Source organism: Pelobates fuscus, chromosome 13 (genome assembly GCF_036172605.1).
Source record: "Pelobates fuscus isolate aPelFus1 chromosome 13, aPelFus1.pri, whole genome shotgun sequence".
Classification (NCBI taxonomy): Eukaryota; Metazoa; Chordata; class Amphibia; order Anura; family Pelobatidae; genus Pelobates; species Pelobates fuscus.
In genome coordinates, this window is record NC_086329.1 from 17,626,405 (window position 1) to 17,770,583 (window position 144,179).

General features: G+C 41.0%; 3 protein-coding genes across 9 annotated transcripts; 1 reads left to right on the top strand and 2 right to left on the bottom strand.

Moving 5' to 3' along the window:
* Positions 1–11,215: 11,215 nt before the first annotated feature.
* CKB (creatine kinase B) lies at positions 11,216–19,044 on the top strand. Its single transcript, XM_063440305.1, has 8 exons — positions 11,216–11,314; positions 12,537–12,742; positions 13,329–13,483; positions 13,871–14,003; positions 15,481–15,652; positions 16,885–17,008; positions 17,522–17,711; positions 18,671–19,044. Exons 2-8 carry the CDS (start codon positions 12,550–12,552, stop codon positions 18,850–18,852), a joined length of 1,149 nt encoding a protein of 382 aa, XP_063296375.1. The 5' UTR covers positions 11,216–11,314; positions 12,537–12,549; the 3' UTR covers positions 18,853–19,044.
* An 11,959-nt stretch (positions 19,045–31,003) lies between these two features.
* Positions 31,004–94,479, bottom strand: MARK3 (microtubule affinity regulating kinase 3). Of its 7 annotated transcripts, XM_063439727.1 has the most exons (18): positions 93,807–94,478; positions 83,102–83,293; positions 81,015–81,068; positions 64,267–64,315; positions 61,934–61,999; positions 56,215–56,285; positions 54,336–54,392; positions 52,425–52,661; positions 51,121–51,240; positions 50,685–50,784; positions 49,734–49,846; positions 48,558–48,711; positions 47,987–48,201; positions 46,610–46,713; positions 44,007–44,264; positions 36,877–36,903; positions 33,095–33,139; positions 31,004–32,098 (listed from the first exon to the last, which is right to left on the bottom strand). In XM_063439727.1, exons 1-18 carry the CDS (start codon positions 93,855–93,857, stop codon positions 31,753–31,755), a joined length of 2,259 nt encoding a protein of 752 aa, XP_063295797.1. In that variant the 5' UTR covers positions 93,858–94,478; the 3' UTR covers positions 31,004–31,752. The 7 variants fall into 7 exon arrangements, with proteins under 7 accessions (XP_063295797.1, XP_063295801.1, XP_063295798.1 ...); XM_063439731.1 differs by lacking the exon at positions 44,007–44,264; XM_063439728.1 differs by lacking the exon at positions 36,877–36,903.
* Positions 94,480–123,875: 29,396 nt separating this feature from the next.
* On the bottom strand, positions 123,876–137,896 carry EIF5 (eukaryotic translation initiation factor 5). Its single transcript, XM_063438931.1, has 12 exons — positions 137,791–137,896; positions 136,778–136,971; positions 130,770–131,049; positions 130,606–130,687; positions 127,573–127,745; positions 127,359–127,470; positions 126,466–126,593; positions 126,202–126,363; positions 125,955–126,116; positions 125,510–125,674; positions 124,233–124,379; positions 123,876–124,140 (listed from the first exon to the last, which is right to left on the bottom strand). The coding sequence occupies exons 3-12, from the start codon at positions 130,839–130,841 to the stop codon at positions 124,048–124,050; spliced, it is 1,296 nt and encodes a 431-aa protein (XP_063295001.1). The 5' UTR covers positions 130,842–131,049; positions 136,778–136,971; positions 137,791–137,896; the 3' UTR covers positions 123,876–124,047.
* Positions 137,897–144,179: the final 6,283 nt, after the last annotated feature.

The following is a 144,179-nucleotide window of genomic DNA, read 5'->3' on the forward strand; positions in this document are numbered from 1 at the left end:
TTTTTAGCACACGTTACACATCTTCGTACAATGGCCTGAGTCAAGTTGGACAATCTTGGTATGTAGAAATGTTTTCTAAGAGATTCTTCAGTACTGTCTCTCCCAGAATGTGTCCCGTTATGATAATTTTGGACAATTTCTACCGCTAGTGATGCTGGTATGACTATTCTTCCATCTTCTAGCTGATACCACTTGTTCTCCAAATACTTTCCTGGTTCAGTCTTTAACCACTCCTCTTCTTGAGCTGTATAAACTGGAGTCCATTGGGACAGTGGAGTTGGTATAAGAGCAGCTATATGCCCCACATACTCCTGTCTTCCTGATTCAGCAGCACGCTTGGCTGCACTATCTGCCATCCGATTTCCCTTGGTTACATCACCATCTCCTCTCAGATGCGCTCGACAATGTATAATACCGACTTCTTTCGGTTCCCATACTGCTTCCAATAGTTGTAGGATTTCAGCTGCGTATTTGATTTCTTTGCCTTCTGAATTCAGTAGTCCTCTTTCTTTATACAAAGCTCCGTGGGCATGAGTGGTTAAAAACGCATATTTGGAGTCCGTGTAGATGTTCACTCTTAAACCTTCAGCCAATTGTAACGCTCGTGTCAGTGCTATCAATTCTGCCTTTTGTGCTGATGTTCCTTTCGCCAGTGGCCGAGCTTCTATCACCTTGTCTATTGTTGTTACTGCATATCCTGCATAGCGGATCCCTTCTTTCACATAACTACTGCCGTCGGTATAATATTGAACATCGGGGTTCTGGATGGGAAAATCACGAAGATCTGGTCTACTTGAGAATACTTCATCCATTACTTCCAAACAATCATGTTGACTTTCAGTAGGTTGTGGCAAAAGGGTAGCTGGATTTAAGGTGTTTACAGTCTCTAAATGCACTCTTGGGTTTTCACACAACATTGCTTGATACTTGGTCATACGGCTGTTACTAAACCAATGATTTCCTTTGTAATCCAACAACGTCTGTACTGCATGTGGGACTCGTACATAAAGTTCTTGACCCAGAGTGAGTTTATCGGCTTCAGCTACTAGCAGGGCGGCTGCAGCTACGGCTCTTAGACAAGGTGGAAGTCCGCTGGCCACTGCATCCAATTGCTTAGACATGTAGGCAACAGGTCTTTGCCATGATCCCAAGTACTGTGTCAATACTCCCACAGCCATTCTTCTTTGCTCGTGTACATATAAGTAGAATGGTCGTGTGTGATCAGGTAGACCTAATGCTGGGGCACTCATCAAAGCCTTCTTCACATCTTCAAATGCCGTTTGCTGTTCTTGGGTCCATAAGAAGGGGTCGTGCTCTGTACCTTTGATAGCTGCGTACAGAGGTTTTGCCAGTATCGCGTAGCTGGGAATCCATATCCTACAGAAGCCTGCTGCCCCCAAGAATTCTCGCACTTGTCTTCTATTCTTGGGTATTGGTATTTGGCAGACAGCTTCTTTTCTCTCTGGCCCCATAATTCTTTGACCTTCAGAGATATGGAATCCCAGATATTTGACAGTTGGCAAACACAACTGAGCCTTCTTTCTAGACACCTTGTATCCTGCCTTCCAGAGAATGTGTAGTAGATCGTGCGTTGCTTGCTGACAGATCTCTTTTGTAACTGCTGCTATCAACAAGTCATCTACATATTGTAACAATACACACTCTCCTGGGATGGACTCGAAATCCAGTAGATCTTGACTTAGGGCTGAACCAAATAGGGTAGGTGAATTTTTAAACCCTTGGGGCATCCTTGTCCAAGTCATCTGGCGTTTTGAGCCTGTTACAGCGTTCTCCCATTGGAAAGCGAAAATACATTGACTTTCTGCGGCAATTCGGAGGCAAAAGAAGGCATCTTTGAGATCTAAGACTGTGAAGTAAGTAGCCCCGCCCGGAATTAAAGCAAGCAGGTTATATGGATTGGGTACAACTGGATGTATACTAACAACCGCATCATTGACTGCTCTCAAGTCCTGCACAGGTCGATACTCATCTGTACCGGGCTTTTGAACAGGCAGCAATGGGGTGTTCCAGGGGGAAGTACAGAATTTTAGGATACCATACCGTATGAACTTATCCAGATAGGATTGGATGTTCTTCTTAGCCTTCTGCGGGATGTGGTATTGTCTTAGGCTCACTGGATAAACCCCAAGTTTTAGTTCAATTTTTATAGGTGGAATATTGCGGGCCAGTCCTGGTGGGTTGTTCTCTGCCCAAACTCCTGGTATGTTAAATAATGTCTCATCACTCCTAGGGTTTTGGCTAGTCAACACTGTATAAAGTCGCCACTCTTCTTCCTTTGGTACGGATAATGTCATGATACCTGAAGGTCCATTAAACTTTAAGGATGTTGTTCCATTTGGTAGGAACGTAATCTGCGCTTGTAATTTTGATAGCATATCACGTCCCAGCAATTGGACTGGACATTCAGGCATATAAAGGAATTGATGTTTTACTACGTGGCCTCCCAATGTACAGAGTCGACTTTTAAGAACCGGTTTTTCAGCACTTCTTCCAGTTGCTCCTATCACAGTAATAGTCCTTCCAGATGGAGGAGCAACTAGATTAGTCACCACTGAATGTTCAGCACCAGTGTCGATCATGAACGCACTCCTTTTTCCCCCTATTGATACATCGACCATAGGCTCCGCTCGACCAAGGGGGATGGAGCCCGGTCGGTATCAATAGTCCTCCATGACCGTGTCAGCCAATCCTACAAAGTCCCTACCTTCTCTATCGCGGGACCTTTGCGCTGCTGGAATATACCTGTCTTCCCTAACACTTCCTCTGTTCCCATTACTCCCTCTATTACCATTACTCCCTCCGGGGCCTCCTCTACCTCTCGCTCTGCCTCTAAAGTTTCCGTAGCCTGCCCTGGGTAGGTCTCTCTCGTACTGCTCTCTTTGCGGACATTCGTTCCTCCAATGCCCTTCTTCCTTGCAATACGCGCATTGATTCCTACTCAAAGGCTCCCTATTCCATCTACTATCGCCTCTATCTGGGCCCCGTCTATCTACGCCTGCGATCGCTACCGCTAGCATATCAGCCTTTCTACGCATCTTGCGCTCTTCCTCTTTCTTACTTTCTGTTTCCCTATTCATATAAACCTTATTCGCTACCTCCATTAGTTGGGTGATTGACATACCTGCAAACCCTTCTAACTTTTGTAGCTTGCGCTTAATATCTCCGTAAGCTTGGCTGACAAAGGCGGAGTTCACCATTCGGGAATTATCTGCGTCTTCCGGATTAAAGGGGGTATACAAGCGGTATGCCTCCAATAATCGGTCATAAAAGACACTGGGCGCTTCATCGCTTTTCTGAATCACCTCAACTGTCTTCGACATGTTAATGGCTTTCTTTCCTCCGGCTTTCATGCCAGCAATTATAGCGTCTCTATAGGCTCTGAGTTGAACCATATCAGCACCATTTACATTCCAATCGGGATCGGTGTTGGGATAATGTGTTGCGGCCCATGCTGCTGGATTAGCTTGGTTCAAAGTACGGGCTTTATCCTCTAGTGCCTTAATGGCTGCTTGATTTATTCTTGTCCTTTCCTCATTGTTAAACAAAGTCATTAATAACTGCTGGCAATCAGCCCATGTCGGGTTATGTGTCTGTACTATTGAGGTGAACAGATCAGTCATAGCTTGTGGTTTCTCAGTATACGAGGAATTGTGGGTCTTCCAATTTAAGAGATCGGTTGTCGTGAATGGGACATATACAAAGACTGGGTCAGCATGTGCCATTTGGCCTGCGGCATCGATATAGGCTGACCCAGGATTCAGACGAAGAGGCATCTGATAGTGTTTTAATTGTTGGGCACCGGTCAACTGTCGGGTCTGTATGGGGCTACGTGGAGGGGCGTCAGTCATAGGTTCCAGTCGGGGAGAAATAGGGTATGGGGATATGGGAGCTTGGTTTTGGGAAAAGGTTGTAAATAAAACACTTCGAGCCGAGCTAGATGAAGCTTGACCGGAAGTCTGAAGTGGCGCCAAATCAGGATATTCGTTTTTAATGGGGGTTGGTTCTGATTCCGGAAGGGGAGATTTAGTACGAGGGGGGGTGGATCCTGTACTGGAGGAGGAAGCGGAAGTGGATGAGGGTAATGAGGGGAGGGTTGCAGGACTTCCTGCGTTTGCGTCACTTCCTCTTAACGGAAAGTAAGGGGGCGGCAAAGGGATCTCGGACTCAGGGGGCGTGTCCAAAATGGGCCTAACACCAGTCCTAGTGGACGAACAAGTCCTAGCTACCATGAGGCGACACTGCTCCTCGTGGCATGTCTGGAGCCATTTTGGCGAGTCATTTACGGCCTGTCTCCAACAATCAATATAAGGAAACTGGCCGTAAAGTTCAGGCCTACCTGATACAGCCACGTGTAAGCGCTGTACCAGAGTTGGATCCAAACTGCCACGTGGCGGCCATGCCGCAACCAAAGTAGGCCACTCCCTAGTACACAAAGTGACCAAACGTACAGGAGACATTTTAACCCCAAAATCACAAGTTTTGAATCCCTTTTTAAAATTCTTCACCATACAACCTAAGGGATCCGGAATCGTTGACTGCGACGCACCCATACTTAACAATGGAACGTCGTCGACAACGAATACTATGCACGCGTACTATTCAACAGTCACACCCGTTTCTTCTGGCAACAGCACCACGTGGTACGGTTACCAAGTGAAACGTACACAATAACACAATAAACACTCAGGGAATTCCCGTACACACACAGCTGTTACACCAGTCACTAGATAATCAATATTATGCCCTTTGGCGTAACTATACAGTCACCCACGCTATAATTCTCTATATACGAATTACCCGTCTATAACACACCCAGTAACATCGTCTTTTACAAATAGCGGTTACAGTACGGTTAGCATGGGTCAAAGCACAAGTTAAGGTCACAATACAATTATTAGTGGTTATGGTGTTAAACATGCAATGGACGACAATGATTAGTACTTATATACAGTGTCAGTAAATATACAGGGTTATGGTACCGTGCACTATAATACAGCAACACACTATTAACACTCTCGCTAGACGGCTGAGCTTGCGCTATCTAACAAGATATACACTTTACTAAACAATCGTTAACACATTTACAATTCCCAACTAAACTATAGGCCAGTACCTTGAATGGACTACCTAAAACTATATACACCCGTTTTGGTTAGCCACACTGCCCAATCACCACATATAGCGAGCTAGAGAACCGAATTTACACAGGCGCCTCTTAGTCGCACTATCAAAAGTCTAGTGGGTTCCAAATTTACACGCCTTCCCACTTAGCCCAGATAGGTTGAGAGCTAGCGAACCGAATTTACACAGGCGCCGCTTAGTCTCCCGGTCCCTCCGACCTAGCGAACGTAATATACACCCTAGAACGCTAGTCTAGACAAGACACCGGTGTCCGGCTAGGGCTATTTACACCAGGACCCCGCCTGACTAACAAAATCAAACGGTCTGACTAAAGAGCGTTCGATCGAGCGGTGCGCCTTCGCTCCTTCCCTCCGACAGAGGGGGCAGATACACAGATTCAAAACCCCTTTGGGCCTACCGCACAATTGGTATACCCCTAGTGTTTTAAAGTTAAACCATTTTGACACTGATTGAAGGTCCCCGGGCACCCACACCCTAGCCCTACTCTGCTTGACTTAAATAAATACTCCAAACATCTTAACCATTACAGTTTTATGATGTTTTGAGTATTCCTTTAAGTCAAGCTGAGTAGTTATGTAAATAGTTAAAATGTTTAGTAATGGCGTGACTTCTTTCCCGGGGTCGACCAAGCTTTGCATCCTACTGATACCGGAGAAACTGACGGAAGCCAAGCACAGAGAGATGGACACAGGTTTCTTCAGGAAGGAAGAGATTCTTTATTGGATCACCGATCGGGACTCAGAGGGACTAGCGTCACCAAAATACAGCAAGTTCTGAGCCCCGGACAATAGTGCAGGCTCCCTATATAGGCACATAACTCCTCCCATATTAAGCTCCACCCGCACATTCTCTTAACCAATCAACACAAATAAGAATTAACTTCCTGTTTGACCGCATGGCTTGTCCAGCACAATGGAGGAGGGGGAATACTACATCCTGTATTCTTGCACATGCTCCGTACACTACTGATCGTATCTTGCCTCGTGCAACCAACTGATCGATACGTCAGCATATGCACGTACACATGCCACGTGGTAATCTCGGCCTACTAAATTTATTTTTACCGAGATTCCACCACACTACAACCAGAAATGAGAGGTGAAAGCCAAGTTTACCTCAGAGATTAGAGGAGGGCAGGGTGCACCCAGCGAACTGTTAGTAAGAAGTCAAACTGTTACTTATAAAGGTACTATAATCACATTGGGGGTAGAGCCAGTGCCTCCTGGCACCATAACCTCAAAAATATGCTGTAGCTATTATGGTATTTGGAGTGTTCCCACCCCATAACAGTCCAATTCATTTAAAGGGTTCTGCCAACCAAAACCCAGCCTGGTCTACCCCCCAATAGTAAAATAAATAAATGCATGCTAGCATCAGACTCTAATTTTGCACAAAATTTGAGCGCCCCAACAACACAGCTGAAGATAGAGTTAGGTAGTCACTCTTATTGGCTGAGAGCAATCACCTGCAATGCAAGGCTTAGCTCTAGAGCGCTAATAGACATTCCCACTGAGGACATTTGTTTCTCCTGCCATGGACGTAGAAGTGGACAGAAGTGCCTGGCGGACTCCACATAAGAGTCAAACCATTGGGCTGCACAATGGAGTTTTCTTTTAAAGTCTAAAGCTTTTAAAAATGTGCACAGATGTAATGAAAACTATCAAAGTATTCCAATCAAAAGCAGATTATGGATTTCAAATAAATGTAAAAAAAATTTTTTTCTCTAAGATCTTCACAAAAAACAATTCTTCATTCTACTTTATTTCGTACGTTCACCTTCTCACTTGTGTACTCACGCCACAAGCTGCGATAAGCAAACATTGACCTACTAAGGTCTAAACGACTTTGTGCGAATTTAAGACAGACAGAATTTTAAAGGGACATTGAGTCACAAGATATGCTCTTTATGGAAACCAGTCTCTCTCTTACAGGGATTATTACATTGTTGATATCCCTGGTGTGCCTCGTACAGGAAAATATATGGTCTATTTCTAAATTTAATGGGCAACGGTCACCACAAAACATTTTTTTATTATAATAATCCTTTCACCAAGTTTTGAAAGGAAATAGATTTTGTTAAATAAAATATATGTTAGAAATTCTTTTTTAAAAAAAAGTTCTTACCTTTAGTATATGACAGGATCCGTCCGCCATATACATACACCTTGGGTCAGATGGAGATTGACAACCAACAGTTAGTCTCTATGGTCTTCCCTGATTCACTCCCAGTACAGAAACAGGGAAGACCATAGAGATGAACTGTCAGTTTTCAAACACGCTCTGAATCAAGGTGCATGTATAAGACTTTTTCCTCATTTTTTTTTACATATACTTCCGTTTTGGTTTAAAAAAAACAAAAACATAATATCTGTTGGCATTGTAAGGACTACTGATAAGTGTGTGTTAGAGGAAACGTGTGTTTTTCGTGGTTATATCTACAGTTTCCATTCTCTCCTTTATTGATAACTGGAGATGAAGCTGGTCTTCAAAAGGACATGGTGTTAAATGGGTAAAGCCCAAAAAGTCAGGGCGGAGGGGGGTTAGAGGGCTGCACCCCACCATCTTTAAACTTCATCAGCCGCTAGTGGTGTCAGCTGACGCGTCTGTAAGTGTCTGCATCTGGCGTTCAAGGGAAATGTCCGCTTAAGATACCGGAATATAAGAAAAGGAGGTTGGACTGTTTAAGGGACGAGGTAAGTTTCAAATATTTTGAAAACGGTTTGACTACTTACCATGGGACGATGCCGGCACCATAACCACTGCAGTGGACTATAGTGGTTATGATACATAGACTGTACCTTTAAAAGCACTGCAGAGAAATGATCTGGATTCTCTCTTGGCTGTGAGAGTTGGTAAGTAAATATCACAAGGTTATGTTATGCACTCAGTCCTCGGAAACACCAATTACTGCTTCAGGTTCTTCCTTTTTCCCCCCCGTCAGTTTCCACATGGTAATCAACGAGTTAATGTATTATTTATAGCAATTCGGAACAAATTGCAGCAGCCTATCCTCCTGTCATCTGACCCTGTGACTCAACATTTAAAAATTAGAAAAAAAAAGCAGATTTTTTACTGCTTCTGCCAATACAAATTTATAAAGGCATAAACATTTTTTTTCACTTTGAGCAAAAGGTGCCGGTGCAGTCCAGGCACCACGCATGTTAGATGCAATAGGAAGGTTCGCTACAGATATTTGTTTTAATAATCTTTAGTTTTAAGATATTTGTTTATTCGTACCTTGCCGGACTACTGGGTATGTTCCATAATGCTGTGAATTTGTTCACAGCAAGTGCAAGCTTCTCAAATTACAATCTCAAGCTCTACAAACTGCCCTTAAAGGAACACTACCACCACTACATCATGCTGCAGTGGGTATGGTACCAGAACTGCCCTTTTTACCCGGGGTCATAGTTGTAGTAACTGGGTGGATGGGGGTGATGACTCACCACCAGAAAATCTAGTGTAATTTTAAAAGATAATCTCAGTGTGTTAAAATGAACATATGTTAAAGGAACACTATAGTCACCTAAATTACTTTAGCTAAATAAAGCAGTTTTAGTGTATAGATCATTCCCCTGCAATTTCACTGCTCAATTCACTGTCATTTAGGAGTTAAATCACTTTGTTTCTGTTTATGCAGCCCTAGCCACACCTCCCCTGGCTATGATTGACAGAGCCTGCATGAAAAAAAAAACTGGTTTCACTTTCAAACAGATGTAATTTACCTTAAATAATTGTATCTCAATCTCTAAATTGAACTTTAATCACATACAGGAGGCTCTTGCAGGGTCTAGCAAGCTATTAACATAGCAGAGGATAAGGAAATCTTAATTAAACAGAACTTGCAATAAAGAAAGCCTAAATAGGGCTCTCTTTACAGGAAGTGTTTATGGAAGGCTGTGCAAGTCACATGCAGGGAGGTGTGACTAGGGTTCATAAACAAAGGGATTTAACTCCTAAATGGCAGAGGATTGAGCAGTGAGCCTGCATGGGGCATGTTTTATACACCAAAACTGCTTCATTAAGCTAAAGTTGTTCAGGTGACTATAGTGTCCCTTTAACCCCTTAAGGACACATGACATGTGTGACATGTCATGATTCCCTTTTATTCCAGAAGTTTGGTCCTCAAGGGGTTAAAAGAGTTGGTTATCCCATTTTACTAATAGACTCCCTAATGATAATATATCATGTAGAAAATAGCATCATTAAATGTCTAAGTGCTGCTGTGATTATGATCAAATTCTGGCCCCTCTGGATTTAATTTGGTTCCTAAGCCAATGCCTGGGTTCTGCTGTGTGCTATGACGCTCTGCGAGAGGGTGGTGTAGTGTTCAGCTCATTGGCTGAGAGTGATTAGTGGTACTGTCAACCAATGCATCAGCTTCCAGCTCTCACTCAGCTGTAGTGGAGGCAGGGGGGGGGGGTGCTCTCTGGATCCCAGGTGAGAAGTCAAACCATTCTTAAATGATATGACTCTGACAATGGAGTTAGTGCCAGGGCCAGAGTGCTACAGTGGTTATGGTGCTTGGAGCGTCCCTTTAAGGCATTCAGTCTACGTGCAGAGAGATTTTAGACTTCTAGCGTTTCAATTACATACAAGTACTGTTTGACTTGTAACTGCCATCGCCACTACTACAGGAAGACTGCATAGAGGTTACAAGAAAAGGAATTTCACCTCAGACTTCTATTAACTGGATACAATGGGTTTGAGCCCCACTTTTATTGCATTATACAGACAAGGCAGAACAAATCAACAAAAAATAACATCAAATTTTAAAATATACAAAAAAGTTCATATTTGCTGGAAATCCATTGCAGTGAGCGCTCTGCAAACCAGTTAGTAGCGGCACATTTAATAATTGGTATAGAGAGTTTAGTGGATGAGATTCCAACTGCAGTATCAAAGAGCTTCAGGTTTGATTGCTTACTGGGCGAACGCACTGGGCAATAAACACCTGGAGATTAGGTACTCATTACATCTCGACTCTGGGAATTATTAGAAAACTAGAAAAATCGAAAGGCGCTTCTTATGGTTAAACGCTTTCTATTAGAATGCTATGCAAACCCCTTGGCTCTTATGGGGACAGAAACAAATTAAAGGCATTTTTAGTTCAGTTTTCTGTTGAAATCTGTACAGACAACAATTATTATTAAAAAAAGAAATAGAAAATATTAATAATAAAAATAATTGATATAAAACACATTTCTACCAGTTCTGTCTTTAAGTACTAATGGGATATCTGTGACAGTGACTGTCCCTTTAAAGTAAACATGTTGTAATTATTTTTCAGTGTAACTTTCAGACATCTCAACATGCAAAAACTCATTTCAGGAAGTTGTCTGCACCCTGTTACCCCCAAGCGCGCCCCTACATGCCCCCCAACACCCATGCACGCACCCCCACACCCGGGACCACACACACAGTCACACACAACATATTACAAATACTCACATACATACACTATTCACACATGGCCACATGCACACACCTCAACACACAGATATATATAAACACTGACACAGACAATGGCATATACACACCTCGACACACAGATACCCAGATATACACACTGGCATATACACACCTCGACACACAGATACACATACTGACACACAGATACCCGGATATACACACTGGCATATACACACCTCGACACACAGATACACATACTGACACACAGATACCCGGATATACACACTGGCATATACACAACTTGACACATAGATACCCACACTGGCACATGCACACAAACACACACACACACACAGAAACACACACTGGCACATACACACCCCAATCCCCTTTATAACCCTGTCCATGTAAATATCAGGGTAAATGTGGAGTGTGCTTTAAATAGTGCCCTAGGTTATTGTTCTCTCCAAGTGTGCCATTCTCAGAGATGCTACACGATGCAGCAAGGAGTGGATCTGAAAAATATGGCAAAGCATTGATTATTGTGCTAATTTATCTCAGCCTGCCAATCCAATGAATGGAATATAAATAGCAGCCAATAGCAGGGTGTCTGCAGACTTGTATATAAAGGGGGTGGGAGTTAGCTTCTAGCACACATCCCTTCAGGTCTGATCAGGAGCTGCTTGTCTTGGGGGTGAGTCCAGTGTCCACAGCCAGTTCTAGCAAGTAACACAACCAGGTGAGTTGCAACATTACATATTTACTAAACAGCAGGAGGGGAGAATTGCAAAACACAGCAAATAGCTTGCATTTTATTATTCTTTATTTTAATGTTGCATAAACCTCCTGTCCAGCTGCAAAGGGGTTACAATCAATGAGATCTGCTGCTGTAGAATAACTGGGGTCCACGAGGGTGGGCTTGTACATTGTGCTGGCTTGGCTGTGAGCAATGGGGGTTAATCCATGTCCTTGGGGTATGTCTGTGTGGCTGGGGCGTTGCAGTCTGCATTAGGGCAGTATCTGCAGTGTTTTAGGAAGAATAAGAGAATGATCACTGGTGGTCTGAGCAGAGATCTGTCCTGGTGTAAAAACCCTGCAATCTCTAGTGACAAGGTGAATTGGAATTTTAATTGAAGGGATGCATGTTTAGAGAATGGAGGGTATGGGTTGCTCAGTTCAATCCCATTCTGGTGCTGCAAGCTGTTCTCTATAAAGTCCTTGCAAAAAAGGCTGAATGTGTGCAAAATGCTGGTCCCAGCTCGACACTGCCATCTACTGACAGATTTTATTTCTGCTGCCTCCAGTGGTAATGTGCCTCTTAATCCCTTCAATGAAAATTGTTCTACAAATTGGGTCTGGAATGTCTGCTTTATCTGTGCAATTCCTTGATCATGTAATTGCAGCTATTAATTAAGTATCTTGCATTCAATAGCAATACATTATTCTCGTTATAGACCTGAGCATGAGATGAGACTTGTTTTTGCAATTGTATATCCTAATTAAGTTGAGTTTGCATTGGGTTCTAATAACCTTAATCTGACTAAGTTATGAATTGGTGGTTTATTTTTTAATTTTGTCATTCAGATCTTGAACAAGCATTCATTTTTATTTTTCTTAAACATCTGTAACTTTTGGTTTAATCTTTGCTACCCTGTTCATGGGAAGTTTCTCTCTCCTTGCAAAAAAAACTTAAGAAAAAGAAGGGGGGAAAAAATAAATATATATATATATATATATATATATATATATATATATATATATATATATATATATATATATATATTAGTGTTTTATGTGTAAAATGTCACATTTGCTATAGCGTACTACTTAAAGGGCCAAAAGTAGATTGTATGAGCCTGTCTGATAGTCCTAAGGTCACTTTGTTGAAGGTCATATTGTGATTATGAAGATAAAATGTCCCAGATTATGTATTTACACCTCTTATTCCTGTCCTGTTGCAGTAAAAGCGCAATCATGCCTTTTGGAAATACGCACAATGCCTGTAAACTTAAATATTCCGTCGACGAAGAGTTCCCAGACCTGAGTAAGCACAACAATCATATGGCCAAAGTGCTCACACCGGAACTGTACGCCAAACTGAGGGATAAGCAGACTGCAGCTGGCGTTACCGTGGATGATATCATTCAAACTGGGGTCGATAACCCAGGTAACTGACGGAATTTTTAATGTAAAAAGTGGTTGGTTGTGTTTTTTGTTTTTTTTTGTCTGATTTCCAACTTGTCCAACAATGACGTGGCAGAGCCAGGATTTTAACCTTGGAAATGTAAAGGGAACAAGATTTTTCATCCAATTTGGGGTGAATTTATATACTCAACCAGCTGCAATGATAACGCATTGTACTGGCTAATCATTGGTCCGATGTATCTCTGCACTGAAGGTCTCCCATGAACCTGTATTGTAAAATGTATCCAGTACAGATTCTGATCTCTATAAATGTTTGGTAGTATGTCTTGTGCCAGGCTTGGGTTAGCAAATCCCATCCTCTGTAAACTTGTGGTTTGAGTCGCATGTGCCAGCCAAGAGTTCGCTGGATAGCCTCATAGTTCGGCATTTTTTTTTCTTGGTGCTAAGACTTTAGCTACATGATTAACTCTAAATACTGCTTAAATAGAAATTCTTATTTGACAATGACGGTCAACATGACCTGTGTTTTACGAGCTACTCAAGAAATTAAAGCCAGAGAGGCCATATCTGTCTCAAGGTCACTTCATTCTTATGTTGTGCTTGTTTAGGACACCCATACATTATGACCGTGGGATGTGTCGCTGGTGATGAAGAATCATATGTAACATTTCAGGATCTCTTTGACCCCATTATTGAGGACCGACATGGAGGTTATAAGCCAACAGACAAACACAAAACTGACTTGAATCCTGCAAATCTAAAGGTAAGAGTGGTGTGGTCTGCAGTCTCCGAGAGAGACTGTATATACATACACTAATTTGATTTCCTTGGTGATTGAGCCCAAAATTATGAACATAAACACTATGCTTGGAGTGTTGCATATTGAAAGTGCTTTGATCACAATACTGGCCTTAAGCACTAATGGCAAAAAGTGTGCTTACAAATGTTGTTGTTGTAGGGGGTCGAATCCCATAGTGGAACAGAAATGTGGTTTGTTCTAGAATAGAACCTGGACAATATGAAAATAGAAACATCCCTACAAATAACTTTAAGTAGGGTGTCTTCCCCTCTTTGCTTTTAGTAGGATTTCTGAACACTGAAATGTTTCTTGAATTTCACTTGATTAATAAATTCTTATTTCCCTGTTTAGGGTGGTGATGATCTAGACCCAAACTATGTTCTCAGCTCCCGTGTTAGAACTGGAAGGAGCGTTCGTGGTTTCAGCCTTCCTCCTCATTGCAGCCGTGGAGAGAGACGGGCTGTCGAAAAGCTGTCCGTTGAAGGTAACTTATGCTGTTTATGCAATTTTTACTTCACGTATGCCATGCAGCAAGCCTTCAAGGTCACTACAAACCGCACCTCTGTGCTTCGTGCGCTCTTGGCAGGAGAGTTATCACACACAGCTGATAACTGGCGTTCATTGACTTTGAGTGCACGAGACGACTGAAGCAAGAATGAATATATTTGAAAACTATGAAATCTGTGGCTAATTAATGAACAATGGCATTATATTCATACAAAGCACTTTGCAATACAAACTGCTTAATATGGGTATGATTGATGGAATTCCAAAAAGTTGGATCACTTGGCTTGGGGGTGTGGTTTCTTACACCGGTTTACTGAACCCACCATGCACTTAAATCTTCAGCAGAGGGCACAAGGGTCTGACCCCCTGATAACTAAAGTTGGGGTGAACCAGGTCCACTATAAGCTTATTTGTAGACTGGCTCCCTAATATGCATGCATCTTTATTTAAGGAGAACCTAAACTAGAATGATCTTGCACAATAAATAGTCATAACTTGAGACTAATCTGAATAGTCACTGAAATAAGCATTTCTGGGAATTCAAATTGAATTTCAAAGTTTAGGCTGAAAGAGCCGAATTAAGGAAACTCTTAAGTCTGTTCAGTCTCTAGTTTGGGTGTTTCTGCCTTAAATTTTAAATCCAGTTCTCACTAACTGGTTATTGCAGAACCGCAGACTCCTCTGTAGAAGTGAGAAACTAACATGGGAATCCATTAAAGTGAGTCCCGTTTTAAGGCTAACCTGGGAGCATAGCTGAATTGTAAGGTGGTGAATGGTCTGTTTCAGCAAGTGATTTATGAGCTGTACTGTTGGCATACTAAGTAAAGCCAGTGATGACTAATCAGTATAGACTGCAAAGTTAAGTTTGGTTTTGTTGCACATTACTGTGATGAACTATATGTTGAGCATCCAGCTTTAAATTTGACGTTCCAAATGCACATGTGCTTAGTAGTGATTGCTGTCCCATCCACGCTGTGCTCTGGGAGAGGCAATAACCTTCTATGGAAATGTTTTCAATGTTGGAAATTCAGATAAATACCTTCCTGTATATGGTATGGCCTCGTGCTCAGACCTGCCAAGTCTTTCATCAAGACATTCTGATTCCTGCGCAAATGTGGGGAAAAAAAACGGTGTTAAAAAAAAATCTGACCTTTTAACTGTCACATGTTACTGTATCATTTTTATGTATAACACATACTTGTAAAAGCTTTCCTTGCAAGAACAGAAATGTGTTTTTGGCTAACCTTCCATTGAATTTTCCTTCCAACTAATTCAGTTGTACTTTTGCTGCCAATAAAACGTGTTTGGGGACTTCCTGATCTTCCAGACATTGTTCACTACATCACCCATGATGCTGTGCAAGCCTACTGACCTAGAATTTGCATATGAATGTTAAGCATTGTTTTTGGAAGTATCCAATTTTGATTTTTATTCTCCTTTTTCCCTGTGCTCAGCTCTTGCTAGTCTTGATGGCGACCTAAATGGAAAGTACTACGCTCTGAAAAATATGACTGATGAAGAACAGCAACAACTTATAGATGACCATTTTCTCTTTGATAAACCAGTTTCTCCTCTACTTCTTGCCTCTGGAATGGCTCGGGACTGGCCTGATGCCAGAGGGATCTGGTACGTCCCTATTGAATTTCTCAATATGGAATAAAACTACTGGCTATTAACATATCCTAAAGAACATTCTTTCTATATCAATAATAGAATTACCTAATGTGGGGATTAATTCATTGTAGCAAACAGGAATCTTGTAGAATCTAGGGAGAATTAGCAGATCTAGAAATAATGAAACAATGCTATATTCATAGCTTGGCTGTTTGTTATCCCAAGGTCTCCTATATAGATTTCAGTCTAGTGTAGGCATAGTCAACCTTCGACACTGCAGATGTTTTGGACTACACCTCCCTTGATGCTTTGCCAGAATTATGGGGATGTAGTCCACAACATCTGGTCTAGTGAATGAGCCTGCATGTGTGTTCTCCTCCCCCCCGCCTTTCTTCTTGGAGGTTTAAATGGTGACTGTGATGAGGGTCATCCACACTTCTGGTCTGATCATAGTAATACCTTCCTTTTCCTGAGGATGAAATGCAAACTAAAATTCCAAATTGGAGGACACTTAACTTTATCATGCATTATTCAAAGATCTCGATGCTGGGAATCACTTATGCAACAGTGTGTATAGTCTGGCATTAGTGTAAGCGGTTTAAATCTTTAGGCTCTTGGATTTAGTTCAATTGATGGCCTGGCTTTAATCGGGGCTTTTGCTCACAGTACCTTGACCTGTAGCTTTTTATATATATATATTTTTTTCTCTCTGTAAGCTGCAAAGCTAAATATAGTGGTGTATATACATTGTGTTTAACCCTTCCATCACAGCAGTACCATGACTTAAAGGGAATAGGAACTCTGTTACTTAGCTGAAAAGAGACTTGCGTCCAAGTTCAGCCTTCCTCACATTAGTTTTGTGCTGTTGCACCAAAAAAAGGAGGGGGGAGGTGGGAGGGAAGCCCAGTTTGAAGCACTTCCAATTTTCCAACAAACTAGGGGAAAAAATTCCTTCTTGACCCCAGAATGGCAATCAGATTAATCCTTGGATCAATAAGCGATTACCCTACATCTAGGTGCAAGAGTCTTGTTAGGACAAAATTCAGATAACCTGTCTATCTAAATCCAGAACTCTTGATTTAAGTCTTGTATTGTTTCTCAATCTGTGAGGTCACTGTTGTACAGAGATCAAGGGATGGTCTTATTTGTAACAGCCGTGTAGCTGTATACTGTGACTGTTTAACCTGCAAAACGGGTACTAGACCTAATGATTTAACATTGCTTCTTAATGTTTGGCATTTCAGGCATAATGACAACAAGACTTTCCTTGTCTGGATCAATGAGGAGGACCATCTCCGTGTGATCTCGATGCAGAAGGGGGGAAACATGAAGGAGGTCTTCAATAGGTTCTGCACTGGGCTTACTAAAGTAAGTGTAGCTGTAAATAAAAGCTGATCTCTCGTCTGGCAATGAGCTAATCATTCCAAATCTGCTTTAACCTGGCTGCACCAAGGTTGGGAACATAGTTCTATTTTGCTAACTATTAAATGTACATTAATGGCACCCAGACCACTTCAGCTCATTGAAGTGGTCTGGGTGTATAGTCCCAGATCCATTAACCCTGCAAAGCTAATTATTGCTGTTTTCAACAAACTGCAATAATTGGCTTAGTGGGGTAACTCCGTCTCTAGTGGCTGTCTACCCAAGACTTGGATGTCTCTTGAGTGGCTGTCTACCAGACGGCCACTCAAGAGACATCTAGGTCATTGGGCGACTTTCAGTTGCCTAACTGACTCTAGACGTGTGGGAGGGGGAGCTATAGTGCAGGTTTTCCTTTAACATTATTTGATCCTTGATTCCCATGTTTAATCTTCAGTCCATTATAATTCCCTAGAATGTTGCAGTTGTAAAGGTTATTTTTTTTTTTATTTTTCTTTCTAGATTGAATCTCTCTTTAAGAATAAAAACTACGCATTCATGTGGAACGAGCACCTTGGTTACGTTCTGACATGCCCATCCAACCTTGGAACTGGCCTCCGAGCTGGTGTTCACATTAAATTGCCAAATCTCAGCAAGCATGACAAATTTGGAGAGATCCTCAAGAGACTCAGACTTCAAAAGAGAGGAACAGGTAAGCGCCTACCTGGAACATGAACTCCTATATCCAGTCCAGAAACCATCTCCTCTGGTTTAAAATCCATTTTAAATATATTTTTTAAAAAAAAATTTTCACCTCCGGGAGTCTCCCTGCTGCAGCTTTAGTCTACCTCCTGTGTAGTCAAACTTTAGTCATGACTTGTGTACAATCAAGAGACACAATGTGGAGTCTCTGCTAAAAAGCAATCTATGAAGGGTGGTGGTTGGTTTGTGGGGTGTGTTTTTTTTTTTTTTTTTTTTTTTTTTTTTTTTCCTCTTATTCCTGTGGCTCAATGCTGCCACATAGTGGCCAGCTGAATTAAAATAACAGACTACAGGATCTGACTTCTCACCTCCACCACTTCCTAAAAGGATTTATAAATGTGTAAATTAAAATCAGGCAGAGACATGTCGTTAACCTCAAAGCACTGCAGCATGCTGAATTGCCCCTGTGGAATAGATGGGACCTTTAACTCAACTTTTGCACATAAATGGATAATCCTTGCATTGCAGAATGAAATAGGCATAGTTGGTGGTTTTTTTTTTTTTTTTTACGAATATATGAATCATTAAAACTTGAGATTTTATGCCCTCTAATCTGACTTGAAATACAGCAGACTTAGATTGTTCAGTTTGGTGTTTGGCCAGAAATTGGAAATTCATCTTAATTTTTTTTTTTTACACAACAGCACTTTATAAAACATACCTGTAAATAATCTGGCAGCTGTATCCACTATAATGTGCTCTGTCTAGATACAGAAACATCTACATTCAAATAACATTTCAGCAATCTAGATGCCCACCTCCGTTTTCCTTCAGATCTCAAATGCCAATCTAGTTTAGGCTAACTATTGAGAACCCATCTGTTTTTTTATTTTAAAAAAAACCTTGACCTCTAACTGACCTACTTAATAGATGCAATTAAATAAACCATATATAATTTATTTTCCTCAGGTGGAGTAGACACAGCAGCTGTTGGAGGAGTCTTCGATGTGTCCAATGCTGACCGCCTGGGTTTCTCTGAGGTCGAGCTCGTTCAGACGGTGGTTGATGGAGTAAAACTCCTTATTGAGATGGAAAAACGTCTGGAGAAGAACCAATCCATTGATGACCTCATCCCGGCAGCAAAGAAATGAACGCACTATTAATGGCCATGCTTTCTAATTTATTGGATGACAAATAGCATCACTCAAGAAGACCTTGGAACCCAATTCCTGCTTAGTAACACTGTAGAGATTGTCTTCCATCTGTTCATGTTTTAGAGTTTATTTTTTCCGTTTGATGGCTGCAATGTTACTGAATATAGAAAATAAACGGTCTTGCCTTCACGTGTGTTGTGTATTCGTGACACTATTATTCTGGGTATGAAGACATGCCACTAGGCCAGTATAATGTATTTCAATAAATTAGACCAAGGACGTAGGCTCTTATACACGTAAGCTATAGATTACCCAGTCTGTCAATTTGAGAGATTATAGCATTAAGACATTTATTTTACTTCTGTTTTGTCTGTCAATACAACGGTTCTAACCCTTCTGCATTACATTCTTTATTGAATATAGTTGTATAGTTTGTGGTAATCAATTCAGATATGCCTTTTTGGTTTATTTAAACAATCTACAGGATAAACCACTGACACATTTCTGAGGACGATGAAGATGAGATTGCATCATTCACTGGAAATGTGTCTGGTTTTGATTAGTTTTTTGTAAATGCTTGACTGGACATAAAGACTCCCTGTTTTTCTATGGATTTGTTGACAATCTGCCAAGTTGTAGCTAAGCTGGAATTCTGGGCCCCTCTGAGTTAAGGAAACCGGCTAATCTGCACATTAAAACCTTTCCGCATGCAGAGCCCTTTTCACACTTTAATGGGGCCTTTTCTCGGAAGCTGAATGTCTATGCTTGATGGCCAAACACTGTCACAACTTGCTATGTCACAAAACAAGATGAATTGTGTGTGTATATATCTATTTTTGTGTGTACAGAAATAGTGAATTTTAAAACAAACTAGCAAGTCCAACTTCCAGAGACTTGAAAGGCCTGCTGGAGGTTTGTCTGTATACTAAACCATCTTTATTTTGAATCCCACTATATTCAATGAGTTGCAACACTATTTCCTAAATCTCAGCATAGTACTAGGACATTGCTGTCCCAGGATGACTGAGATTACTGGGAGTCACGAGTCCTGCCTGCTGTCAATCACTGTTTGGAAGGAGGCGGGCAGAACTAGTCTGCTTTGAGTGCATCTCCCATCAATCCCAAGCAGCCTTCACAAAGGAAGAGAAATCTAGTGAGAAGTCTGTCTACGTGCATGCGTATGGCAACTGCCATGGAACAACACTTCAATAAATGTATTTTAAAAATCCTGAAATCCATAGCAGTGAAACAAATTATGGGATAACAGTGCCATCTAGGGGATCTGGAACGGCAGTCTTATGTCTCTAGAATCACTCAACATTATTTAATCAATTCATAATGAACCATTAAGTCTTCTGTGTGTACATATTTAATTTGCTAATTTACATTTTGGTAAGTGGAAGGATTAATATAGAAGGGTATAAAATAAAAACTTTAGTGACCTATAGGGAGAGCTAATCTTTCAGCTTCCTGCAAACCAGGTTCTGCCAATGTTAATTATAAGCTTTCAGTGCTCTAGTTATTAAATGCATCTTGTGATTACTGTACCAGACTAATTTATCAGTGTCTTGATAGAGGCCATTTATAAAAATTACCTCTTTTAGATGTCAGCTTGACCATGTTGGCTAATGATGACGCCATAATCCTGAGCATATATTGTGCTATTAACGGTTTAAATGCCCGTGAATTGATGAAGCACATTGCTATCAAACTTGAAAACATTAAATATAAAACAAAATACTGTGATCTTTACAGTGGCTGACACTTAACAAAGGGATGTCGAACATGCGGCCCCACAGATGTTGCTGAACTACAACTCCCATGATTCTTTCAATGAAACAGAGCCAGGGAATCATGGGAGTTGTAGTTCAGCAACATCTGGGGGGCCAAGAATGCCATCAAGGTTTTTGCACAAAATGCCAATTTATCCAAGATGAAATTAGAGGAAATGAATTTAGTATTTCCAACCGATATTGCAGAAGTAGTCTCCAATGATCTGGATGAGTTCCAAATTGGAGACTATCTTAACCAGCTTGAAAAGTGCTTCAAATAGGTCAAGAATTGTTTGGGAATGATTTCCTGACATATTTTCACAGAATTTAAAATACTAACAAACAAAAAGTACTTTGTGTACTGTGGTGGTTATGGTACGCGGCACGCTCCATTTAATTGTACATTGTTCAGATTTCCTGCCAATTTCTGTTGCCTCTACAACCACTAGTTAATAGTTCAACCATAGTCATGTCCTGACTTGCTGCTTGGGACTGACCTTCAATACAACCTACAGAACCTTTATCGGTCTTAACACATTCAACGCCAATCTGTATTCTCAGTCTCAACCGCGCACAGTACAAGGAATGGGCTTGGTTTCTGGCATTTAGCTTGCAATGAAACAAACAGCAGGTGTAGACATCCAAAAATACATTAACACCCACATTCAGATAGAGAAGTACTATATGTCCTCTATCCTTTATATTTATCTTAACCCCTTAAGGACCAAACTTCTGGAATAAAAGGGAATCATGTCATGTGTCCTTAAGGGGTTAAAGTGAGCCTGTCATAATGTGTTCACTTTGAAAAACCACAAATGTCTCCCAGAACACTTCACCTCAATGAATTGGTCTTGGTGCAATGTTGCTGTATATTTAACCCTTCAAGGTAAAACATAGCTTTTTTTTTTTTTTTTAAAGGGCAATATCAACCTCATCAATGTCAACAAGGATTAAACACTTCTAAAAGCGAGTCTTCTGCACTGCATATAACTAGGGAGAGGGGCACAGGCTTGAAATCCTAACGCAATAGTGTTTCTATAACAGATCTGACCCCATAGACACTGAATACAGCATTTGTCATATAGAGATAAAGAATTCATTCAACTTTAAATTACTAGATATTATTACTTACCTGCAGTCCATTGCCACCATGTTGGTTCTAAAAGGGTTTAAAAAGTTACAATGTGAGATTAAGGGGGCACCGATGGCACTATAACCACTGCAGCACACAAGTGGTTACAGTGCTCTGAGTGTTCCTTTAATCAGAGTACAAGGGATACAGTTTTTGTTTTTTAATGTGGTTGAATATCTGACAGCATAAGTGGTAAATATTATTTGTAATGCAATTTTTATAGTCTGAATAGAAGATTTATATACTCTACTTGTTAGAATTTAATCCTTATAAAAGAAATCCATTTTTTCTGAGCAGCTTCACAGCCCATCACCCCAATGCAAGGCAGGAGACAAAACTGAGCGTAGGCAGTAAGTGACTGGAGAAGGAATCACTGCTGAAAGTGTTGCTTTATGGGTGGGGATTGGCATCCTCCAGTTAGAATGGTCTGCATCCCATATGTGATGACTCATGGACTCTCACCATTTTATGAAGGAAACGGCAGTACAGTAAGATTCATTTGCATGGCCAAAAACATTGGACAGAAAGACAAAAAGTCAAAATATGGCAGAATAATAGAAAGCAGAGACCATGGACAGGATGGGATGGGACAGGGATATAATGCTCTCAAGATGCCAAAAGTTGCCTTCTCAGACCAGTTAAAGGATAATGAAGATCCTCTATGCTGGTTCACAAGGCCACACTAAGAAAAGCAAAGCGTAAGAGTCACAAGTAGGAGACAAAAGGCACAAGACACAAGGGAGCAGTAAGAGACACAAACGTTGGCATAAGAGACAATTGGGCAGGTGACAACATACAGTTTTTCTCCAGCTGCTAAGTAACCTAACTCGGCCTCTGGTGTCGTGTAGTCGGAGAGTATTGAATGATGCAGCTCTAACTGGAGAGGCTGATACAGGACGATTAGGTATCCATAGAATAGTAAGACTGTCTTGACCAATACAGAGGTTTTCTGTGTATCCTTCACACGAGAATCATTGTGGTTTAATTTTTGTTTTTTTATTAAGGCAGTGGTCCCCAACCCAGTCCTAAAATACCCCCTAACGATTTAGGGATTATCCAGTTGAGTTGGGTTACAGGGTAATCCCTACCTTGGACCTTGAGGACTGGGTTGGGAACTCGTAGTATAAGTATACAAATCTGTATTCCTAGCACTGTACTTTCTTTTGCCCCTATCTCCCCCCCAAGCAGTGTAAGGGTTGAAAAAAACCTTACCTTACTGTCCCAATTCCACTCCAACATTACCCAATGGCCGGAGGGCCCTTAATGCACATGTACGGCCACAAGCACATTAGGCCCTCCCCACAAGAAAGGATATTTGCAATACTTTCCTACGGAGATTTTACGGACGTTGGACGTCCAAAAGTTGCCTAGCAAGCAGGAAGTGCCTCTAGTGGCTGTCTGATTGATATACACAACATATTACCGTGGAGCTCTGTGATACATTCATATACATATCACTGAGTTTTACTCCTGTGGAGCTCTCCGACATACACAGCAAATAACAGTTTTCCTGCCATGTAATGTATATTAGGAAAATTATTTGCATGTGGGGGGTCTATGTTAAACTTATTAGTGGCCCCCTAAGTTTGACTTTGGCACCCTGAGTTTCCCCTCACCCCTAATATAAGATTTCTTGAGAAGCCAATGAATTCATACATTTCGAAAGACCTCGAAAAAATATATATTTTAAAGTAATGAGACATGCCTGCGTGAGTTGCACGTCCTCCCAGTGGTGCAGAACATATCAAGGTCCTGCTGCTGGGAAACCTGGCATGACCAAAAGTCAACAAAGACTGGGAATCAAAGCATCCGTGGACAATGACAAATCACCCCACACCTTGTGTTTATCTGAAAGTCTCTCAAGGTCATGGCTGCCTGTAGTGTTGTACATTCCTTCTCTCAGTTTAACCCTTGTCCAACGAGATTAGCAGGAGTAGGAGTTACAGGTAGACATTTGCCCAAGACGATTCAAACAATGTGCATGCTGGTACTTGCCTCTGGTGCCCCATGTGGCATGGCCTTTTTCCATTCACAAATTCTCAGTGCTTACATTTCTAACTGGCCAAGGATGGACCTTATAAAATATTTAAAGCCATTTTTCCTAAAAATTATAATATAAATGCTGATTTTGCTGATATTAAAGAGAAACAGTTGTGCCCACATAACTATGGGGTTTATCAAGTATGCCATTTTGGAGGTGTTTTGGTTTTCCAGCCCTGCCATTTTAGCTTTAATTATGCAAATCGGTTCATAAATACCTTCCCTGGTGGTCCTGTGGATTCCCCCGGTGGTCCAGTTCTCTGGTCTGTGTGGTCACCAGGTGTGAGCTGCAGACCACATGGTAAGTCTTGCGATCTCCAGGCAGAGCATTGCCATGGTAACCCGTAGCAACGCTCTGACAGGCTGGAGACTGGGAGACACCTCAGTCTGCAGCTCTGCTCCCGGCGGAACTGCAGACCGGAAGGCAGTGCTCGGCTCTCTGTCAGGGCCGACTGACTGGAGGGATCTCGCATCCAGTGGCATAAAGGGCAAGCCACCTGGCCCCCTCCTGTGTCGGGCCCGCCGAGACCTGCATTTTGCATGAAAGGTGCTGCCGCAGTGACCAAACTTCATAATGAGAAAATAAATAGTTGCGGCGCACTCAGACTACAAAAAATATAATACAATATAATACAAAGCTACTAAAATGCCTATCTAAGAATAAATATGGGGATTTGGTGCCCACCACTACTTTCAAAGTACCCCAACATTGGTGGGTCCTACGCTAAAATGTGGGGGACAAATTAAATAGTACTAGTGTTAAAAATAGAAGGTGTTAAATTAAATCCTAGTAAGAGCATAGTGAGTATACAAAAATAAGTGATGAAAGCAATTAAAAGCAGTGATAAAACTAAACAATTAATGTGTTAGTGCTAAAATGAGTATACTCACTATTGCAGATGATATCTGTGCTGACTAAAGAAAATAATAAAAGTGACCTGAATATTGAAAAACTCCATATATATATATATATATATATATATACATATACATATACACACACACACACAGTTGTGGCCACCTCTAAAGGAACCTCTGAAGCTGGGGGACTTGGGCAGGGTGCTTAACCCCAAAGGAATCTGGTCTGGATTCCAAATATAATATGTACAGAGAAAGGATTGGGGGCACACCCAAGACCTGCATTTTGCATGAAAGGTGCTGCCGCAGTGACCAAACTTCATCACTTAATGCTCCAATCCTATTAACGGAAATTATTGAGGCAATAAACAACTTAAAACTTAATAAAGCGCCTGGCCCTGATGGGTTTCCGGCAATATTTTACAAAACTTTAATATTAATCCTATTTCTTCTATTTTATTAGAAATGTTTACAAATTTATCTATAGACTCTCCCTTTCCTAAAGAGATGATGATAGCTTCAATTATACCTATTCCAAAACCCGACAAGGATCCTACTCTAATTACAAACTATAGACCGATTTCGTTGATCAATACGGATATAATTTTTTTTTCTAGTATACTGTCTAATCGACTTAAAGATACTATAAATGATTTGATTGGAGTGGACCAGTCGGCTTTTGTAAAGGGAAGAAGTACTACAGACAATACTCGTAGGATCTTCAATTTAATACATAGAATAAATGAAAATAGATTGGGTTCGGTGGTTATGGCCCTCGATGCCGAAAAGGCCTTTGACAGGGTCAATTGGAGATTCCTTGACTCTGTCATGGGCCGGTTCGGCATCGTGGGCCAATTTAGGAGTAAGACTATGACACTATATAAGAATGCTTCGGCAAAAATTAGTAATCCTTTTTTTGACTCCGATATTTTCGAAATCAATAATGGTACTAGGCAAGGCTGTCCTTTGGCCCCTCTTCTATATTTATATTATCAATAGAACCACTGGCTACCTTGATTAGGCAAAACATTAATATAAAAGGAGTAGAAATGCGAGATAGAGCTGTTAAAATAACTATTCGCAGATGATATTATCCTCACTTTAGTTAACCCTCAGGTATCAATTGCACATCTGTTAGGAGATATAGCTATAGATAGTTATTTTTCTAATTACAAAATTAATATAAAAAAAACTCAAATTCTATCACATATGTTAAGCGATGTTGAAAAATAATAGCTAGTTAGTTTCATTTAGTTTGGGCTAAAGAGGAGATTACTTGGGGATAAAGATTTCTTTTGACACTACTAGTGTAATTCAATTGAATTATGAAAACTTATTTAGAAACTTACATCATCAAATTATAAGATGGAAACGACTAGAACCCTCTTGGATTGGTAGAATAAACTTGGTTAAAGCATTTTTGATACCAAAACTTTTATATATCTTTTTAGGGCAATTCCATTTAGAATTAACATAGAAACACTTAAATCGGTTTCAACGTTTATTCTCCAACTATATATGGGCTAATAAACCCCCTAGGATTGCATTTGAAATATTGTGCAGAAGCTACTCGAAAGGGGGTATAGCTATCCCGGATGTATTTAGGATCCATGAAGCCTGTAAAGCATCCCAGCTACTAATGTGGATGAATACAGATCAAGACATCTCACCATGGTTTAGTATAGAACAAGGAAATAGTCCCAGGTATAAACTGCCTATTCTTGTATGGATAGGCTTATTAAACTTCGTTGCACTGGAGAAAAATCTTTTTTCTAATAATATTTTAAATGATATGGTCATAACTTCAAAAATACTTAACAGGAAACTAAATGTGAAAGATAGAATATTCTATGATACTCCAGTGGAAGTTTTACGATATATATTGACAGATCTAGATATTAAACCCTGGCTCCAACTAGGGATAAATAAGATTTCAGATCTATGTGAAGGATATAAATTGACTACATTCAAACAGTTGCAATTAAAATATAACATACCTATAAGTGATATATTTAAATATCTAAGATTAAAGAACATCTTAATGTCTAAATTAATATGTAAAGAACATTATATAACCTTCCAAATTGCTAATAGTAAAAAAAAAAAGGGAGCATTGCTAGATGTTCTAGATTATTCAACCTAATGGACCAGGATTCTCAAATCCCTTCCTTTAACAAATGGATAATCGATTTTGGCAAGGCGTTACCCTTCATAGAGTGGACTAGAGGTACTCAACTAGTAAAACAATCTATTCATAATGTATCATTATTAGAAACCCACTTTAAATTAATTTATAGATGGTATCTAGTCCCAGTTAGACTGCATAAGATCGACCCTACTCATAGTAAATTATGTTGGAGATGCGGATTAGAAGATGGTACTATTTATCATATATGGTGGGAGTGTTCTAGACTAGACAATTTAAAACTACAGATGTTTGATTTGGTAAAATCTTTATGCTATGACATAAATGAAATCAGTCCACAAATGTTTCTATTTAATATCGGCCTTCCTATACAGGGATAACAACCTATGCAGACTTTTGACCCATGTTTTCTCTGCAGTCAAGATCAACATCGCTAGATGTTGGAAATCTCCTACACCTCCTGATTGGATAGAAATTATGGCTCAAATTGAATTTCAGTATAAAATGGAGACGAGTTATTTTTTTAACTCTCTTCCCAGGAAAAATTAAAAAATGTGGCCCCCCTGGACTTCCAAATATTCTAGTAATACTTAACTATATTGTTGGAATGTTCTCTCCTCCCTTCAAAATCGGCCAGAATTTGAATTTAAATTTGTATTTGTATTTGTGTTTTGTAAATATGTTTTTTTTTTTTGTGGATGTTTTGATGTTTATATGTAATTTAATTATTTGACATGTATTAACTCACTGGCTATCTTGTATACACACACACACACACACACACACACATATATATGATGTCTTTATCTATTGTTATACTTTTGATCCATTTGGATTGATGATGTTATATGGGATAAGCAAGTGTGTTTATGTATCTGTAGAAATTTTTATTAAATAAATAAGATAAATATAAAAAAAAAATTAAAAAGGAAACATTTTAGCTATATATTTTCAAAGAATATGGCTAACAAATACACTAGAAATTAAAATCTGCGCACCTACATACATGAGGAAGTGATTGGCACTTACTTGTTGATCTCTCTCCTTTATAAATCTGTCAGCCAGTGTGGAAGTCACGCAGAATGTTAAGTACTTGCACCGTGCCCAGTAAATGCTGGTGGTCAAAAAGCAGATTTCTACAATCTTTGCAAAACTCCAAACTGTCAGTTAAATAGCAAAACCCTTAGTTTAATTCCACTTGACAAACGCAGATATCATCTGTGCAAACACTTTTACATTAAGCTGATAAATTCCACTTGCCGTTGGAGAGTGCAAATTTTAAAACCTGGTTTTTACTACATATGGTTTCAATTTAGTTATGATACATTTTATCATAGCATCTGTTGTCATGGAGCAAGTTGTGGTGAATACTGTAATCCAGGTTACCTCCCTGCTGGGTTATAATCTGTATTGCACTTTCTTGCGGTTCGTGTTCTGTGACAAGTATTTGGGCCAATAAAGCCAGGAGTGGGGGACACCAGACTACACTTAATACTAAAAGACAGCTACACATATATAATACTGCAATATAGACCAAAAACAAACCACGTACTGCGACAACACAACTATTCTCCTCTCTAAACTTTTACTGTAAGTCTCCGACTATTGACAAATGGTAATTTTTCCAGATTGGCCAATATCAGCCATTCAGATTTCAGTTCAGTAAATTCAATGTTACATTAATAATTTTGTTGTGGTGTGTCACCAGCCAACACATAAAACAACTCAGTGTTGTCTTCCATACAATAAGTATTTCTGCAGCTTATACATGTAACAATTTGGTTGAATTGACCATATTTATATTCAGCAGGGTAGATATTCGGCGCAGTCTACTATAAAAGCACTGCATAGCCTAACAGAAGAAATAGTAAATGGACACTCCACTGCCCAAATAATAAATATTAATCAGTTTGCAGACATTATCACAATGAAAACAAGCATTATGCTTATTCTCTCCCCCATTGGTAATGTATCTAAAACCAGATTGTAAAAGCTGCAGTTCTCACCTTTTTAACCCCGGCCCAGAATTTATATGACTGTCCAATCACAGACTTCCCAGTGCCTCAAAATGAGACGTCTTTGCAAGGCAGGTTCTATAGGCAATTGCTGTGTCTTGAGTATCTCCACGGAGCTAACCAAACCAGGAAGTAACAGGAGCTGTCTTCTGATTGACAGCCAGGGGGATATAATAAGGTTCACTTATAAAGGTTTGAATATCTATTGAAATTTGCACACACACCTTTTTAAAAAATAAAAAATAAAAAAAAATTAAAAAAAAACATTCTTCACATATAAAGCACTTCAATAATCAGTATTTGAGGGGTCTTGATGGTCAGTTTAAATGAGAGTGCTTGAATAGCATGCTGCACCGTAACTAACTGTGCATAGCACAGACCGTATTTATACATTTTTTTATACACCCATCTCACTTGAAAGCTCCTGCAAAGCAATAGACATTAACAGGATGCTCTGCACCATTAATAGGATGCTCTGTACCATGTATAAATCAATACCCTGCTTTAAAATGGCATTTTCACAAATATTAAAATAAGCATAAACAAAGCACTTTCAGTTTTTTTTTTCCATAAATTTTTTATTTCCCATATGATACGCAAATTTAACAGTCTTATTTGTAAAAAGGGTATTAAAGCAAAACGGTCACTTAGGAGGAATTTGCATTTTATGGACACATTTATACCATGTGGGGAGGGGAGGTAGATTTACTAAACCCTGCCTTCTTGGCAATGCAGTGTCCATCAATGCTCCTGGAAGATTTAATCAAAGGAAACCAACAATCAGATAGAAATTTAGATCAACTTAAAGGGACACTGTAGGCAACCAGTCTACTTCAGCCCATTAAACTATTCTGGGTGCAATGTCCAATGGCACTTAAACCTACAGTGGTAATTATTGCGGTTTCTTGGAATGTCCCATAAAGGTATAATCTTTACTTTGGTATGAACAAAACTGACATTTTGCCAACTATGCTGAAAACATTACAGATCAGTTCAAATAAGTGAATCCAATCTGCATTGTTCAAGTGGGACTTACAAATTCTAATAAGGTGCTGTACAGTTCAAGCTAAGCTATGCCTCTATACATTTTTACTAATAATTGGTTAAACTTCCTTTTCATGCATGGATCAGACAATTTTGACAACTTGCGTTCAAACAAGTTTGGCACATACTCAAACGCTGTTAGAGGATCCAACAATTTGATTTGAATGTGTTTTCACGAATGTAATAAATCAGCCCTACATGGATCTACCTTGAAGTTAAAATCCTGAGCATACGACACATATGATGCATTAATTTAATATTTTCAGCTTTTTTGTGATAGAGCAAATTAGACAGTTTAAAAATTGGTTTTCAATTTTGAAACCACCATAAAGCAATCAAAGTGGCTGTCACATTCCAGGTTTTGCGTTTAAATTACTCTGTTAAAATCATCTTTGTTTTTAATTATACATAAGAAAATGTAAGGACTGATCTTTTGCAAAGTTTGTCAATGTGCGGAGTTTCGTGCAGTTGGTCAGCTGATTTACCCACAATCCATCATCAAAAAGAATCCCACAAGAGGGCAAACTGCAGACATGATATAGGAGAACAAAATGGAGACACCCAGGTAAGATATGGGCAAGGAAGAAAAGATAATACATGTAAAATAAAGGCAAGTGACAAAAGTTAATATAATCATAATGAAAAGGGGCACACTGAATGAAAGCTTAAAAAAACAAAAAAACAAAAAACAAAAAAAAAAACTGCTTAACCACTTAAGGACACATGACGGAAATTTTCCGTCATGATTCCCTTATATTCAAGCACTTGTGTCCTTAATGGCTTAAAAGGCAAGCTTCCTGTTTGACAAAAAATTATCTGAAAAAAATATCTGCTCTAAAACAAATTAAAAGGCAGATTATTAATTCAAAAACAAAAATTGTTAATCCGAGAAAGTGGATAGGAATGCCTGTGCATGATGATAATTTGCCCTCATTCTAAAATCCCTCAAGAGGATTGAATGCAAAACATGTTCTAGAAAATAAAAAAGACAAGCAGATAATGATCTACAGCAAATTTCCTATTAAATGAAAAGTAAAGGCTGGTTTAATTAAAATAACCTTTTTTCCAACAACTTTTTTACACCGATTTCCAGTAGTAGAATAGTTAAACAGCTTCAATAAGACAGACAAAATGGGCAAAATTGGTTGAAAATTGTATTTTCTTACCAAGACCAAGATTGAGTGAACATGTTTAAAACAGAGATGCATGCAGGCCAATAAAATAATGAGACGTATATTGTATTTTCGTTATTTTTCTTAAGCAGGGTCATAATTTAATTGCTGGTCAGGTCAAATCATATTACATTTCATACATTTTTGCCATTCGATAGTTTTACCAAAATACTTGGCGGGAACAGTAGGCTTGAAATGAACATATAAACGCCAAAAATTAATCAAGGAACAAAAAAAAAAAAACCTGGTTTGATTTTAATTAAAAAATTCGGAAAGCAGGTATGAAGAAAACAAAACAAAACAAAAAGGGGAGGGTGGAGGTCAGAACTTACATGAGGTCTTGAAACAGCCACGTTTTAATATAATACTTTGTGATCAACTCAGACATCCATACTTGCGCACACATACAAGATGTATATCAATAAGGACATATATTATGTGAATAACATTGTTATGAACAGAAAAAGCAAGAGTAAATAATTTACATGGTAGGCAACTTTAATGTTGTAGTGCACTTATATATAGATATAAAAAAAGGAAAAAAAAAAAATGTCCAACTCTCCTCCGTTCCCAGCAGCTTGTTCAGTTTCATTTGTAATATAAATCAGGAGATGCAGTAATTATTGCCTAAATAATTCTATACATTAAACCAGTGTTCTCGGAAAACACTTTCAATTGCTACGTAATTTACAACTTTTTTTTTTTTTCCCCTTCTACTTTACAACTTTAACTCATTGGCAATTTTGGAAGCAATGTTTTTAAAAGCTATGGATGTTCCAGATATCCTCTTAAAGCGAACACCGTTTAGAGAGAGTCTTGGCAGTTTGCACACCTCCATCTCCCATTGAACAAGGTTTTCTGCGTGCCCATCACCGTGAACGCAGAAAAGTAAGAACCGCTCTCGCTGTTCATAGTCACAATTGTTGGCGTCCAGAACTTTACGGATTTCGCGCATCATGTCATTGGGATCCATGGAACTTGTGGTTTTCATGCTCCAAGTAAAACGAAGGGATCGCGGCTTGGATTCCTTGTTTTCATCTTTCGAGTCCCCTGACACATTACGACTAAAAGAAAAGAGAATTTACTCTGTCATTTCAACTTGGATTTTAAAAATCCTAAACACGCAGTGAATCAACTTAATCTAAATTTCCTGTACTAGATGACTGATAAACTCACCCCCACTCAATCTAATATTTGAACATCCAAATCATTATTCAACGGCTGATTATTTGAAATGTTTTAGAGTAGCAATGTGGAAACCTACAGAATAGCTTACTATGGAGATGGCTACTTGATAGGATTTATTGTGGGGAATAATTTTTATTTTTGTAAGGTAAAAGGAGATGAGATACATATATGATGTATTCCCTAAACAGAGCTGTTGGTGACTTGCCACAAGGGCAAGATTTAGAACAAAGTTCAGAGTAACATCCAGCTCTTCACATTTACATATTCTATTCCCAAATATGATAACTGTGCAACTAAGTTGCAAATGTTTGATTAAACAAACCAAAATGGTTCTCAAAGTGGACTGGAAACATTTTGAATTAACCACATCTCAATTGTTCAGATTAATCCATTAATGCTAAAAATCCCTGGTGGAGAAGAAAGAAACACAAAATTTTAAAATTTCTTTTTTTTTTTTTTTTAAATTTAAATACAACCAATAGATTCACTTAACCTTTGAACAGGATCAATTAAAATATCCATTGCATACGTCCCAGGTTCCACAGGACCAACTATCTTAAAATACTACAAGGATTTGGACATTGAAGGCAGACAACGCAGTGGCCCAGTGTGTCTGCAATCATTTCCATACACATTGCTACAGGAAAACATTACTAAAAACAAAGCGAAAAAACAATACAAAAACATAAGATGTGTTGCATGCGGGCAATCATAAATTACTGCTGATCTGTCTGTTTAGAATACAACGAATGCAAAGTCAAACAGGAAAATACAGATCAAAGTACTGTCAACGTGGAGCATGCAAAATGGGCCAATGGAAAGAATGGGGGCTGGGTGCTTTATTCGGGGAAAGTAAATGTAATCACCCTCACCTTGAGCCCTCATATCTCCCGTTTCTTTCAGATTCATTTGGGAGCCTCATTGAAAAGAACACGAAAGCAGAAAGCAAGCAAAAGAGAGAAGAGATCTTACACGGATGCACACTACTCCAAGCAACAAGACAACAGATTAATGTGTTTAACAACATTAGGGTTAGACTTGATTAGAATTCACTAACTGACCCAGGATGCCAGAGGAATGGAATCTTACAACACCAATAACCCTGACAAATCTTGGAAATATTTGTATTTTTTTTTGGCAGATATTATGAGAGAGAGATGTATGCAAACACAAATACTAGTGTTTCACAACACGCATTTAATGTAAATAAATGAGTGGATTTTACGGCTTATTTTCACCGTTAAGTGCAGTAGTGCTGGTACTTGCATACCTGGTAATTGTACCTAGAACGGTGGAACAATCCCATGTATAGCTTTCCTAGGTAAAGCAAGACTCTATAACCACCTCATTCTAAAAGGTACTAGGATACTACTAGCGCTTGCTTACTTTTTAACTATACCTAACGGAACGGGGCATTAAATGGGGTTTGCAGCTGCGCCCAGAAGCGCTGGCAATCAGAAAGATGGAAATTACATTGAGTTACTACATCCATGCAGACATGGTGGTTGCTCACCAGGAGCTTTAAAACCAATGCTTTGTCAGTTTGATAAATAGCTTGAGAGCACAGTCTGTATCCCAACATCAGATACCCTTTAACAAGCTGAAGTGATGATGGTGTCTAAAGTATCCCTTTAAAGATGGGGCTGTTGTGGAGCCCAGAAAAAGGACTGTCAGACTTGAAATCTCTGGTGTTAAAACAGTTTCCAAGTATAAGAACATTCGAAATTTTAAGGCAGTGGTTTAAGCCCAATTCTCCATGTTTTGTGTTAGCATACAATATGTAGTAAAATGAAGACATCGCACTCATGAACATTCCCAAGAATTACATTTTATCTAAAAAACAAGATGTCCAAAAGGTAGATGCAGAGAGGTTGCTGAATGACAACTGCTATGGTACCTTGACAGCCTTCATAATGGAAAGGCATCACAGAATTTATCATTCTAGATACCAAGTTTCTACTAAGTACTAAAGGGTAAAATGTTAAATAAGAGCAGATTAACAAATATAAACAAGCACAACCCCAATTGCCAGCTACAGACAAAATGTTAGGTCTCTTCATCCTGTGCAGCTTGCTAAAAAAAAAAAAAAAGACCCATGCCACCCTAATTTAATAGTCTTGTCAGAGGTTTTGGTTGTTGAAGACAGACATACCTTTGACATTTCAAGATTTTGTAAAATAAAAAGTCTAACAAATGGATAATTGACAGGGGATATTTAAAATAATCAGTTTTTATATTATGTCTGTATGACAATAGCACACGAACTACAAGTGTAAATTCAAACACGCCTCCGATTTGTGGGGTGGATGCACACAGCCTTCTGTAGATCAGATAAATTAATTGTGTAAGCATCACATTTAATCGAAATTTTTTCCTGCTGAAATTTAACATCAGAAGCAAGAAATACAATTTCTGGCTTACGGGAAATGGACCAGATCATCCACATGTGTGTGAGAGAAAGGTCCATATATTGATTTTCTGTTACAGAACGTTATGTCTTGCATACTGTTGCAGCTAAAGGAAAACATTTGAAGGATCCATCTCATGGACCCCAAGTTTGAAAAATGTAGAACACTGAATCCATGACTGGCAGAAGATCGGAAATGAGGGAAAGACTACCAACATGCAACAGTGATTTAAAGTTGAACTTGGCATTGCTATATGTAACCGGGCAATTTATGGCAAAGTATGGAAGAATTGGAACGCCACATTAGCAGCTGTGGAAAGAACTCTTGCATACCCTCCTAAAGATATTGTATTTAAATGTCACTTATATGGTTCAATAGAATTCCTAGTAGATCCAAGTCCATTAAGTAACCCAAAAGGAGAATAGAAAAATTTGAAGCAATTTTAAATTTATATTAAAAAAAAAGTAAATGTTATTAGAAAAAGTAGTTTAGAAAAGCGCTACATCATATCAAATAATACTGATATGGTCGATACTTCCCTGCAGAATGTTTAATACAATCTCAACATGGAGAGGCAGTGTTCTTTTATGTTGGTTTTGTGCACATCTGAATAAAACCAAATCGATATACCCAACTTGCTACCAATTTGACCTTGTAATGAATTTCACTAAAACATTAAAATTGTTGCAAGCTCTAAACTGAAGCAGTGGTTCCCAACCAGAGGTACACACAGAGTGAAGGGGTCTGGACAGGGTGTGTATGAGCGGTGAGGGTGTGTATGAGCAGTGAGTAAATTGACAACCCATCTCTAATCTTCCTGGCTGTGGGTCAGTAGGGAACTTATTGATATGCAGGTTATCGAGTCCAATGTACAGTTCTCCACATACTAAAAGGATTCTAAGACAGCTTAAAGAAATTAGAATCTGACAATTTTTCCTTTCATGGAATCATATTGACTGAGCAAGAAGGTGGGGGAGAGAGGGGGATAGACAGAATGTTTATTATATTAAGACAGACCGGAAGAGAGGATACGGTTAAACAAAAGAGAAAGACTAAGTAAAATAGAGAGTCAAGGTGAATTCCTGTTTCGTGCAACCGAGAGAGAGAAAAAAAAAAAATAAAAAAAAAAAAATCAACTGGCTCTGTTTGCAGAAGAGCAGAGACATGGGTACACATACGTCAGATGAGCGGACAGTGCAAAATAAAGGAGAATAGGAGGGGACTATAATAAGAGTGATAGAAAAACTGCTATAGGGGTGGCTGGAAAAAAAAAATCTATAAAATCTTATAAAAGATATATCTCCTCTTAAATAAAGAAATAAAAAAAAATATATAATGCATATCTTCCCTAAGATCTAATTTACAGAAAATAGATATTTTGCCGCCACTCCCCCCCCCCACTATAAACGTCTAGCAACTTAATAGAAAATATTTGAAGAACAATTTAAGATTGAGATCACTCCCCAATATTAATTATTTAATTAATCAATTAAAAAAGATTTTACGAAGTGAGATAAAGTGAAAGTCAGTATAGTTACTTTGAATAGAATAAAGATCTTAATTGGCTTGTTTGATTACACTGGATTTATATATAGAGAAATGTAATATATCAACTCTATTGCTCTTGAAATCATTCCCCCTCCCCCCCCCCCCCCCCCCCACCCCCCATTTTTTTTTAAAAAGGACAATGTGTTTTAGGATCTGACTATACCGGTTCTAAAATTTTAATTGTAAAATCATTTTAGGCCTCTTACCTTGTCTGTATGTTTGAGAACGTAACAAAAGGTTTAACCAAATGATGATATAACAGTATTAATCATTTTCTGAGGTAAGACAATGGTATTCATTCAACACAATTTGCAACAAAATGCACCCCCAACAAAAAAAACAGAAATACCCCAAATCACAGAAAACACACTCAGACTTACCTGTTGACAATCTAAAAATCTTATATTCATTTTATGCACCACAAATCTTCTGTCAATAACATGCCAAGTGTATATTAGTAAAATGGAAAATGAAATTTTATGGTGTGTATTACTTTTGGATGCATAGTGTACAGGACATGCTTAGCCGAGTAAAAGGGGATTCATCATTTACTGAATAGCAGTGCAGAATAGTATTTGTTTTCCCTCTGAAATATATGTATTTAGTTTTCAGCAGAAAGTTTAGTATTCAGAAAAATCAAAACCAGAAAGACAAGTTTAAAAGTAAAAAATAAAATGCATATGCAGATTTAATCCTACCTTTTTATAAATCTGAATGACATGTTTCTAAAAACAAAACAAAAAAAAAATGGACATTTTTCAATAGGTTTGCAAATTTGGAATTCTCAGGATTTAATAAAAAAAATTATAATTCAAATTTAACAGAAAACCCAGAAATCCCCCTGTACAAATCACTGGATTAAATTCAGACAGCAACCAACACCAAACACAGAAAAGCAGGTTTATAGCAGGCATGCAATAAGCAAACAGTTAAAGGAGGAGGATTAAAAATAAAATTAAAAAAATGCATATTTTTCAGAAAGAAATGCTTATTTCGCATCTGATGCATAAATGATAAAATCTAACTCACAGAGAGCCAGTTCAAATTAAACATACAGGTATTGCTTCATAAATAGAGCCAGTTTTAAACTGTAGATGGGGTCAGAAGATGTGAAATAAGCAAATAGCAAACAAAACAGCAAAATAGCATTACAAATGGAGGGTATAAATTAAGGCAATTTAAAGTCTATAGATATACTGAAATAAATAAAAATGCACACAATACATTTATTTCAGCACAGAATTAAATTTTCCTATTTGCTTAGTTGGGAGCAGAGAAAATAAAATACTCCTGGGTTCCCCCCGATTCGCCCTGTAAGTAGTCATATACTGTTTGCCAACAAACTTGACTTATTACCGGAGGTCTGAGGAGTGCTCTTCCAGCATCTCTGTAGCCAGATGCTCTATTCACTGAGCTAAGCCCGACTGTGCAGGGCTTGATCATTGGCTAAGAGTGATCAGCTGATCCTCACAGAACATGCGCTGGTGCTAAACTAAACTGCCTTTGCTCATGAGAGCCATTGGACGCTGTTAGCAGTCAGCAGACACAAGATAAGAAGTCAAAGTGCGCTGTAGTGGTTGTGATGCTTGGAGTGTTAATTAAAAATATTTAATACTTTTCTGGGATGATCTACTTCCCAAGGGAAGAAAAGGTGAAAAAAATAAAAATAAATAAAAATTAAATCTATATTATTACATATGAATTGAAGAAAAAAAAATCCCAACATACCAAAAATACATTTTCACAGAATGCATTTGTTTTCATTAAAGGACATTTCCACTCTGGAATGAATTCACTGCTAGTACTAACATGAATAAATAAAATACACTCAATTTTGTCTACTATACTTATGCTAAATTCCCATTAAATGCATCTCCTGTGATGAGCCGTACTAATTCCGGTGCATCCTATGGGAGGGCCGAGCATATCCTACTAGATATGAGATGTGTGGATCAGCACTTGTTCATGTAATTACATTAAGGAAACTCCTAAGCAAGGTAACAGTTTTGCCTTACTATCCGATCGAAAACGCCATTTGTCTTTTCATTAATGAAGCTGTGTATTTATAGCACAAGCTCCACATTCAAAACCAAGAAACTGTTAGGGGTGAGAATAGGAAAAGCATGAAAGTGCTTGTACAAGCAGGATACGTACAGCTTTCCCCATGATATATTGTGCAAATCCTCTACATAAACTGTGTAGATGTTACATCAGCTCAGTTCATTCATACTATAGAGGTATGAGAATAAAGTTAAAACGTAAACCTTAAAAGAGGATAAACTGCTAGGAGGACTGGAAAACCGATCAGGTAGGAAGGGGTATTTATAGCTTTAATCTCTGGTCCTAAACAGTGACGTGAGTTGTGCTAATAACCGTATCGTGATGCTGCCATGGAACGTAAATCTGCTAATGGATTGAAAGGAAACTAGGTTGCTGGAGTTCTGTCCACTGCAATTACATCCAACCCACCTTTAGTAGGGTGAGCAAAATGGGGCCCTGTGTACCAATGCCAACAGCTAATGAAAACATGCACAGATGTACGCAGCTGACCCAGCTAATCAAGCATTTCTAAGAGGTAGTGAGCAGTTGGGCAAGTGTTCTGAAGTGTGAGTAATTGTGTCTTTGCTGCACAGGATCTTCCATGCAAACTTGTATTGTAATAATGAAAATCACCGAGCTGTGTGACACAGCACTGAAATTTTGCATATTTCGGTGGGTACACACTGCTCAATGCTCCTATACTTTCCCTAATCCACAGACTGCAAAGGTAGAAAATTAGGGCGGTTCTCTTTCCTTTGATTGGGATGGAACGCATGCAAGGGCATATTTTCAGAAGTAACGTTTTTAGTGGTAATAAAGAATAGTCCTAAACAGTTTCAAGGCACTATATCATCTCTTTGAATTGGTTATAGTGCCTGGCGTCCCTGGCATCGTTGCTCTATTTCGTGTTAAACCATTTTCAAGCAGGTGAACATTAAATAAAGATCCCTCAGTCCAGGCCCTACTGGTGGTGTGGCTAAGGAAAGGATTACACACTTCCTTCTAGCTGTACCAATTCACACCAGCCCCGGCTGCTGTGAAAGGTAGAAAGCAGTCAGCTGACCCTCTCAGTCAATTACAGCTGATCAGGCTAATATGTCCTTAGTAGGAGCCAGAGAAGACGGGCTGGTAGGGACTGTCTCGCTCAAATAAAAAAAATAAAAAATGACTAAAGGATTGAACAAAAATTTAAAGGACGTGCCAGGGGACTCTAGACACTTTAAAATGGGATGAAGCGGTTACAGTGCCCCTTTAAATGAGCTTAAAATAATACACGCAACAGATTAAAATACTTCTCTTCATCTGTCTATAAGCTTCTGGTCTGCTCTACGTTGGGTATCAAAAAGCCAGTGGGTGACCTATATAGTAAAATGCCCAACTCTGGAACTGAACATTAGTATAGCACTAATTATATGTTTATACGCAGTGAAAGGAAGGATACTACACAAGTAACTGCAGTTATTGTGGCTGTATCCTGTGTTTTTTTTTTTTTCTTGCTTCTATTGAGATAGCTACTCATTTATTTCTAGCAGATGAAATGCATGCAGACCTTATTGTCCTTTAACCAATCTACAAATTTAGCTGTAACTACCCATTAAGATGGCATAGTGTGCGTGAAGATGGCTACAGAGATTGCATCACATGTTTCGAAACCTTCATACTATCTGGGGGAGATGCGGAGCATGTTTGATGTCTGCAGCCAATGAGAAAGTGTGATTTGAGCAGATTAGCTGTGGATGCACATGGAGCCAAAAATAGTTATTTAAAGTGCGGTTTCTATTGTTCTTTTATTATCTCTGGTGTAATAAAATTCCCTGAAGATCACTTTAAATTGCTATGAAATAGATATGTGCATTTGTTTTGCTTTATTTGTCAATAAACAAATCAATTGATTCAAAATAAAAACCTTAAAATTATTTTTCAACGGTTGACATTTTTCATTTGCTTTGTGATTTGGATTTAAAAATCCCAGCTATTCACCCGAAAACAAAATCGAAAAGGGCTTTTAGACAAATCGATTTGTTATCAAACAAGACTTAATTTATGGGCAAATGCAATGAATGCACAAATCTAACTGAAACCTAAAAGAACCAAATGGTTTTTGAACTTAAAAAATAAATAAACAAAATGTGTGGTCATCATAATTAGGGTGACTTGGAATGGAATTTGGTTGCAGTTTGGCTAACTGTTAAAATCAGCCAAAGCTCTATGTAAGTCTGCCTATTTAGCTTTTACAAACAGCTGCACAATTGTAGTGAAATAATTCCAAAAACTGGTTTCACAAATAAATCTTTTGGTTGAAACTGCCAAATTTGGACAACCAAATGCCACGCAATTGCCTTCTGGAAAATAGGGTCCTACGTGTCTTTTGGGGGAGTGGAGGAGTAATTCCAGTCTCCTAATGCATAATTAAGATGTTTAAAAAAAAAAAAACCTACTCGTTTATATGTATTTAAGTGTGTTTTAGAGGCTCTATATATTGATGGATAAAATGTTACTTGTAAGCATGCTTCAGAGCATTCCTTTGTTTTTCCAGTTTAATCATGTACCACACTTCATAGTAGTAGATGCCCATATAAATAAAGATAGAATTCCCCTCCACCCTCCTGTATCCCGCTTACAATCCTCAGTTTGGTGACTGTTTGGAAATATATGCATATATACACACATACATTCTACAAACAGTTAAAGCGCTAGCAGCAACGGCACACATTTTACTCATTAAACTAAATATTTCACACAACCAGAATATTTCTTAAGAGTTTTATTAAACTTTTTTTTTACAAGCAAATTGCGATGAAAGCTAAATTCAAGGTTTACAGACAACTTAATGGTAGATCAATATATGGTAGCAGCAGGATTCGGAAAAAAACCCTACAATCTCTGGACCTGCCAGGTGCAGGGACCTTTAGCAGGTTAATTCTTTATAATTACACAAGTTAAAGGATTCTAATAAGCGTTGGATACACATAGCGTCATTCACTACACAGGGTAGTGCAAATTTTAGAACAAAATAAAAGAAAAAAAAAATCATCTTTGGACATTTTATTAATGTTTCTTTTCTGACCTAGAATTTGCAATGGCTCAATTCTCCACAATTTCCAGAGAAAAATGGATGGAAAAACATTTAGAATTGTAAGCACTGGTGGAACTGCTTAAAAATATAACTTACAGTACAAATACATTTACTTCAAGTTTTCTTCTAAAATATTGTAGGCCTATTTACATAATGGGACAATTGTTAAATATTACTGGAATGCTAAGGTACAATTAGTACATTTAATACTCATTATTATATAGCACAAGGGAACATGTATTCTTTTCACCAACTGCTGATAGACCAGTATCGCCATTGTAACACATACGTACTTGATTATTATACAGGCAGCATTGTAAAGAATAGGAATTGCATGTCAAAGTTAAAGCCCTGAATTCATTAGGTTTAAAAGGGCCTGTTAGCGGCTTTATACATAAATTACACTGTAGGTTTTCTATTTATTAATTATTCACTAAATGGGGAATTGTCGAGATGTGACAGGAGTTGTAAACTTCAAACCAGCACAGAAAAAGTTAGAAAATATTCTACAAAATGTATCTCTAGTGCATTTTTTCTTTTTAAAAAACCTAAAAAAAAAAAATCAATTCCTTTGTCAATGCTCCACAATTCCAGATTAGTAAATAATCCCTTTCAAGTCTATCTGCTCTGACAGTATAAGGCTGTTTTGTTTTGTTTGTTTTTCAGGGAAATATAGCTCAGTGTTTAAAATCTAAAACTCATCAGAAATGTGTCCTTTCAAAACCAGATTTGGTTTACACCAAGTAAAAAAAATTCTATTTTTAATAAAATAAAAAAATCAATCACTCTCTCCACATTCCTCTTGTGACTCAGAATTCTGTCTTGAGAGCTACCAGTCACTCATTAATTCCAGTTTACTGAGAAGGTATGGAAGCCAAAGACGTGACCGTAAACCACAAAGCAAGATGGCGGCTGTCTGCACAAGGACATTTCCATCTCAACTTCAGAATCCTCATGACAGGTTTTCTTTTGTGAATGTAGCAGTTTTCATAAGAAAGAATTTGTTTACACATGAAATTAAGTTTCCGAACATTTGTGTCCCTTGAAGTTCTCGAGGTAGATTCATTGTTTAATAATACATATATTACATATGCGTTTTAGTCTGTGCAATCTAGAATTTACTAACACTACAAAAAAACATGTAATAAGCAAGTACTATCAATTGAATCGTTGGTCTGTGATGCAAGTCCTGCTGGTTGTGTACTGCTTAATCTACCAATGCTCATATTCAATTACTTAAGGTAACTTGTCAACCTCGAGTTATTCAACAGGGGAGCCACAGCTGTCCCACTAGACAAACAGGATTTATTTAAAAGACACATTAAAGCATGGATGGCAAACCTATATCTCTGTTTTTTGTGCAGTAATGCTGAGATCTTCTAAAAAAAAAAAAAAATATATGATCCAGCAGAGGGCCTGAAATCTGCACTGAGACAGTCTACAAGCAGTAAATACAATGGTTAATTTCTGTAGGACTTACACAATGTTCAAGTGAAAAAAATAAATAAAAAATCCACCAAAACACAACAGCCCCCGAAATACAGTCTGTTATACCTAAAATTTGTGAAGCCGCGTGAGTTGGATGGACATCTAAGAGATTAGTAAACCCACTGCAGAGTACTTTTAACTACGGACTCTTCATGTTGTGCCGAGACAAAAAAATTTGAATTTCAGCAAAAGGTTTGTTTGACTTTAAATCTCCTCTCTTGAAAAGTGCAATCACTCATATTTTAAAAACAAAGCCATTGTGTCTATATACACTATTTTCCCTGCAGAATTATAAAATAACTAGTACAAAGCTAATGCAGGAAAATAAAATAAATGGACATTTATTAGCCCTTGTTGTGGTAATACCCGATATGCCTATGATTTATATGTCGGTTATGGACATTTAAAACTCTTATAGCTAAAAGGTTTGCAGCAGCTGGTATGAGTGCAAACACAAAGTACTTAAATACACAAAAAACAAATCCCACAGTGGAGGACGTTGAGAGATGTCTAAATAGGATAGAAAAAGTAGGTATCTCCCACTTCCCACAAAGAATTGCAAGAGTACATTCTTATTATATGCAGATTATTGCTGATAATTAGTGTTGCATCTTGGGAATTAGAACAGGTTTTTCGCTCCCTCTTTAATTCTAAGTTAGTGAGAATTAATGATGTGATTACAACAAGCCAAGAAAAAAAAAAAAAAAAAAAAAAAGACAAACAAAACATAAATATGGTTCACTACGTAGAGCTGTGTGGTATAATAAATTAAGCATGCAGTATTTACTGTATGTTAAGTGGTCTGAATGAAGAATACTAAAAACTCAGAGGGAAAACTGGCACCCATTATAGTTTTAGTAAAATAACTTCTAATAACTTAAAGAAAAATAGAATTTGGGGAATGAAAAAAAACAACAAAAAAACAAACAAAAAAAAAAACCTTGAAAACCCTCAAGTTTCTAAAACTATGCTGGTGATTACATTCATTTGAGTGTAAACTTGTCTTTGAAGTTAAGATTTTGGAAGTTCCAAAAGGTGCTACAAGTTACATTAACATTTTCACAATAAAGTTGAGCAAGAACATAACCACATAAATATGGCACATGTACACAAGTATAAAGAATACAGGGAGGGAAGCTCCATGACATGGGTTTGGATTCATTTTTTGGGAGTGATGACACGCAGTGAGTGACTGATGAATAATCCTGAAGCATTAAAACTTACCTCCTCGTTAATTTTGAAGTTAATTTACTAAAAAGGTTAGAGGAGCCTCTACTTCGAGTCTGTGACAGAGGAGTGGCCTCATGAGATAAACTGGGCGAAGCAGGGGGTCCATTGTAAGTAGCAGTACGTCGCTCTCGAACTTGGCCATGGAAAGTTCTTCGGCTGGGTGTTCCTCGTGGGAACCGCATGCGATCCGGAGTAGTGGTACTGGTTATACTGTGAGTTGATGAAACCGAGGTCCTTTGTTCAGGGATTGTGCTGTGGCAGTATAAAACAAAATTGAATTTAGTTTTCATCATATTTAAATTTAGTGCCAAAGGTTGTGAGCAAAGCTTTTAATGAAATTGAGTCAAACTGGCTTATACAAGAAGAATAAGCTTTTCAGGTGTGTTTTAAAAAACAAACCAAAAAAAAAAAACCACACATCCCCCCAAAAAAGAGTGGTGGGGGGAGAGGAGACCTAAAAAAAAATGTATTAATTGGTCAGCATTCGTATAAAATTTAACTGCTAGTCTGTTAAATTTAGTGTTCAAAACCTATGCCAAATATTAAAAGTATCAGACATTAGCTTGACTACCATGTTAAAGAGTAAAAGATATCCACAAAAATCATAAGACTTAAAACTTTTGACATGGTTTCACAAATGACAATACTACCATGAAGGACGTACATTTGGAACATCTTTAGTTACAGAAAAAAATGGTAACATGACGGACCCAGTGTGCAATACAAATTTAGGCTTGTATTACATCTGGGGACAGCACGACACTGAAGGGCAGTGGGGTACATGTTAGTTCCACAATATTTTGAGATTCTTACGCAGGCATGGAGTTATCTGCTTCACTGTCTATTGGTGGTAACATCTCGGAGTGCCTGGAGGCTGACATAGACATCGATTTCGGATGCCGCAGCCGAGCAAAGATGGAGGATATGGCACAAACTGAGGCAGGACTAGTTGCATAAGCGAAAATTCCTGTCAGGCTGTGATGGGAGGGGGTGGAAAGGTGGGAAACAGATTTGGGCAGACAAAATATAATGGACCAGTAACAAGCGCAAATTATAAAGTTAGAGCAGAAATTTCTAAAATAAATAAAAAATAAAATAAAAAAAGTAAGAAAAGTAAGAAAAAAAAAAAGTACTGATAATCTGTGTTGCCATGCATAACATTTTAAATCAAGAGATACTGCGTGTTCAAACAGCCTAAAACAAAATGCACACGTTTCCCGTGTTCTAAATCGTCTTTCTGAACTAACAAAGCCATTTAAACATCTCTGCAGTGGGTTCACTGTGTCCTTATGCAAATACTACTACACAGCAGTCTGAAGTAACAGCACTTGCCGCTTCTGGCTAAGATTAAAAATAAATGCAGATATAAGTAGAAAGTTTCCCTGGGTGCTTTTATTTTTTCCTCTTTCCATTTTTGTCTACAGTAAGAGCTAGAAGCTAGCATCATTTGTTAATAGCCCTGAGCATTAAGACTGCTGCTTCAACTGGCATCACTGTGCATTGTCAATTGACATAATGCTAACTCACGCATCAGTGATGCTGTACATTTGGAATATTACATAATACGCCACAAAGAATAAGACTAGAGCGGAGGAAAGGCACAAAGATTTGTCTGTCAATGCAATAGTCAAATATGTACAGCAGCCAAGATTTGCGACACGTTATGTTCTAAATTAGAACACAGCTGAAAAGGATTTTCATTACACAAAATAAAATGGTGAAAATCTAGAGGTAAAATGATAAAAGCAAGCGAGAGGGAACCTGAAAGCATTGATCCACGTTTTGTCAGTTAATCCAAAACCACCAAGGGCATTCTTATCTCAGAATGGCTGCAACGTTTACACTGAAGGGGAATATTGCCAATGCTTATTTTCAGTCTAAAATTAAACTATTTATATTTTCGTAGCTCAGTATCTCCTTTACAAGAATTTCAAATCAAAAGCAATGTTGATCTAGCGGATTTGGGAATCTGAGGCATAGGTCTCCCGAGTTCCTGTCTGCGGACTTAAAATATGAGCAAACGAGAAGCACACGCAACAGTTAGGACAGGAAATGCAGCAGAGGTATTTAGAAACAGGTTTACCTTTGCTGCAAACGTCCCTCAGTAAACACACTTCACTGAAGTAAAAACATTAACAGAATTCACTGGGTGAATAAAGGTGGAACAGCACCCAAGATAAGGACCGTTCTGCGTAATACTTTGACACATAAACCTGGACTACACACATTGCACCCAATTTCACTAGGAATGGCTGGGGGTCAGTAGCCTCATGGCACTCAGCACATCTAGTAAAAAGTCCAGGAAAAAAAAATATGATTTTACAAACTAGTATTTTGTAGCATCTTTACTCAGTGGCTATTACAATGAGTGGGGAAATTTTTTTTTTTTATTTATTTATTTTTTTTTATTTCCATTGTGTCAATCCAAAAATGTTTCTTTTCCTTTAAAGCTGGGCATCATTTATAGAGAATGATCACATACATCACAGGAGAAACTGGTGTAAAAAAAGAGGAGTGACTGTCGTAATACGTAAAAAAGAAAGGAACACCAATTTTCCAGGTAGTATATTACATTAAAATATACAATTGTTCTGTACCTGTTCTCTTTGCCATTTTGAATAACTGAATGCCGGTCTGTTGGAGCTCGCTCGCTGCAAACATAGGTGTTTCGACGGGTCATTCCACTGGATGTAGAATTGCTCTACAATGAAAAAAAAAAAACACCTTAAACACAAATTGTTCCGTTCTCTATTGCAGGGAACAGGTCAGTGATGTGTAACCTTTGGCACTGCAGAGGTTGTATATATACACACACTTATTTTTTTTTGTTTTTTTAAGCAGAACAAGTTCTAGCAAACAAACAAAAAAAATGCATCCAACTACAAATATTTCTCGTGAACTGAAAAATGCATCCAACTACAAACATTTCTCGTGAACTGAAAAATGCTGTGACCTTTAACATTTCCCAGTTTAACCAAAGGGTTTGAAGCGTTTCTGGCAGCAAGACAGCATAATCCTGTTTAAAATTTCAGTCCCTTTACCCGACTTGTTACTTTCCCACAGTTTGGAAGGTGAAGCAAAGCTACAGAACTTTGGCAGGCACAGTATTGTTTTAATAAAAAGGAACAGATGAATAATACCCAGAGCAAAACTGAATAAACTTTAAAGAGCAAGTCTGAGCACCAAAACCATGTCCGCGTAATTAAGTGGTTTTGGTGGACAGATTGTTTCTCTGCAGTATCACTGCTTAATTCCTGGCATCGTAGGAGTTAAAACCATTTATTTCTGCAGTCCTAGCCACACCTCCTCTGTTTGACTCACACAGCCTCCTTACACACTTCCATGAAAGTGTATCTCCAAGGTCTGTTAACTGCTTGCTATTGCAAAATAGCCTCCTGTGAGAGATTAGAGAACATCGGATACAAGGGAATATCTATTTTCATGTTCCTAATATTCCCAATAAAAAGCATTATATTGGGCACTGTCAAACATCAACAAGGAGCCTGGTGCTGAGTTGGATTAGCTAAAATGTAGAACTTGCAGGTAGGATGTTATTTGAAAAAACTACTTTGTATTTTAAAAGCCTTTTTCAAGTGCATTAAAATGCATTTAACTTAGACTTTCCCTTTGAGGTGACAACATTGAAGCTTATTCACTAAACTGGATCGTGGAAATTACAAATCTAGGTCACTATAGAAATTAAGTACTTTCACTGGGCACGTATTGTATAATCTTGTGACTATACAGCCCTTTTGGCCACACTTAGTCATAAACAAAGGAGTACAAAAATGGAGACGTCTGTGGGGATGGTTTATAAAACAGGAAACTTTCTTTAGATACATCTTATGAAGCAGTACTCATGCAGCTAATCCCCTTCATACAACCTGGTAAAATGACAGATTCCTGTGACAGGAAAGATATAAATACACGACAAACGAACACTTTATAACAAAGACATGTATCAGGTCACTTACAGTCGTGACAACAGAACTCTTCTTGCGTTCTGGGATGTCTGCTTTATTGGGATTGTTGGCATTTCCGAGCATAGGGCTAGGGGGTGTCACACCTCTCCCAGCAACTGCACTGCTACTGGACTTTCGGGACTGAACACCTTCTTCTTTCAGATCATTATCTGTTGTACTAGTTTGACTCCGTTTTGGGTAAGTAGTTCCTGGAATAGCTGGACCAGCTAATAGAAAAAGAGAAAAGTGGGGGGGAAGTTAATTCTATTGTACATGCCCTAGTGTTCTCTATATATGCATGTTAGACCACGTTGTCAGATTTATGAATATTAAATAATTGAATTACGCTATACAGCAATCGCAATATTTTACAGCCAATCATATATTGTTAACTTGAATAATAAAATCTGTCAATATTTTTAAATAATCCAGTCAGCAACATATCTCTAATTTTGTTATTCGAGATAAAAAAAAAAAAAAGCAAGGATCCCTTACCAGAATCTATTCGCTTCTTTTAAAATATTTTGCATAATTTATGGCCACCCAATAAAAGGGGAAGCCCACATAAGTAGGTGCCACTCACCATGGTCACTGTACCGTCTCTGTTTCTGATTGGAGGAGATGCTCCGTTGCACCTTGTGATGAGGAGATTGTCCAGTGCTGTTGTTGAGATCACTGCTTGGTCTGACTTTCGCAAGGGACAAATTACTACTAGAGCTTGAATCACTGGCATCCAGCTGCATAGGAGACAATGATTCATTAGATATCATTCATATGGCAATAAATAAAATGCTTTACAGTTCTATTTTATAAACCTATTTTACACACACACTATAAGTGTTGAGACGTCTAATGGAAAGCTCTTTTTTGCATCATTATTAAACTCCCTTCTGACAAAAGGGACATAACTTAAGGAGATCTTGCAATAATACCAAAGACCTGGGTAGCAGACTAGTGAGTTTAAGGAGTCTAGCGGTGAAGTTCACGTTTACTGGAAAACACACGATAGAGCGAAATTAGCGCTTTAGCTATTTCTGGGGTCACCGACCAGACACAGAGATGTTTTTTAAGTTAAATTGGCAGAATATGGAGAGTGTTGCAAAATGGAGTGAGGTTAGAAGGAGCGAGAAAAGTGAAAAACAACAAGGCAATGAGTTTGGATGGGTGGTGAGATTGCAGATTTAAATGAATGATAATTTCAAGTTTCTGGGAGAGCTGTAAAGTAGAGGATCACCAGGGGCTTGATATGTTGCACTTAAGAGGAACACTTCAAGGACCATAACCACTACATCACACTGTAATGATTACAGTAAGCCAAGTGGTGCAGGGACGGCACTCATTCTTTTGAAGCGCTCAGTTGAACCTCTGCCAATGAACTGGCTTTGTATGTCTGGGCTTAGCGCTGTGGAGATAATGGAAGCTCCACACCCACACACCCACACACACACACGAGAGAAGATTTATTTCTAACGTTGCATATTTCTATGCAAGGAAAGAGTGCAAAAGGGCAGTTGTAGATGTTCAAGTAAATTAAGCAGAGATACAGGGAAGCAGTTGAGAAATAATTAAAAGATAGATTCTTAGAAAAAGCCTCATAAGCCCATGTTTAGAGGAAACTTAAAACTAATACAAATGTTACAAAAAAAAGGATTTAAAAAAAAAAAAATTATATATATATATATATATATATATATATATATATATATATATATATATATATACACATACATACATACATACATGTAAAAAAAACGCTTACCTCAGACGATTTCCTTCCAAGCAACAAATAGGTAGCTGTGATTTCATCATATTTCATCTTGCTAAGAGATTCTTGAATCTCTTCCCTAGAATATCCCATTCCAATCATTATCTCTGCAAATGTGATAAAATACAAATATATTTATCCATAAGTAAACTAGTTTTTCTTTCTTTCTATTTTAACATAAAATTTACACTGTATTTTAATTGAGGATTTTCCTTTAATAGATTTTATTCAAGTGTGATGACAATATAAGATTAACTGTTCAGAGGCAAAAAAAAAAAAACAACAAAAAAAGACAATATAATCATACATTTTGAGCATGGCCATTACAATATAAAGAGAGTGTTCCCCAAATCCTGGCTGCCAGCATACTGTCTATCAGGATCTAATCCCTGACCTTACAAGAAGCTATGGCAGGGCATCAATGTTCTACCAATCTTTTTGCCCTACAAACCACTATGGAAATTTTGCAACATTCTCCTGCATTGTGCAAGCATCCATTTGGTTCTAAATGGATAACATTCGTGGAGATAGATCCACCAGGCCTAGAGAGAATATCCAACAACACTGCCTGTATTAACAAAAACTTTAACCACTTTTGAAAATCCCCACCAGATGTGAAAATGTTTCCTGTCTCCACACACTGTCCAGCCTTTATCCAAGGCTATAGCGGATTTTCAAGGTTGTATTCAATATGATAAACTTTAAAGAAGCTACAATTTCCCTTTAAAGCTATAAAATGGTAAAACCTAACCATTTCAGAGGTGAGAGAAGAAAAAAAAAAAAAAACTGACAGCAAAAAGTATATTTTAACATTTTTGACAGAACACCAGAGTATTTTTCAGACTACTGTTTCACTGCTAAAGTTTACAAGCAGCTTTTTTTTTTTTTTATCTCTTATTGAAATACTACTACGAAATACTACGTACTAACAATCCATGTGCTTACCTATTCTTTTCTGGTCTGCAATATCAAGTTCTGGCTCAACAAACGGTTTAAGTTCATCCTCTTCATGGCCTGCATTTATCCATCTGTCCTTCATAATTTGCTTAGAAAAAGATTAAAATAAATTAGAAAAGTTGTATCCATGAAAATTTAAAAAGTCTCACCATTAATTTATACCAGTAAAAAGACAACAAGTCCAAGGGAAGCATTGCAGGCACAGTGTGGAGATTGTCACGTGTGCCCAGCCTCCTAATTATTTGCTGTGAGAAGCATTGGATTGGCCAGGATATCATCAGTACAGATAGTCTAGCAGGTGAAGCACAGCTGCGGCAAACATCTTGTTGTTGGATAACAGATATAGTAACACTTCATTTATAGAACAGAAGAAGGGCCAAAGGCGGCCCAGGAGATATTCTTGTGGCCCTTGAAGAACACGTACCTCTAGAGTGCCCCGTTTAGTTGGATTTAGCACCAGGAAACGCTTGAGAAGATTTTCACAGTCTGTAGACATGTAGAATGGAATCCGGTATTTCCCCCTTAGTACTCGTTCCCTTAGTTCCTAAATAGGAGAAGACATGCACTTAATCTTTAAAACTGAACTGTGATAAAGGAAACCGTACCATTTATCAACCAGCAGAACATTTGGTCTATAGTCCAAGCTGCATCTTCAATAGCAAGTCATATACTTACGGTTGACAAGTGGAGAAGTGAATGAATATTCAGCTCAACTGGGAAGAAATGTAATGACATGGACCTACAGCAAGTACATGACCTGCTATGCATTTCTGACATTATGCAAAATTGCAACCAGCAGTGTTTTCAATGCAAGTGCTTTCTATTTTTCTATGCAGAGAGTTGTATTCATTGGCAGAGAGTGGTCTGCTGACGCTCTCAGTCAATGAACGGCCATCAGGATCGGCATCAGACTTCTGCAGCTCTGCGCAAGCTAGATGCATGTCACCGGAAATAAAAGGACCCACGTAAGAGGACAAATTATTGGTAAACGGTTTGCCCCATTAACTGGAAATGAGGCAGGGTACTACTCACATCATAACCATTACAATGCTTGGTGTAACCACTGAGGTAAATGTTGGATTATACAAAAATCTATTTTACTTTGAATTCAAACTTGGTATGTTCCCATCACATCTTCACAAAACGATAGCCGCCTAGTGCAATTTTTTTCTTGATTATTTAAAAAGATTAGTCCCCAAGGTAACCCATAAAAACACAATGGACTGGATAGCTGAAAGTACAACAGCTACAGGAACATTATAATATTCAATCAGTTCATTTATGTAAATCACAAATTTAAATTCAGAGAGTACATTTACATTCTGGTAGGTTTCAAATACAGCATCTAACCAGCATGAATAGAAACGGCAATGATTTAACTCTGCTGTGCAATAAAGAATGGTAAGAACACCCAAACACAACTACATTCATCTACATACAAATACCAATGGATGTTATGGTACAAATTAAAAGTCAAACAACTCATCCTAACTAAATTTCCATTGGCAATTTGTCTTAACGGACACAGAGGCAATGAAAACATTTCTTCAAGCTATTTGTCGATTTTAAATCTAAGGGGTGTTGACAGTAACCTTACATTCTAATAGGATTCAAGTACCTATTTTATGTCGATTGAAAATATTATACAAACCCAAAACTGCAAGACTAGGGCTCCCCATGCAACTGGTGGTTCAATTTAAGCACCTATCAAACAGCAGGAGCACAAACCTTTAAGTTTTGTCCATCAAAAGGTAGGGATCCGCTGACTAGAGTGTACAGAATAACGCCCAAGCTCCACACGTCTACCTCCGGTCCATCATACTTCTTCCCTTGAAAGAGCTCCGGAGCAGCATATGGTGGACTTCCACAAAATGTATCCAGTTTGTTGCCAACAGTAAACTCATTGCTAAAGCCAAAGTCTGCTATTTTAATATTCATATCAGCATCCAGTAGAAGATTTTCTGCCTATATATGTTTAAAAAAATAAACAATTGTTTTATTTTTCTCTATCTACAGGTTCTAAACAACAGTCATTCACACTACTACTAATTAGTAAATTGACATGCAGTGGAAATTGTCTGAGTAACAGGGTTACTGGTTTTGTGACACAAGGACCATATTCAAATATCACTATCACAAGCCTGTTCTAAGGTGGATTTAGCAATCTTGTCCACAAACCCACGCTGCACATTGCTCTATATCTCAACCTCTGACTTTATTTTCATGTTTACATTGGATCCAAACAGACCTAAAAACCAGGACATTAATGAAAATAAGAACTTGTATGGGAAGTGAATCCTGACTTTGTCCACCTCAGGCAGGCAAAGCTACGCCAAGCCTGGAAATACCAATATATGATATCCTGCCGATATATAGTAGCTTTGCACAGCTGAACTTGAAGTTGCTGTAGTCGTTAATTTAGTGAGGTTTCTTAGATGTTTTACAACGGCAAGGCATGCAAGAAGTAAGAAAAGCGCTCTGAACAGTTAACAGGATATAGATTCATAAAGACAGGAATCTATAAGCCACTATGAATATGAGGACAGGGTGGATTGTGCAACATAAGATTGATGCTCAGATGGAAGAGATGTAAAAAGAATGGGTGGCAAAGAGCACAAGGGGGATGTCAGAGCATGAAACAGATATGATAGAACGCTCTTTATGATAAGTGGAATGGGGCCAGAGAATAATAGCAGGGAAGGAGGAAACATGAGATGGGTGGTGGGTACCATGAGAGCTAAGTTAGAAGAAGGGGACATGAGATTGGTGACAGGTACCATAAGAAAGATGGAGGAGAAGCCAAGAGATGGGTGGCTGGTAACATAAGAAGGATAGAGAAGGAGGAGCCAAGAAAAGGTTGGCAGAGAAGAATGGAGGGGAGGAGAGGTGAGATTAGTGGTAGGTACCATGAAACAGATGTAGAAGGAGGGGAAGTGAGAAGGGTGACAGATATAATGAGAAAGATTGAGGTGAGGAAACATGAGATGGGTGGCAGGTACCATGAAAAGGATGGAGGAGGAGATATGAGACATATGAGCTTGGGCAGAGTGTCTGGCTCGCAGAGTGAATATGTAGATTCTTATGATGTATGCATAGCTTCTCCGAGACTTTGTGAATAAGGAGATTCTTAAAGGACAGATTCATAGACATTTAGGAAACTGTACAGAAATTTGTGTTGAGCTGAGAGAATTGGTAAATTTGAAAGATTTACAAACTGAATGGGCAACATTTACTACTTTCCATTTTAACGTTTCTTTGTTATCGGAAAACAAATGCATGCAATTGTTGCATTTGTGACAGACGCGGTCTGGGTGCAGTGGTCATATCGTTTTAGTCCTGCAGTGCATACATGTTTTCACTGCCAAGCCTAATAAACCTCTACTGGCTTTCTTCCTGACAACAACTAGAGGGTGCTTCCGCTGCTATAACAGAGTTACACAGTAACGTGATGTCCAGCGTCCCCTAATGCTGATCATAGGAAGAACTAGATTCAACAAGGAAGAGCACAGCGCATGCACTTATCGTCCCAAATGCTTCTCAATAAGAAGCACTGGATTGGATGACAACACGAAGAGACAGCCTCCAGGAAGATGTCAAGGAAGGTGTAATGTGCATCTGCACAGAGGGAGTTTTGCTTACCTTAAGATCTCGATGTACAATATGCTTTTGATGACAATACTGCACGGCAGATACTATCTAAAAGATAAACACAATAAAAATAAGCAAAGGATTGAGAAAATTATGGTATTTTTTAGGGATCGACCGATATTGATTTTTTAGAGCCGATACCGATACCGATATCCTGTGAACTTTCAGGCCGATAGCCGATATAATTTGCCGATATTCTGTACATTTACCATTTTGGAAAATAAAAAACTATTTCTAAAGGTAAATGCACAAAATATACATGCCACGTGTAGTGGATGCAGTGTGTTTAGACAGGGGAGCTGTGTATGTGTGTGTAGTGGATGCAGTGTTTGTGCAGTGTGTGTGTAGTGGATGCAGTGTGTGTAGTGGATGCAGTGTGTCTTTGTATAGTGTGTGTGTGTATATAATGCAGTGTGTCTTTGTATAGTGTGTGTGTGTATAATGCAGTGTGTGTTTGTATAGTGTATGTGTGTATAATGCAGTGTGTGTTTGTATAGTGTATGTGTGTATATAATGCAGTGTGTGTTTGTATAGTGTGTGTGTGTATATAATGCAGTGTGTATGTTTGTATAGTGTGTGTGTATATAATGCAGTGTGTGTGTTTGTATAGTGTGTGTGTGTGTGTATATAATGCAGTGTGTGTTTGTATAGTGTGTGTGTGTGTTTGTATAGTGTGTGTGTGTATATAATGCAGTGTGTGTTTGTATAGTGTGTGTATATAATGTAGTGTGTGTTTGTATAGTGTGTGTGTGTGTGTATAATGCAGTGTGTGTTTGTATAGTGTGTGTGTGTGTATAGTGTGTGTGTATATAATGCAGTGTGTTTGTATAGTGTGTGTGTGTATATAATGCAGTGTGTTTGTGTAGTGTGCATTATATATACACACACTATACAAACACACTGCATTATATATACACACACACTATACAAACACACTGAATTATATACACAGTGTGTTTGTGTAGTGTATGTGTATAATAATAGTGTGTGTGTGAGGGGGCATTTTTTATTAAAACATTTTTTTTTTCATTTTTATATTAAATTATTTATTTATTTTTTATATATTTAATTATTATTATTAATTTTTTGTTGTCCCCCCTCCCTATTTGTTGCCTTGCCAGGGAGGGGGGATATGTTAATCCCTGGTGGTCCAGTGGCATTGGCTTAGCTGGGGGAGGGGAGGGAAGTGGGGTGGGCAGCAAGCGTTTACTCACCTCCCAGCAGCTCCTCCAGCTCATCCAGTGTAAATCTCGCGAGACCCGCGGCCGTCAGAGCTGGCCGCGGGTCTCGCGAGATTTACACTGGGGAGCTGGAGGAGCTGCTAGGAGGTGAGTAAACGCTTGCTGCACACCCCCCCCCCCCCCCCCCCCCCCCCCCCCCAGGACCGCCGGGCTTGTAATGAGCCTGGCGGTCCTGGGAGGTATTATCGGCAATATCGGTATCCCTATTGGCCGATACCGATATTGCCGAAAATACAGAATATCGCCCGATTATATCGGTAAAACCGATAATCGGTCGATCCCTAGTATTTTTCTGGTTATCTACAAAATAATGAAAAAAACAAAAAAATCACCACAACAGTAATAATTGCACCAACAAATGCTTTATTTCAACGTAAATGTCGAATTATGTAAAGATACGACAAAATTAAAAAAAGGTTTCTCAAGAATACAAATGCCACCCGTATAAATACAAAATCAGGGGATAACCAACCTTTATAGCCGCTAAACTAGAACTGTAACGCCCTGGTAGAGCCAAACACCCAGACGGAGAAAGATGGAGCATTTAGTTCTAACAGTAGGAGTTACCTTTTAGTTAACCTCCTGAGTTTATACATAGAAGGAAACATGCACGTTTCAATGGTACACACCTGCCGGAATTTAGCTCTTGCTTCCTTTTCCTTCATTCTTCCATGTGCAACCAAATAGTCAAATACTTCACCTGCAAAGGGCACAATACAAAATGAGCAAATCTCTTTTAAAGGGACAGTATAGCTATATCACAAGCAGCATTTTTTGAAGTTTAATGTCTTATTTCCCAGCTACTAATGACAGGGGCCATTTCTCTTCATATACGTAGAGCTGTACTTTGTAACTCAATCAAAGCATTGTCTTACCGACTAATGCAGTTTCCTTTTAAACATCATGTGAATGACAGGTAATCATATGACCAAATCACCAGCTGTTAGCTGTGTACAGTTCCTATAAATCCTCCTCGGTCACGTGTGGTGTTTACATCTAACATTTATGTAAGTGTCAGTCTACCAACAGAGTACAGTCTGACATCTGATTACAAGCCATATTGGATTGAAAGCTGTGTGCCTGACACAATACCCTATACACTATTAACTTTCTACCACAACAGAATAATTCATGTGACTATTGCACTACCAGAACAGCTCCCCTATTGAAACTTGAGAAATCAGAGTATAGTTTGAAACCAGGAATTTCTGTCACTGGTGCATACAATTAGTGACCCATGCTGATCAATTAAAGAGGCACTTAACATAACTTCTCCAGCATAGTGAAGTGGTTATAGTGCTACTACAGCTATTCTGCCAAGCCCTATTCCGTCAGTGTGACAATTCTGCTGTAGAAGCAGGGTCCTGTCACCATAACTACTTCAATAAGCTCAAGTGATTATGATGCCCTGAGTGCAACTCAGACTGAATTAGTGTGGCTGAATTTCCTTGGGCAAATGTAACCCAGACACATCAGTGGCCCCACAGATATTCAACTAATAAGAGGGTAGTGAGTATAAAAAAAATCCAAACTCCTGTTTGAGTACCTATATGTCACACATCAGGTTTAGTGATCTGACTAAAGTAACTAATGGTCTAATCATGGCTAAATGGGGCCGTCCAACCACAAGATGTTAAAAACCATTTTTGCAAGGCTCGTCTTTCTTTTAGTACGATATGACTAAATTCATCTCCCTCCACCACCCATACACAATCAGTATGTGCACATTAAGTAGGAGGAAAATTATGGTAGAACAAACAGCAAAATTAAAAACAAAATAACTCTTAAAAGTCAAACAATCTAAAAGAGGCCAGGATTTTAAGGAGTTAAACAGACTGTTGAGGACAATGAATTCCCCCAAGACATCGTGGGGGAGAGCAGGAAGGTTTTCCTCACATGCTAACAAATGTTATGGCACACATGATTGAATAATTGAAGGCACGTTAACAAAACAAAACAAAAAGCACTGCTAATTAAAGACACACTGCATTGTTTAACCAATAAGGAACTGAAGTACTGTAGAAAAAGGTCACATTGTTTCTTAATGGAATCATTCACTTACATAAGGGGCGATCAAAGTGCAACTCTATTCAATTCAAATTAATCACAACTTCCACCAATGAGAGCCTGACTGGAAGATGGGTGTGTGCTCCACAGTTAGGACAGTTTTTCAGTTTCATGATAGGAACAATCGAATCTAAACATAAAGTGGTCTTATAAAAGACCTACTATAAGTAGTTTAACTGCCCAGGATCAAAACCATCTTTTTGCTAGGTCAGAATGTATTCATTTAAGGTGGACCTCTTTTGAAAGAAACTAATCTGCAGAACAGCTTCTACCAGCCTGCGGAAAAGCTAGATATTTTCAAAAACTATAAACCACACTGTGCAAGAATTAGATCCTGATCACTAAGGTATGGGTTGATGAAGCTGTGGCAACACTAGCAAATCTGTTGGAGATGCTGGAGAACCCAAATCGAATATGGTGATTTAGCATTAACTAAAACCTGTTTCCTAGCAGTCAAAGATTATCATTGCACACTGGATGAACACATTAACAAAAAATGGAGAATCAAACAACATTCATTATGAAACCTTACAAGGACACTATAGGCATCAAAACAACGTTGGCTCAATAAGGCAGTTTTTGTGTATAGATCATGCCCCTGCAGTCTCACTGCTTAATTGTCTATTTAGGAGTTAAATCACTTGTGTTTCTGTTTATGCAGCCCTAGCCACACCTCCACTGGCTGTGACAGAACAGAAAAAAAAAATTGTTTTCAGACATTAAAAGGAACACTATTGTGTTAGGAAAAACCAAATAGAGAAAAGTTACCTGCGCTCTTCCCAAATCCCTATGCATATTTAAATAAATGGAGGTTATTTAGTTGATCCAATGGCCATGAGAGTTTAGCCCACCTGCCACGTCAAGGCAAACCTCTCAGGTGGGTCCCTACACTAACTTTTCACCTTGCTTCCTTCAGCTTCTGGCAAAGATATCTAATGAGACAGAGAGGGGTATTTTTTATAGGCACCCCTATATGCTAATTAACCATTAATAAGGAACACATGGGATGGGCAGCTGCATTGTAACATAGCGTTGTGATACAAAAGTGAATACAAATACTTTGTATTGTGTTAGGAATAAACAATCAAAAAGAAAGAGTGGAGGAAAAACAAAAGAAAGAAAGAAAAACTAAACCTTTTGTCACTTACCTGATTCCAGCCCCAACGCCCCTTGTTATTGGACCACTCTCCATCTTCAAACGCACGCATACCAAGAACCGAATATGCGTGCATAGAGAGTGCCGCACGTGCATAAGGCCTTCCCCATTGAAAAGCGTAGATGTCCTGTGTTGTTTCACAGAGCATACACCTCAAGTGGCTGTCTGGAAGGCATCCACTAGAGGTAGCCTTAACTCTGCAATGTAAACAATGCAGTTTCTCGAATCCTGCAATGTTTTACATTGCAGGATTAACGGTACATGGACACTGCACCCAGATGAGATGACTAGGTCTGGGTGTCCATAGTGTCTTTTAACCCCTTCCCGCCATTACGGCGTTCTATGCCGTCCCGCTTTAAGTGGGCTTTAAAGCCGTTGCGGCGGCATAGAACGCCGTAACGGCTTTGAGGCCTGGAGCACCCGGTATACTTACCGGCGCTCCGCTTCGGGAGGACTGCTTCACAGCCCCCCTCCCCCACAGCAAAAAGAAGCCCCCACAACAAAAGAAGCCCCCGGGGGCCATGTGATCGCTCTCAAAGAGCGATCACATGGCCCCCTATAGCTGGCTGTGGATCTGCCAGCAGGGGGACTGTCTGAAATATCAGACAGTCCCCCTGCTGGTGGGATCTGTAAAATAAAATCTTGATAAAGACCGTGTGACGGTCGAAACTTTGATTTACATGCTTTATATTTAATACAAATTTACTTAAAACCTGTGCTCTCTTTTCTTTGATTACATATTTGCACGGTGAGGCATCAGATTTTTTGAAAAAGAAAAAAAAAAAATATATATATATATATATATATATATATATATATATATATATATATATATATACACACACACACATACGTATACATATTATATATATTTAACGTCATACATAGTGTATTTTAATACTAATATAAGTACATATATTCGTATTAAAATACACTTAGAATGACAAAACAAAAATACTCAAAGAGTTGGAAAGATCCAACCTAGCAGAGTATGAACTGGAGTATAAGGTTAATAGATAGAAATAAATGTAGATATAAACATAAATGTTCTACAGTCAGTGTAGTTAATAGTTAGATAGCATAGAAATGTAATAGAAAAAATTATATAGTGCAATCAAGCCTTAATGGCTCACCTTCAAAGTATCCTAGTAATATACACTTGCTTACTAGGGTCATAAATAGCGACTGACTAGAGACTTTAATAAACAGTACATAGGGTCAAGTCTAGTAGCTCTGAGCGTGTAAGGTAGGTAACTAGGAGACTGGTCACTATAAACAGCCTGAATTGTTGTAAAGTGCCGTGTGAATAGTGATGGCGTTACTGGAGCTTAAAGCCTGTAAATGCACATCCTAAAACACAATAATCAGCCGTTACAAAATATATGACAGACTTAATGGGACATATGACTGCTAATCGCCAGAATAGTGTACGTGTTAGCACCTGTAATGGATAAATTATGACCCTTTCAATAATAGTGCAATGGCTGTAACATTAAACAGGTCAAGACTAGTAATAGTGATGCAAAGAGCAGTACTTATACCGTCCCAGACTGAACGGTGTCAGAATGAATGAGCCTTAGCTAAAAGGTAGTGACCAGGTAGGAGGTGAATTTTTTTTTTCATTTTTTTACAAACGAACTGCACTTTTATGGACTATATTATTGTTGTAATAGGTTTTACTGTTTTAAAAACACTAATATTTGTGTTTAGTGAAGTCTCCCGACAATAACAGTACCCCCCCCCATGTACAGTTTCATGGTGTTTTATGGTGTTTTGGAAAGTTAGAGAGTCACATATAAGGCTTGCATTTCATTTTTTTGACATTGAAATTTGCCAGATTGGTTATGTTGCCTTTGAGAGCGTATGGTAGCCCAGGAATGAGAATTACCCCCATGATGGCATACCATTTGCAAAAGTAGACAACCCAAGGTATTGAAAGTGTGGTATGTCCAGTCTTTCTTAGTAGCCACTTAATCACAAACACTGGCCAAATATTCGCTTTTTGCTTTTTTCACACAAAAACAAATATGAACGCTAACTTTGGCCAGTGTTTGTGACTAAGTGGCTACTAAAAAAGACTAAACATACCCCACTTTCAATACCTTTGGTTGTCTACTTTTTCAAATAGTATGCCATTATGGGGGTAATTCTCATTCCTGGGCTACCACACCGTCTCAAAGGTAACATTACCAATCTGGCAAATTTCAATTTGAAAATGGAACGTTCTATATTTGACCCTGTAACTTTCCAAAACACCATAAAACCTGTTAATGTGGGGTACTGTTGTACTCGTGAGACATTGCTGATTACAAAAATGTTTTTTGCAGTAAAACCTAACAGTATTATGACATTCACAGCTAAAATGTCAGACGGAAATGCAAATTAAAAAAAAAAAAAAAATCTTATTTTCTCACATTTTTTTTTAATTTTTATTCATAATGAATTATGTTCCATATATGAATAGTTAATGATAAATTAAAGCCCTGTTTCTCCTGAACAAAATGATATATAATAAGTGTGGGTGCATATAATATGAAAGAGGAGAACTACGGGTGAACAGACATAGCGCAAATTCCAGTTTTTGTTTACATTTTGTTTTGATCAGAACGTGCACTATTGACTCCGTCCTGAAGGGGTTAACTTGCTTTGGAAGTTTTTATCTGCTGCTCTGTAAATTGAACTTTAATGACACACAGCAGGCTCCTGGAGGACCTATGAGGCTATTAACAGAGCAGGAGATACACAATTCTAGATTAAACAGACTGCAATACAAAAGCTATTTAACTCCTAACTGGCATGATCTATACATCTAAACTGCTTCATTAAGGCCTTGTTTTGGGGGTCTAGTGTCCCTTTATGTTTAGGGTCCTACATTTTATGTCAAACCACTAATCAACGAGAAATGTACCTATATCTTCCTATTGCAATAACTACTACAAAGAACTATACTGTCAAAGGCGTTAGGAGTGTCTCTTAATAAATTAGGGATGTATAAATGCAAAATTACAGCTCTACCCACGCATTAATTATATCAGATTACTTATAATGTGGGTTACAAAAAAGGATTACAATCACTTACCCCAAATAGTTTGCAATCTATAGCATATGCAAGACTTGACACTTACCTCCACTTGCATACTCCATTATCAAGTACAGCGTTTTTTCTGTTTCAATTACTTCAAATAATTTAACTACAGAGGAAAGAAAACAAAGCCCATAGTTAAATCTGATCAGCAGCATGTTTTATTGTTCATGCAAATTAGTTCACACACACACAAAAAAATATGCAACAGAATATAGTCACACCAGCCGTTCCAACGTGTAAGAGACTTTAACAAGAAAATGTCTATTACTAAATATGGTAGGGAATGAAATGTAAAAAAACTCAACATTGACACTAGTAACATAGAAGAATGAAAAAAAAAAAAATTAAACTCCTCCCAACCATAAAAAAAAAAACGAAATAATAGAAATACAGAAAAGCCAAAGCTTTGTTTCGAGTTAGTCATTATAAAATCAGGATCTTCAAAAGTTTATGACTCATCTTTGCAGAATTATTCCAAAAAACACTCAACGCTTGCCAAACATTCAATATACCAGTATACGTTCAGTACTTCACTCTGACATCTGCCTAAGTCAGCAGTTTGTTCCTTTTTGTTTAGTTTTTTTAGCAAGCTACCGCAATAGGATTACAGTCCGTTCTACACTCATTTAAGGTCATGTTAAGCAAAAGAATAAAAGTTAATTTGAACAGTTTCCTACCCTAAAGACATTTAAAGGGTGAAAACGGAGTGTTTATGTAGATTGGCCAGCATATACAGCACTTTTGCAGATTTCCACCCAAAAAGGTTCAGCTAAAAAGGAACCATAATAATGAGCAAATGTAGAGAATACCAAAGAAGCCAGCTTGTATATATAAAAGGGAGCGGTCACTTTCTGGGATTTGTAATGTTACATATACGTAGTTTAACATTTCTACTCGACCTCTTGTCACAATCATGTGTATCTTAGCCTCAATGTGCTTTCAAGGCCTTGTTTATCTGTAGTGCTCCAGAATCGGTATCTCTATATGAAAGCAGGAGCCCGGCTGCAGACATCTCTCCATATTGGCGCGGTGTGCTCTCATAATAAAACTATGGGGATATTTACAAAATACCAATGGCAACCTGAGAGCAGGTGAATGATTTAAAGTGGTCACATTTTGGCTATTTATAAAAGTCAAATTCCGTTTGGCTGCAATTTGATTATTATAACACGGGTGATTCAGCCATTAGCAAACAGCCAGACTGGCACCAAATGGGTTTCATGCAGTTATTCCACTTACCCTACAAAGATAACCAAATCCTAAAACCTTTACTCAATCCCCCCCTTCGACTACTCTTACATCTATGGCATTTATATAGCAGAGATAAATAGACTTGTTTCAAAATAGCTCAATAGCTCATCCATGAGATGCATTTAAATATAGCCGGTCTCCTCTCAGCTAAATTTAGTTGTTAGTGAATCGGAGGAATGTTATGATTTTAATGCAAACAAATCAAATGAAATCAAAAGGCAAATTCATGGTTAGTGAACAGACCCAGGAGCCGTGAAATGTATATTTAGGGGATGGACAAACCTCCGGTTTCATACGCTGCACCCAGAAAGTCAGTAAACCCTACTGTTTGATTTTTTTAACTTGTGAACAGTGAAACAAGTTTGCATTAATTAAACCTCACAGACTGGATTTTAAGCAGCATTTTCTCACACTGTACACCTTCCTCAGAGGGCCACTGTGAAATATCAAGCTTCTAAAGCAATTCTTATCTAGTTATCTTTATGGTAACAACGAAATAGGAAACAGCACAGTTATGGGAGGACTCATGAGGTCAGGCAGAGTGAGTATGGTTTGCTTTTTTAGAAAAAAAAACAACGCCTGATCCATAATCAGCAATGCTGATAAGGTAACATGTCTGAATGTCTGGCAAGTCCTTTTAAACCACTGCTGGAGAATTGAACAAATGGTGAATTACTGTAAGAACATTCGTTAGAACCTGCAAAAAGTCTTATCTATTAAGGACATAAATATTCCTACATAAAAAGCAAAAAAAAGGCACTTATGAAATTGGCCATAGGTTCTGCACAAAATTAACCTTGGTAGGCTTCCCACAAGCTGACACTATATGGACGCCTTCATTTCTTTGCACACACATTTGACATGTGTCAAATCAGAGTACTGGCTTTAATTTGGTTCGATCTCACTTTTGTTGAAAAAGTACACACTAACGCACAAACACACAAAGTTATGCCAAAGCATAGAACAATTTGGTCCACTCAATGCAGGTGACCAATATCTGGATATAAACTTTCTTCTTGGGCTCACTGGCATAGGCATGTTTAAGAGAAGGTTAACAAAATAGTTAGCATTTTAATTACAAATATAATGTCATTACATACGCATGCATGTTAAAAACCTTACCTATATTTGGATGATTTAATATCTTCATTATTCTTACTTCCCTGAAAAGCTGAAAAACAAGGTTACAGTATTTAAATGTCAGGTTAGAGGTGTGATATAAGGTAATAGTTTAATAATAATAATTTCAGGGCAATGATAACCAAACACACATCATGTTCTTTAAAGGAATACTATAATCACCTAAATTACTTTAGCTAAATAAAGCAGTTTTAGTGTGTAGATCATTCCCCTGCAATTTCACTGCTCAATTCACTGTCATTTAGGAGTTAAATCACTTTGTTTCTGTTTATGCAGCCCTAGCCACACCTCCCTTGGCTATGATTGACAGAGCCTGCATGAAAAAAAAAAACTGGTTTCACTTTCAAACAGATGTAATTTACCTTAAACAATTGTATCTCAATCTCTAAATTGAACTTCAATCACATACAGGAGGCTCTTGCAGGGTCTAGCAAGCTATTAACAGAACTTGCAATAAAGAAAGCCTAAATAGGGCTCTCTTTACAGGAAGTGTTTATGGAAGGCTGTGCAAGTCACATGCAGGGAGGTGTGACTAGGGTTCATAAACAAAGGGATTTAACTCCTAAATGGCAGAGGATTGAGCAGTGAGGCTGCAGGGGCATGTTCTATACACCAAAACTGCTTCATTAAGCTAAAGTTGTTCAGGTGACTATAGTGTCCCTTTAAAACAGTTCTGTCACCTTCTATGCATTGCATCTGCCAGGAGCCAAAGTTCGCACTGCATCCTCATGCATGCTCAAAATTAAAACATCGATGTTAATGGAGGAGTCTGAGACCACAGGAACCTCCATAGAAAGTCTTTCAACTCAGTCACTCGTGAAAACTGAGGGCTTGTAAAAAAAAAAAAAAAAAAAAAAAAAAAAAAAAAACTGTTCCTTTTGTCAAAGGAAAAATAGATAAGAAAATGTAGCACCCCACTTTTAATGTTCTCTTTTAAGAGGGTAGGAATTTCAATAAAATTCCAACAGTCACAAGTGTTTCATGAGGATTTTCAATTTATGAAATGGTTTGTGTAGAGGGGGAGGGGGAGTAGGAAACAGCCATAATGCCACCCCAAAAAAAAAAAAAAAAAAAAACACTTTAAATAAATATTTTCAAAGTGAATTTGAGGGAAATTCTTATTGAATTTGTTCTGGTGAGTAGAACCATTGCTTTCAGGCCTTTTGCTGAAAACACTGTCTTTTCAGAGAAAATGCAGTGTTTACATTACAACCTAGTGATAACTCCACTGGCCACTCCATAGATGGCTACTAGAGGTGCTTCCTGGGGCAGTGTTGCACAGTGAGCAGTACTGCCATTCAGTGTCTCTTCCCTCTGCATGCAAACACTGAACTTTCCTCATAGCGATGCACTGACTCAATGCATGTCTGAGGAGATGCTGATTGGCCAGGGCTGTGTTTGCATCATGCTGGCTCTGCCCCTGATCTGCCTCCTTCACAGTCTCAGCCAATTCTACTGGGAAGCATTGTGAATGGCTCAATCCACCACTTGTGATGGGGTCACCAGGAAGGTCAGAGTCAGACAGGGACAGAGCCAGCAGCTGCAGACTTGAATACAAGTAAGATTTTAAAATATTTAGGGAGGCAAGGGGGGCTTGATGGTGGTTTTAACACTATAGGATCAGGAATACATGTTTGTGTTCCTGATCCTATAGTGTTCCTTTAAATATACATACAGATAAAGTATTAAAGTAGTAGATCAATACTTTTGATACTATTAAAACTGAATATTTTGCAGATACACTTTCCACCAATGCAGGTTTAAAAATATTAAATAGCATGTACAAATCACTTATTCTCAAGTATGGCTTCTTTAATTTACACTTGTTCCAATTATTGCCTATATTAATATTTTTTTTTTTTTTTTTTTTTTTTTTTTTTTCCAATTTATGTTTTTATTAGAGTTTGGATATTCATGGTATAGCTTTGCCATAATATACAGGTGATAGTAAGATTTAAGCATCAGTGAAATTACAACAACAACTGAAAATTTTCTTCGCTATAGTATAACGGGTGTCGACATGACTAAGTCTACATTTAACGTCAGATTATAGTATTAATAACAGACAGCTGTTGGGGATGTATTTGAAAAGGTTTAAGTGGAGATTAGGTGAGTGTTCAGGCGGTGTCGGCTCTTGCGCTATTTGCGCCCCAGCTGGTCAACACTGCGGGGTCCGAGGGCATGCGTGCAGCTACTGTGTGGTGAGGTTTGAGAATGTCTCTTGGTCAGTTTTGATATGTACATATGTTTCACCGGACCCAGATTACTATTGGGAGTACGCTGCGACACTGTGTCTCTTTCTTTGGAGTCTGGCCCGTCAGGATCTGGGAGGTGCAGCTGGCAAAGGAATTCCTTTTGGTCGTCTTTAGATGTCAGGGTGAGCGTCTGGTTTCCCCGTGGTACCTCCAGGGATCCATCTGCTCCCCATCTGTATCTGACTCCAGCGTCTCGTAGCTGTTTGGCCGCTGGTGCTAGCTGCCTCCTTTCCGCAAGTACTACGAATGGCAAGTCCCCATAAAGGGCCACCGTGCTGCCTTCCATTTGCACAGTGCCCAGGTCTCTTGAACGGGACATAATTGCGGAGCGGGTCACCATGTCCTTTGTGACCACTATGGTGTCTCTGGTTGCGTTTTCGGGAGCCGTTGCAGCCTTCCGGATACGAAATGCTGATACTATGGCTGTGGGATCAGTGCCTCCTTTAAGGCCCATTGTAGTCAATAGGCGGTGGATGTAGGGTAGTAATTGCTCTCCTTCTAGATTGTCCGGTATTCCCCTGAGGCGTATATTCCGCCTTCTGTGTCGAGTTTCCATTGTAGTAAGAGTCCGAGTGAGTTTCTGGACCTGTGAGGAGAGGGTCAGCATTGTGTCTTGGTAGTTTTGTGTCTGCTGGTCCCTTGCACTTTCTCTAGTTTCCATTGCTGTGAGCCTTTGCTGGATGTCCCCCACCTCTTTCTGTGTGCTTAGTATATCAGCCTTCCACACCTCTCTCATTTCTTGTAAGAGGTCCCTAATGTCTCTTTTTGTGACTGGGGATGATTCTGCCTCTGATTCTGTGTCAGGGCATGGGGGTTCAGACTCTGCTGTGGGTGAAGTAAGGCTTTCCCTTTCATCTTGGGAATCCTCCTCCTCGCTGCTGTTTACTGCGGCCGCCATCTTGGCGGCTGCCTGTGGAGTAGGCCTTGAAAACGATAGCCTAATGTCGGACATTTTGGGTGTCTCTGGCTGGCGATTTTTTTTATTTTTTCGCCCCATTTGTGTCTCTGTGCGGGTGGCGTGTGTGTGTGGCCGAATTCGGGAGCCGATTGTCGGGTAAGTGCTTGCTTTTGTTTATGCCGGTACGGAGCTCCACACAATCACGTCTGTTTCTCTCGGCAGTCGGCCACGCCCCCCTATATTAATATTTTAGTTTATTGTAACCATCTTAAATCCTCTTAATATCCCGTATTTTACTTCCGAGCTAACTTTTTGTACCGTATTACATGTACTTTATTTGTAACTAAAAATGAAATTAGGAAAATAAGGGAAATAAACTACGAAACATACAGATAAGAACTAGATTATTAAGTTAGCTTATCAAAAGGCTTAATTCATGGAGATTTTTCCCCACACAGTACACTACTGGAATAAAAGAATATGCATGGGAATTACCTAAAAAGAAAAAAAAAAATCTTTATTGAATGGGCAAAATAGAAAATACAAAAGGCATAAGTGTTATCTAGGCAGCAAATCTAGTTTGCATTGGTCATGGTTCTTAAAGTGCCCTTTTAAGAGGGTGTTCAACAAACAAAAAGGACAACAAACGACCAGACCCGGGCCGACCCATATCGCTTAGCTCCCAACTCTTACAAACTAATCCAAGCAATATCAAACTTTCCAGCACCCATCCAGCCTTGCCACTTACCAAACGGGCACCAGCACAGTTAACCGCACCACCCGATGCCTTTCTTACAGCCGCAACGGCTGCAGAAAAGGAGACGCAAGAACGGGGCCTACCAAACGCCATCGATTCCCGGCCTCGCTGAAATCCTGCACGGACACCCGACGGAGCTTGGGAATACCAACTATCTGTGGGAACAACCCATCATCCCTGCTCACACACCAGCCATGGGGCGCTGTTCCCAAAAACCACAAGGTCCGCCTGGGGACAGGGATATAGGGGCCATGTTAGAACGGCCTGCTAACTCTAAGCCAGCTGCCATGACAGAAAGGCCGGACCTTGCCCAGGCACCCAATACAGCCCAACAGAGCCCCAATCTATCTAGCTTGTCTCAGATAAGACAGCTGGACAAGGCACCCAACATGAGACAACCAGATCCTGTCCCCTCTGAGCTCCCCCAGACACCACCACCTGCAAGGCCGCAAATCCAGGCAAGCCTGGGCTCTGATTCTCAGGAGCACCCCCAGGCACTGCAGCAGATGAGTGCACACACTAAAACACTGCACAGACCTGACTACCCAGGGCATTCACAAGAGCCACAGACACCGCCACTGGAGTCCACAGATGACTCAGCTCCAACCACCAAACGAGACCTCAAAATCCTCATAGCAGAGATCCACAAACTCCTGGCAGCTGACTCAGCCATCCTCAAGACTGAACTACACACAGTCGCAGAAAGGGTGAGAGCCACGGAGGAAGAAGTAGTGAAAATCCACACTCCCATGAATCAAATGGAAGACACCAAACAAATCCAGCAACAACACACCTACCTGGCAATTAAAATGTCAACCATGGAAGACCGACAGCGCCGCTCCCATATTAAAATCCGGGGCATACCCATGACGATCTTCTGACTACTGTGCTGCCACACACTCGTAAAGAAAATCATAATTGATGGAGTGTACCGCTTACCAAGTGCCCCACACCTAAAAACCCCACCAGCCAGAGATGTCATCCTCAGATGTGTCACTGTACAAGACAAACTACACATAATGGTGGGGCTAAAAGGCAAGACACCACTGCTATTTGAGAATTCCTCATTAACATTCTTCCAGGACCTATCAAAAGCTACCCTCATGTAGTGCAAATCCTATGGACCGCTCACCACACAACTACGTTCAGCAAATATAGCCTACAGGTGGGGCGCTAACGGAACTTTGGAGATAACCCATAAAGGAACCACACATGTTCTAACTTCAGTGGAGGAAGCAACACCCCTCCTAGACACCCTGGGACTGTCTAGCTCCACGAACGCGACACGGAACCGACCTCAGACAATGGCCTGGGACCCTGAGAACACCATCCCGTTTGAACCGGGACACAGCGGATCACAACACTCTGTGCCGTGAATGGTGTGAATTGACACCACCAGCCTTACCAACACAACCGTGGCATACCTTCCATGTTATGACCTTAATGTTTAGTTACCGTAAGTGGGTTTTTTTTTTTTTTTATTCCCTACAAAAGCTTTATGTTATATCTATGCTTCACCACCACAGATCCAAGACTCACTAACCTTATACCATAGGGAACACAAACCAGTCAACACCACAAGAACCAGCACAACCTGTGCCCAAACACTTGGTGTCAACAAACCCAACACCCCACCTCCTGTTTGTGTAGTGTGTATCCAATGCAGAGTGTGTGTGTGTGTTTGTGTAGTGTGCATCTAATGCAGAGTGTGTGTGTGTGTGTGTGTGTGTTTGTGTAGTGTGCATCTAATGCAGAGTGTGTGTGTGTGTGTGTGTTTGTGTAGTGTGCATCTAATGCAGAGTGTGTGTGTGTTTGTGTAGTGTGCATCTAATGCAGGGTGTGTGTGTGTTTGTGTAGTGTGCATCTAATGCAGAGTGTGTGTGTGTGTGTTTGTGTAGTGTGCATCTAATGCAGAGTGTGTGTGTGTGTGTTTGTGTAGTGTGCATCTAATGCAGAGTGTGTGTGTGTGTAGTGTGCATCTAATGCAGAGTGTGTGTGTGTGTAGTGTGCATCTAATGCAGAGTGTGTGTGTAGTGTGCATCTAATGCAGAGTGTGTGTGTAGTGTGCATCTAATGCAGAGTGTGTGTGTAGTGTGCATCTAATGCAGAGTGTGTGTGTAGTGTGCATCTAATGCAGTGTGTGTGTGTGTTTGTGTAGTGTGCATCTAATGCAGAGTGTGTGTGTGTTTGTGTAGTGTGCATCTAATGCAGAGTGTGTGTGTGTGTAGTGTGCATCTAATGCAGAGTGTGTGTGTAGTGTGCATCTAATGCAGAGTGTGTGTGTAGTGTGCATCTAATGCAGAGTGTGTGTGTAGTGTGCATCTAATGCAGAGTGTGTGTGTAGTGTGCATCTAATGCAGAGTGTGTGTGTAGTGTGCATCTAATGCAGAGTGTGTGTGTGTTTGTGTAGTGTGCATCTAATGCAGTGTGTGTGTTTGTGTAGTGTGCATCTAATGCAGAGTGTGTGTGTGTTTGTGTAGTGTGCATCTAATGCAGAGTGTGTGTGTGTTTAGTGTGCATCTAATTCAGAGTGTGTGTGTGTGTGTAGTGTGCATCTAATGCAGAGTGTGTGTGTGTGTGTAGTGTGCATCTAATGCAGAGTGTGTGTGTGTTTGTGTAGTGTGCATCTAATGCAGAGTGTGTGTGTGTTTGTGTAGTGTGCATCTAATGCAGAGTGTGTGTGTGTGTTTGTGTAGTGTGCATCTAATGCAGAGTGTGTGTGTTTGTGTAGTGTGCATCTAATGCAGAGTGTGTGTGTGTGTTTGTGTAGTGTGCATCTAATGCAGAGTGTGTGTGTTTGTGTAGTGTGCATCTAATGCAGAGTGTGTGTGTTTGTGTAGTGTGCATCTAATGCAGAGTGTGTGTGTTTGTGTAGTGTGCATCTAATGCAGAGTGTGTGTGTTTGTGTAGTGTGCATCTAATGCAGAGTGTGTGTTTGTGTAGTGTGCATCTAATGCAGAGTGTGTGTGTTTGTGTAGTGTGCATCTAATGCAGAGTGTGTGTGTGTGTGTAGTGTGCATCTAATGCAGAGTGTGTGTGTTTGTGTAGTGTGCATCTAATGCAGAGTGTGTGTGTTTGTGTAGTGTGCATCTAATGCAGAGTGTGTGTGCTTGTGTAGTGTGCATCTAATGCAGAGTGTGTGTGTGTTTGTGTAGTGTGCATCTAATGCAGAGTGTGTGTGTGTTTGTGTAGTGTGCATCTAATGCAGAGTGTGTGTGTGTTTGTGTAGTGTGCATCTAATGCAGAGTGTGTGTGTGTTTGTGTAGTGTGCATCTAATGCAGAGTGTGTGTGTTTGTGTAGTGTGCATCTAATGCAGAGTGTGTGTGTGTTTGTGTAGTGTGCATCTAATGCAGAGTGTGTGTGTGTTTGTGTAGTGTGCATCTAATGCAGAGTGTGTGTTTGTGTAGTGTGCATCTAATGCAGAGTGTGTGTGTTTGTGTAGTGTGCATCTAATGCAGAGTGTGTGTGTTTGTGTAGTGTGCATCTAATGCAGAGTGTGTGTGTGTGTGTGTGTGTGTTTGTGTAGTGTGCATCTAATGCAGAGTGTGTGTGTGTTTGTGTAGTGTGCATCTAATGCAGAGTGTGTGTGTGTTTGTGTAGTGTGCATCTAATGCAGAGTGTGTGTGTGTTTGTGTAGTGTGCATCTAATGCAGAGTGTGTGTGTGTTTGTGTAGTGTGCATCTAATGCAGAGTGTGTGTGTGTTTGTGTAGTGTGCATCTAATGCAGAGTGTGTGTGTGTTTGTGTAGTGTGCATCTAATGCAGAGTGTGTGTGTGTTTGTGTAGTGTGCATCTAATGCAGAGTGTGTGTGTGTTTGTGTAGTGTGCATCTAATGCAGAGTGTGTGTGTGTTTGTGTAGTGTGCATCTAATGCAGAGTGTGTGTGTGTTTGTGTAGTGTGCATCTAATGCAGAGTGTGTGTGTGTGTGTAGTGTGCATCTAATGCAGAGTGTGTGTGTTTGTGTAGTGTGCATCTAATGCAGAGTGTGTGTGCTTGTGTAGTGTGCATCTAATGCAGAGTGTGTGTGCTTGTGTAGTGTGCATCTAATGCAGAGTGTGTGTGTGTTTGTGTAGTGTGCATCTAATGCAGTGTGTGTGTGTTTGTGTAGTGTGCATCTAATGCAGAGTGTGTGTGTGTTTGTGTAGTGTGCATCTAATGCAGAGTGTGTGTGTGTGTGTGTTTGTGTAGTGTGCATCTAATGCAGAGTGTGTGTGTGTGTGTGTGTTTGTGTAGTGTGCATCTAATGCAGAGTGTGTGTGTGTTTGTGTAGTGTGCATCTAATGCAGAGTGTGTGTGTTTGTGTAGTGTGCATCTAATGCAGAGTGTGTGTGTTTGTGTAGTGTGCATCTAATGCAGAGTGTGTGTGTTTGTGTAGTGTGCATCTAATGCAGAGTGTGTGTTTGTGTAGTGTGCATCTAATGCAGAGTGTGTGTGTTTGTGTAGTGTGCATCTAATGCAGAGTGTGTGTGTGTTTGTGTAGTGTGCATCTAATGCAGAGTGTGTGTGTGTTTGTGTAGTGTGCATCTAATGCAGTGTGTGTGTGTTTGTGTAGTGTGCATCTAATGCAGAGTGTGTGTGTGTTTGTGTAGTGTGCATCTAATGCAGAGTGTGTGTGTGTGTGTGTGTGTTTGTGTAGTGTGCATCTAATGCAGAGTGTGTGTGTGTGTGTGTGTTTGTGTAGTGTGCATCTAATGCAGAGTGTGTGTGTGTTTGTGTAGTGTGCATCTAATGCAGAGTGTGTGTGTTTGTGTAGTGTGCATCTAATGCAGAGTGTGTGTGTTTGTGTAGTGTGCATCTAATGCAGAGTGTGTGTGTTTGTGTAGTGTGCATCTAATGCAGAGTGTGTGTGTGTTTGTGTAGTGTGCATCTAATGCAGAGTGTGTGTGTGTTTGTGTAGTGTGCATCTAATGCAGAGTGTGTGTGTGTTTGTGTAGTGTGCATCTAATGCAGAGTGTGTGTGTGTGTGTGTGTGTAGTGTGCATCTAATGCAGAGTGTGTGTGTGTGTGTAGTGTGCATCTAATGCAGAGTGTGTGTGTGTGTGTAGTGTGCATCTAATGCAGAGTGTGTGTGTGTGTGTGTGTAGTGTGCATCTAATGCAGAGTGTGTGTGTGTGTGTGTAGTGTGCATCTAATGCAGAGTGTGTGTGTGTGTGTAGTGTGCATCTAATGCAGAGTGTGTGTGTGTGTGTGTGTAGTGTGCATCTAATGCAGAGTGTGTGTGTGTGTGTGTGTAGTGTGCATCTAATGCAGAGTGTGTGTGTGTGTGTGTAGTGTGCATCTAATGCAGAGTGTGTGTGTGTGTGTAGTGTGCATCTAATGCAGAGTGTGTGTGTGTGTGTAGTGTGCATCTAATGCAGAGTGTGTGTGTGTGTGTGTAGTGTGCATCTAATGCAGAGTGTGTGTGTGTGTGTGTGTAGTGTGCATCTAATGCAGAGTGTGTGTGTGTGTGTGTAGTGTGCATCTAATGCAGAGTGTGTGTGTGTGTGTGTAGTGTGCATCTAATGCAGAGTGTGTGTGTGTGTGTGTAGTGTGCATCTAATGCAGAGTGTGTGCGTGTGTGTGTGTGTGTGTTTCTGAAGGGATGTAATTTTTGTAAAATGGGGGCATTTTTTATTTGAATTTTATTTTTAATATTTATAAGTTATTTTTTTGTCCCCCCTCCCTGCTTGTTACCTGGCAAGGGAGGGGGGCTATGGCATTCCCTGGTGGTCCAGTGGCATGTACTGTGCAGTGGGGGGCCCAGCAAGCTTACCTTACCTGTTACTTACCTTTCCAGCAGCTCCCTGTGTAAATCTCGTGACCTGTGTGCCGCGCTGAACATTGCCATGGTAACCAGCGGGACTCGCAAGATTTACAAAGGGAGCTGAAGGAGCTGCTGGGAGGTAAGCAAGAGCTTGCTGCAGGTCCCCCAGAGTCTATGATGAGATGCTGATTAGCACATGCCAAAAGCCTCCCCATAGCAAAGCATTGGCCTGGCTGAGATCATCAAGATTGATTATCTCAGCCATGGAGGTAGGGACAGCCGCAAGGAGACCAGCATGGTGTAAGAAAAACACCTTTCCCATTCGATCGGACGTGGCGGGCCGGTTTGTTAAGAGGGACACAGTATTATTAGGCCAAGTGCGTTTGAGGCATTTTTCTGACTGTTCTACATCCTGAACTTCAACAGAACAAGACAAATTTATTAATATGAAAAGAAAAATAAAAAAAATAAAAAAAGTCAGGTGCATGCTTGGAATAGATAATGTAAGCACACAAAAAGAATAAAAAATATATATATATTAACATAACTTATAAAAGTTAAAAATAAAACCGGTAGTACCGGCCAATGAACATGATTCACAATATTACTAATCTAGCATTCCATACAATAATTGCAAAGGGCAGGTCACATCAATAGTAATGTCATGATCTATTTTAACAATTAAATAATATTCATTATCAATTAAATGAATGCATGAAAGATTACAATTTTGGATTAGATTCCTCATTTCATACTGCACCCTTCCTTTCCAGAGTGCGACACTAATATTTTAAAGGACGTGTGGCACAATAAATATGTCTTTCTTCCTTAGATATGAAAATAAAAGCAGAGGAAACGAGGATAGCAGGAAGCTGTTTAACCTCTGCATGTAAACAAGCGAAACACCTAAAACTTAAGGAAATGTTTTTCTAAAGAGAAATAAATAAATAATAAATACAGGCAAATCCCTGCATAGTGTGTCTAATAATTGTTAAATAGCAATTGATTAAGCTTAGACGTTGGCAAACATGGCTGTTTGAGAAAACTCAGAACAAACATGATGCTGTATGTGTTTGCTTGCACCCCCCATACATATTCTAACAAATATGTGGGAAATAGAGTGTTGGACCATGGGAAAGAAAGTGGATGATGTATTAAAAGGAAAACTTTAGTTTTAGGACAGGGCTCGACAAATTTGCTTGGAATCTAGGAATCAGCTAGAAAATTAGGAGCCAGAGAAATCAACGCCAAAAATATAATTCTTAAAAGGACACTATAGTCACCAGAACCACTACAGCTTAATGCAGTTGCTCTGATGTCTATATCCTGTCTCTGAACGCTTTTCAATGTAAACACTGACTTTGTAGACAAAAGGCAGTGTTTACATTGCTGCCTCGTGACACCTCTAGCGACAGTCACTCAGACAGCCTCCAAACGCGCTTCCAGGGTCAGTGCTTCACAATGTGCAGCACCTATGTTAATGTTCCTTATAGAGATGCACTGATTCAATGCACCTCTATGAGAAGTTAAATTGGCGCAGTGGAATTTTGACATGCATGCATTTTGACATCCAATGCTTTCCAAGAGGGAAGCACTGGATTGGCTGAGATCGCCAAGATTGATAGAGGCTGCCTTAATCCTGCAATGTAAAAATTGCAGTTTATCTGAAACTGCAATGTTTGCAGCTGCAGGGCTAAGGAACACTGCAATAAGAATGTAGTCTGGGTGTCTATAGAGTCCATTTAGGATTACAAGTGTAGTTAATTAGGTATATCAAGTAATGTATGAGAGTAAGAGCATTGCTCATCAAAAGGTTAAAGGCACAAACCAGCAAGCTCTTTGCTTCCTGAATTGGTTTAGTCAACCCTTACAGAGTACTCACTAAAATAATTTAAGAAAAATCTAAACATTATAACAGCTTCATTTCAATGCGGTATCATTCTCACACAGTTTTGTGAATGGGAAGCCAGTGGTAGGCTGAATGAATCAACGAAAAGTTCACCCACCAGCAGTTTTACAAAACCAGTTCAGCAAAATCCACGGGGCAGAACAGACTGGCTATGTCTTCACAACTTTGAGGTTTGAACAGTTTAACCCATTAAAGTAAGGAGGTAACCACAGACCTCCTTGCATTATTACAACTTCAATGAGCTTGTGTTTACCCTATTAGAGTATAAAACCAGTTAAAATTGCCTACTCACATTAGAATGAGAGCAGGAGCTACAGATATGGCATCTTTAACCCAATGAGTCAAAATAGTTTTAGAGACTTTGGTGCTTGACACAGACATGTATGACTGCAGAAGTCTTTTGACATTGATACTGGAGCTTTGCTTCAGCTACATTTTGGGGATTCTAGCATAATGTTGGTAAAACTATTCAAGAGTAATTGCATAAGACACTTTAGTTCTGAATGATAGTCAACCCTTGAACATGCCTTGACTGTAAAAGCCTGATGAAAATAAGGTACTCTGGAGGTTATAGTTGGTAATTCATTAAATCTCTTGACAGAAGTGATTGCCACCATAAATATTTGCTTTCCAGATCAAGTTATGTAAATCCATAGTCCTGAACTTGTTCAAAAGAATGATGACAAGGCAGACAGGAGCAGATCAAGGTCCCATAGAGGCACGATGTAACAAACAGATGGTCTGATCAGAGGATCTGCAGCCAAATTTCTGGCCAAGAAGCTGTAGAGCATGAAACTCTGGAACCAAGCTAATCCAAGACCCGTAGCCAAGCCAGTCTGATATTCTGCAATAATTTGATGATTTCTACATCTGATTCACTGGCTAAAACCTTTTCAAACTGATCGTTCCACATTCTCGGGTACGGAGGTCTTTAAAATGTGATGTTGTAGAGATGAAAGCTCTCCTCATAGATGTTAAAGCTTTCTTATCTTTTGGGGCTTTTAGGCTAGAAATCGATTAGGTAGAGTGGATTTATTAAAAAAACTAGGCAAGGCAACTTTCAGTACTCCCGATGTTGTGGACTACCGCTCCCATAATGCTGCTGAAGCCTTAGGGGAGATGCAGTCCACAACATCAGAACCGTAGGTTGCCTACCACTGATATAGAGATATGCACCTAGGAGGGGTGGGGGGAGGCACAAGAAGCCTACCCTGATATTACTCAAAAAAAAAAAAAAAAAAAAAATTATATATATATAGTTTACAAGTATAATGAGAAAACTGCCTATTCTCTGGTACTTGCATACTCCCTACTTTGCATCCAGGGTGAAATGGAGAACCTCAAGTCTTTTTTTAAGCTTCTGACAGGATTCACCTTTTTACTTGCATAACTGCCAAGACTTCCTTAGCGAGGCAGTGAAGACAATCCTCGGGGAAGAACCTAAGTGCAGAGGAATCAGAGGAGTCTAAGCTACTAGATGCTAAAGCTTTATCAGACAGGTCAGAACAGCAAGTCTCTTTTCTTAGAAGCTTTAAAAGCCTCCTGAGTATACGGCAAGAACTGCATAGCGGCTGTTCTCAGATCCATGAACGTTTGCTGGAGATCATTATGAAATGAATACGTAAACTCATTTGTTTAGTTTTTTGGTTTTTTTTTACTGCACAGATTTTTTAACATTTTAACCCAGTTGGTTGAAATCATGCACAAATACATGTTTTGGCAACAGCTATAACCTTCACTTATGGCTTGGAAACCCCAAAACCAAATAGCTTTGCATGGTACTGCCTAGGGAAAAAAAACAAACAAAATTTGGCAGACTAGATGGGCCGAATGGTTCTTATCTGTCGTCACATTCTTTGTTTCTAAATACACAAGGCATTGGGGTAGGCACTCATGCAGTTGATCAGAATCACAGAGCTGTCAGGAGCTCCACCTTCAGATCATGCACCGTGCATGGCACGAATGAAAGTTCAATGCTGGAATGCCTCAAATGTATTGTACTGCTATTTTTCTAACCAACAATAAAAAAATTTGTAGAAGAAGTCGTGCTTTCCTGTGATCTAGAACCCACACAGTTTCCTCTCTACAACCAATCTGTCTCCGATCAAGATGACAGTTCTGATTACTTCTGTCCAATCCAATGCTTCTCAGAGTGAAGCATTGAGGATCTAGGGAGTTAGCATGGAAACAGTCACATTCCGTCAATCCAATGCTTCTCAATTTAAAAAAAAAAATAAGAATTTTTAAACGGAAGCCAATCCTCCACCAAGAGAAGGACTGGAGCTGTATTCAACAATTCTCAACGTGAAGACCTTTCAAAAACGAAGGTCTTAAGGAGCAGTTGCCATACTCTGCCATCCTTATAGATCTTTTTGAGAATATTAGTCATACTCTGTCATCACGCTCTGCATACGGTCACAGAAGGTATATTACACTCAAACAAAAAAACCTAGAACACATGTCGGGTACTGTAATGTTTACCACAAAACATCTTAGAAGATTAAAAAATAAAATTACAAAAATAAACATTCACCACAAAAAAAATTCTAGGATAACTGACAGGAACAACTTCCTAGTTAATAAAAAGAAAACTCATCAGCTAAGCTTTTTGAAACCTCCAATACTGAAGTGCTTCTTTAAAGCAGTTACAAACAATGATCTAGTGTCTGCTGTGAGGGAAGCTTTATGCACGCCAGACTATGGCTGTGAATCATTTCTATCCGGTCCTCAGCAAAACACCTTATGTTTCCTCACTTAAAGAAAGATTAGCTATAACAAGGAGAAACATGTTTCTTTCCACATGTACCCACACAAAGACTGACAGATGCCAAACACACACAGTCATCTACATTTGATTAAATCAATCATTTATCTCAAGCCTGGACTGTTTCTTATTGCGTCTATAGGACAAAAAAAAACAACAACTGCTAAGCTGGGCTTAGAAATACGGTTTAAAAAAAAAAAAAAGTAAATAAATAATTGGCAAACTAAATAATAACTGGATGTAAGGAATATGTGGAAAGCTATTTTTTCAGCTACTTTGGCACTGGCAATTTATTCGTTTTGACAGTAACTAAGCCAACAGCAGGTGTCCTGGTCACAATTTTATCAACGCTGCTGCTACCATAATAACATCCACCTCTCTATTCTAGCACAACTAAAACAGAGCCAGTATGAGTGGCAAAGGGGAGGCCGTTTATTTGGGTAAGCAAGTTCCAAGGCTTTTCTGTTTTTGTTTGTTTTTTTACTGAGCTCTCACTGCCAGAGATGGCAAGATGGAAAGTCTGCCATTACAAACTGTGACTAGAGACACATCGCTCAGCCTGGTCTACTAGATTGCAACCTATCCGTAACATGGTTTATACATAGTCAAATGATTACAAAGGAGAATGTCAACAATACTTTAATTGCCATCAATAAAACGTATTCTTGGGGTAGGCTGCCTTTTTACAGACGGTCAATAAAACACAATTAAAGAACAGTGTGTAAAGAGAGCATAGCCTCTGTTCTCTGACAAACTCAGGAATACAACATGTAAAAAAATAAAATTTAAAAAAAAATCCAATTAGCAGTCCTAAGCTCCCACAAGAACAAGAAACACAAGTACCGTACTTTACAAACAATTCAACAAGAAACTGTTTGCACTGTGTAGAGCAGTACAGCAGTGCGAACGTAATCTGGGACACTGCTGACTCTACAGAACCTGCAGCATTAATTAACAGCAAATGTCCTGTAACAAGTCATAGAGCTGTGCAGATTTCATCGAATGCCACGACCAGACAGCATAACCATAAAACTGCCAAGCAACGTACACCCGAATAAAAACAAGAAGTTACTTTATCTAAGATCTATAGGTTTCATAATTACCAGTATGACAAGAGACACGCTCAAGAACAAAGTACGTCACAACACAAACATAATTAAACGGGTCAGTGTACAAATGTAAATATCTCTCTAGAGAATTGTTGGGTTTTTTTTTTTGGTTTTTTTTTTTTAATCATCTCTCTTTTCACAGGATACACACATTACATCTTGCAAACTAAACTCACTCAAAACAAACATGAAATAGGCTTGTAAACGTTGAATGAAAGTTCTGGGAGTGCATTGTTGCAGTTGGTGATACTAATACATGAACAGTACTTTTGTCTGCAAACAACATTCCTGTCCCCCCCTCCCCCATACTTGCACATTCTTTGTGGCCATTAATGACTGCAGGATAATCGGAACAGGAGGAAGCCTGCTTGTGGGAAAAGTTCTTCCATCTTCCTTTGAGGGGATGGGAAGGACACAAGAAGTGTTTTGCCTAAAAGTATCCATCTGACTACCCTGACCGTCTAAAGTTTCCACCAGTAACCATGAAACGGTTTGGTTAAGAACATGTGAATATCTTAAACAATGTACAGTTTTTCATAATAGATCTATATCTACACACATTTTACTTTCATAAAAAGTGCTTTACATCTCTAATTAAAGGTTTACTCCAGTTTGAGGTGATGTCTATTGAAAAGTCCAAATAATATAATCTTCACTCAGAAAGCTTGTTGCAAATTACAAGGGAGGGAACAAAATAGAATGGACTCGCGATCACAGTGAGACCATTCATTAACTGACAAATGCATGGTGGCTTTCATCTCGGGTTTTGTCAGAGGCAAAGAAAATCAGTGTGCTTGGTATTCATCACTAGTAAAGCCAAATTCTTTTATATACATGGCAACAATGTTAATAAAGTCTGTGAATGTGTTTCACAATGTAACAGTCTAAACTTTATTTTACACTTTCAAAAGGCTACAAACTGTTTATAGATATCTAAACATTTGACTTGAAAATATTTCTCTATTTTTATCGGTGTTCACATAAGAATATCAAGTACCCACTTTTGATCTTTCAAAGCCTTGTATAAAGTTACCATCACGGCTAACAATTTTCTTGATTTAGAACTTTCTCATTAACGCAACTCCATCAAATCCACACAAAGCTACATGTGACATATACCGTGTGCAAAGCATCAAAGCATTCTGGATCAGTACAAAAACATTCCAAAATATTGTATAGGTAATATAGACACAGGCAAGGCATTTTGTGTGGATGGGGGTGGGAGGGTAGTTGCACTAGTACTTTCAAGCAAATACAGCAAAATATGACAAACTACAAAACAAGACATGCTTACCTTCTGCAGACTAGTTGGATTTAACTGTGTTTTATCTATTATTTTTATCGCCACCTAAAAAGGAAGAAAAATAAGGAATTAATTCTGAACTTGATGGATCCGAGTCTTTTCTATAACCAAAATTACTAAGAGTACATACAATAGCTTACATCATTTCTTTAGACTTTGCCCCTAATCTAGGTCAATGAGCCACAAGCTTAACACGGCAAACAATGTGTCTCGTGCAAAACAGCTGCACGTTTCCTGGGAATGTAATCATATACCAAAACAATCAGTACGCTGCGTACAATTTCCCAGAACACACAGTCAAATCAAAACATCAAAGAAGGGAAAGTGCCATAAACGGATTTCATTAATTTTATTTTAAAAGGTATACTCCAAACATTACAATGCATGTTCATTGAATAGGTTATGGTGTGGAGGAAATTGGTCTTTTGCACTTTGCGAGTCAGCACAGCAAAAGTGGTACTGACAGTTGTAATTAAGCTGTCAAGTTTGTACAGAAGAACACTGACAAACTACAACTCCCAGAACAGTGAACAGTGCTCCTAAAACTAAGCTGAATTCTCACCATTGGCGACTTTCACTTTCTGGCTCAGGCATAGCCCAGTAAATAAGTTGCAAAGCCAGGTGTTTTACAGTAAGTGTGCGAGCTTCAAATATTTTGGCATAGTGCATTAAAAGCTCAGTATAAAATTAAATCTAGTAAGGCCAAAAAATAAATAAAAAATTGGTCAATCCTATTTTGCTCCTCATAAAATTAGTTTAAAACAGAGAAATCATTTTCATCTAAGCAAGTTACATAAAGTTTAACTGAAATTACCATTCAGTGACGGTTACTGATAAAATAAAGGCTGCAAACATGTCATGTGATGTCAAAAGCCAGACTATTCTGTTTAAATAGAAGATCCCAGAATTCCACTGTGCTAAAAACAGTTATTTTAACCTTCAGATGCCAATAATCTGGCACATTCTTTCCAAGGTTAGAAAGAAATATTTTCATATAATAAGAAATAAAAAAACAGTTATAAATGATCAACACAAGGTAAAGACAATTTTAACAATGTTGGTGTCATGACATGGTGACTTGAAACTCTTGCACAGATGCAAGGATACAGCACAGATATTATGGACTATACCATTAGTCCATGGGATGGTCCACAGAACTACTTGTGCAATGTGACACTGATGACTGCTGGGAATTGATAAAAGTTGATGGCAGAAGCTCTGCCTTTTGATGGCTTTTGTCAACTTCTGAATAGCCCATACAATAAGATATTGTGGAATGCACTGGAATTTCAGTGAAATTCCAACAAACTCAATACTAAATACGAGTATTTCAATTTTAAAAAAAAACTGATCTTTATGAAATACTCCGAAGTAACAGAGCCACTTTAATACTATGGGATTCGAATAAGAGAAAGAAGAAGCATCTTAAAACAAAATGTACCAACTCCTTGGTTTTGCACCCCTCCCTGTCACAGGTGCCTCATCTCAGGTCCCTATTTAGCCTCGTACTGCAGAGAGCCCCAGATGGATTTTTTTCCTCAAGTAAGTGGGTAAATCTCATAAGAGCAGACATTAGGCTGTTCGAGTAGGACCTGCCAAGAATGGGGTACATTGACGTTGTGGCAGGCTTATGCAATGTATGATCATATAATGTAACTAAACCCCCATTATTGTTCCTAGATTTGGTTACATTATATGATCATACATTGCATAAGCCTGCCAACAAAGTCAATGTACCCCATTCTTGGCAGGTCCTAATCGAACAGCCTAATGTCTGCTCTTATGAGATTAACCCACTTACTTGAGGAAAAAAATCCATCTGGGGCTCTCTGCAGTACGAGGCTAAATAGGGCCCTGGTATGAAAAAAAAAAACAATAAAATCTGTAAACACTGAAGTTCCTGTTTAGTGGAGGAGTGAGTGCGCTGGATCTTGTGTGATAGATAGATCGATAGATATAGTAGAAATGCAGGCTGTTTGTTCACACAGCAGGCAATAACTATAGTCCTCCCTGATGCAATAAAATTAGGGGGAAAAAAATCTCTAAGCCAACAAAAGGTAATCAACGATGCTGCTTACCTCTCGTCCGGTTAGGATGTGCCTTGCAAGTTTTACTTTCGCAAAGTTTCCTTTGCCTATGGTTTTAAGAAGTCTGTAGTTCCCAATGTGCGGCTGTTCATCAGCGCAGGAAGCTATGGAATTCCTGCAACGTGCTCCAGAACGAGCAGAACGAGCAGGAACATCTTGTCGTCCATCTCCATGAGATGTATGCTGCAATAGGACAAAAGGAAGAGATAACTTGCCAAAGTTTCATAGCTTCTAGAAAATAAATATCGGCACATAAACAAAGAGGAGGCATTCTGTATGGAGAAATAAATGTGACAATGGTTTAATGCATTATAGAAATTATATTAAAAATTTTTTACAAAATTTACAGAAAAGACAATTACAAAAAAACAACTAGCATCAGCACTTGTATTTGTGGTTTCTTGGAACTTGGGAATGTTTTATTGTATTTAGCTGCTTTTTTGGTTGTTTTGAATATATATTTTCTTGTGCTCTCTCTTAAAGTGTATGCTTGTACATTAACCCCTTAAGGACCAAACTTCTGGAATAAAAGGGAATCATGACCTGTCACACATGTCATGTGAACTTAAGGGTTTAAAGAAAACACCTGACATCTTCAGCTTACTTAAAGGACCACTATAGTGCCAGGAAAACACTTGTTTTCCTGGCACCATAGTGCCCTAAGGGTGTCCCCCTCCCGCCGGGCTGCATGAAGAGGAAGGGGTTAAACACTTCTTTCTCCAGCGTCGGGCTCCCTTGGTGCTGGAGACTCTCCTCCTCCTTTCCCAGTCATCGGCTGAATGCGCATGCGCGGCAAGAGCGGCGCGCGCATTCAGTCTCAATGCTTTCCTATAGACGCTGGCGTCATCTCACTGAAAATCACAGCGAGAAGCGCGGAAGCGCCTCTAGCGGCTGTCAATGAGACAGCCACTAGAGGCTAGATTAACCCTAAAGTAAACATAGTTTCTCTGAAACTGCTATGTTTACAGCAGAAGGTGTTAATCCTAGGTGGACCTGTCACCCAGACCATTTCATTAAGTTGAAGTGGTCTGGGTGCCTATAGTGGTCCTTTAAGTGCTAACTGTATCTGGAGCTCCATGGTGATGTCCTTCCATCCATTGTTTAATGCTAAATAAAGAGTCCCCAGTAGCCCATCACATTTGTGCTACTTGGGCTAATGAGGAGCCTTAAACAGCAATGGGCAGCATGCTAGCAAATAAATAAATAAAACTGAAATAGGAGGGAAAATGAGCTAGACACAAGCAACGGATGTAAAGGGATGCATATATGACCCTGCCTAGATATGAACATACACCCCTGCATTTGCAAACATTCAAACCTCTATTCACACAGAGACACCACGTGCATACATTCAAATACACACAATAGTCCAAATTGTTTCTTACACAAACACTTGGCTATGGGACTGATTAGTAAAAATAATTAGGGGGCGGAGCCTGGACGCCAAGCCGAGCGGGCGCATCTGCCACGAGCTCCTGCTAGACGGGCCGCAAAAGCGGAGAAAAACGGCAAAGATATGGCACAACGACCCTTACGGGTGCACCACCCAAGCCGGGGATGCACCACCGATCAGGTGGACACTACCCCGAGGCCTGCCGATGCCGGGAGCACGGGGATGCAGCTGCGGCCTACTGGGGCTGGAGCCGGGGGGAGACGGCCGCTCTCCTCGGCGACGGAGCCCACAAGTGACATCACGGCAACCTACCCCCCCCCCCCCCCCCTATGGACCGGTGGGGGATATCCCGGTCCCTGCTGGACCACCATGTCTAAGCGGAAAGCAGACAAGCGAGCCCCACGGTACGCAGAGGCACCAGAATCTCAAGGCTCTCTTAAGATGGCCGCCCAGCGCGGGCCCCAGCGGGGGGTAGCCCAACCCAAGCTATCCACTCCTCAGCGAGAACACCTTGACTGGCTCTGCACAAGGCTTGGGGACATTCTACATAGCAGAGGCATACCCTACTACAAGGCTGAAGCATTGGTGGCCTCGTGGATCCGGCCGGCGGCAAGGCGCAGTCACTACAGGCGCATTCCTCAAGCCTCCAGAGCTGCTGTTCGGCTATGTAGGTTCCGGCGAGCCTTAAAGAGGGACGGAGCACCAGGTTTATCGCACGCAAGCTTCCACCTAAAGTCACACAAACCCGGGATAAACACACAAGCTACTCCAGTGGGGCACTCGTTGGACCGGTCTCATACGAGCCAGCGCAACTCGAACCAGCACCCACCCGCCATCAATACGACACAGGGGTACGTGCGGCTGCACACCCCCAAAGACACCACCGGAGCAGTTATCTGGCACAAGGACACCACGTCCAGAGACCCCGAAATTGTAAGGCCGTATCACCCACCCGGCGTATCTGAGACAACACAACAGCGGCACCAAGGTACGACCTGCCAACCCCATCAACCCACTCACCAACCCCAAATGGGGACCCAGCAGAAGCAACAGTGGCAAGATCACGCCGGAATACGCCATACAACCGAGGTACAAAGGGGAACCCCTCCGGCGAAAGCCCTTACCATGCGACCCTCAGTGCCCAGAGGCAGTACACAGCGATCATTCTGGCCAAGGGGCTTGGTATACCGACGGGCGGGCATAGGTTAACAAGGCCACAACCCCAAGGACTCACATGCCGTCCACCTCACCCAATTTACATGCATAATGGACGCTATCCTGACTCTTCTCTTCCTCAATGTTATGTTATGTGTATTGAAACAGTTCATTCTTGCCAACAGAAATGTATAGACATCTCTTCTACTACCTACTGTATATTTTATTGTATGCTCCGTCTCTTATCTCTATGTGAGTTTCATGTTCCTTTGGTCACTTGTACTTTTCTTTTCGTGTCGCTCTTACACTCATTGCATGTAGCAGTCCCATGACAAGAATAATGGCACTAGCCTGTTTAAATACTAGTTAATAAGCGTAGTTTTATTTTATTTTTGTTTATTTTCTTTTTCTTCCTTCTTCTTCATGATATATCGTATGTACTAGCATTGTTTAGTAATTTAAAGCATAATACCTAACGGAATTGTTCACTAATAGCATTAAAGCGATGTGACTAACGTTTAGATATCAAAAGCATGGTCACCGCAATGATTTAACTTGAATTAACTACCTAGCTACCCACACAAGCGACTGTCTCTACTGGTTAATATTATATCATAAAATGTGCCTGTTCATCTCGTGCCCCGCATGTTGAGCGTGGGATATGTAGGAGGACTGCTGTTGGGGCACCTCTTACCTGCCTGTGATATATATGTGCACAACAAAAATAAAGAATTTAAAAAAAAATAAATAATAATAATTAGGCAGGCATTTCCCCATCCAAGCATTAGTCCACGTATCCATTGAAATGTACATTATTTTGGTTAAGGAGGAAGACACACACACACACAGCAGATCTCAATTATACTCGGCCATCAGGAAAATAAAACGCCAGACAGCTAGGTAATATTTCCCACGGGTATAACTGAACATTGGCAAATGTTATATGATCAACGACGCAGTGTAATAATAATCAAGTAAGTCATCAATCCATGCAGAACAGCATTGTGGTGCAATCAGTTAAGGAAAAGACCAATGTACTGGCAGAATTATAAAAAGACAAAAATAAAAAAAACTAGGGCATATGTAAACCGTTAAAGAACACCAGTTGGTCAAAAACCAAGTGATTTGCTACACGTTCCTAGAATGCATTGATTACCTTTGCACAGTGCAATATAGCCCAGTACACCCCAAAAGCCTTAAAAAAAAAAAAGGAAATGTCATTAAACGTAGAATACCACGTTTAAAAAAAATGTCCTTATACATATAACCACTTGCATGTTTAGAATGGGTTTGTAGGAAGCACAAACCGTTCGACACTTCTTAAAACTATTATGAATGAAACCATGAACTGCCAGGTTTACTCAACAACACAAAGTAAATAATGACTCCAATATCTGACTTTCCACAGACTTATCTTCTGTTTGTCAATTCAATGTAGACACACACTTATCACTAATTCTAAGTTTGAATAAACACACATGGGGAAATGGCTCTACACAGCTGTCTGCACACAAATAACTAGAGCCACCTAATGACCTAGTTTTGAGGGTTCAGCAACAAAGAAATGTTCACAGAGGCTGGCTAAGATGATGTATACAATATCCATGAAAAGACAAAAAAAAAATACATGACAATAAAGTGATGACAATTTCGACTATTAACTATCACTAGTCTGTAGAAAAAACAATCTTACATAGGAAGAATATATTTCACAAGTTTAACCAAATATCACTGATATTTCGAGCACTGTCTATAGACCAGTACAATAGGTCTTCAACTGGAATAATCTACTGAAATCACTTGTAGCTACAGTTACTGAACATTTCCTTCAAATAAGGTTCAATACAATCTATGTTCCGACCACTGTATCACCTTAAGAACAAGGTAATTTATTATCTACTTGTACAAGGAAACAAAGCAGGGGGAGCTAAATTACCATATCAATGCTTACATTTATCTGTGAGATGCATAACTGACAGTCATCTGCAAGTCTCTCCACAAAGCACGGATATATTTCCTAAAACTCTCACAAAAGAAAGCCTATTTGTAACCAGAGATCACTCTACAATCCTAAATGTACATTTCAGCAGTACTAACAAGAACATAGAACTGTGTGGCTCTGTTCTCTATGAATTTGTTACTAAAAGTTTATATGGAACAGAAAATGGAAAATAGAGCACAAAATGTGTTTTATTTATTACTGAGAAAAAGAAACATATTTAAAGGGACACTATAGGCACAAAAACATCTTTAGCTTAATGGAATAGTTTTGGTGTACAATTCACTGGCATTTAGGAGTTTAATAACTTTGTTTATGCAGCCCTTGTCAGACCTCCTTGCATGTGACTGACTTACACAGCTTTCCTAAATACTTCCTGCAAAGAGAACTAATGTTTAAACTTCCTTTATTACAGTTTGTTCAATTTAGAATTTCTTTTCTCCTGGCTGTTAATAGTCTGCTAGGCCTCCCAGGAGCCTTGTGTATGTGATTAAAGTTCCATTATTAAAAATTGAAACCATCGTTTTTTTCCATGTAGACTGTCAATCACAGTCACTGCATAAACAGAAACAACAAAAGTGATTTAACTCCTAAATGGCAGAGTATTGAGCAGTGCGACTACAGAGATATGATCTATACCGGGGGTGCCCAAAAGGTAGATCCCCAGATGTTTTAAAACCACAGCTTCCATTATGCTTTGTCATGCTAAAGGCATGCAAAGCATCAGGGGAGTTGTAGTTCTACAATAATCTGTGGATCTACCTTTCGGGCACCTCTGATCTTTACACTAAAAACAGCTTCATTAAGCTAAAGTTGTTTTGATGCTAATAGAGTCTCTTTATTGTAAACCATGGCTCTCCATGCAAGTCTGTAACTTTGCACTACCTGTCACGGTTGTCAGGGGAACCTAAACACGCAGACAGATACACAGAATTGCACTACTGGTCCTTAAAGTGGCCTGGCTATGCAAAAGAGAAAGAGTAGTCAGAGTACAAGCCAAGGTCAAGGACAACAGAGAGACTTAACACAAATGGACAAGCCGAGGTCAAGGATCAAAGAAGACAGAGTAAACGTGAGATAAGCCAAGGTTCGGTAACAAGATATTAAGAGCCAACACACTATTGGGCTATGAAAGACCACAACAGGGCAAGGAGACATGGGAGAGGTACGTTTGCTAAGAGCAATTCTAATTGGCTAACTTCAAATCAGAATTGATTACAACACGTGGAAGGTATTTAGTGCTTCCACTAGGAGCTGTGACATCACTATTTTGCACCAAGTCAGGTGGCTCGGCGCAAAAATTATTCAAGATTATATTAACCCCTTAAGGACCAAACCTCTGGAATAAAAGGGAATCATGGCATGTCACACATGTCATGTGTACTTAAGGGGTTAAAGGACCATAGTAGGCACCCAGGCCACTTCAGCTCAATGAAATGGTCTGGTTGCCAGGTCCCTCTAGTTTTAAAGGACCACTATAGTGCCAGGAAAACACTTGTTTTTCTGACACTACAGTGCCCTGAGGGTGCCCCCACCCACAGGGTCCCAATCCCGTAGCGGTGATGGGGGAGGAAGGGGTTAATCCCTTACCTTTTTTCCACCGTCGGGCTCCCTCGGTGCTGGGACTCTCCTCCCTCTTCTTCCGTCATTGGCTAAATGCGCATGCGCGGCAAGAGCCACGCGCGCATTCAACCAGTCTCATAGGAAAGCATTCTCAAGTGTGTGAAAACAATGAGAAGAGCGGAAGCGCCTCTAGCGGCTGTCAATGAGAGCCACTAGAGGCTGGATTAACCCATAGGTAAACATAGCAGTTTCTCTGGAACTATGTTTATTGCAAAAAGGGTTAATCCTAGCTGGACCTGGCACACAGACCACTTCATTAAGCTGAAGTGGTCTGGGTACCTATAGTGGTCCTTTAACCCTGCAGCTGAAAACATAGGAGTCTCAGAGAAACCAACATCAGAGGGGGGAGTAGAGGGAGCCCAGCGCTGGATAAAGGTAAGTGGCTGAAGGGGTTTTAACCCCTTTAGCCCAGCGGGAGAGGGGGACCTGAGGACTACACAGTGCCAGGAAAACAAACACTATAATGGTCCTTTTAAAAACATTTTTAATGTTAATTTTGTAAGGCGTCTGAAAGATTTTCACGTATAAAAATAGACATTTACAAAAACCACTCCAGTAGGCCCATCCAGTGTGCCCATTGCAGATAAAAAAAATAAATAAAAATAAACCAATATGTTTTAGTCTTATACTTCATGCTGAGGACTACAATATAACAATGCAAAGCCTTCATGAGTTTATTTGCTGCGTCATTTTCTGACCATTGCTACTGAGAAACTAGTCAATGCATCGTGTTCCCTATACACCAAACAAACAACTCATTATTTAACTATAAGGAACCATTTAAAATGTAAAATAAAAAGCCAATCCAATGAGGACATGTAAAAGTAGATTGCCACCTCTTACAAAGAAGCAGGTGTTGCATATAGAATTGTGGCTAATGCCAAGGTTATAGACTAACATTTCAAATGGCACAAGCAAAAGTTACACTATAACCTGCAAAACAGTCATATCATATCAAACACCGGGAAACAGACTGTTTTAGATTTACGTAATATACGAGTAGCACATTTTAAACTGGCTAACCTCACAGCTTGGCCTGAGCACTAAAATCTTTAAGGATCACTATAGGGTCAGGAACACAAACATGTATTCCTGACCCTATAGTGTTAACACCACCATCTAGCCCCCCTTGGCCCCTCATGCCTCAATAAATATAGTAAAAATCTTACTGTATTCAAGCCTGAAGCTCTAAATCTGCATGCTGTTAGACTCAGAAAAACAAGCAGTCTGCTGACACGTGGCAGCCTGATCCAATCACAGTGCTTCCCCATAGGATTGTCTGAGACTGACAAGGAAGCAGATCAGGGGAAGAGCCAGCATGATTCAAACACAGCCCTGGCCAATAAGAATCTCCTCATGAATTGAATCAATGAATCTCTATGAGGAAAGTTCAGTGTCTGCATGCACAGGGAGGAGATACTGAATCACAGGATGCTGTGCACAGTGCTGCACTTTGCTCTGCTGACAGCAGATCTGAGTGGATTGAGGCATATTATGCATCCATCAACTCCGAAGTCCCTCTGGTTCACTCTGAGTGACTGCAACTGGAGGTGTCCCTAGCTTTCAATGTAAACACTGTATTTTCTCTGAAAATACAGTGTTTACATGAGAAAGACTGCAGGGAGCTATAGTTCTCACCTGAACAACCTCATTAAGCTGAAGTTGTTCAGGTGACTATAGTGTCCCATTAATGTAGTGATTTGGGCCATAGATACAATTGCTGCAGCTTTGCTAATGAAACCATGACCATCCTGAGAAATTACACAATTTATGCTTTGTAGTTTTCGCACTAGAGTATCATATTCATAACTACTAGCAGCTTCAGACTGTAATAGATGAATAGAGGTGGCAGTCTACATTACTGAATCTAATTGATGTGCCAGGTCATAGAAGCTATGAAAAGCATTGGATTGGAGGATAGTAACTGCAACGCATATGTTGTGCCCTCATTTCTTTTCTAAGAGAAGCATCTGATTGGACAAAAAAAGTCATCAGGATTAAGGACTTCAACTAAGAAGTCTGTCTTGGCACTGGAATAATTGTATGCTGTATAAAAGATTTGCAAAATTAAAGTCATAAATATTTGCATTATAAAGTTGGAATTTTCCATCAAGGTACAAACCTTCCCACTTTAAATTAACCTGCAAAACAAACTACAATATTAATAGAAAACCAAGCTTTAAGTATTTTACAACCCATTGGAATCCTTCAGTCCTTTACAAGTCAAACAGACCAGCCAATGACTAGCATCGAAGCAGATGTCAAGTAACCTATACTAGATCTAAAGAGTTACTGGTTTGCATTCAACATCAATGTAAATGAGAATAGCCAACATTGCAAATAATGTACTACTGGGTGGACATACATTAGACTAGCAATTGCCAAACCAGTCCTCAAGACCCACCAACAGTCCTGTTTTAACAGTATTTCCAGAGGAATAAAACAGGGAAATACATAAATCCTGGATTGCTGTTGGGCCATGAGGTTTGGGAACTACTGCGATTAGACAATATCCATTGAACCCCAGAGCAACAGTATATCACAAAGCTGAGTGTAGGTAAAGTAAGGTAAAGTGTTTCAGATAACACAGTGGTAGGCACGATGGAACTGCAAATCTAGACTTTAAGAGGTCTATCAATCTATTAAAGGGACACTATAGGCACCCAGACCACCTTATCTCATTTAAGTGGTCTGGGTGCATTGTCCCAGGTCCATCAACCCTGCAACAAAGGTTATTATTGCAGTTTTTAAGAAACTGCAATAATTATCTTTCAGGGTTAACTCCATCTCTAGACTTCCGGGGTGTTGAGCGACTTTTGTTCGCCTAACTCACGCTGGACGTCCTCACGCTATGCTAGGGAGGGGGAAACTATACACAAACTTGTATTCCTGGCACTATAGTTTCCCTTTAAGATGCACACTGAGCCCCATAGCAGTTGTAATTCCATCTCAGATGAAGGGCTACTTGCTGAAATCCACAATCTACAGGCTATTCAAAGAACGCACCCTGTCGTCAGAACTCAGGATCTGGACCAATGCAAAAAGTAACAAATTAGAAGAAATAGTTTTATGGTTTGCACAAAAGGGACATTGTTATGGAACACAGTAGATTTCCCTTAACTGGAAATATTTAGGTAGGGTAGGGAGCCATATTGTTTGACCAGATTTTCTAAGAAGCAACAGTGATGTCTATGTTGAAGTTATGTACAAAATGTATGGTAGACTCTTATCTAGCCTGCCACAAATACGTATAAATATTTATGTGTATACATGGAAAAAAATGGAAACTATATTAGCAGAAACTGGTACAATTTTGAACAAAATTCTTTAACACCAAAAAGGTAACTTATTAAAATAAAAATTACTAGCGTCCCCAATATTCTTTCATCCACTAAAGCATTAATACCCTAATATGTTTGGAAATAAAGATGGCTGCTCCCAGTAACCATGTTTTCAAATATTATACTAACAATGCACAAAAAAGCACCACTTAAATAATTCTGCATTATTACATTTTAACTGGGGCTTTGTATATGTAACATTTTATCACAGCAGTATATACAGAACTTATTGAAAGTCACACTGTTTAAACCAAGCATGCATTTATAAAAAAATTTTAAAAAAAAATGCAGTGACTCATAATCTAAAGCTCACACAAGCAAATACAATATCAAAAATCCAGTTGAGTACAATATGCAAAAACAAAATGTAAAAGAAGATGAAGGTCTACTCGGCCAGCAACTGAAGAACTAAACATTTTACAACCTCTGTTAATCTCTCATATCTTTATCCTAAAAGCTTTAACCCCCTAGCACAATATATTTAATACATTTTTCAAAATGGGCCACACTGTACCAGAAAAAAAGCAATGCTACTAATGCTACTACAGTAAAAGCTTTATAAGGAGGATTATCTGGGCCTAATCAATAGAATGTGCCTGACCCAACCATTGAGAGGTCCCAGTGAAATAGCATGGACATCCACATTCTAAGCCCAAAACAAAATTGTAGGACCACATTCTGCTTTTTTTGTAAGGATTGTCTGGGCCTGATCAATAGGATGTGCCTGTGCCAACCATTAACCCCTTAAGGACCAAACTTCTGGAATCAAGACATGTCACACATGTCATGTGTCCCTAAGGGGTTAAAGGGTGGGAGACAGTGAAATAGAATGTAAGCTCACGGAGCAGGGCCCTCCACCCCTCTGTTCTTGTACGTCCAGTTGTCTGGTCACAATTTCATGTCTGTTAGTCCACCCATTGTACAGCACTACGGAATCTGATGGCGCTATATAAATAATAATCATATGAGAAACCACATCCTAAGCCAAAAAAAACAATATCAGGACCACATTCTACAAAGGACACATATCACAAAAAAATAAATAAACTAATAAGTGGGTTTTTTTGCCAAGGAGATCCAACTCAATGATCGTACAGGAAGCCTTACTCTACCAGCAGAGGAGAAAGCCTTGCTGTGCCCTCTGGCTGGCAGTGGATAGAGGGGGCATGGAGGTGCCCAACTTACGTTCTCAGTGTCTCTTTCATTCACTGTGGGCAGTGGGGTGCGGGTGGACATGGTGTTTGTTCCCTTTGAGCACTATTTGTTTGTTGTTGTTGTAGTAGTAGTGATACAGGAAGATGGGGGCTCTGTGGTATTGGTAGTGGTAATAGTCAGTCAGATGACCCCCAGCTTGGGATGGTGGATGTGCAAGGTTGTACTCCAGTCCTTCAGGGCAGCAGACACACACAGGGGTCCTGAGGGGGCATTATTATTATTATTATTATTATATAGAGGGGGTGAGGGCAGGTAATCCAGCCAGGGGCTCCTTATATAACGGTCTCCATCACTGCCATGCAGGGACACTGCACACATGTAACCCAGGGAGGGAGAGAGAGAGAGAGGGAGGGGGTCTCCCCGAGCAGCCAGTCACACGGACCCCCCGGGCGGGCAGCCAGTCACACAGGCCCCGATGTAATGTCACTGGGGCGAGGCTCGCAGCCGCACAGCTCCTCGGGGCCCCAGGGACCCACCACCGCCGCCACAGATCGGAACCGGCGAGACGGAGGCGCTCCGTGTAGCATTTGGGGGGGTTTGAGGTGCCTTGTCTGCCGCCAGTTCGCTGTGCCCCCCCTCCGTGCCGATCCTACACCATCCAAGATGGCCGCCCCGCTTCCTCCGGACAGAGCCTGATAGCCTAGCCCTACAGCCGCAGGAAGTGACGTCACGGCAGCGAGCGCGCTCTGATTGGAGCGTTGCGGGGAGCCGGGTCTCTTTTGGCTGTTGCTAAGGGCGACTCCTGCTCAGTGTTGTTAATGGTCCTGCTGGGAAAGGACAGGGGCTGAGGGAGAGGGAGAGAGAGAGGGAGAGAGAGAGAGCTCCTTCCATGGGATCAGTATGTCTGCAAGGACACTGTCAGCCACTGTGACTGGCTCACATCAAATACTATGGATATGTGTCAAATTAAATCACTGCTGTGGCCATTACACCATTCAATAAAACATTAAACAAAAAATCACCTACAATTTGTATTCATTTTTTTTTTACATATAAGGCTGTGTTTTCTTTTAAAAGGACTGTATAGGCACTCAGACCACTTCATCTCATTCATCTCCCAACTGATCCCCGTCCGCTAATCACAACGCGTGGGCGACGACGTCCCGCGGTTACGTGAGCTGCGTCAGCCACAATAGGCGAACTAATCAGGAAAGGGGGGCGGACCAGCCGGAAAAGGTGTGGGCTGTGACAGGACAGGCAGTTTGGCGGGCCCCCAGTATCAGGGCCAAGCAGGGAGAGCGACCGAAGTGCTCCCTGTAGGGTCCTAGTGATTAGTCTCTAATGATGCGCCCATGCTGTGCTATGCAGGGACAGTTCCCTGGTGTCCCCAGATGCTAAAGTGGGACAGGACTGCAAAATCTAAAGTGATAGATGATAGAAACATAGAATGTGACGGCAGATGAGAACCATTTGGCCCATCTAGTCTGCCCAATTTTCTAAATACTTTCATTAGTCCCTGGCCTTATCTTATAGTTAGGATAGCCTTATGCCTATCCCACGCATGCTTAAACTCCTTTACTGTGTTAACCTCTACCACTCCAGCTGGAAGGCTATTCCATGCATCCACTACCCTCTCAGTAAAGTAATACTTCCTGATATTATTTTTAAACCTTTGTCCCTCTAATTTAAGACTATGTCCTCTTGTTGTGGTAGTTTTTCTTCTTTTAAATATGGTCTCCTCCTTTATTGTGTTGATTCCCTTTATGTATTTAAATGTTTCTATCATATCCCCCCTGTCTCGTCTTTCCTCCAAGCTATACATGTTAAGATCTTTTAACCTTTCCTTGTAAGTTTTATCCTGCAATCCATGAACCAGTTTAGTAGCCCTTCTTTGAACTCTCTCTAAGGTATCAATATCCTTCTGAAGATAGGGTCTCCAGTACTGTGTACAGTACTCCAAGTGAGGTCTCACCAGTGTTCTGTACAATGGCATGAGCACTTCCCTCTTTCTACTGCTAATACCTCTCCCTATACAACCAAGCATTCTGCTAGCATTTCCTGCTGCTCTATTACATTGTCTGCCTACCTTTAATTCATCAGAAATAATCACCCCTAAATCCCTTTCCTCAGATGTTGAGGTTAGGAAGTGGTGCATTTGGGAGGCTTGGGTCTGGCTGCACTGTCCCCTTAACCCAGCAATGTAAAACATGGCAGTTTTAGAGAAACTAGGTTAAGACTGCCTCTAGTGCCTGTCTACCAGAGGGGAGAGAGGTACACAGTGGTGTTAGTAATACAGCTTTGCCTTCCTTTGTGTTCCTTTAAGTCTACATTAACGATTTAGAAGATGACATCACAGTGCGTTTCGGTTCAGGCACAGCCAGGGCACACATTAAAGGACCACTCTAGGCACCCAGACCACTTCAGCTTAATGAAGTGGTCTGGGTGCCAGGTCCAGCTAGCTTTTACCCTTTTTTTTATAAACATAGTAGTTTCAGAGAAACTGCTATGTTTATTCTGAGGGTTAAGCCAGCCTCCAGAGCCTCTAGTGGCTGTCTCACTGACAGCCGCTAGAGGCGCTTGCGTGCTTCTCACTGTGAAAATCACAGTGAGAGCACGCAAGCGTCCATAGGAAAGCATTATGAATGCTTTCCTATGCGACCGGCTGAATGCGAGCGCGGCTCCTGCCGCGCATGCGCATTCAAAAGATGACGTCGCGAGGAAGAAGAGGAGGAGGAGTAGAGCTCCCCACCCGGCGCTGGAGAAAGAGGTAAGTTTAACCCCTTCCTCCCCCCAGAGCCCGGCGGGAGTGGGTCCCTGAGGGTGGGGGCACCCTCAGGGCACTCTAGTGCCAGGAAAACGAGTATGTTTTCCTGGCACTAGAGTGGTCCTTTAAATGTGAGGAGGAGAAACAAAAACGATAGGAACTGTGTGTAAGATCTGTGGCATTAAGCTGTTACACCAGTGTTACACATTTGTGCCTTTTTTCTACCTTTTCTGGAAGTCATTGTTACACCTCATTTTATTCCTCTCTTTTTTGCTTCTTTTTTTTATTTCACTAATATTTGCTATTCATCACAAGTCATTGTTTTATTGAGTAAGTCATTGTTTTATTGAGGCATAGAAGTAAAATAATTTAGAAACATAGAAACATAGAATGTGACGGCAGATAAGAACCATTCGGCCCATCTAGTCTGCCCAATATTTCAAAATACTTTTAATTAGTCCCTGGCCTTATCTTAAGTCTAGCTTAGCCTTATGCCTATTCCACGTATGCTTAAAAGGAAACTCCAGTGCCAGGAAAACAATCCGCTTTCCTGGCACTGCAGGTCCCCTCTCCCACCCATCTCCCATCCCCGGTTGCTGAAGGGGTAAAAACCCCTTCAGTCACTTACCTGAGACCCCTGCCGATGTCCCTCGGCGGTGGTTTCGGGTCTAGTAGACAGCCACTAGAGAAGGAGTTAACCCTGCAAGGTAATTATTGCAGTTTATAAAAATGGGCAGAAGTGGTCTGGGTGCCTGGAGTGTCCCTTTAAACTCCCTCACTGTGTTAACCTCTACCACTTTAGCTGGAAGGCTATTCCATGCATCCATTTACAATAACACCGTGATGACATTCAGAGAAAAGCAAAAATATGATATCACATGACTGAGGACAGATGACCACAATGAAGCAGAGCTGACACAATTGTACATTAAGGTAGCGGTGATATTAGGTTCCAGTATGATTATTCTAACCTATATTATAAAAAAAAAAGAAAAGAAGAAAAAGCTTCATAAAACATTGTAAAATCAGATCATGAAGGTGTGTTACCCTCTATATGCCCAGTGAACATTTAAACTAAGAATAAATCATAATATTATCGCATAACATGAGTGACTTTGCACGTAGGTAAAGAATGCATAGAGGCAGATATGGCAAGATGGTTTATCCTATGCCTTGACTTGGAAAGACCTGTAATATATGTCAAAGACACAGTCCGGCTGAGTCCAGTCCGCTCCTAATTTCCCCGTTCTCTCCTCCTCCAGCTTCAGGCTTCAATGAGAGCCCTGACACAATGTCCATTGACCCCAGTGGCCCTGTTGTCCAGGTCAGGTTCCTGAGTGAGTCCCTTTGCGAGGGTAAGTCTCCCAGGTGTGTGTATCATGTCTGGGGTAAGGCCACTTTTGGACTGCCAGCCCAGAAAGAAAGGGATCACCTGTGTTGCCACCAGGGTCGGTTATCTCTTAGTTGTGGCGGTAGCTCGCACAGACCGTGCGGAGATATGGGACCAGAATTGAATGCAAAGGTCATTGAATGCTGTGAGAAAGGCTTCTCTACGAGTTTGCAGGTAGTCTTACACCAGCCACCATCTTGTGGCAAGAGTATCTGTGCAGATCAGTAAGCTTCGAGAGTGCTTTGTGCCTGGGTGCTGGTAAGTAACAGGTTCCACACCGATGGGGCTGGGAGTCCACAAGACATGATCCACACACCTGGGAGACTTACCCTCATCGGCGGAGCTGCACTGGCTGGATAGGCGACAAGTCTTGTGTCACCAGCACCCTGGACTGGTGGTGATACAAGACTTGTCACCTATCCAGCCAGTGCAGCTCCGCAGATAAGTTCGGCCGCCACTCCCGGTCAGGACCACACCAGGCCCCAAAATCAGTAATGTGGAGCCTCACTGCTACCGACAATAAGAGAGATTTGTAAAGGCCGTATTTCAAATATTAAACCATAATCGTCAAGATTAGTGAGGAGCTCCCACTCCAACCTTCTGTTCAGCATGGCGGTCAAACTCTGCACCCATTTATTATGTTTTTTTATTTCTTAAAGGGACACTATATTCACCAGAACAACTACAGTTAGTACTAGCATGTAGTTGTACAGTTGCCTATTGCCTGTCCCTGCAGGCATTTTAATGTAAACACTGCCTTTTCAGAGAAATATTTTTATTTTTTTTTTAAATCTGAAGCATAGCTGATTAGAGAATTTTTCCAGTTAGGCTATTATGATATTAAAGGGATACTGTAGTGCCAGGAATACAACGCTGTATTTCTGGCACTACAAATCGCTCTGCCTCCTCCCTCCCTCATGCCCCCTCCCTCCCACCCAATAAATAAATGGTTAAAAACCCTTCATCCCAGCACTGATGTCCCTCAGCGCTGGGTCAAAGCTCCGTCCCCTCCTCCGTCCCGCGACAAGTGCGGTCTAATGCAGTGGCAAATGCCACGCGTGTATTAGACCTCCCCATAGGAAAGCACTCAATCAAATGCAAAGTCCGTTACAATTCCTGAAGCCCTCTAGTGGCTTTCTGATAGACAGCCACTGAGGGCAGACTTAGAGCTGCAATGTAAACATTGCAGTTTCTCTGGAACTGCAATGTTTAACAATGCAGCACTAGGTGCAAAAGGGACACTGCATCTAGAACACTTTAATGAGCTGAAGTGGTCTGGGTGCCTACAGTGTCCCTTTAAATTTAGAAAATAACATTGAATTTACTGGACATGAATGTCAGGTCAAAAACAACAGGTTTATAGATAGTAGTAAACAAATCCAGGCCAGGCACATATTATAGGAACAGAATACGATGTCCCCTAGAGAGCAGGACAGGTGAGACTGAACTGAAACCAACCCTAGTAACAACAAACAAAACTGGGGCACCAACAGTGACACAACTTACATTTACTGCATATGAGCAATCCAAGGTGGGGTATGTGCTTATATGCATGTGTGCGAGTGAGTGTATTCTTTCCATGTTGATGGGTGAGTGGATGCACATTTGGGGCTATCTGAGCATGTGGTTGCATGTTTGCAGGTCTCAAAGTGAGTGAGTGCATATTTTAATTTGAGGGATGAGCGGTGCCTGTGTCCATCCATGTGGGTGATGGATTGTGTATATAACAGTGTACAGACGCATACTGTATATGCACAAAACCTGGATACAGAATAAAAATAACTCCAAGACGTTAACGTGTAAAAAATATTTACTTCTACTTACAGCATTGATTGTTTGTAATGTCCAGCCCAAGCTAGTCAGAGTATAGTCAGAGTATATGTAACATATGTAAATTGAAGGTACAGGAAGGGTGAATCAGCATAGGGGCCAACATTGACTGTTTGCTTAGGGCTCTGTTAATCTGGTTCTGAATGCTCTGGCGATGGTCGGCCCTGAAGTGGGGTTTTATATAGCCACGTGACTAGCAGATGGAGTACAGGTGAAGATTTTACTAGCGTAGTGTACTAATAATCCTAATTTTAATAATGACAGGAGGCAAGTATTTTGCATTAACTTTCTTTACTAACTCCATAGCAGCAAAGAAAAAACAGGTGAAATAAAGACCCTATCAGAACACAGTCAGAGTGTATATAAGTGAAAGCATATTTTTTATAATGAGAACTTTTTTCTCAATAGTCATTTTCCCTTCACATTTCGTTATACTTGTGGTCTGCTAATGTACACACTCCTCTGTACATATCACTTCTTTATCAGGCCATCATCATGAACCATACTACTAGCGACCGAATTTAAGTTCTACCAGTCAGCAACTAATATATAGTACGAAGGTACCCATATGATCCTCTCCAACTATGAGGCTATATGGACACAGCAAGATTTAACCTTCGGCTGGGTAATACTTATTTAGTTCCCAGTCTGTCCTATATGTACCAAAATAAGAACGTCACTTCGGCTGGACAATAGTCAATATGTTCCCAGTCCGTTCTATATGTACAAAAGTAGGACGCTACTATTATGTACTATAAGCCCACCATTGGATTATCCCCATTGATGTGTTTTTTAACCAGTCCACTGCTGTTACACTCATATTGCGGTTTAGCCTATGATCCTGTCAGCACTTTACACTGGATTTCGGTTTCGGCACTTAGTCCCGCCCCCGCCCGCTCTGATTGGTCAGAGCCTATAAGACGGACAGCTCGAACACACATCACCACTGGTGGATGTATCTAACCATAGCTCCGGCATTAAGCCCCGCCCTAGACCCGCTCTGATTGGCCAGAGGCTGTAAGACTGATGTCTCTTACACCTATCATGAACGAGGGGCGGATCGAACTTTAAACTCCGCCCATGTCGTTGCTGATTGGACGAATTTCGGCCATGATTTATACTTAATAAGCTCTCTCGAGCATTTTGCTCAATGACAGCCTTTGAGAAAGGCGCTTTGTACAGCGCCGAAACGCGTTAGGCAGACATGCAGAGAATTTAGATGATTTTATAATCACGGTTTTCTCACGATTTTTCACTTCACTATGTTAGGGGTGTTGTATTAGGACAAGAGGAGCTGGGGCCTGTTTGGAGATTTTTTTGGAGGGAAGAAGGGAGTTGTACTATTATTACTACTATCTGTTGGCTTTCAGCTAATACACTAAGTGTGCAATACGACTTTATTAGCCTTGCTTGGACCAGTCAGTGCATACAGCACTGTGGCTAGTTCCAAGAAGTATTGAGTTCGTTTATATTCAACAGGGGAACATCTAAGTATCCCAAATCTACACTATCTACCAGTCAGTGCATACAGCACTGGGGCTAGTTCTAAGTAGTGTTGTGTCTGTTTATATAGGGGAACATCTAAGTATCCCACATCTATACTATCTACCTAGTACTTCATGTTACTGTCTTGCATTTAGCTATAAAGGTGTGACCAAATGTATATTTCTGCACTATTTTAAGTTGCAGTACCCTCTTGTGTAACTCTGTGACGGCCACATGATCCACCTGTGACCTCTAAGCAAGTATGTATCATTACCTGTTGCAATATCTTGAAGTGTTATATTGTTAAGAGCTCATTGGCTCTATACCTCCATACGAATATACACTTCTGTGGTCCAGCTTTAAGGGTTTGGTTCTGTAACGATTCAGCCCGGTAGTTAAGTGTATATTGGTACCTCCCTATTGTATTCCCCAGTAATGAGTATACATCTAGAGCACTTTTGCCTAAGTTGATACCTCATCCATTACTCCCTGAGCCCCTTTCAATCTCCTCTTGCACAGTTTTGGGTGATTTTCTACTTTAAGTATTCACATTTATGTTGTTTTATTTGTTCATGGTTAAGTATACCTTATTAAAGATTATTAATTTTAGCAGGCTTCTGAGATCTGTATCTTACTTGTGTTACCTAGACCTTGGGTCTTAGGCATACACTACCTTTACTGTCCTACTGTATATAATACAAGGGTTACCCCCTATTGAGATAAGATCTGGACACACTTACCCTATCCCCGCAAGGGGGTACTTTCTTTTTCTTAAGTTATCTACTTTATAGAGGTTTCAATACCTACAAGTGTGTCAGTATAACTCTAATTGTGAAGGCGAATTTTGCCCAATCTAACATGGCTAACTTTTTATCCCAATTAAAAGAAGCCAATTCATGGTGTATTGGTGCTGAAACTGTTTTCTCAGACAGTCACCAAACCCTACTACCGGAGCATGATAATATAAACTATAAATTCAGGACCCTGAGTAATCTATGCAAACAACAGATCAGAGTGGGGTGGGAAATTACATCCTTAAAGAACTATCTGGCTAAATCAATGATTCCAAGGGGTTTGAGAATACAAACCACACCTAATACACAAATGGAAGACCCGGCCCTATTAAAAGAATGGGAAGATGCATCCAATGTGTGTTCAATTAAATATATGGAGATTCTAGTTAAATTTGAATCAGAGAGGCTAAAAACGATTGACGAGAAAGTGAATACTGCGGTAGAGGAAATACAAAAATGCACTAGTGATCCCTCTTTCCAAAATCAAGAACAGAGATTACAAGAAAATCTCAACAAATACCAAAGCGTTATCAAACTACGCAAACACAAGAAATTTGTTAGAGATAACGATGATTACAGATCAGGGAGAGTTTACAGACACTTTAGGAAAATCTCAAGAGTTGACTCAGATTATTGCACAACATCAGAATATGAGACCTCAGATACAGATAGTGAAGTTACATCAGCACCCCAGACTAGACAAAGCACTCAAAGAGGAAAAGGGATTCTTAAAAAAGGAGTTTCTTTTTTAGGACAACTCCCCCGGGAGGGGGAACAGCAAACGCAATACAGGCAAACACGCAACAGGGGGAGAGCACGCAGACGGTATTAGAAGGGGACACTTGAATCATTAACATCTCAGATACTCCTCTCACGATCACACAGGAGCAAGTTATTATGAAGGGCCTATCTTTCGTTCCAACCCCACCATTCTGCAAATTCGAATGGATTAAGGATATAAACTTATTTGGGAGGAAACTTGCCCTCCACAAATTCTTCCAGATAAAAAATGAGAAAAAAGCCAAAGACTTAGGCTTTGATAATAGGGAATACCAATGCCTTTTGGATTTAGTATCCCTCCTTGAGTCTAACGACAATGTGTCCCCACAACCATACACTGATCTGCATCCTAAGAGTAGATTCACTCCAAACATCCGGGATTATAAAAATATTGACATGTTCGTCGAATCAACCACCAATTTGATCAGAAATCTAGATATAGATACCTTAAAGATCAAACCCAGTAACAACCTTAGCAAAAAAGAATGGAAAGCTTTGACTGATCTGAGAGACAACGAACATGTCATTATTAAACCGGCAGACAAGGGGGGTAATATTGTCATTCTCAATAGACCCCACTACATTCAGCTGGCTGAAAGAATCCTGAATGATGAAAGTACATATAAAGTTCTACCATCCAATCCTACCACTAAATTTCTCTCTGAGTACAAAGCCCTACTAGACAGAGCATTTGATGACGGAATACTTACAAAGGATGAACATGCAAGCATTTATGTGAAAAATCCAGTAATATCGACATTCTACTGCCTCCCTAAAATACATAAGGGTTATGAACCACTTACAGCCAGACCTATTGTGTCAGGCACCAATAACCTTACATGCATAGGCAGTAAATATGTAGACAAAATCCTTCGTCCGTTTGTGGAGGAATTACCGTCCTACCTTAGGGACACCAAAGACACCCTAAGATGTATTGCATCTATTGTAGTACCCCAGGGAGCCATGCTATGCAGCCTCGATGTGGAGGCACTGTACTCCTCAATACCACATCTGGGGGGAATACAGCATACAGGCTCTTTTCTCGAAACAAGGGGCCCCAATCACTCACGTCACACCACGTTTGTCCTCGACCTCCTTAAGTTCATCTTGACCCATAATTTTTTTCTCTTTGATAATAAATTTTACCACCAGGTGCAGGGGACTGCGATGGGGACGTCTTGTGCCCCCTCGTATGCGAACCTGCACCTTGGTTGGTGGGAAAAACATATCGTTTATTCTGAACGTATGAAATGCTATATGGACTATGTCCATACCTGGAAACGTTATATAGACGATATTATGGTCATCTGGACAGGTACAAGGGAACTCTTTATCGAATTTGTGGGGGTTCTGAACGTAAATGATCTTAATCTACGTTTAACTATGGAAATTGGGACATCCTCATTGAACTTTCTTGATTGCACTTTCACTATCACGAGCGATCTAAGGATACAAACTTCTCTCTACCGAAAACCGACATCAACTAACAATATGCTCAATTGGCATAGTTACCATCCTAACCCTCTGAAAAGGGGTATACCAGTGGGACAATACCTTCGACTAAAAAGAAATTGCTCCACTGAGAAAGACTTCATAGAAAAAGCAGCACTGCTAAGAATAAGATTCAAAGCCAAGGGCTACCCTAGCAGGTGCCTCAAACAGGCTTATCAGCGGGCACTTCTTAGTGACCGTGAAGTGCTGCTAGACAACATCCCTAAACCCACACCCCCGAAAGTAATCCGCTGTGTGGCGAATTTCGACGCTGGCTGGGATATATCTAAAAAGATTATGGCTAGATTCTGGCCATTACTCACACAGGACAGACATCTTAAAGATGTGATTCCATCACACGTCTCCATAACAGCTAAGAGGGGTAGGAATCTAAAGGATCTGTTAGTTCCAAGCCACCTGTCCAAACACAACAAACATAAGAAAAATTGGCTTAATGTCTATGGTACCTATCAATGTGGACGCTGTGTAGCTTGCAGCTACATAGATAGAGACTCTAAATCCATAACTGACTCCTCTGGTGCACATAAGACATTGATAAAACAATTTTTCAATTGCAACTCAACTGGACTAGTTTATCTCCTCACATGCAAATGTGGTAAAAAATACGTAGGGAAAACTATACGTCCCTTCAAGAGGCGCATGATGGAACATGTTCATTCAGTCTCATCAGATAGAGACACCCCTGTAGCAAGACATGCTAGAACACACCAAGGGGATACCTCTAGAGGCTTCAAATTTGCAGGGATAGAAAAAGTCCATGTGGGCAAAAGAGGGGGAGACCTGGATCTCATCCTAAGGAGGAGAGAGTGTTTCTGGATTCAGACATTAAACACCATGTCCCCTAATGGCCTCAATGAAGGTTTTTCCTTCACCCCCTTTATTTTATAATGAAACCTTTTTTATAATGAGAACTTTTTTCTCAATAGTCATTTTCCCTTCACATTTCGTTATACTTGTGGTCTGCTAATGTACACACTCCTCTGTACATATCACTTCTTTATCAGGCCATCATCATGAACCATACTACTAGCGACCGAATTTAAGTTCTACCAGTCAGCAACTAATATATAGTACGAAGGTACCCATATGATCCTCTCCAACTATGAGGCTATATGGACACAGCAAGATTTAACCTTCGGCTGGGTAATACTTATTTAGTTCCCAGTCTGTCCTATATGTACCAAAATAAGAACGTCACTTCGGCTGGACAATAGTCAATATGTTCCCAGTCCGTTCTATATGTACAAAAGTAGGACGCTACTATTATGTACTATAAGCCCACCATTGGATTATCCCCATTGATGTTTTTTTTAACCAGTCCACTGCTGTTACACTCATATTGCGGTTTAGCCTATGATCCTGTCAGCACTTTACACTGGATTTCGGTTTCGGCACTTAGTCCCGCCCCCGCCCGCTCTGATTGGTCAGAGCCTATAAGACGGACAGCTCGAACACACATCACCACTGGTGGATGTATCTAACCATAGCTCCGGCATTAAGCCCCGCCCTGGACCCGCTCTGATTGGCCAGAGGCTGTAAGACTGATGTCTCTTACACCTATCATGAACGAGGGGCGGATCGAACTTTAAACTCCGCCCATGTCGTTGCTGATTGGACGAATTTCGGCCATGATTTATACTTAATAAGCTCTCTCGAACATTTTGCTCAATGACAGCCTTTGAGAAAGGCGCTTTGTACAGCGCCGAAACGCGTTAGGCAGACATGCAGAGAATTTAGATGATTTTATAATCACGGTTTTCTCACGATTTTTCACTTCACTATGTTAGGGGTGTTGTATTAGGACAAGAGGAGCTGGGGCCTGTTTGGAGATTTTTTTGGAGGGAAGAAGGGAGTTGTACTATTATTACTACTATCTGTTGGCTTTCAGCTAATACACTAAGTGTGCAATACGACTTTATTAGCCTTGCTTGGACCAGTCAGTGCATACAGCACTGTGGCTAGTTCCAAGAAGTATTGAGTTCGTTTATATTCAACAGGGGAACATCTAAGTATCCCAAATCTACACTATCTACCAGTCAGTGCATACAGCACTGGGGCTAGTTCTAAGTAGTGTTGTGTCTGTTTATATAGGGGAACATCTAAGTATCCCACATCTATACTATCTACCTAGTACTTCATGTTACTGTCTTGCATTTAGCTATAAAGGTGTGACCAAATGTATATTTCTGCACTATTTTAAGTTGCAGTACCCTCTTGTGTAACTCTGTGACGGCCACATGATCCACCTGTGACCTCTAAGCAAGTATGTATCATTACCTGTTGCAATATCTTGAAGTGTTATATTGTTAAGAGCTCATTGGCTCTATACCTCCATACGAATATACACTTCTGTGGTCCAGCTTTAAGGGTTTGGTTCTGTAACGATTCAGCCGGGTAGTTAAGTGTATATTGGTACCTCCCTATTGTATTCCCCAGTAATGAGTATACATCTAGAGCACTTTTGCCTAAGTTGATACCTCATCCATTACTCCCTGAGCCCCTTTCAATCTCCTCTTGCACAGTTTTGGGTGATTTTCTACTTTAAGTATTCACATTTATGTTGTTTTATTTGTTCATGGTTAAGTATACCTTATTAAAGATTATTAATTTTAGCAGGCTTCTGAGATCTGTATCTTACTTGTGTTACCTAGACCTTGGGTCTTAGGCATACACTACCTTTACTGTCCTAAGTGAAAGCATATCCAGAGCACTACCTCTTGACAAATGCGACATCACAAGTCCATAACGGATAACTTCGTACGAAAATCCAACTTTAAACTTGAAAACGATAAGGGAAACTAATTCCTACCATAAGGGCTGACGACTGGTTAAGCTGACGACGGAACCGACCGTATGAATATATAACAGTGAGCTTAAGTAAGCAGATGTTAATAAGACTAAAGTTATCTAACGATATCAGATGTTATCATAACTAGAACTATTTACACATGCAAGAATGAAAATTCCATAACCGGGGGCGGGGCCGGACCGCCGAGCTGGACGGTCGCAGGCAAGTGGAGCTCCTGCACCAAAAACCTAATGGTGAACCCAAAACCCGTATTTTTCTGGACCAACTGACCGACAGCCACGGCGCCCGACGCAGAAAGACTGCTGAAACCAGGGAGAGGCTGGCTCTCCGGGCTTCAGTCCCCTGGCGGAGAGGCTTTGGGTGTCTCAAGCAGAGGCCTTCTCCAGCGGTGAGTGGGGCGGACGGCCGCTGCCCCACTATCCTGCACTCCAGCATCCAGCCCAGAGCGTGCACCCGAGCGGATCCGGCCCCGTTTCCCCCCCCCTATGGACCGGGGGGGTGATCCCGGTCCTCACCCTAACAGCCTGCTCGAACCACAGTGGACGAAACCGCTGCACCTAAAATGGCGGCCGCCATGTGCACAAGAGAGAGGAAGAGGATCAGCACCCTCCCTGTGCAAGTGACTGATACCGCGGCTGAAGCCCCCAGACACTGCCACGCAAGGGATTAAAATCCCTACCATCTACCCCAACAACCGTCCATACCGACATCAGCCACACAGGGGGGACAGAATTATCCTGCGACCTGATAACAGCAGGCTGCAAGGACCGGGCAGGGTGCCATGCAGGGTGCCCCTGCAAGAAACTGGACCTATCACTCACCCTTCGTCCAACCTGCCGCCCAGCGACCGCACGAAAACTACACTGAGCCTCCCATCACGGCTGACCCAGACCTCCAAAGGCCCATCCACGCCATAAAGCAGCTGCAGCCCCTGTGACACCAGCGTGCAACCCACAGAACAGCAGAGCTGAACAGCAGTTAAACGAGCTGAACTGGCACCGGTTGGCAGTGGGACTCCCCTCCCGAGTACGGTCTCAAGACCATCACATTGGCGGCCCCCCGTGGGGACACAGCGGATAGCCCGGGCTGGCATGGGTGATAATAACGACAGTATTACAGAGACTGTTGATACTATTAAAATGTATGAAGACAAAGCGACAAATGTTTAAAGTGACAACAGTTAACGCGACGAATGCTATTATTTCTGTGACTGATGAGAGCACTAAAGCGACTGACCATAGAATTAAAGCGACCGTTTATTGCCTGAAAGCGACTAACAAATATCTAGCATGACCATCATTTACAATGCCTAGGCCCTAACATGTCTGTACAGCTACTAAAATCCTAGCATGCGACATCTGTACAACTAGTGTAAACTATGACTAAGCCTTATTACCATATAAATCTATTGTGTAAACTGACCTTAGGCTGACTATAACATAAAAAAAAAATTGTGCCTGTTAATCACTGGTCCCGCTTGTTTAGCGTGGAAAATGCTTGGGGATTGCTTTCGGGGCACCTCATGCCTATCTGTAATATCTATGCGCACTACCAAAATAAAGAATTTAAAAAAAAAAAAAAAAAATTCCATAACCGATAATAGGTCTCATACACGTCATTTAGATATATAAAGTACTAGAAACCCCAAGAGTCCTATGACCCTATAACTTACCTTATACCAGGGTTGGGAAGAACAACACAGGGGGGGGGGGAAATACTCGCCTCCTGTCATTATTAAAATCAAGATTATTAGTACACTACGCTAGTATAATCTTCAATTTTACCACATGACAGGAGGCTTTATATTTTGGAATTTTAACGCTTAGGAAGAAGAGAAAACGCGGCGTTAGACGACGGAGGAATGTAGAATGTCTGAAACGTAGATTCATGTGACCAGTCCGCCGCTTGTAAGATATCCGAAAGTGACGCGCAGGGCCGTCTTTAACAAGGGGCAAACAGGGCAGCTGCCCCGGGCCCAGTTGCTCCTGGGGGGCCCAAAGCAGCTGCCCTGTGGGCCCCCTGTCCGCAGCCAGGTCTGAACAGCCCACCGGAATACTGAGAAATATCCCAGTGGGCTGCAGCAGGTGAAGTAATCAGGGGCCCCCGGCCCTTTAAGAGAGCTCCTGACCGAGCCCCTGTCTTCCGGCCTGCTGGGAGGAAGTGTTGTGAGGTCACTACCTCCCATTTAACAGAGTGCCGCTGGGGAGGATTAGACATACATGGAGAGAAGGAGGAGGTACAGACCAAGAAGAAGACTCCCATCAATCTCAGCCATCCAGCTCCCACTGGACTACAGGGAAGCCACACTGCTGTAAAGGTAAGGAGGGTGGCTAAACTATGTGAATTCATATGACTGTGTGTGTGTGTATATGTGTGTGTGTGTGTGTGTGTGTGTGTGTGTGTGTGTGCGTGTGTGTATCTGGCTGTGTGTGTGCGTGTGTGTATCTGGCTGTGTGTGTGCGTATCTGGCTGTGTGTGTGCGTGTGTGTATCTGGATGTGTGTGTGCGTGTGTGTATCTGGCTGTGTGTGTGCGCGTGTGTGTATCGGGCTGTGTGTGTGTGTGTGTGTGTATCGGGCTGTGTGTGTGTGTGTGTGTATCTGGCTGTGTGTGTGTGTGTATCTGGCTGTGTGTGTGTGTGTGTATCTGGCTGTGTGTGTGTGTGTATCTGGCTGTGTGTGTGTGTGTGCATCTGGCTGTGTGTGTGTGTGTATCTGGCTGTGTGTGTGTGTATCTGGCTGTGTGTGTGTGTGTATCTGGCTGTGTGTGTATCTGGCTGTGTGTGTGTATCTGGCTGTGTGTCAGTGTGTGTGTGTGTATCTGGCTGTGTGTTTGTATCTGGCTGTGTGTGTGTGTATCTGGCTGTGTTTGTGTCAGTGTTTGTATCTGACTGTGTGTGTGTATCTGACACTGTGTGTGTGTGTGTATCTGGCTGTGTGTCAGTGTGTGTTTATTTGGCTGTGTGTCAGTGTGTGTTTATTTGGCTGTGTTTGTGTCAGTGTACATGTACCTGTGTGTGTATGAGTGTCAGTATGTGTAAGTGTGTATCTGTGCGTGTGGCAATGCATACATCCCATCTAACATTGCACACAAATACAACCCTGCATTCCAACATTAACAATGCACACAAATACACTGCATGTGTATCCTGTGTGTATCACTGTTTGTGTGAGAGTGTATCTGTGCGACAATGCAGCATCTCAGCATTCCTACGCCAACACTGCACACAAATACATATGTATTTGTGTATATATCTGTGTCAGTGTGTGTAAGTGTGTATCTGTGTGTGGATGTGCCAGTGTCTTTATCTCTGTGTGTGCACGTGTATTTATGTATGTGGCTGTGTAAGTGTGTGTATACGCCAGTCTTTGTCAGTGTGTGCATGTGTCCAGATGTTTGCATGTATCAGTGTGCTAATGTGTATGTATATCTGTGAATGTATATCATTCATCAAGGCAATCAAACACAACATGCAACCACACCCCTGCAAACATTACATACAAACACACCCCTGAATTCAAACTCAAAAAGTATATAGAAACACATCCCTACACTTAAACACCAATACTACACCCTACATGCACACACATACTGTATACAACAAAATGCTCACATTCAAATGCACAAACACTGCTCACAAATACAGCCCTGCAAGAATGGTCAAATGGTAGATCCCCAGCTGGCATAGCATCGTGGGAATTGTACAACAGATGAGGATCTATCTTTTCTCTGCTCTTGCGCTAGAGGGAAGGCTCAAAACAATGTCTTGCACCAGGGCCCTATCTACATTAGTTCTGCCACTGTGTTGGGGTGGAGGGCGTGATTGCATGCCAGAGAGTGAAAGTTTCGGGGGAGGGCGAGGGATGGCAGGATCCAGGGGCCCCAAACAAATGCTTGCCCAGGGTCCAATCAATGTTAAAGACGGCCCTGGTGACGCGCCCGCCATAAAAGCCAACGATGCTGCTGCTCCGCAAACGGACTGGGCACCAAAAGACGGGTCTATGCCGGCCAGCGTAAGGAGCCATCTAATCCATCAGGACAGGGTGGTGACCGAAACCGGACCGTAAGGACTGACATATGACACCAGCAGTTGTCGGGATTGTCACGGTTCTCACCGTGGCAGACAGACGGCCAGACGTGAACCGTGGAACTTCTCAGTCCTTGTCCTGCTTCCTACCTCTGAGCCACAGCAGCTTTATACAGCAACAAGTGATTCCGGTCCTGTTGTTCATCCTGGCATGTCTACTACACTGGGGGCTGTACCTTGACTATGGCTGTGCTTCACCTGACCCTGATCAGACATCAGCAGGGTATTTAAACTCAGCCTCGCCCTGTGATCAGTGTCAAGTCTTTGATCCTGTTGTGTGTTTCATACCAGTGTTCCTGTCGTTTGATCTGCTTCTTATTATTGACCCCGGCTTCTGACTACGTTTACTCTGACCTCTGTCATCCCTTGACTTCGGCTACTCCTCGTTGTTCCTGTCCTCTGGCATCCTTTGACCTCGGCTATCCCTTGACAATCCTGCTGGTTCAGTCCTTACCTGTCCTGCGTATTGGTACTTTATCCTGCACAGCCCCCGTGCACAGACCCACAGGTCAGGTGAATTCTTACCTGACCACCTTGGCCTGTGGCTAAGGGTGAGCAACATATCTGCGCTACAGACTCCGAACTCAGGTAAGACCCTGACAGGGATGATGTTGGGCGCAACATCTCCGTCGCCTTCACATATGGCCGCAATGCCGTAACCACGCATAGTTGAGGGTCCGAGGCGAAGAACGGGTAGAAGACAAACAACTATTCCGATTTAGTTTGTCGTGAAATACGGAATGTGACTCCCTCATTGGCAACCGTAAAAGCGGCCATGTCGAAAGCGCGGACATCCGAGACTCGTTAAGACCAGACACAGTAGGAAGGTAAATTTGATTGTCAATTGTCGTAAGGAAAGAAGTTTGTTAAATGGCCACACTCTCAAGAACCGAAGCACCACGTCCACATCCTATAGATGTTGATATTTGGGAGCTGGATAACGTCTATGTTTGTTGCCTCGTAGTAGTTGACAGATCAAGGGGTCTTGACCAACCGCCCTCCCTTGAACATGGGCTGCCGATATAGCGGACCTGATGACATTAATGATGCGGTATGACTTACCTTCCTCGAAGAGTGAAGAGAGGAAATCCATGATCGCGGAAATAGGTGCTGTAAAGGGATCAAGGTCCTGTCCCACACACCAACCGGTTCAAGATCGCCAGGCAGATAAGTAACTTTTCCGTGTTCCTGGGGCCCAGGAATCCCACAGCAAATCTCTAGTTGCTGACGATAAGTCGTTGGTACACCATGTATCCCTGAAAGAGTCCAGGTGTCAGGATCGTATCCTGACAATTATGTTTTATCTTCCTTTTATTTCTGTTCCTTTAAATACAGTTCCTGTTTTTCACCTCTAGTGGCCTCCCTAGCCACTAGTCATCTCAGACTCACCTGTATCATATGTAATGTAGTTCAGCTACAAAAGGCTACACCCAACTAACCTTTTCATTGAAGTTGGTGTTCATACCAAGGTCCTGGCTCATTTGAGAGAACCTGTAACTTACCTGCATTACATCCTACCTGCATTGCTACCACCCTTACTCCTTACTAACTTGGATTACTACAACTCTACTACTCTGTATTATCCTGCCTACCTGATTTCTACAACCCTGCGTCATACAAACCTGGATAACCTACATCTCTGCTTTAACCTGCCTACCTGATTTATACAACCCTGCCTCATACCAGCATGTATAACGTACATCTCTGCTTTATCCTGCCTACCTGATTTATACAACCCTGCTTCATACCAACCTGGATAACCTACATCTCTGCTTTAACCTGCCTACCTGATTTATACAACCCTGCTACATACCAACCTGGATAACCTACATCTCTGCTTTATCCTGCCTACCTGATTTATACAACCCTGCTTCATACCAACCTGGATAACATACATCTCTGCTTTATCCTGCCTACCTGATTTATACAACCCTGCTTCATACCAACCTGGATAACATACATCTCTGCTTTAACCTGCCTACCTGATTTATACAACCCTGCTTCATACAAACCTGGATAACCTACATCTCTGCTTTAACCTGCCTACCTGATTTATACAACCCTGCTACATACCAACCTGGATAACCTACATCTCTGCTTTATCCTGCCTACCTGATTTATACAACCCTGCTTCATACCAACCTGGATAACCTACATCTCTGCTTTAACCTGCCTACCTGATTTATACAACCCTGCACCATACCAACCTGGATAACCTACATCTCTGCTTTATCCTGCCGACCTGATTTATATAACCCTGCCTCATACCAACCTGGATAACCTACATCTCTGCTTTATCCTGCCTACCTGATTTATACAACCCTGCTTCATACCAACCTGGATAACATACATCTCTGCTTTATCCTGCCTACCTGATTTATACAACCCTGCCTCATACCAACCTGGATAACCTACATCTCTGCTTTATCCTGCCGACCTGATTTATACAGCCCTGCTTCATACCAACCTGGATAACCTACATCTCTGCTTTAACCTGCCTACCCGATTTATACAACCCTGCACCATACCAACCTGGATAACCTACATCTCTGCTTTAACCTGCCTACCAGATTTATACAGCCCTGCTTCATATTAACCTGGATAACCTACATCTCTGCTTTAACCTGCCTTCCTGATTTATACAACCCTGCACCATACCATCCTGGATAACCTACATCTCTGCTTTAACCTGCCTACCTGGATTTATACACCCCTGCTTCATACCAACCTGGATAACCTACATCTCTGCTTTAACCTGCCTACCTGATTTATACAACCCTGCTTCATACCAACCAGGATAACCTACATCTCTGCTTTAACCTGCCTACCTGATTTATACAGCCCTGCTTCATACCAACCTGGATAACCTACATCTCTGCTTTAACCTGCCTACCTGATTTATACAACCCTGCTTCATACCAACCTGGATAACCTACATCTCTGCTTTAACCTGCCTACCTGATTTATACAGCCCTGCTTCATACCAACCTGGATAACCTACATCTCTACTTTAACCTGCCTTCCTGATTTATACAACCCTGCCTCATACCAACCTGGATAATCTACATCTCTGCTTTAACCTGCCTTCCTGATTTATACAACCCTGCACCATACCAACCTGGATAACCTACATCTCTGCTTTAACCTGCCTACCTGATTTATACAGCCCTGCTTCATACCAACCTGGATAACCTACATCTCTACTTTAACCTGCCTACCTGATTTATACAACCCTGCCTCATACCAACCTGGATAACCTACATCTCTGCTTTAACCTGCCTACCTGATTTATACAGCCCTGCTTCATACCAACCTGGATAACCTACATCTCTACTTTAACCTGCCTTCCTGATTTATACAACCCTGCACCATACCAACCTGGATAACCTACATCTCTGCTTTAACCTGCCTACCTGATTTATACAGCCCTGCTTCATATTAACCTGGATAACCTTCATCTCTGCTTTAACCTGCCTACCTGATTTATACAGCCCTGCTTCATACCAACCTGGATAACCTACATCTCTGCTTTAACCTGCCTACCTGATTTATACAGCCCTGCTTCATATTAACCTCGATAACCTTCATCTCTGCTTTAACCTGCCTACCTGATTTATACAGCCCTGCTTCATACCAACCTGGATAACCTACATCTCTGCTCTAACCTGCCTACCTGATTTATACAACCCTGCTTCATACCAACCTGGATAACCTACATCTCTGCTTTAACCTGCCTACCTGATTTATACAACCCTGCTTCATACCAACCTGGATAACCTACATCTCTGCTTTATCCTGCCTACCTGATTTATACAACCCTGCTTCATACCAACCTGGATAACCTACATCTCTGCTTTAGCCTGCCTACCTGATTTATACAACCCTGAACCATACCAACCTGGATAACCTACATCTCTGCTTTATCCTGCCTACCTGATTTATACAGCCCTGCTTCATACCAACCTGGATAACCTACATCTCTGCTTTAACCTGCCTACCCGATTTATACAACCCTGCACCATACCAACCTGGATAACCTACATCTCTGCTTTAACCTGCCTACCTGATTTATACAGCCCTGCTTCATATTAACCTGGATAACCTACATCTCTGCTTTAACCTGCCTACCTGATTTATACAGCCCTGCTTCATACCAACCTGGATAACCTACATCTCTACTTTAACCTGCCTTCCTGATTTATACAACCCTGCCTCATACCAACCTGGATAATCTACATCTCTGCTTTAACCTGCCTACCTGATTTATACAGCCCTGCTTCATACCAACCTGGATAACCTACATCTCTACTTTAACCTGCCTACCTGATTTATACAACCCTGCCTCATACCAACCTGGATAACCTACATCTCTGCTTTAACCTGCCTACCTGATTTCTATAACCCTGCGAAATCATTATCTGGACATTGCTGAACACAACTATTAACAATGTGTCGTTTTTTTTTTCTCTGACTCCTTATAGTTCAGATTACCTGTCCTTTTATTATTCCTATACTTCTATCAAGCTTTATTATTTGCACACTTGTTTGTTTTCTATTCAGGGCATATTGCCTTAACATTTATTTTTCCCTTTCCTTCTCCTTATTATTTATTCTACAAATTAACCTGCTGTAATGTCAAAACCTGCAAATAAAGCCTCTTTTGTTAACTCTGCCCAAAGCCTCCTATCTGACCTGAAGAAGATCATGACACTAGGCCACTAAGGACAGGCGTCCGTCCACAAGCATAGGATGTGGGTTCCCAACTGGGTCCCGGAGTAGCGTTGGGTCGTCCGGCAGTAGAATTGGCAAGACATGTCAAGGAGGTCTGGGAACCAGGGTTGGCTTGGCCATAACAATGTCAGAAGGAGAATCGCCACTTCTCATCTCTGTATTTGGTGGAGTACTCTCGCAATCATTGTGAATGGGGGAAAAGCGTAAGCCCTTGTCTTGGCCAGTGTTGGGATGAAGGCGTCCACTGCCGTGCATTCTGGGTCCGGGAGCCAGCTGTAAAACACTGGTAGTTGATAGTTGTTGCGTGAGGCAAACAGATCCAGTAGGAGTGGACCTCCGGTCGTTCAGGCATGCAAATATCTGAGGGTTTTATTGCCAGTCGCTGGCGTCTCTACAATCCGCTGTAAGGTTCAACTCCCCCGGTAAATGTTTGGCCCTGATCATAATGTTGCGCTAGAGGCAATAATCGAAAATTTCCTTTGTTAACTCTGTCAATGTTTGGGAGCACGTACCTCCCAGATGATTGATGTAACGTATGGCAGAGACGTTGTCCATCCGAAGGAGAATACAGCAATTGGATTGCCCTTTTACCAGGCTGCGGTTGGCGAAGGATCCGGACAATCATTCCAGGCAGTTGATGTGTATCGTGAGTTCCTGGGTTGTCCATGCTACTCCCGTGGATGCGCCACTATTGGTAGCACCCCATCCCCACTGGCTGGCATCCGACTCCAGGATGAGCGTCCGTGGAAGAGAGGCACAGGGGGCAAGGGCGGTGGTTCTGTATAGGGAACGTCTGAAGTTCGATGTGATAACCTTTGACGGTCTGTAACACCCATACATCTGCAGACAGTTTTTCCCAATTCTGGTAAAAAAGAGAAATACGGCCGGCAGTAACAGTTAAAGTAGGCACATGTAACTGATGGTCTCTTACCTATGGGGAACCTTGCGCAGGCACATCTGCGACCTCCACAGCCTCTGTCCGATCCCATGGTAGTAGGGGTATTGTTGTCTTGTGCCCGTTTCGGGGTAGAATTGTTGTGGATGTCCCGTACAGGGGCCTGATGGCCAAAATGGCCCCTTTGCCGACCAGCCCTTGAAAAAACACATTCGGTGGGGTTGCCTCTAAAGTCCCTGCGCATGGAGGTACAGGTCCTGTTTAGAGAGGTGAACACGTTTACGTGCGTGTTTAATTCCTTCATGAAGGCCTCTCCCTGTGCCTGTGGGCCTAGTTCTTTCTCCCCAAGATCCGCCAGTTTGGGGTCAATGCGGAAGAGTGCTGCATGGCGCCGCTCGGTCAAGAGCGCCCATTCACGCACCATATCCGCAGTGAAAGAGTCTGCCCGGGCGTATGCGTCATCTGCCAGGTACATTACACGGGCCAGTGGCTCCATCGCATTTAGGAGCTTATCTTGTGCTCCCCTGAAGCTCCTTTCAACCTCTTTGCAAGGGCCACAACCTCCACGTGCCATAAATGCCAGCATGAGCTGGTAGTACTCAGGCGTAAAAGCCACCTTACCGGTAGCGAAGGCCTGGGGCATTCAACTCTCATCTGCTTCCGTATCCAAAAGTGCATAAACTTAAGGAGGTGTTCTGGTGGAGCCCACTCCCCGGAGTGGGGATGTCTGATGTTCCTGTAGTCAAACATCCTCTGACCTGTAGCATCCTGAAAAAAACTCCTGGTCCAACAAAGAGAGAAAAATGCACTCCAATCTAAATGAATTAAGAGCTATTCTCAAGGCCCTTCAAGGTTTTCTCCCTTATGTGAACTATAATATAATTCTATTTTACGCAGGATTTTTATTTTTGCCTTAACCTTGTTTAAAATATCAGTAATATATTGCACTGTGCAGTATAAATAAACTTCCTTCACACTCGCTGTGTACATTCTCTAACAGATTTTTTTTTTAATAGTTTGTTTTTGATCCTTTGCATAGACCCGGAAGCACCGAATCCTTATTTCCTTTTCACGTGTATTTTGTTTGTAGTTCTGCTCCGTGATATCACAAAGCAGGACCTGGCACTAGCGCAGGAAGCCATTTACTACCCAGCAGACGATATGTTCCCTACAATTAGCATTATTTCCTCTGGATAATCCAGTTTCCCATGCAGACGTAACTGGAAATATATCTTAGCCCTGCCAGTACAGGTTTCTGCCTAGTAATGTGTTGGTTACCCAAACACCCCCCTAAATATTCAGCCGTCCAGGTCAGACAACATAAAAACAGAAATCGGCAAGTATTGAAGTTTGTGATGTCATCAATCAGCAAACATTGTAAACCAACTGGTATTTTAACTTCCATAATCTTAATTTGTTATAAATGTATATACAATGGGCATTTTTATCACATATTTTATTTTTCTGCAAATTAGAGATGACCTTTTAAGACATTCCAGGGCAGGAAAAATTTTCACTACAACCATATTTCAATACTTTCTATATTGATGTATTTTTTTTTAGAACATGAGACGTAGCCATATATTTTACTAGAAATTTAGGGAACAATAAACTTTAGTTTATGTGTATAGGAGCATGTAGCAAGTGTGTGGAGGGGATGTAGCGTGTGCATTCCTGTGGTGGGATAGGTGCTGTGAGTAGGTGGGTGAGAGTTGCACTTTTATATATTTCCCCCCCCCTTGATATATGTTTTCCCCACACATTACCTCTTTCCTTTGGACAGTGGGCATGGCATTCCCTGGTGGTCTGCTAGTAGAAGATTTGTTTTGGTAACCCACAGCAATGCTCTGACAGGCTAGACTCACGAGGGAGAAGACGTGTGGAGGAGCAGAAAGAAAGCCTTACGGGCTCCCCCTCATACTTTACCAGCCTGTACTGGCCCGGTGAGGGATATTTTTGGTCTCCTCACCGAGTTTGATCGTGGTTGTATATTATATATATATATATATATGTATATAGTAATACAAGCTATGTGGCCAGCATACAGTCACATATAGGAAATGGTGGCCTTCTAATCATCCCTTAAAGCAATTTAACAAACTGAGGTGCTTCAGGTATGTGGAGTATGCTTATCTATCCTGAATTTTTCCTATTACAGGGCTACTATAACCCTTTTCATGGTGATTTTTTGCCCATATATAATGCCATATTGGGCACTATTAACTATGTCCACCCCACTTTTTTTTTTTTTAAATCATAAAACCCTTTAAAGCGGCACTGTCATGACCAAATCCCATTTTGTTTTAACACCCCTCCCGACTCCACTACATCTAATTGTCCTCTTAGTCACCCCCAAATGCCCCCCATATTACCTATTTTTGCATTTTTATTTTGTGCCCAGACCTGGTAGATGAAGTCCCTGTGGGACACATGATCTGCCCACACTAGATAGTGCTGTGAAATTCCCGCGCATGCCCAGTTAAACCTTTTGGCATGCAAACAGGAATGTCATCTATTCATTCGTCAGAAAGACGAATAAATTAATAGAAATTTCAAGTGGATGAAGATCTCTTCGTTCGTTAATTTGGTTTATTTCAAGGAGTGAGCTACCGGAGGGATACCGCACTATTTTCGGCTCCCATCCACCGCTCAGGAGTTTGGGGCCGGGGGAGGACAATAGGTCCACCCCCTTATTGTTATTTAGGACCCCTACCCGCCGTTCAGGTGTGGGGGCCAGACAATTGGTCCCCCATTCAGCTTAAGAGTCCCCACTTGTGCGGCACGGGTGGGGGCTCGAGAGGGGGAGGTGGGGGGATACTATGTTTTTTTTGTACAGTGAGCAGCCTGTGCCCTGCATGCGATATAGTGAGTAGGGGCAGAATTTACTAATACCAAGTAATTTTTTACTTAGTATTTGTGAAGTTGGCTGAAAGGCCAATTTAGGTCTTTTAGCCTTTTGGTAGATAGCTCCCTGATACCGTGGGAATTAGGGAGTTATCTACTAAGCAGTTTCAAGATGCAGCCGCGGCACAAATCAGACCGGAGTTTCATTCATTAGAATGAAATTCCAATCAGAACAAAATCCCGAATTGCACCCTAACATGAATGAACAAATTGTTCTCATACTGTTAGAACGAAATTCCGTAGTTTTGCCAGCGTTCTGTCTAAGTGACAGGACATTCGGGAATACTGACAGGAAGCATCGCAAGATCACAGAGGAAAGGTAAGAATTGTGGAAAAATTTCTCTGACCACAGGAAACGGAGCACACTTTGCTCCTCCGCTGGTCAAGCGTAGAAAACCTCCATAAGACAAAGTAGTCCCTACTTTGTCTTATGTTTCAAAGAAAACTAGAGCAGACAGGAAGAAATGAAGAACAGATCCTGAGAGAGGGAAAGAGGAATCGATTAAAGAAAGGTAAGTTCAGCATGACAGTGCCGCTTTAAGTAAGATAAAACTTACAGGGAATCCTGTAAAAATTAAAGGGATAATATAGTGCCAGGAATATTAAGTTGTATTCCTGGAATAAAGAGTTAAAAACCCTTTATTTACTTACCTGGTCCCAGCACCGAGCAGGCTCTAATGCTCATGCGCGGCAAATGTCACGTGCACATTAAACCTCCCCACCGGAAAGCATGGGGAATCAATGCTTTCCTATTGGAAAAATATGCGTCAGAAACCGGTCCGTTTGAAAATAGGAAGCCCTCTAGTGGCTGTCTGGTAAATAGCCACTAGAGGCTGACAATCTATCTGGAACTGCAATGTTTAACATTGCAGCACTAAGGGCAATAGGGACACTGCACCCAGACCACTTCAATGAGCTTCACCCAGTCTCAATATTTTTTAAAATTTGGGCTTCAATGTGCTACAATTCAGAATTAAAGTAACACTATAGTAACCAGAATGTAGCTGTTCTGGTAGCTATAGCCTGTCCCTGCAGGCATTTTAACCCATTAAGGACACAACTTCTGGAATAAAAGTGAATCATGACGGAATATTTCCGTCATGTGTCCTTAATGGGTTAATATAAATACTGCCTTTTAAGAGAAAATGTAATGTTTACATTGATGCCCAATTACAGCTCTAGTGTCAGAAACCTAGACAACTATTACTATGCGCAATGGCCTCACAATGCTTTCCAATGGGAAAGCATTGGATTGGCTAAGCTCAAGGTTGATCTCAGTAAAGTACGAGCGGGGGCAGAGCCAGCAGTCAGGAGCACCTCCCGACACCGGCCAAGTAAATAACCTTTTTACTGCAGGGAAGGCCACCAAAACATTGATCTTAGCTATAGTGTCAGGAATCCTATAGTGTTCCTTTAAGTAAAAAAACAATTACTCTCCTGGGCACCCACATTTTAACAATGCTGCTACCGTATTTGCTTATCGTTTAGCAGCAGGAGGATGGCTTCTTGGGCCAAGTGGGGACTAGATTGACCATGTAGAGACAAGGGCTTCAGCAAACCGTTCTACGGCACAGTTTCTCATTCACATATACTGGGAGAAAATTATATGAAATCGGTTCCTCCCAACACAGCCACAACTGGCCTAAGGGCCCCTCAACTCACACTTTAACTGGATTTCTTCTCTGTCAGGCTAGCTCTGTGGGTCATCTTCTGATCTTCCCATCCTACTTGGGTGCCTTACAAAGACACCTTGCATGCCATCAGTTGTCGAGAGATACCATAGTGGTCTTCATATTGCTAGTCTGTAAATGATAAAGTTACTACAGCATCAGCAAGACCACCGTGTATGCCTGACACTAGAAGTCAAATTGTTCAGTCTACCAGCTCTCCCTTACCTCCAGTTAAAAATGAGATTTCTCATTTTTTTTTCCCCCCAAGCAATGTGCAGGTCCAGCTCCAACCATGCTTCACTCCCTTGGCTGAGATCAAACTTTCTCATCCAATCCAATGCTTTCCCATACTAAACCATTGGTAGACTGTTGCGCATGTGCAGAAAAAGCTCTGCAGATAGAATCTCCTTATAGATATACATTGACTCAAAATGCAGTGTTTACATTAAAATGTCTGCAGGGACAGGTTATAATCACCATAAAAAAGTATATGAGAACTCTGAGAATGGACAAACGCTTAGGCAAACTCCGTAGCTTTCCCTTTGGTAAATCCATGCTAAAGTCTCAAATTATTATTGCCATTTATACAGCACCAACAGATTCCATAGTACTTTAAAAAATATTATGAGGGGGGATATAACTATAAATAGGACAATTACAAGAAAAAACTTACAGGAATTATAGGTTCAAGAGGACCCTGCTCAAACAAGCTTACAGTCTATAGGAGTTGGGGTATAAACACAATAGGACAGGAAAACACAATCAAATAAGGTGGGAGTGAAGCAGAGCTGGAGGAGAGAGTAAAGTGCTGCCCTTTAGGAGAGCAAGACAGGTATGTGAGGTAGATGTTACTCTGGGAGGCCATAAGCTTTCCAAAAGAGATGGGTTTTAATGCACTTCTTAAACAATTGAATACTAAGGGAGAGTTTGATGGTGGTAGGCAGGCTATTCCATGGGAAGGGAGCCACCTGCAAGCACGAGTTGGCTGTACGGGTGTGAGCAGTGGACAGGAGGTGGTCACGGGCAGAGCGGAGAGATAGAGAAGCAGCGTACCTATTGATCTGTGTAGAGACATAAAAGGGGCTAGAATTGTTCAGTGCTTTATAGGTATGGGTTAGCACTTTGAATTGACTCCTATAGGACACAGGAAGCCAAGAAAAGGACCGAGAGGACTGACTAGAAAAAAAATCAGTTTGGCGGCGGCAGCATTCATTAGATTGTAGCAGGGCAATATGGCTTTTGGGAAGAACAATTAGGGAGAGGGTTACAATATTCCATACGGGAAATTACCAGTTCTAGACTATATAGAGTTCCTTTAAATACAGCAACAGAAGTTGCCAACTTTAGCTGCCACAGACTGTATTTAAAGCAAGAATACAAGCCTTTGAACAATGTCCGAGGGGCCACTGTGGGAGCTTGCAGCCTGCATCTTCGGCAGGTTGCAGACCATATGCATTACTTCCTGGAGTGGATAGGACAAAGCTCTGATTCTTTACCCGGCACCAGCCTGAAGGAGTACTACAAGCAGTCCCTAGGGATCAACTTTTTCCCGCCTTCCCTAATTTAAGCATGAAGAACGGGGAATAAGACTCTCCCTAGTAGCAAGAAGAACTGCATTACACTAACAAGGGTAGACACCCGCACAGCCGTGTATTTGCAAACCATAAGCCTAGCGTTATTTGGGCTTAATCTAGAATTCGATTTTGTGGGTGTTTAGAGTAATTGAATTTAAGGCCAAGATTAGGGGTTACGGGAGTGTTAGAAGTTATAGTTGTTTAGGGGTTAAAATTGAGAGAAAAAAACGAGGCATCTCTGAAAAGGCTACCCTTTTTCAAACTGGATTAACAATTCTTCGATTGTCTACCTTCGTAGAAGATGGCTCAGCTGCCCTTATGCTAGATTATACATCTAACACCAACCGGGTCCGCCTGAGGTTTCTGTGGCTGTAGCTTCTTTATAAAGGTCTATGAAAACGTTCAGGTAATTGTTTTGGATGGTCTAATTTCTATACTGTGAGCAACTTAACAGAAAAGGAAGGGGCTGTAAACCTAACTTCGTCAGGATGTTTATTCCACGCACTCAAGGTAAAAACCAAAAACTCATATAGAAGTGACATGAGAAAATACACAATAAAATGTATGCAGACGGCCATTTTCAGAAGAAAAAATATATCAGGAAATTTAAAGCAAAATCTTAAAGGTTTTCACATTCCTTGTCAAGCTAGCTAGTTTTCCGATTTCTCTACTGAGAAAGAATGCCGAAGGAAAAAAAAAGGAAAAGCATGCAAACAAAATAAATGATAAAGTACTGTTATGTCTGAACTGCAGTAAGGAAAAAAAAAAAAGTAAATAAAAAAATCACAATGCTTTATTCAAATTCAGTTCTGAAACCACTCAAATTTTTAAAAAAAAAAATTATCACCAGCTATAAATTGACCAAACTAGGCTCATTTATGTATACACTTTTAATGTTTTAAATTTCATTATCAAAGACAAAATATTGCAGAAGAAAACAAAGTAAGCATAGAAAGTGTAGCACAAATTTCTGTTAATGCAGCTTTATCACATACATTTTGCACTTCAGGCATAAAAATGCAGAAGCGTAAACTGATTAAATTCACTTTAAATGGCATCAATATCAAGGTCATCATCTTTCTCAACAGGTGACTTGACAGTTTCCACTTTTGGAACGCTCACAGTTGCTGAATACACAACCTGCAGAGACAAAGCACAATTAATGTCTATAAGGTCACCCCCCCAAAAAAAATCAAGACACTACCACAGTAACTGCTCAAGTCTAAACTTACTTCAAGGTTTTCATCTTCCTCTTCATCATCATCATCTTCATCTTCACCAGAAGACTCTTCCTCTGCTTCTTTCAGCCATTTAATGAATGGTTCTGCCTTTGCACGTATATCTTTGGCAAGCTCTTTAGAGACATACTTTTTTGAAGGCTACAAAAGCACAGAAATCTTGTTAACAGTTAGCACACAAATCAGTTAATAGTACATACACATGCAAGGAGCTAAGCCATATTTTTCAGGTTTCACAGACATGATCTTGGGGACAATCTGATTTTTACTAGCCAAATTACTCTGCAAAAGCAAAAATCATAAAGCTCCTTTGTCTCAAATTAAAAACCGCTCAAATCTACATTACTAAACCACCAAAGAGAAGAAGAGCTTGATAAAGATATCAAGGCAATGCCTGGTGTCGGAGGGGCTCTGCAATTAAACAACGTGGTAAATCCTAGTGCAGAGTATTGATACATGGCTTTCCACATACCAGATATATGTGACGAGTCCGCTCTAGCAGCAACCAGCACCACACCCTCTCACTGGAGAGGTGGTCTGAGCCAGGACATAATGTGGATCTGCAGGATATATCCCCCACGCCAATCCCCTACCCCACCAGCTAGATGCAGGACTCCAGAAACATTAACTTGAAGGTGACAGAGACCGAGAAACCCCTGCCACGCTTGCTGAATCACATGTAGAATCATAATGGAAACATCAAGGTATATTACTTAGGAGGCACAAGCACATACTTAAGAGGCTCACACCCTCACCCCAGCTTTATACCTGATCCTCCTGACTGAGAATTATATGCCCGTCTCCATATATGGTTTAGGTGCCAGGGCCTAATTAGAGAAATAACATTGAAGTCAACAGGCTTCCCATATGGGATGTCATTACTTCAGGGATGTTTATGTTTAGAGGAACTGTACTACTATGCTGGATTTATACCTGTACCCCCCCCCCCCCCCCCCCTTCCTTTTTTCTGTACTCCTATTTTCCCTACATACTACAAATGTGGGGAGGGGGGCGGGGGAGAGAGAATTAAAAATACAGCTTAAAGTTAATGGTTAACACCAAACTCGAGTGCCTTTAAGATGCCATGCACACTCAAGATGGCAGAAGAACTAAAAACTAATTTTCACACTAGAAAATGAAATTCCATAGGCTCTGTCATAACCCTAAGGTAATTTGAAAAGAACTACTGCTAATACTCACTGTTAAGGGCATGAGGCATTTAAGCCTAGTAGATAAAGTTTCCACATTGACTTACAATGAATTTCACCCACCTTTTCAGCCCAGCTGATAATTACATCCTCTTCTAGGAGGTCTGCATCATACATTTCTTTCAGGATATGTGGTATTTTGGACAGGAGATGTGACTGGTGTATATCCACAACACACTCAAAACCATGGAGTAGGTACTTCTGTGCTTTTTTGTTATTATGGCAAAACTAAAAACAAAAAAAACAAAACAACTTTATCTGGTATTTCAAGTAACAGTCAATGCATCTATATGCTACTGTAGCTGTGCATGCTTTAGAAAGAAGTTTAGTTTACAAACATATACATTACAGTTTTCAAAAATGTAAGTACTTTTGGAGATGTCACCATGCTTGCAAATGGATCAAATGGCATGAAAACAAAAACCCAGACACCTTACAACACAACACACACTAAACTGCCCCAACTGAAATTCAGACTCTTGAAAAGATACCTCTCTTTGAAACTTACACGGAGGAAGTGACGTCTGTATTTCTTTATCTGATCTCTGATCTGGTCATTAAACAGAACCTCAGTTAAGACCAACGGTCCCATGGCTTTCACCTCAAGCCTTTCAGCTTCAGCCAAAATATCTTTGTCAGATGAGTCAATAACGCCTTCTTCTTTCTTTTTCTGCAAATAAATATACTTTAAGTAAATACCACTTATTTAACTTAGTTAAGTGTCACAAAATAAATATTACATTAAATATACATACCTTGACATAGTCAAATAATAGATTTACGCGATCTTCAATAGATCTCTCCAGGTCTTCTGTGAGTGTAAGGTTTTTTGCATGATTACTTATTTCTTGCATTCTACGTTCTTGAGCCTCAGCGGTGGTCTCTTCCCCCCAGTCTTCGTCATCTTCATCTGCATTCTATATTAAATAATTTACAGTAAAGTTACATCAAAACATCTGTGTGCAAGTTTAACAATAAAAAAACAATTCACACAGGGTACATAAGACCGGTTAACTCACCATGTTAGGAGGGTTCAGTTCTGTTAGAACGGGGGACTCGTTGTTTGCTACTGAACCATTTTCTTTTTCTTTGCCCTTCCTGTTCTTCTTATCCTTTTCCTTTTTGCCTGTACCACTGTCTGTACTCTCTACAAGACGGAAAATAAATTAAGTACCTTCTCACTTGAGCTCTACAATATTCAGACTTTGACTTAAATACTTTAATGTCAAGAGCCTACAGAATAGTACATTTCTCAAAGAAAATACTGTAATCTTAGGCTTGTGATTAATTTAGCAAGCAAAAAATTGTGACAGAAGAAAGTCATCTGCCCCAGAGTGTGGCTTGCACGAGAAGCAATGGAAAATTCAAAGACCTTTAATCCTAATCCATTGAATTTTTCACAAACAAAGCTCAGTTTTCATGATATGATCCATTTAATTTCCAACTGACATGCTTGGATATGCTTTTAACGATGTCAAATTCCACATTTTTATTCCCCCCTTCTTTTCTAAAGCCACACATGAATGATTTCAAATTGAAAAACGGAATAATTAGAACCTTTAGGAGAGAACAGAACAACAATATGCATACACATGTGCAGGACATGGACTCTCCAGTCTTACAACACAGTATGCTGGCGACAGATGTAATGAGCTCCTACCATTGCAGGCATGTTTGCCTGTGAGGGGATGCTTGAACCCCCTTTCCCCATTAAAGGGTCGGAGAAACCATTTAAGTAGCACTATCCTGGAGGGTTTAACAACTAAAGTTTAATATAATTGATCAGATAAATTGCAAAGCAATCTACATGCATTGGTGAGGCAGGTAATCCCAACTTGTCAAAAGAGTTTCAGTTCTATGGAATTGAAATCAAAGTTCCGCAGATGTCCAAAACATAGTGCCCGACACTCACCTGGTGGGTTTTTGAGAATGAAAGTACAGAGCTTATGGTTTGTATCCAGCATGCCTCTGTAGCCACAGGCTTTGCAAGAATTGCCTATTGTTTGTTTCCTGGGATTGACATGCTGTACAAAAAAAATAAAAATTAATATGACTGTTCAATAGTTGGTGAACAAAATTTGCATTATCAAAAATGAAATCTTTCTGACAAAGTTGTTTTAACCTACCAGATCAGTTTCAGGATTATCACACTCAGGACATAGAACAAACTTCTTAATAAAACCATCCAACATGTCTTGCAGCTTATTTGCCTCATGAGATCCATTGACAATGAAACGGTCATTCTTAACATCAAACTGGGTCTGTGCTCCCAGCTCACAACCAAAAAATTTGGTGGGATCTGCAAACATACCATAAACAGTTTAGGACATGTCTAAACAAGCAAAAAGAAAGGAAGAAAAAAAAAAGATGTGCAGCGGTCTAGTCTCGCAGGGGTTAAGTTTCATCACTGTTCATGCCGAATAGCATGTCTGCCAAATGACAAGGTTACAGAAAAGAGTAGCACACTAGAAGACATCCATGAAGACCTAAATATGACACTTGCAAAATAGCTTTAATTGCTATTGACATGGAAAACAATGTTGAATTAAAATACAACATTGCCTTTTAAAATATTTTGCCTCTAACTGGGTTATTCACTAAAGTGAAAATTCAAGGGGAGTTGAAAGTGGATTTCACATTTAACCCCTTAAGGACACATGACATGTGTGACATGTCATGATTCCCTTTTATTCCAGAAGTTTGGTCCTCAAGGGGTTAAGGCAGAGTAGCTGAATAGAACGCATAGACATTGACCTACTTTAAATTCACACTTTAAATAACCATGTAAATCATCATTGAAGAAGCCAATTGACATTCAGCACTGCATGAGAACATGTTTACAAGGAAGAGCATGATGTGACAAATCTTATTTGTAACTTTGGCTTTCAGCAATAGTCTGTCTAGTTGTTCCACATGATAGCGGCCATCTAAAATGGTGATCCGGTCATGTCTGAAGCAGAACCGAAATCTGGAGCACTAAACAAGCATTTTCACATGCAAAGTCTTTCATTCAATGTCAGGTGTAATGATGGGGAATAACTGTCTAGGATGAAACAGTATGCCACAGAAAACAAAAAAAGGAGATGCAACATGCAACTTACAAGCAAAGCTGTCAGAATCTGCTGAAAGTAAGTGTCTGACTACGAGGTATCCTTAAAGTTTAACCCCCATACCCACCCCTCCCCTTTATTTATAAATTAGATGCAAATATAAAAAACAATGTTTACAAAAACCACATAAGTTCTGACAGAAATTTGGTAAGGCAAAACTTGGAGAATAAAATAGGAAATGATGATTGAGACAGTTATGTATTAATAAAAACCAACCATGTTCCCAAACACAAACCTGGACTATACAAATAGCAGTAAATTAATTGTGACATTTTCAGCCGTGCTAAGCATTACTCAATGTACAATTCCACTATGGAACACTGCACAAACAGAAATATAGCCCTTTACTGCCAGAGTTAACCCCACCTACACCAGCATCATTGTCAAGCTGGCCACACCCCCTCCACCATGTGAAGGTGAGTCACACCACAGGTGTGAGATTACAGGAGACCAGGAGAGTAAGAGTTACTGTTTATAATTGGAGTAACCCTTTAACCCCTTAAGGACTGAGCCAAATGAACAAGTTGTGAACAAAACAAAACCTATATGTCTGTCCAACCGTAATTAACCACTTTCATATTAAATGCACCCCCCCTGATTATATATAATTTTATTCAGGGGAAACAGGGCTTTCATTTAATATCAAATATTTAGCTATGAAACATAATTTAAAATGAAAAAAAAATGGGAGAAAATAAGAAATTTTATTTTTTAGTTCTACATGACATTTTAACTGTCAATGTCATAATACTGTTTGCTTTTACTGCAATAAAATACACATTTGTATTCAGCAAAGTCTCACGTGTAAAACAGTACCCCCTATGTACAGGTTTTATGGTGTTTTGGGAAGTTACAGGGTCAAATAAAGCACGTTACATTTGAAATTGAAATTCGCCAGATTGGTTACGTTGCCTTTGAGATTGTATAGTAGCCCAGGAATTAAATTTACACCCATAATGGCATACCATTTGCAATAGTAGACAACCCAAGGTATTGCAAATGGGGTATGGCCAGTCTTTTTTAGTAGCCATTTGGTCACAAACACTGGCCAAAGTTAGCGTTCGTATTTGTTTGTGTGTGAAAAATGCAAAAACCGCCAATTTTGGCCAGTGTTTGTGACTAAGTGGCTACTAAAAAAGACTGGACATACCCCGTTTGCAATACCTTGGGTTGTCTACTATTGCAAATGGTATGCCATCATAGGGGTAATTTTCATTCTTGGGCTACCATAGGGTCACAAAGGCAACGTAAACAATCTGGCGAATTTTAATGTGAAAAAAATGAAACACAAGCCTTACATTTGACGCTGTAACTTTTGAAAACACCATAAAACCTGTACATGAGGGGTACTGTTGTACCCAGGAGACTTCGCTGAAGAGGGCGGAAGTGCCTCGGGGGGGGCTCCCTGGGAGTACCCCCAACCGCGATCGCCGGCGACCGGGTAAGTAAAAAAAAAAAAAAAAAACGGAGGGCGTACAATTAAGCCCGGCGGCATTTAGAGCCGCTTTAAAAAAAAAAAAGGACGTAATTGTACGCCCTCCGGTCTTAAGGGGTTAAATACAAATCAAACCCACACCTGATATGACACTGTTAATTTAAATAGTTGCATGTGACAATTCTGGGAACACTAGTTCCCACTAGGAATACAAATATGCATTCATGAAACTACAGGTTTAATATAGCCATTTTAGTGTCAGCCTGGGAATTTACTCACCTTTTCCCAGCACTGTATGGGTCTTCTCACTGGGGGCCTGCCTCCTTGGACTAGGAAGCACCTCTAATGACCTTCTGGGTAACGGCTACTAGAGATGTAACTAGGCTGTAATGTAAACACCGTCTTTTCTCTGAAAAGGCAGTGTTTACATTAAAAAACAGGGACAGGCAATAGACACCAGAACAACTACATTAAGCTGTAGTTCTGGTGACTATAGTGTCGCTTTAATGTGCACAATACATGGAGGGTTAGCAGATTTGATTGGCAATGTGATACCAGAGCAGCATTCAATAGGAATATCAAAGTTAAAGCATTAATAATAAATGGACACTTACACGTTGGAGGCCGATTAAGCGCCTTTGCAACATCAACCATGTTGACTATTACTGTCTTTATTCCATTTCCTTTGCCCTCTACCTGTAACAGAAACATAATAATCAATGCAATAAGAAGTTATAAATGTATTGATTATGTTCAGGGCATCACAGGGAAATCATACCTTGGCAATCAGACGGGGCATTTTGTACCGATAAAACTGATCGGAAACACTGCGGTTGACGTTGACAGACATTTTGTCTTTTTATTAGCCCTTTCAATAAGAGGAAAAGATCTTGGATTGCAACTTTTTGGTATCTTCTGTCTGGAGAAGACTGGATGACATAAACGACTGCAAGAGTTCTCGGTCTCTGACATGAAAATAATTTCGCCACCGAGGCTGTGAGCGTCTTGTTTGTATGCTATGTTTCCCCAATACAGGTACCAATGGCTGCGCAACAGCTCTGTAATAAGAAAAAATAAATAAACACCTCAACACATTCAATATAAATTCTGTTTTTAAAAATTTGCAAATCCTTGGACAAACGCAGGCATCTTACAATACTGAAACAAACTGAACAGTTTCAATTCCCAAAATCCAGAAGATGCAGGCCACAACTATGCTCTTTTTGTAAGACTTGATTATATTTGAAATATACCATTGAATTAGTGGTTATTGTTTTTGAAATTACATTTTCTTTTCTGACATGTGAAATACGCATTCCTCATTATGAATACAAACAGGAAGTACCATAGAATCAATACATTGCAATTCCAGCCACAAGTGGTAAAGAATTATTATAGCGTTACGAATATAATCCCCTAATAATGCTATAGTGTGCCAAAAAAAAAAAAAAAAAGTCCTCACGGTTAACCCCTCCGCCTCATCCCAGAACAAAGGTTCCGGTGACACCGATTGGTCTCGTTCTCCTACAACAATGTTGAGACATAATGTGCATATGCAACACTCGCCACTGGAGGTGTAGCTAACCCAGTAATGTAATCATTGCAGTTTCCAAGAAATTGAAATGTTTTACATTGCACAGTTAGTCAGACAGGGACACAGCACCCAGATCACTTCAATGAGATGATGTGGTCTGGGTGACTATAGTGTGTTTAACCTTAGTGACTAGACCGCTTTTCAGTTTTCTTACCGTTAAGGACCAGGGTGGTTTTTACATTTCTGCTGTGTTTAGCTGTAATTTTCCTCTTACCCATTTACTGTACCCACACATTATATACCGTTTTTCCTTGCCATTAAACGGTCTTTCTATATATAAAAACAAAAATAAACACGCACACCTGCAACCTGGTTTTGCTGCCGATATAAAGGAGTAGAAATATAATCGCCTCGATCGTAAGAGGGAAAAATAAACAAACAACCCCTTCCCCCCTGAAAAAAACTTTAGCACTGAATAGGGGATCCTCATAGGTTTGATCCAGGATTCAACAGCCTCTGAACCATTGTGCAATAAACACTGACACACGTTTGTGGAGGTAACCAGTAAAGTCTCTCGAAAAAGCCAGCGAGGGCTTGGACAAAACCTATTTAAAATCTTGTCTAGAAGCCAAAATCTTTCATCACTGAATCAAACAGCTGTTTGCTTTACTAATGCAGGGGTAGGGGTGCCACCTCTAACCACAGCGTAAATTTAATAAGAGCATGGCTGTTTCACAAGTGGAAAGGTGTCCTTGTTTCCTCAGAAGTATGGGTTTTCAACATTATTAACATAAAACGAGACAGCAGCTACTATTCATGGTGCTCCATAAGTCATAACCTATCATTACACGACGAGGCCAGAAGGACAATGTACTGCTTTAACTTCCACATGGAACACTTTATAGTCAGTCTCTCTGTTACAAAGCAAATTAGGTAAAGTGAGGTGTGTACTTTATTTCTTCTCATAAAAATATAGACCTCAACTTAATATTTTGCATATTTTAAAAGCATATCTAAAAATAAGAAAAATCAAGGTCATAATGTCTAGAAATGGTTTTCTTGTTGCATAAAAATAAAATATTTCAATCAATATTTACATAAATAAACAAACGAATGTTCAGTTGTAGGTAATCTGCACATGCATATTAACCTCCAATGCATCTAATTACCAGGGAGACACTCCAGTAGTGTCTAAGGGCTTAAAACTCATACGTAGTTAGAAAAAAAATGGTAACTATCACAAAAGAACATTGTGGGCGAGTGTTATCTGGATAAATGAACAGTATATAACCAAATAAAAGAGGGAGATGTTTGGTGCTTAATAATCCACAGCCATATATGGCTAAGCCTCTATCTGTAAATTGAACCTAGTTAAGACCATCCCATCTCACTTTCTCTGGCTTTATAAGTGTTGGCAAAGTAAGAGGAATGGATGACATTAACCCCTTAATGACAACTTCTGGAATAAAAGGGAATCATGACGGAATATATCCGTCGTCTGTCCTTAAGGGGTTATGAATGACAACAGGGGGGGGGGGGGGGGGGCGGGGCCTGACAGCCAAGATGGCCGGTTGTGCTCTCAGAGCTTCTGCACCAGCTGGCACATAAACGTGAATCCCATCAAAACTTATAATGCCAACAGCACACGATGCCCAGAGAGTGATGCAGGACCACAAGAGGAACAGACAGATACCTGTCTGGCACAGATACGCACTGAAACCATCTGAACCGGCCACGTGGCCTACTCTGGAGCGGAGCCTGAAGCCTGGGGGAGGCGGCAGATCTCCTGGCCCGGGATGCGCTCACAAGCGAGACACTAACACAGCCCTGCTACCCCCCCCTCTGGACCGGCAGGGGTCATCCCGGTCCTCGCTGGGGGCAATTACCCCCGCAACACAGCTTGAAACCCAGCGGTCTCTATGTGCCCCTAGGTCTGCTGCTATGACAGCACTCAAGCAACCCGGGGAGAGCACGGAGACAATGAACACAAGCCTTACCGACAAAGCTGACTACAAAGCACGGCTGGACGAAATCTTCGCAGCATTCTGGCTCAAGCTAGAACGGCGCCTGCAACCACACGCAGAAATTAAACATGGCACCCCCTCACCACCACAAAACCGCTGCAAAACAATTGCGACGCACACAAGGCCAACGAAACCGCCCAACCCCGCATAACCGACAGCGATTCCACTTCCCCGCTTGGAACAACAAATCTCCTTCTGGGCAGGGAGGCATACCGGAACAAAATCCAACCCACTGTCCACACACCCAAAGGGGCTTCGGGAGAGCGAGGCTCCGGAGGGCCCATGATCCCACCACGTATGGCATAATGACCCGAGGACACAGGGAAGTGCTTCCCGCAACACCCCGGGCTGGAGGATCTGAGCGGGTGCAGCCCCAACGCAACAACCTCCAGGGATGCGACCGACCAAAGAGCTCTGAAATAGACGGCGGATGCCACACGGCAATAACACCAGCATGGCCCGCAAGAGGGGTCAGTTAAACCAGGGTGAGATACATGGCCCGCGGCACGAACAGGGCACAGGGACATTCAGTGTATTGCCAAACCGAGCAGCAGGACACAGCTTACAACGAGACAGGTCTCCGCAAGTGGTTCATCAATATGTGACTGTAATAATTATATGCCAGTTGTAACCAGACCAACCCGACATGAAACATATATGACTCACTGCCTAGCTGACATGTTCACCTGAATCAGCGTAGCATTCCCTCATAGAGGTTATATGCCTGAATTGCTTATTTTTTTTAAATGCTCGGTGGTGCAAGGTAGGCTAGCTGAGGAGTGACGCTTAAATATCTCGACTTAAGGCTGCAGACAAAAAGCCCATCAACACTAGCCTGACTGCTTGCCTACAACACATACCTGTACTACTCAAGCTGTTATTAACTTAAAGCCTTATAGCCTGTTTATAGCTTAAACGTACAGCCAAAGTTAGGCTGTAGGGTCCGCTTATAACATAAAAATGTACGACCGTTACCTGTGTTATAGTGACTCACAAGACCTAGCCTGTAAACCACTTAAAATTAAAACGCACTAGTCTGTTTAAATAGCTACCGTTATATGTATGCAATCCCTGTGTTGTCCATTGACTAGTTTAAACAATGTTCAAGCATACTCACAGTTTAAAACTACTCTCACCAATTGAATACATGAGCAAATAATGATATACAAATGTGCCTGATAATCAATTGTCCCGCATGTTTAGCGGAGAAAATGCCTGAGGACTGCTTTCGGGACACCTCATGCCTGCTTGTAACCCTTTATGCGCACTGCAAAAATAAAGAATAAAAAAAAAAAAAAAAAATTGACAACAGTGAAGTAATGGCTCACTCTGTATCAATATACCACTAGGTACGAAATTGTTACAAAAAATGGAAATTATTTGAGCTGTGAGATGGGATGGTCTTAATTAACAAGGGTCAATTTACTGACAGAGGTTTCGGATTATTAAGCACCTGACCCCCTTTTTTATTTGGTTATATACTGTTGATTTATCCAGATAACACTCGCCCACAATGTTCTTTTGTGATTAAATGTTACCAATATTTACAAAAACCTGCACAAATTTTGGAAGCTGTACAATCACCTTTGTGACAGTTTCAATATTTACTTACCCTGGTGTTTACTAAGTTGAATTGTGCAGGTGCATTAAGCTATGTTTTCATTATTCATATACATCTGCTTAGGCTGCTGTGTGTTTATAAAGCATATGCACAGATTAAGTGTACCCTCATAAATTTTGAAGGAGTGCTCGAATAGCCATGATGCAAATCTAAGACTTAGCTGTAATCTTTCAAGTTTCACCCCCCCACCCCACCCCATTCAAGCATTACAGTTGCATGTGACATTTCCTGTGATAACAGTTGAATGCAGTAAATTACTTTTTACAGATGACTAACAACATGCAATGCTGCAAGGACATTACAGTTGGTGTAACAGACGGGTAACTAAATTAGAAAAACAGACTCCCCAATCATTGATCATCTAAGCACAAAATTATTTATGTGATCTAAATTAAAGGCAACCATTCTTATCTTACTCCAAAGAGCTTGCATAATATATTAAAGTAGTTACTCATTACTTGAAACCCAAGTTATTCTATTTATGTAGTTGTCAAACATTGCAATGGCTAGATCAAGATTATTTAAGGCTCAGTTAAAGTGAAAAACAATACTGAACGGAGTTATTTTTGCCCACAAATAGTAAATGGTGTTCGGAGCACCCAGGATACTCCTAGTAATACAGAATTAAATCTAGATAGCAAAACTGAAGCAGCCAGTTTTGAAAGATTCTCAAGTCAAAGTTTTGTTTTTAAAGTTCATAAGCAGTTTAGTAAAGTTTGCATACAGACTGGCAAGTATCTAAATTAACCCATTAAAAACACAGAGTATGATGGAAAATTCCCACCACTTGACCATAAGTTGTTTATATATATATAAAAAAAATTAATACACGAGTGTCCGTAATATGAAAACACCAGAATTTACTAAAATTCTGCTAAACAAGACTAAACTGACTAAAAAAATAAATGAACAAATTGACGACGTTTCACAAGAAGGGGAAAAAAATAAATACTGTCCAAACAGTGCTGTGGCAACAGACATTCACTTTACAATATATAGTAATATGAATTTGCTATCTTAAAAAGATCCACAACTTGCACTTCAGACCAGGTGCACAGGCATGTTACATCAGCCAGTAGTAATTACAGGGTGTGAAGTGAGTTCAGTTGGTGTTTGTGTCCTCCTGGATTAAGATGTAAATAAGCAGCTTCCCTGGAGGAAGAGGTGTCTGCTCGGAGGGGCAGCCCCGGGGGGTCTGGGTAACTCACCCTGGAGCACACACTCAGGAGGGGGGAGAGAGGCAGCAGTGAGCAGGCTCCTGATGACTCAGAATTGCAGCACTGAGTCAGCCCTAGCAGGAGCACCCGCGCATGCGCAATAAGCAACCAGGCCCGGAGCCCAACCCCCCCCTCCCTCAGCCTTATAAACACCCCAATAAAACCGACCCCCCCGCCGTAAGGTTGGGCCCCGGACAGGCTGCAGGGAAGCTCCCGGGGGCCAGGGAGCGCGCGGCCCTTACATGCGTCAGAGTCACGAGGCGCGGCCGCCATTTTCTGTCCACATCCCGCCGCGTCCCCGCGGGAAATAACAAGCCACCTACCGAGCCCCCCCAACCACCGAATAACCTACCGAGCCCCCCATCCACCACCACAAACACACTCACTTACCGTTTTCGTCCAATAAAGACATAAACACAACGCTGCTCGCCCAGGGGTGCGATGAACGGAGGAGGCAGGATGAGGCGTCTGACACGGGATGGACGGCCCAGCGCAGAGCTGGCCAGGAGACTGGGCACGGGCCGAGCGAGCCGGGGACTTCCACACCCTTCAACCCAACGGGAGATACCCTCCGATCGGGGAACCTGGGAGGACACAGCGAGGGGGAGAAATTACCTCACAAATAGTAATAGTAAATAGGGGGGGGAGAGAGATTACCTCACATACATCGACTGGGGGGGGAATTACCTCAAATACACCGACTAGGGGGGATACCTCAAATATTAAAAGGAGGGGGGAGCGAGATTACCTCACATACATCGACGGGGGGGGGGGGATTACCTCAAATACACCGACTGGGGGGGGGGGGGTACCTCAAATATTAACCGGGGGAGAGATTACCTCAAATATTAAAAGGAGGGGGGAGCGAGATTACCTCACATACATCGACTGGGGGGGGGGGAAATTACCTCAAATACACCGACTAGGGGGGGGGGGGGTACCTCAAATATTAAAAGGAGGGGGGAGCGAGATTACCTCACATACATCGACTGTAGGGGGGGGAATTACCTCAAATACACAGACTAGGGGGGGGTACCTCAAATATTAACAGGAGGGGGTTGCGAGATTACCTCACATACACTGAGTGGGGGGGGGGGTACCTCAAATATTAACAGGAGGGGGGAGATTACCTCACAAATATTAATATGCGGGGGAGATTACCACAAATATTAACAGGATGGGGGGGAGAGATTACCTCACACAGAGAGCGGGAAGGCCGGGGAAACCCTTCGTGTGTCACCGCTCAGGCGGCACGCAGAGGGTTAAAATGGCGGCGGGCTGGCAGTGCAGGGGTTAATAATAATAACACTAATAATGGAGGGGCTGTTGTATTAATTAATTAATCAGACGGTTAATTGGAGGTTTGAGGTCACTCCCCCCGCAGTCCCGCGCCGGATACTCACCTCAGGAACCGTCTGCAGCCTGTCTGAGCACCGAGACGCTGTGAGCTAGACCCTCCGCCAGAGTCCGGCCCTACCTGTGGGCGGGCACCGCCCCCAAAGCCTCGCGCGCCGATTGGCCGTCCGCGGCTGCCCACAGCGCCACACGATTGGTGGAAATAGGATAAGCGGAGCAGGGAGGGGGGGAGAGAGCGCTGAATGTTCTGGTTGTTTGTGCTGACGTTGTCGCGAGACGTGGCGCGAGAACTGGTTTCTAGTTAGAGGTCGAGACTTGAGCGCGTGATCAGGCTGACCTTTGTGACAGGGCGGGGGAGTAGGGAGGGGCTCTGCCTGTGGGATCCACAAATCCTGGCTCCATGTTACACTGAGAGCAGAGGGTTTGGGGGGCTCCATGTTACACTGAGGGCAGAGGGTTTGGGGGGCTCCATGTTACACTGAGGGCAGAGGGTTTGGGGGGCTCCATGTTACACTGAGGGCAGAGGGTTTAGGGGGCTCCATGTTACACTGAGGGCAGAGGGTTTGGGGGGGCTCTGTTTGTAGGACCCCCAAATCCTGGCTCCATGTTACACTGAGAGCAGAGGGTTTGGGGGGCTCCATGTTACACTGAGAGCAGAGGGTTTGGGGGGCTCCATGTTACACTGAGGGCAGAGGGTTTGGGGGGGCTCCATGTTACACTGAGAGCAGAGGGTTTGGGGGGCTCCATGTTACACTGAGGGCAGAGGGTTTGGGGGGCTCCATGTTACACTGAGGGCAGAGGGTTTGGGGGGCTCCATGTTACACTGAGGGCAGAGGGTTTGGGGGGCTCCATGTTACACTGAGGGCAGAGGGTTTGGGGGGCTCCATGTTACACTGAGGGCAGAGGGTTTGGGGGGCTCCATGTTACACTGAGAGCAGAGGGTTTGGGGGGCTCCATGTTACACTGAGGGCAGAGGGTTTGGGGGGCTCCATGTTACACTGAGGGCAGAGGGTTTGGGGGGCTCCATGTTACACTGAGGGCAGAGGGTTTGGGGGGCTCCATGTTACACTGAGGGCAGAGGGTTTGGGGGGGCTCTGTTTGTAGGACCCCCAAATCCTGGCTCCATGTTACACTGAGGGCAGATGGTTTGGGGGGGCTCTGCCTGTGGGACCCCCAAATCCTGGCTCCATGTTACACAGAGGGTTTGGGGGGCTCTGCTTGTAGGACCCTCAAATCCTGGCTCCATGTTACACTGAGGGCAGAGGGCTTGTGGGTCTCCGCTTGTAGGACCCCCAAATCCTGGCTCCATATTACACTGAGGGCAGAGGGTTTGGGGGTCTCTTCTTGTGGGACTCCCAAATCCTGGCTTCAAGTTACACTGAGGTCAGAGGGTTTGGGGGGATCTGCTTGTAGGACCCCCAAATCCTGGCTCCATGTTACACTGAGGGCAGAGGGTTTGGGGGTCTCTTCTTGTGGGACTCCCAAATCCTGACTCCATGTTACACTGAGGGCAGAGGGTTTGGGGGGATCTGCTTGTAGGACTCCCAAATCCTGGCTCCATGTTACACAGAGGGTTTTGGGGTCTGCATGTGGGACTCACAAATCCTGGCTCCATGTTACACTGAGGGCAGAGGGTTTTGGGGGGATCTGCTTGTGGCTCCATGTTACACTGTAGGCAGAGTGTTTGTGGGACTCCCAAATCCTGGCTCCATATTACACAGGGGGAGAGGATAAATGAGTAGCTCCCTGAGCTACTCATTTATCCTCTCCCCCCTGTTTTTGAGTGGGTTTATTATTTATAAATTTTTCTTATTTTTGTTCTTTCTATACTGTTCATGGTTTTGTATACCGATTAAATATTTTTTATTTTAAAGTGACAGACAATTCAGTTTCATATCTCATAAGTGTTCTCTAGACGTTCTGTCTTAGTTCTACACTTTCTTTCCTTCTTTGCTAAAGGTGTAAGTAACTTGATGCCTGAGGTACCTGCCTTCATCAAGAACAGCAGGAACATGTTCATTCCCAGAGACGGCTGTTCATTCCTGTCTATTGTGAGAGAACCAATCTGCTGTAAGGTTGGCTACCATGGGAAGAAATGAGAGGCAGAACCTGTAGATGTCCTTTACTGGTTCCACCCAGACAAATGCTATACTGGACTTCGGAGATATTGTCCATGTAGAGTAGCATGCAGGCTGCAGGTGGCAAAGGATTCTGTAATCCGTTCCAGGCTATTTATGTGTAAACTGGTCTCCTCTTCCAGCCAGGGTCTACCTTGATTCATCTGTACACTGTGTTCCCCAGCTCAAAAAAGGCTGGCTATTGACTTCACAACATAGGCCAGTGCTTGGACAAATATCGCATTGCTATTCCACACCTGCATGTGAAGAAACCACCAACAGAGTTCCATCTGAACCTACGACAATAGAGTCACCCAGTGATCATACAACTGACCTGAACGTAGACTTGTGCTTTCAACCCTAGCGTTGCCTGGTATTGCAAAGGTCCTGGGAATATTGCCTGGATAAAAGAATATAGGACACCCACTATGCAGGTGAAAAGGAGGAGAGGAACTGATTCCATGCAGAGGACTCAACGGATAACCTTTCATATGGGGGATATATTCAAAGTGAGTTGTTGAACGCCAAGACACTGAATGACTTGAGATGGAGGTAGTGCAGAATTCTCTCTGTTCACCATGAAGCCTAATGATTCGAGAAATTGAATGATAAATCTTGTTTGAAAACACAGCCTGCAAAAGAAATCACAGAAAATCAATGTCATCCAGGTACAAGAATCAGGGAATGCCCTTGGACTGAAGTTAAGCCATAACCGGTTTCAGGAGCTTGTGATGCACCACGGAATGAAATAGGGACCAAAGGCAGACATGTGAACTGGTAAGGACTGCCCCATTAACGGAAACCAAACACTCACCGGTGTGTAGGGAAATTAGATAATGTCCTTTAGATAAAGAGTGAACTAAATGTTCTCAAGGAGAAGGTCCCGCAGAATATGGATCCCTTCCATCTTGAAATGTCGATACACCACAAAGCCATTGAGTTGATGCAAATCGATGACGGGTCGGAAGTGTCAGTCTTCTTCTTGTGTCCTCCTGGATTAAGATGTAAATAAGCAGCTTCCCTGGAGGGAGAGGTGTCTGCTTGGTGGGGCAGCCCCAGGGGGACTGGGTAACTCACTCTGGAGCACACACTCAGGAGGGGAGAGAGAGAGAGAGAGGGAGAGAGAGTCTCGTCCAGGGTATGTATTGCTTCATGGAAGTAAAGTTTGTACAGGAATAGAATGGAACTCTATGGCATAGCCTTGAAAAGTGTGGGAGATCCAGGCATCCATGGAGATCGTCCTCCAATTCTGTAGAAAGAGGGATAATCTGACTACAGTTATTTCGGTAGAAGATACAATCAAAGACTCCTCGGTGGGAAGAACGTCCATGGTCTCTGCCTCTAGTGCCTCTGTGCCTTTATGAAACGTGGCTTGTGTGGTTGGAAAGTGTAGAGTACTTACCTGTGCCACGAATGGGCTGGGGGTCCTCCGCTCCACACGTGTGTAGCTTGATCACTGTGCTTTCTGAGCTGACCACGTGCGCCGACCGTAATGAACAGTGGCGCAGCCCACGTTGTGTAAATAAGAGCACTGCTTGCGGCGCCAGAACACTCTTAAAGGTGCCACAGGAGCCCCAAGTAGTTTCTGGTTTTCATTGGTCTGTGTCATTCCGGTGCCCCCATGCATACACGTTTTGGGATGCAGGCATGACGTGGACCAATTACAAGTTACTGTTAAGGTATTTAAAAATCCCTAGCCTTGTACTCTGTGCCCTATTGTGGTTTCTGTCCCAGTACCCTTTAGTGTGTTTCTTGAGCTATTGTATAATATTCTGGTATCGATCTTGGCTTTGTTTCTGACTTGATGGCAGCAGTGGACGAGGGCATTCAGCTCGAAGGGGGGGAAGGCAGGTCTTGCGTCTTCACCTGTTTAGACCTTTTAATTGAAGCCAATCCCCTTCCAGGGGCGCTTAGTGATCCCATAAGGCCTCGGAGCTTATGGCATCCTCTAGATTGTGAGGTATAGTTGTACCCTGCCAAGCAGATTCTGGACCAGACAGATCAAGATGGCTGGGACTTTGAGGGACAGGTTCATATAAGTAAAAAACGACCTTTACCTGCCCTACCAGACTACGAGCGGTGATGTCACTGAATTCACAGACTCCCCATACAGAGACAGTGCTGCTTTAAGGACGAAGGCAATGATCTAAGTTCTGAAGCAAAACAAAACCTAGAATTTGAGCTATAGGTTTCTATCATATTAAGTGTACCCACACTTATTATATATAATTTTGTTCAGGAGGAATAGTGTTTTCATTTCATATGAATATATTCTATATTAAACAATTTAATATGAATAGAATCTAAAAAAAGTGTGAGAAATTAAGAAATGTTATTTTCCAAGTTCTGCATAGCATTTTAAATGTAAATGTCATAATAATGTTAACCTATATTGCAATAAAACACATATGTGTATGCTATGATGTCCAACGAGTGCAACGATTCCCCCCATATACATGTTCATGATGTTCTGGAAAGTAACAGGATCAAATCAAAGCTTGCCCATTTCAGCTTTTACACATTGAAATTTGCCAGACTGATTTGCAGGGCCCATGATGCCCTTGAGAGTGTATGGATGCCCAGTAAAATTACCCCCACCATGGCATACCATTTGCAAAAGTAGACAACCCAGGGTATTCCAAATGGGATGTGTCCAGTCTTTTTTTTGTAGCAACTTAGTCACAAATCCTTGCCAACGTTAGTGTTCATTTTGTAGTGCATTTTCCACAAAAAAAACACCTGCACTTTTACTGATGATATCATTGCCTTTATACGTTTTACTGCTCTAAAACACTCCTATTTGTGTTCAGCGAGGCCTCACGAGTACAATAGTACCACCACGTACAGGTGTTGTCAGGCACGTCCCCTGACTGTGAGCGGAGGGGTAAGAATCCGGGGGTCCAGATAGTTAAGGTGTGCTTTGCTACCGTAACGACATTAAGCCCTCCTTTTTTAGAACAGCATAGCACACCCCAACATCGGGAAGGGGTTAGTGCAAAGAGAAAAATGCTTTTGTGTAGAGTTTACATTCTGTGTTTGATTTCTTGGCACATAGTACATAATCCCTGAAGGGAGGAAAATAATGGGTAGTTAATTATTGTCTTGCCAACCTGCAGTGGGGCTGTTACTTTGCACACTTATTTACCAAACCTGAAATTGCAGAGCAATGACAATGGAAATAATTTTTACAGACTAAAATAGCCAAAGTGGAAAATTTTTTTACAGACTAAAATAGCAGAGATGGAAAAACTGCTCATGCCTTTTTACATGCACCCCTTTTATACAAGTGGAATATGCGGAGCTCATGTTTGAGAGGATGCATTAGAATGCAGCTGTATTCTAAGAGGAAATATATCCCTTGTTTTCCGACAGTTTTTTTTTATTTTTACCTTCTTATTTCTTAAGAAAAAATAATGCCAATCTGTCATCAATTTGTCAATGAATAAACCCATTCTTTACTAGCTTCATGAAGTTAACGGTCATGCTTTAAAAAAAATAAGTAAAAAAAATACAACAAACATTTTGGACATTGCTATGGAATCCCATGGAATGTTTGTGCTGGTAGCTTCTTTTTTCCCCAATGTACCTCAGTATTGCTGCAGTTTTAACCTGACACAAAAGGTTTATTTCCCTTTATTGTGCTGAATTCGACAATACTATTCTTCGTTAAAACTGCCTGGTCTGTAAGGCACCTGTACAGTACTGTGTGTGTATACTCATGTTATATATTTTTAGAATATATAAAGGCAGTACACACAAAGGTGTTTGCCCCTCAAAGGATTAGTAACCTATTAGAAGGACTAAAAATTCTTATAATATTTAAGAATATTATGGAACTTATGCCTTTTGTATGTTAAACATTACACCCCTTTCCCTTGAATTATATTTATCTATTCCGCCTTGTGGCAGAACTCAATTTCTGGGGGCAGCCATTTTGTTCTCCTCTGTCCATGATGTCTACAATTTGGTCTGCTGCGGGATTCCTTCGACTGACTGACTGGGCAGAAAACAAAACATAATTTTAAATAATATCATTAAGTTACAGTAAATAAAATAAACTTTAAAAAGAAAAAGCAAACAAAAATTTGATGGTAACCAAGTTGATGGTCCTACCATTCAATCGTCTCCCCATACCTTAAAAGTTTTGTCCTGCCCAGGTATATCCATTCTAGTCTGTCCCACCTTGAGGATGGATGAGCATCCTCATAGGAAGAAGCTGAGCTAACAGTGGCTGCTATCTGAGCGTAAATTTAGACTTGGGTGTCAATGGTGGAGTCTTGTTTGCAATACCGTTCCAGGAGCCTGTCTCTGGAGGGCAT

What these genes read in the sequence shown, in the direction of transcription:
- EIF5 (XM_063438931.1), bottom strand. Translation starts at nt 130,841, where the DNA reads ATGTCTGTCAACGTCAACCGCAGTGTTTCCGATCAGTTTTATCGGTAC. An exon ending in GCTTAATCGGCCTCCAACGT is followed by an intron (nt 127,746 to 130,605) that starts GTAAGTGTCCAT and finishes GTATGTTTGCAG; the next exon opens with ATCCCACCAAATTTTTTGGT. An exon ending in ACAGACGTCACTTCCTCCGT is followed by an intron (nt 125,675 to 125,954) that starts GTAAGTTTCAAA and finishes TTTTGTTTTTAG; the next exon opens with TTTTGCCATAATAACAAAAA.
- MARK3 (XM_063439727.1), bottom strand. Translation starts at nt 93,857, where the DNA reads ATGTCCACCCGCACCCCACTGCCCACAGTGAATGAAAGAGACACTGAG. An exon ending in TCATTCAGATTTATAAAAAG is followed by an intron (nt 33,140 to 36,876) that starts GTAGGATTAAAT and finishes CTTTTCAATGAG; the next exon opens with GCTCCCAAATGAATCTGAAA. An exon ending in GGGAGATATGAGGGCTCAAG is followed by an intron (nt 32,099 to 33,094) that starts GTGAGGGTGATT and finishes CTTTTCTTTTAG; the next exon opens with TCGTAATGTGTCAGGGGACT.
- CKB (XM_063440305.1), top strand. Translation starts at nt 12,550, where the DNA reads ATGCCTTTTGGAAATACGCACAATGCCTGTAAACTTAAATATTCCGTC. An exon ending in TGAATCCTGCAAATCTAAAG is followed by an intron (nt 13,484 to 13,870) that starts GTAAGAGTGGTG and finishes TTCCCTGTTTAG; the next exon opens with GGTGGTGATGATCTAGACCC. An exon ending in CGAAAAGCTGTCCGTTGAAG is followed by an intron (nt 14,004 to 15,480) that starts GTAACTTATGCT and finishes CCCTGTGCTCAG; the next exon opens with CTCTTGCTAGTCTTGATGGC.